The 124,111-nt window shown below is 45.0% G+C and overlaps 7 protein-coding genes across 11 annotated transcripts; all 7 read left to right on the forward strand.

Annotated features, from left to right (window-relative positions):
* Window positions 1-59: 59 nt before the first annotated feature.
* LOC122762338 (zinc finger C3H1 domain-containing protein-like) lies at window positions 60-15,536 on the forward strand. Of its 2 annotated transcripts, none has more exons than XM_044017525.1 (35): window positions 60-762; window positions 1,324-1,728; window positions 1,847-2,010; window positions 2,082-2,496; window positions 2,578-2,789; window positions 2,868-2,991; window positions 3,069-3,157; window positions 4,606-4,779; window positions 4,945-5,112; window positions 5,193-5,330; window positions 6,236-6,354; window positions 6,424-6,576; window positions 8,805-8,979; window positions 9,064-9,192; window positions 9,598-10,206; window positions 10,564-10,676; window positions 10,750-10,881; window positions 10,964-11,085; window positions 11,155-11,256; window positions 11,333-11,461; window positions 11,562-11,745; window positions 11,844-12,030; window positions 12,106-12,297; window positions 12,375-12,612; window positions 12,681-12,786; window positions 12,867-13,065; window positions 13,144-13,238; window positions 13,324-13,431; window positions 13,838-13,942; window positions 14,013-14,175; window positions 14,333-14,433; window positions 14,510-14,611; window positions 14,730-14,769; window positions 14,844-14,906; window positions 14,999-15,536. In XM_044017525.1, the coding sequence occupies exons 1-35, from the start codon at window positions 75-77 to the stop codon at window positions 15,125-15,127; spliced, it is 6,372 nt and encodes a 2,123-aa protein (XP_043873460.1). In that variant the 5' UTR covers window positions 60-74; the 3' UTR covers window positions 15,128-15,536. The 2 variants fall into 2 exon arrangements, with proteins under 2 accessions (XP_043873460.1, XP_043873461.1); XM_044017526.1 differs by having other exon boundaries at window positions 6,427-6,576.
* A 68-nt stretch (window positions 15,537-15,604) lies between these two features.
* LOC122762342 (integumentary mucin A.1-like) lies at window positions 15,605-19,974 on the forward strand. The gene is made up of 5 exons (XM_044017534.1): window positions 15,605-16,124; window positions 18,710-19,406; window positions 19,480-19,504; window positions 19,712-19,742; window positions 19,925-19,974. The coding sequence occupies exons 1-5, from the start codon at window positions 16,079-16,081 to the stop codon at window positions 19,972-19,974; spliced, it is 849 nt and encodes a 282-aa protein (XP_043873469.1). The 5' UTR covers window positions 15,605-16,078.
* A 429-nt stretch (window positions 19,975-20,403) lies between these two features.
* On the forward strand, window positions 20,404-40,674 carry LOC122762340 (receptor-type tyrosine-protein phosphatase beta-like). 2 transcript variants are annotated; one of them, XM_044017529.1, is made up of 32 exons: window positions 20,404-20,567; window positions 20,792-21,065; window positions 21,470-21,751; window positions 21,848-22,111; window positions 22,459-22,722; window positions 22,919-23,188; window positions 23,264-23,530; window positions 23,671-23,937; window positions 24,447-24,710; window positions 24,780-25,043; window positions 25,754-26,017; window positions 26,095-26,355; window positions 29,452-29,721; window positions 32,831-33,094; window positions 33,185-33,451; window positions 33,540-33,830; window positions 33,944-34,222; window positions 34,291-34,440; window positions 34,518-34,770; window positions 34,998-35,107; window positions 35,192-35,297; window positions 35,626-35,703; window positions 35,806-35,823; window positions 35,906-35,987; window positions 36,062-36,152; window positions 36,236-36,312; window positions 36,426-36,560; window positions 39,475-39,597; window positions 39,686-39,849; window positions 40,062-40,197; window positions 40,295-40,402; window positions 40,555-40,674. In XM_044017529.1, exons 1-32 carry the CDS (start codon window positions 20,460-20,462, stop codon window positions 40,561-40,563), a joined length of 6,060 nt encoding a protein of 2,019 aa, XP_043873464.1. In that variant the 5' UTR covers window positions 20,404-20,459; the 3' UTR covers window positions 40,564-40,674. The 2 variants fall into 2 exon arrangements, with proteins under 2 accessions (XP_043873464.1, XP_043873465.1); XM_044017530.1 differs by having other exon boundaries at window positions 40,295-40,358; window positions 40,555-40,654.
* Window positions 40,675-42,324: 1,650 nt separating this feature from the next.
* On the forward strand, window positions 42,325-46,779 carry LOC122762341 (fibroblast growth factor receptor substrate 2-like). Of its 3 annotated transcripts, none has more exons than XM_044017531.1 (7): window positions 42,325-42,735; window positions 43,751-43,843; window positions 43,955-44,045; window positions 44,132-44,318; window positions 44,717-44,851; window positions 44,950-45,113; window positions 45,210-46,779. In XM_044017531.1, the coding sequence occupies exons 3-7, from the start codon at window positions 43,980-43,982 to the stop codon at window positions 46,236-46,238; spliced, it is 1,581 nt and encodes a 526-aa protein (XP_043873466.1). In that variant the 5' UTR covers window positions 42,325-42,735; window positions 43,751-43,843; window positions 43,955-43,979; the 3' UTR covers window positions 46,239-46,779. The 3 variants fall into 3 exon arrangements, with proteins under 3 accessions (XP_043873466.1, XP_043873468.1, XP_043873467.1); XM_044017533.1 differs by having other exon boundaries at window positions 43,776-43,843; XM_044017532.1 differs by having other exon boundaries at window positions 42,325-42,728.
* nup160 (nucleoporin 160) lies at window positions 46,258-65,295 on the forward strand. Its single transcript, XM_044017523.1, has 35 exons — window positions 46,258-46,340; window positions 47,758-47,900; window positions 50,441-50,546; window positions 50,616-50,826; window positions 52,230-52,452; window positions 52,919-53,109; window positions 53,189-53,425; window positions 53,519-53,616; window positions 54,715-54,799; window positions 54,919-54,987; window positions 55,057-55,140; window positions 55,241-55,411; window positions 56,020-56,119; window positions 56,209-56,371; window positions 56,814-56,944; window positions 57,022-57,182; window positions 57,342-57,478; window positions 57,558-57,628; window positions 57,785-57,920; window positions 58,177-58,246; window positions 61,580-61,678; window positions 61,779-61,901; window positions 62,065-62,160; window positions 62,573-62,667; window positions 62,745-62,841; window positions 62,956-63,061; window positions 63,163-63,323; window positions 63,403-63,463; window positions 63,540-63,650; window positions 63,771-63,894; window positions 64,314-64,415; window positions 64,540-64,681; window positions 64,762-64,887; window positions 64,970-65,068; window positions 65,145-65,295. The coding sequence occupies exons 1-35, from the start codon at window positions 46,258-46,260 to the stop codon at window positions 65,229-65,231; spliced, it is 4,299 nt and encodes a 1,432-aa protein (XP_043873458.1). The 3' UTR covers window positions 65,232-65,295.
* Window positions 65,296-66,059: 764 nt separating this feature from the next.
* Window positions 66,060-90,112, forward strand: LOC122762337 (laminin subunit beta-4-like). The gene is given in 29 exon segments (XM_044017524.1): window positions 66,060-66,121; window positions 66,586-66,700; window positions 66,790-67,190; window positions 67,683-67,721; window positions 67,723-67,807; window positions 70,445-70,633; window positions 70,731-70,772; window positions 70,858-70,961; window positions 71,061-71,140; window positions 71,904-72,078; window positions 72,221-72,356; window positions 74,688-74,896; window positions 74,974-75,071; window positions 75,073-75,134; window positions 75,213-75,356; window positions 75,442-75,673; window positions 75,983-76,140; window positions 76,367-76,591; window positions 76,892-77,046; window positions 77,049-77,148; window positions 77,187-77,556; window positions 80,081-80,241; window positions 80,315-80,901; window positions 81,394-81,535; window positions 81,899-82,106; window positions 82,205-82,340; window positions 82,477-82,644; window positions 89,074-89,227; window positions 89,661-90,112. Coding segments are annotated over 28 exon segments (4,647 nt in total). The 5' UTR covers window positions 66,060-66,121; window positions 66,586-66,681; the 3' UTR covers window positions 89,729-90,112.
* A 634-nt stretch (window positions 90,113-90,746) lies between these two features.
* Window positions 90,747-111,004, forward strand: lamb1a (laminin, beta 1a). The gene is made up of 33 exons (XM_044017527.1): window positions 90,747-91,005; window positions 91,865-92,079; window positions 98,109-98,247; window positions 98,470-98,543; window positions 98,769-98,957; window positions 99,170-99,233; window positions 99,316-99,518; window positions 99,714-99,834; window positions 99,951-100,139; window positions 100,231-100,407; window positions 100,494-100,606; window positions 101,087-101,166; window positions 101,238-101,373; window positions 101,599-101,757; window positions 101,927-102,054; window positions 102,866-102,986; window positions 103,103-103,304; window positions 103,447-103,590; window positions 103,738-103,969; window positions 104,063-104,226; window positions 104,747-104,971; window positions 105,050-105,267; window positions 105,707-105,803; window positions 107,058-107,427; window positions 107,556-107,740; window positions 107,910-108,151; window positions 108,797-109,006; window positions 109,080-109,224; window positions 109,307-109,514; window positions 109,655-109,796; window positions 109,974-110,150; window positions 110,240-110,399; window positions 110,804-111,004. Exons 1-33 carry the CDS (start codon window positions 90,978-90,980, stop codon window positions 110,941-110,943), a joined length of 5,397 nt encoding a protein of 1,798 aa, XP_043873462.1. The 5' UTR covers window positions 90,747-90,977; the 3' UTR covers window positions 110,944-111,004.
* The last annotated feature ends 13,107 nt before the right edge of the window (window positions 111,005-124,111 follow it).

Genomic DNA, 124,111 nt, shown 5'->3' on the forward strand with positions numbered 1-124,111 from the left:
CTTTTATCTACGTTGTTGATGTTTTAGGTTGTGACGTCACGGTGACGTGTCCCTTCACTGAGTCGCATCCGCCAATGAGGCGTCACAGGGGTTGTTTCCGGTCTCGTCATGTCTCGCGGTATTTGGAAGAAGACAGCGAAGAAGAGTGTAACACGGACGCTGTCGTGTCTTCGACGGAGTTTTACACGTTATTCACGGACATCGTCCCCGCGCTCATTGGACTTGACGACCGTATGGAGGCGGCCGCGGAGAGCCGCTCTCCCCGGGAGGAGGAGGAGCTCGAGGACGGAGAGATCTGCGACGATGAGGCCGATGAGAGCGTGCCGCCTCGGCGGGGGGATGGTAACAGGCCGCCCCGCGGAGCTCCTCTGCGGACACGAAAGCTCCGCAAACACCCGCACAACATGCTGCCCCGCATGGGACACCAACCGCCGGACTTCCGCCTTCTGGGACCGTACAGCCTGGGAGCTCACGGACACGGTCCTTTCCCTCCGGCTCACAGGCAGCAGTGTGGGCCTAGTGGGCCCGACCGGCCTCTCTCTCCCCCGCTTCCCCCTCCGCCGCCGGTAACCGTCCAGCACGGAGAGCCCAGCCCGCGCTCCAGCTTCTGGGAGCGAAGCCATGGAGCACTGGGTCGGTTTAGGCACCGGGGTATGACCAACGGCGGACACGGGGCCTGGAACAGAGGAAACAGGGACCCGGTCGGTCGGTTCGGGTTCGGAGAGAATCACGGCATCAAGACCGACTCGCTGTCCAGAAAACGTATCCTTTCCTGCTCGACCGAAACCTCGGCGTGGACCAGGATCAGGGACACGCGGGGTTCTTCAGGTTTGTTAAAAGTGGTGTCGAGGCCTCACCTGTTCTGCAGGGGCCAGCAGAGTTCAGGTGGGATTTAACCACCGCGAACACATGATTTTCAAATATCTCGAATCCAGTTTTCAATAGGAAGTAGATTCTCATATGGACGTCAAAATAAAAGTCTCTGTTTGTGTTGGTCCACAGCCTGTAGTTATCAAAATAAAAGTCTCCGTTTGTTGGTCCACAGCCTGTAGGTTTCAAAATCTCAGTTTGTTAGTCCACAGCAACAGCCCATAGTTTTCAAAATATTAGTCCCACTTTCTGTTTGTCCATACAAAAACACAGCCCACAGTTTTCAAAATAAAAGCCCCACTTTCTGTTTGTCCACACTAAAACACAGCCCACAGTTTCCAAAATATAAAACCTCAGTTGAAGTAGAAGCTCATTGACTAAAAAAAAAAAAAACGAGCTAATGAGCCATAGATGTGAAACCAGCGGCACCTGCAGCCTTAACATTTCCCTCAGAGAAGCCCCCGGGCCGGAATCATGTGACTCAGGTGAGGAAAGTCGTCCACAGTGTCTCCAGATCAGAGGACAGTGTGGACGAGTCCTTCGAGGACCTGCTGTCCAAGTACAGACAGATTCAGCTGGAGCTTGAGTGTATCCGTAAAGAGGAGACCATGGCACTGGAGCCCAAACCGTCTGTCACCAGAGAGGGTGCTGCAGACAACGCTGCCACACGTCCAGCAACCAGACCGGCACCCGAAGTTGATCCATGTCCAGCCGGATTGGAGGAGGTCTCAGAGCTGGAGACATCGGAGAAGAAAGTGTTCCAGGCGTTCAACATCAAACCTCTGCGTCAGAGACTGGCTCTGCCCGCTCACCTGGGCCCGCTGAAGAAGACTGGAGACGAGGACACGGAGAGACACAGTGAGTCCTGCAGGGAGACCACAACAAGCGTCTTCATGAACATGTCAAGGCGACGTAGCCACCAGTAGGGGGCACTGGTTTGAATCTTTGTTGTTGATGTTGTAATGTGTCTGTTTAGCCGAGGGAGAGGAGAGGAGACAAGAAGGCGATTACAAAGATTTGCGGCCTGACGCCGAAGTCAAGGAGGCCACGTGTTCGTGCTGCGAGGAGGAAACAAAGACGTGTTCCGTCTGCAGAGAGTCGTCGGCCTCCAGCGAGGGATCGTCCGTCTCTCCTGACAAGGTGAGTGTTTGCTGACCACCACAGAGTCCACATGTTCTGGACTCGTATGAGACGCTGTGTGTTCTCGGCAGCCGGCGGTGAAGGTGGAGGAGGAGGAGCTGTCGGAGCTGCAGCTGCGTCTCCTTGCGCTGCAGTCGGCGAGTAAGAAATGGCAGCAGAAGGAGCAGCAGGTGATGAAGAAGAGCAAAGACCGGATCACCAGAGCCTCACAGGACCAGAAACCCAACCCCGGCCCAGCAGCCACTCCACCCGGCAGGAGAGTCGCCACCAGGTTCACCTCTTCTGCCGCCTCCGCCACAGAGAGGAACAGAACCCGGGACCGAGACCGCTCGAAGACCGGCCCACGACCCCCAGTCAGAGAGCGGGAGAGGCCTGTGGAGAGAGCCCGACCCAAACAGAATATGAAACCTGGTCTCAAAACTCCACCGGAGAGAGGCCACACGCCAGGGAGGCCTCACACGACCAAGAAGATGGTCATGGGCCCAGGTGAGACTCATCAGAACCCAGATCAGTCACATGACCTGCGGCTCCAGCATCCACCCACTCTTCTTCCATGTTTCCTGTCAGGCTCCGCAGCAAAGCAGGCGCTGAGGAAGCAGCAGCTGCGGACGTGGAAGCTGCAGCAGCAGCGGCAGCTGGAGGAGAAACGGCGGCAGGACGAGGAGGAGCGGCGCCGGCGAGAGGATGAGATCCGGCGGATCCGGGACCTGTCCAATCAGGACGAACAGTACAATCGTTTCATGAAGCTGGTGGGAGGAACAGCGAGGACACGCAGTAAGGTGAGACCGTGTGAGACAGAGTGGACACACTGGTCTCGGGCCCGCGCCACGGTAACACAGTGTCTCTCTGTCCCTCAGTCCAGGGACTGTGAACACAGGAAGTCCACGGGTAAACCGGGCCTGGACACCTCAGGAAACCTCTACCAGTACGACAACTATGACGAGGTGGCGATGGACACGGACAGCGAGACAGGTTCTCCAGGTGAGCTGGACCTCAGTGGAACAATGAGGACGTTAACTGTCACTGCTGTTTAACTCAAACTCAACTTTTTCTTTCAGTCCCGTCTCCGACTCACAGTCCGTTCCGGTCTGAAGGTCCAGGATGTCAGGTTCCTCCGTACGGGACGGATGTGACGTCGTTTGGACCGGTACGTTTCTTACACGATCGTACGCCGTCAATAATTAAAGGACTGTTGACGTTTTTTTAAAGTGTGCCCGTGTGCCCACACACATTTACATTACATGTCATTTAGCAGACGCTTTTATCCAAAGCGACTTACAATAAGTGCATTTAAACATTTGTGTACAAATAAGAGCTAGAAGTATGTAAGAGCTTCAAGTAAACCAAGCTATGAAGTGCTAGTCGTAAGTGCGATGTATACGTTTTGGTTTTTTTTGTCGTCGTCTTAGTCGAGGTAGAGTCAGAAGAAATGTGTTTTTAGTCGGCGGCGGAAGATGTGGAGGCTTTCAGCTGTCCGGATGTCGATGGGGAGCTCGTTCCACCATTTGGGAGCGAGGACAGTGAACAGTCTCGAGTTCTGCGAATGCCTCTGCGATCCTCTCAGTGAGGGGCAGCGAGAGCGGGGTGGAGTGGCTCAGTGGTTAAGACCCTACCTTGTGTAACAAAGACATCATGGTCGCAAGTTCGATTCCACCCCTGGCTAATTGTACTTGATTCCATTGTAAGTCGCTTTGGATAAAAGCGTCTGCTAAATGACATGTCATGTAATGTAATGAGAGCGGAGTGGGCGGGCTGGGGTGCAGGTTTTGATCATGTCCTGGATGTAGGCTGGACCGGATCCGTTTGTAGCATGGAACACAAGCACTAGAGTCTTGAAGTGGATGCGAGCAGCTACAGGAAGCCAGTGAAGGGAGCGGAGGAGCGGTGTAGTGTGGGAGAACTTTGGTAAGTTGAAGACCAGTCGAGCTGCTGCATTCTGGATGAGTTGCAGAGGTCGTATGGCACATGCAGGGAGACCAGCCAGGAGGGAGGTGCAGTAATCCAAGTGTGAGGTGACAAGAGCCTGGACCAGAACCTGTGCCGTCTTCTGGGTTAGAAGAGGCCGCATCCTTCTGATGTTGTGCAACATGTATCTGCAAGATCCAGCTGTTGCAGCAATGTTGGCAGTGAGGGAGAGATGGTCGTCAAGTGTCACACCCAGGTTCCTGCAGTATGAGAAGGAGTTACCACAGAGTTGTGGAGGGTGATGGTCAGATCTGTGGTGGGAGAAAGAGAAACTCAGTCTTGTCCAGATTGAGTTTCAGGTGATGGTCAGACGTCCACTGAGATGCACACGCGCACACACACACGCGCACACACACACACACACTCACTCTCACACAAAGTAAATCAGTGATTTTAGCTGCTCCCTCGTGTGGTCACTTTGTCACTGGATTTCAAACACTGAAGAGACAAAATAAGACATTTGAACTCAGTGATGGAGTGCAGTGGATCAAAGTGACCACACGAGGCAGCAGTGGATCACTGATGTTCTCTGTGGACTTTGGTGTGGGAGAGTGAGGTTTACACTGAAGTGTCCCTTTGAATCATGAATGATGACTCATGTCTCTCTCGCCCTCTCTCTCAATCTCTCAGCCCTTCCCCCACCCCCTGCTGCCTGGTGTCACTCCTCCCCCTCCGCCCCTCCCTCCCCCTCCTGATGAGTTGGAGCCTCCTCCCAAACCACCGTTTGCTGACGAGGAGGAGGAGGAGGAGATGCTGCTGAGGGAGACGTGTCTTATGTCCATGGCCAACAAGAGGCTGACTGAGGTGTGTTTCATACGTAGTGTGACCTTTGACCTCTCAGTGTCAAAATCCACACTAAATGCTCTTTACTTGTCGAAATGAACTCTGACTCCACCGTTGAACATGAAATCATGTAGATGTAGCTTTTACTGTTTTAATAATTATTAAATGTGCTCTGACTTTTTACAGGAGAAGAGCGTCAATGGCCCCGCCTCCCCTGTGGCCCCGCCCTCCCTGGGCGCTGGTGTCCAGCTGCCGTCTAGAGGAAACCTGAGCACGGTCAGTCTGAACACAGTGTCTCAGCCTCGGAGCAACAAGTTCTCCAGAGGAAGCCACGCCCCGAGAGCGCCGCTGGTGGTAAGACCCGGACTGCATGGTGAGCGTGTTCTGCCAGCAGAGGGCAGCGTAGTCTAACTGTTGGTCATTGTTTCCTGCAGCTGCCCAGACACAAGGCAGTGGTGGTTTCCCTCAACGACTCTGACGACAGCGACTCGGACATGGACGCCTGCAGCGCCACCCACAGTATGTTTGGTGGACTGGAGTTCATGATCAAAGAAGCCCGCAGGACGGTGGAGGTGAGTCGGGACCGGACCACACAATAATCTGACAGAAATCGATACTTTGCAACAATAATCTGACACAAATCCATACTTTTCAACAATAATCTGACACAAGTCAATACTTTTCAACAATAATCTGACAGAAATCAATACTTTTCAACAATAATCTGACACAAATCAATACTTTTTAACAATAATCTGACACAAATCAATACTTTTCAACAATAATCTGACACAAGTCAATACTTTTCAACAATAATCTGACACACAAATCAATTTTAACAATAATCTGACACACAAGTCAATACTTCAACAATAATCTGACAGAAACTTCAATACTTTCAACAATAATCTGACACAAATCAATACTTTCAAATACACCTGACACAAATCAATACTCTTTCAACAATAATCTGACAAGTCAATACTTTCAACAATAATCTGATGAAATCAATACTTTTCAACAATAATCTGACACAAATCAATACTTACAATAATCCGACACAAGTCAATACTTTTCAACAATAATCTGACACAAGTCAATACTTTTCAACAATAATCTGACATAAATCGATACTTTTCAACAATAATCTGACACAAATCAATACTTTTCAACAATAAACTGACACAAATCTTAAATGTGAATATTTTCTGGTTTCTTTTCTCCGTAAAACAAAGAAATCATTCAAACGGAATGTTTTTGGTTTGTGGGTAATGGAAATAATAATCAACAGATTATCAATTATGATTATTAGGTATAATAATAATAATGATCATCATCACAAATGGCTCTCAAACATACAGTCCTAGTGAGTTATTTTAATGTACCATAAGAAGAGGAGCCTGCACGACAGTTATTCACCTCATCATTTCTCTCCTGTCAAAAACATGGTGTCACTGACTCTGACTGATGTTTGCAGGCAGCAAAGCCTAAAGGAGCGCCGGTGTGTGAGAAGGAGAACAACCCGCTCAGAACCCCTGAGGCTTTACCAGAAGCTAAGAAGGCCGAGTATCGTCAGCTCAAAGAGGAAATAGCCAGGTTTGACACTTTGTCACGTTTGTCATAGACATGTGTTTTGAGGACAGAACTGAAGGAGTTTGTTCACAGCAGGGAGAAGCAGAAGATGATAATGAAGATGAAGGATCAGGTTCCTCGGAGTTCCATCTCCTCTGTAGCTTTGGAGTCTGTGACGGAAGCGTCTGAACGAGTGGCAGCGGAGGTGAAGCTGAGAGAGGTCGAGCAGAGACTCTGCAAAAACAGGTTAGACCATGTACCACGACAGCACATCATCACAGCCGCACTCGTCTCCTGAAGGGAGGCGCTGTAGCACATCATCGCAGCCGCACTCGCCTCCTGAAGGAGGCACTGTAGCACATCATCACACACTCGCTTCCTGAAGGTGGCGCTGTAGCACATCATCACACACTCGCCTCCTGACACAGGCAAAAACACACCCACTTGGGAGAAACATGGCTGGTGGAGGAAACATTGCGGTTCAACCATATATGTTCGAACCAGAGTCTGACCCTGAACAAGAGGAAGCTACAGAAGACATTGTAGTATGTAGACTGCAACAGGACGTGTCAGAATGGTCAGTTATGAGCTCTACTTGAGCTTTCTTAAAAATATGTGGGTTTTTTTACGTTGGTGAAATACGGTCGCTGACTAAATACGGTCGCTGACTAAATACGGTGACCGCTGGCCGCAGTCTGATGTGAAGTGGTGCGTTTTATCCGGCACATTAGCTTCATATATAGAATCATTACATTACATGTCATTTGGCAGACGCTTTTATCCAAAGCGACTTACAATGGAATTGATTACAGTCAGCGAGGGGTGGAATCGAACTTGCGACCATGATGTTTTTCGCACATAGGGTACCGGTCTTAACCACTGAGCCACAGAATCCTCTGTAAAACACTGTGCTCCACTGTGTAGCCACCAACAGCACACTTGTCTCTCCGCGTTGAAATAATACCGCTCTTCCTCCCTCGCCTGCACTCTCACATTTTATAGGTGGAGCTCTCCAAGTAAACTTTCTGGTGGGGTGGCAACATTCGCGGTGAAATGTGCATTGTGTCGTCACAATCGCAGGGAATTCAACATCGCATGTTTTATCTCCTATATTTACACTAAGGGGGACCACGAAAAAAGGAGTATTCTTTTTCCACACTTTGGCGACTGGTAGGGCCTCCTGAGTAGAAATTTTCCAATACCATTTTTCCCTCCCGATACCGATTCCGATACTTGTACTGTTGGTATTGGCCGATTCAGAGTACCGATACCAGTGTGTTATAAAAAAATATATATCATACTACACCTGCATGACTGTGATATGATTGTTATGATATGATGATCATTGGTGGTAAGGTTTGGCTCAGGTTAAACCCTCTGTAAAACATGAACAAATACAGCAAATGGACGCCATTTATTTTTACCAGTGATATGTTATTTCATTTTTCAGCTTGTACGTTTGTTTTGACTCTGGTCCAAACACCGCAGCACTGGCAGAGCTTCATGTTTCCATGACAAATGACCGGGAAAGGACGCACATGACATCATTTTTACATGACTCCAGATTGTTAAAATGAGTCTCTGAAGTAACGCTAAACTTTAAAAACGGAGGCATACATACGCAGGACACGGGTACGCTGGTTAGTTGTAGCGCTGCTCCAGTTTGACTGTAGGCACGCTAAAGGAGCTAGTGCAGCTAACAACGCTAACGGAGCTAACTGGTAAATACTGCCAAACCGCCGACATGATGAGCTAACGTTAGCTCCTTGTCTACAGGTGTCGGGTGATCAGTTTTTCTTCACACCTCTAAAACAGCACAGCGCAACTGTTTCAAGAGCGGCGAAGAAGAACCGTGTCAGAGCTAACAGATCTCTAATAAATGACGTGGTATCGGATCAGCGCATGGATTCCAGTACTCGCCGATACTGATGCCCACATTTTCGGCAGTATCAGAGGCATTTCCGATACCGGTATCGGAACAACTCTACTCCAGAGTCCCAAATATATATAGATATGTATGTATGTATGTATGTATGTATATATGTATAGATATGTATGTATATATATATATATATATATGTGTGTGTGTGTGTATATATGTATGTGGTGTGTGTATGTATGTATGTATGTATGTGTATACTTACCATATATATGTATATCCTATAACAACAATAATAATGTATCAGCAATAATATGGCCAACCAACCTATGTATATATATATGTATGTATGTATATATGTATATATATATGCATGTATGTATGTATATATATATGTATATATCATATTATATTACATATTAAAATCATTAAAAAGTTTATTTTGCATATGTCCCCTTTAAATAGTTTCTCAGTGAACAGCAGGACACAGTTCTAAGTTTGTGGGCGTGTCCTACCCTAGCTGAACTTAGGCCCTGACCCAGACAGTTTTCATATTACTTTGATTTAAACGTCACATGTTCATATCTGTGTTCAGAGAGCTGCTGCAGAGAGACGAGGCCGTCCTCCGACACCTCCTCCAACAGGAGCTGAAGAAGAGAGAGTCTCTGAAAGCGTCTGAGGCTAAAGTGGTTAAACTGAGGGAGCAGCTCCAGGCCTCAGAGAAGATCGCCAGTGCCAACAGGACGCTCCTCAAGAAGCTCCAGGAGCAGGTGAGCTGCACTAACACCTGTCAGTCTGAGCTCACTGGTGGACACATGGGGACGGTTGATGTGTGACGCAGCTGCTCTGTGCAGGTCCACCGTGTAGAGCATCGTGTGTCCATTAAGAAGGGTCTGGCTGTGCGGTTGGAGCAGGAAGTGTCTCAGGCTCAGCTGGCTGCTGGAAGAGGGACCAAACGCAGAGCTGACTCTGTCCAGACCACAGTGAGTTCCTGTTCCAGTTAACCACATCATACTGAAAACTGGGGATGTCCCATATTGGCTATTTTTTTATTTTTTTTTTTAATGATTTTAATGATTTTCAATGTGCAGATATTGTCCAACACTGGATCTAGCAGTAGGTTTGGATCTAGACTCTGGATCCAGCGGTAGGTCTGGATCTAGACTCTGGATCCAGCGGTAGGTCTGGATCTAGACTCTGGTTCCAGTGGAAAAGAGACTTTAGTGAAGCAGCTTTGTCAGAACACACACACACACACACACACAGCTGGGTTCCTGGAAATTTTTATTTCCCCGAGGGAACCTCCCAAAGGGATTAACAAAGTCGTCTGTCTGGTACATTGAAGATGTCATGGCTGAGTTAATGATGACATCACGGTGTCTCCTCAGGTGGCGAAGCGTCACATGGTGGACGGCGGCTCCGAGCGTCACTTTGCGGAGCTCATTGCTCAGAAGCAGCGTCTGCAGCAGCTGGAGTCTGAATACGCTCTGAAGATCCAGAGGCTGAAGAAGGCCCAGGCTCTGAGGAACAGAGTCCCGTCAGAACCACCGTCAGAACCCCTGCCAATGCCACGAGCCTCCACCCCTCCAGACCCTAACGTCCAGGCTCCACCCCCCTCCAGCCCATTCCCTGTGCCGCAGCCTTCGCTGCATGACCTCACACAGGACAAACTCACTCTGGACAACGAAGACGTCACTGAGACGGACGATCCTGAAACAGAACCTGCAGCTGCTGCCCGAGGCCCCCGGCGCCAGTCCCTGCGTCAGTCCAGCTCCTTCACCAAACCACACCTGGAGCAGCTGAGCTCAGCCCCTCCTAAAGACATTTCCAAACCCACCAAGACATCGACCAGTGCCACGCCCCCTGCTGAGACGTTTGCAGGTCTGGACCTGGAAGCTCTGAAGCTCCGGTACCAGCAGCAGGCGTCACTCAGAGAGCTCCTGCAGAGGGAGCTGCTGAGACTGGACGAGAACATGGAGAACCTGCCACCTGGACAGGTGAGTCAACATGAGTCACATTTGTCTTCGGGCTCTAAGATAAGCATGGTCATAGAAACCTTTTAAAACAGGGATTATATAAATCTGTCTTTAAAGTTAATGCTGTTGTTCATAAAGAACATAAATACATGTAGCCACGATACTAGTTAGGGACATTAGGCACTTAAGGAATCCAGGGTCCAGTTTATAATCTGAATTTAATCTGAACTTAATCTGAACACATGGTGGCAAAGTGCACCGACGCTGCTTTGCTGCCCCCTTGTGGAAGTAGAACACTGCACCATCACTGACTTATCAATAATCACTATTGCTTGTATTTATCCAGATTGTCATGACAACGTGTCTCTCTCTTTGCAGGTGATTACGTCAGTGGACGTGGACGCGGGGACAAGTCCATTAGGGAGTCCAGAACTCAGACCGGTTCCCTTTGGTCCGTATCACAGTCCTCTGCTGGTGTTCAGGTCCTACAGGTAAACCATGTCCTGGGACGTCTTCACCTCAGTGGACCTTGTCCACCTGACTCTTCCACGTCTCTGTGTCCAGGTTCAGTCCGTACTACAGGACCAAGGAGAAACTGTCTCTGAGCTCTGTGTCCTACAGCAACACCATCCAGCCTAGAAAGTTCTTCTGTCGCTTTGACCTCACAGGAACCTGCAACGATGACGACTGCCGCTGGTGAGGACACTCGTCCGTCTCTGTGTCTCACATTGTCACATGGTGTCTGTGTGAGACATGGTTGTCCTCTGTGTGTCCACAGGCAGCACATGAGGAACTGCACTCTGACCGGGACTCAGCTGTTCCAGGACCTTTTGTCCTACGACTTGTCTCTCATCGGCTGCTGTGAGAGCAGCTGTGACGAGGACGTCAGTGCAGCCACAGGTGAGAGACAGAGAAAGAGACATGTGTCTTCTGTCCCACACTCTCTCATGGTTGTGCTTTGCTTTGTAGAAAAGTACATGAAGAAACTGTTTGGCACCAACAAAGACCGCATGGGCGTGGACCAGAAGGCCGTCCTCCTCGTCAGCAAAGTCAACGAGAGCAGAAGACACGGTCAGTCTGCTCGTCTTTACACTCGTCTTCGTCAGACATGTCTCCGTCTTCTGACTCCTCCCCTTTTCTTTACCAGTCCCTCCTTTCACCACCTGCAAAGACACCAGGAGGTGGAGACCCAAGCCATCGGCACCGGGCGGCGAAAGCCCCGAGGACGACGGCGAGCATGCGGCGTCTGGAGCAGACGTGACACCTGAGGGACACGGTGAGGTCATGTCAAAGACCAGACCAGACCAGGTTTTACACTTCAGCTTTTAAAACGTGTGTGTGTGTGTGTGTGTGTGTTTGTGTGTGTGTAAACACAGAGGACACACACTCTCAGACTGTCCTTCCTGCGCTGGACATGTGTGTCGTCTCACCAGAGGACAAACGATACTTTGTCAGTGAAACGGACGACATTTCAAACCTGGAGAGCAGCGTCCTGGAAAGTCCTGGAGAAACTCAGCTGTGGATCAAACTGGCTTTCAAGTACCTGAGTCAGGGCGACACGTGAGTCTGTCTGTGTGTCTGTCTGTCTCTGTGTGTGTGTGTGTGTGTGTGTGTGTGTAGTCAGGACGATCTGAGTATGTCTCTTTGCATGTTTGTAGCTCAGCTGCAGACGGTCTTGAAGCGGCTCTCAACACTCTGTCTCGGGCGTTGGAGAGGAACTGTGACGACCCGGAGGTTTGGTGTCACTACCTGTCGCTCTTCTCCAGAAGGGGCAGCAGAGAGGAAGTGCAGGAGATGTGTGAAATGGCGGTGGAGCACGCGCCCGACTACAGAGTGTGGTGGAATGTAAGTGTTTGCTCACATGACTTGTCTCATGATCTCACCTGTTTGCACCTCTCCTTGACCTCTGACCTCTGGTAGTATCTGACCCTGGAGAGTTCCTTTGAGGGGAAGGACTACGTGTGCGAGCGCCTGCTGCAGTTCCTCACAGCCACGTCGTCGTCACCAGGTGTCGCAGAAAAAGTGTCATTCCAGCTGATGGAGGCGCTGTTGTACCGCGCTGACCTGAGCGTGTTCACGGGGCGGGTTGAAAACGCACTCGCCGTCTTACAGGTGAGACAATCTGTCACCTGATGTCAGGCCATGATGATGAAGTAAAGGAGTAAATGAGAGAAACGTGTTTTCTGCAGAACGCTCTGAAGTCACCTGATGACCGCGGCATCGCTGACCACCTGACCGTCCCAGACCGCGCTCTCGTCTGGCTCTCATTTATCCACCTGACGGAGTTCGAGCGTCTGCCATGCAGCTTGTACGAGGCGTCAGAGTCCGGTCCGTCCAGACTGGTCAGCACAGAGTCCTTCCTGCTGCCATGGAGGAAGCCACAGGACATCAGGACGCCGTCTCATGTCCTCATCGCTCTTTTCCAAGGTAGTGACGCAGGTGATGAAGACGATGGTGTTCACGTTCAGATGTTCACACTTGTCCCTTGTCCTCAGACGCCATCAGTCAGTGTAGAGACGAGTCTCAGTGTCCACGAGAGAGGACACTGGCAAGTCTTCCTCTTCACCTGAACCTCGTCCTCCTCTACAAGTTGCTGCACAGGTGAGGGGGTTGGGGGTGTTAACCTGCCGCACACAGGGGTGTGTGTGCCGGCTGAACCTTGTCTTTGCTCACCCTGTCAGGTACGACGAGGCGCTGACGGTGTGTGAGTCTCTGCTGCAGCTCTGTCCAGACTCCTGCTCTCTGCGGGCAGATGTGGTGGACCTCCACCTCAGGAGAGGAGACGGTGGTCAGGCGGTGAACGTGTGGCTTCAGGCTCTGGCTGAGTGTCCTGACAACGCTGAGGTCTTCTACCACTGCTGCAGGTTCCTCGTGACTCAGGTGAGCTCTGCTCAGTCGTGTCAGTTGTTCCACTTGTGTCTGAGATGTCGCATGAACATGCTGGTGTTTGTTCCTCAGGGGAAGGTGAACGCCGTCGCTCCCCTGTTCCGGGGCTTTGTCTTGTCCCTGCTGGAGGACGAGCAGAGTCAAAAGACACCAGTGGACGTCCTTCGGTGCGTTGTGTTCAACATGTAAGTGATGGACAGTGAGATGTGGATTCACACGAGTGATTCACGTGAGTTTTCTTCTCCGTTTCAGACACATCCTGGGTTTTCCCTCAGACAAGCTTCTGCGAGGAGTTCCCGTCAAGAAGGATCTGCAGGAGCAGCTGAGCCAGCAGAGGGCGCACCTGCACCTCATCCACTGGTGTGTTTGTCCTCTGTCCTCAGGACCAGTAGTAGTCTCCATGAGGACTACAACATATTAGTCCAATTAAAATGGAGCTAGTCTTAGTCGGACTAACATACGTGGATCATGTGATTCATAGTCTGATTACTCGTGCATGTAAACACTTAGTCAAACTGGAGACCGAGGTCCAGCTCACATGACAGACATCAAAGTCATTAAAGGCAAGAGTCCTGTGATCACACACACACACACACACACACACACACACACACACACACACACATACACACACACACACCAACCACTGTTTAACTCAAATATCTAAGCAGACAATCACGTGTCAGCAGCACATCTCCGCTCGCATGGTGGATTCTGGGGGAACTGTTTGTGGGTCACCATGGTAACGGGTATTGTTGTTCCTTAGTCGCTGGCAGTGGCTTCACGGCTCTGTGGACGACACTGTCGACGCCTTTGAGCGAGCGCTTGGCTCCGCCCTGAAGCTGGATCAGCTACATACACTGTGGATGGAGTGAGTGCTCACACACACACACACACACACACACGGACGGCTGAATCTCATCACATTTTTCCCTTGTTAGCTACCTGGAGTTTAGCAGCAGTCAGCTGACCCAAGGCCCCGCCCACAGCCGCTCCAGAGTCTTCGCAGATCTGGTCCAGCGCTGCCTCAGCACCGTCCCAACTCGACTGGAGCTTCCGTTCAACACTGCTGAGTTCTGGAGCTGCTACCAATTTCATAACAAGGTGAGCGGTCACACACACACACACACACACACCCACCAAGGATTTAGCCACACCCCCAGTGACGTCCTGCATACACAAACACAGTGTTGCAGCATGATGAAGCTGCTGCTGTACGCGACACCTCCCCCTGCACTTCTTATGTGTTTTTCCTCCTCAGGTGATCAGTTTCTACCTGAGCCTCCTCCCACAGTCCCAGCATTCACTGGTGCTGGAGAGACTGAGATCTGCCACGCCCACCAACACTGAGCTCAACCTGAGGTGTGTATATATACACACACACACACACAACACTGTTGTTGTTGTTGCTCCTCCTCACGCCTCTGCTCCTCCTCAGGTTGCTGTGTGAGGAGTATCAGGAGGGAAACCTGCAGCAGGTGAAGTTGCTGACTCGACTGTTAAGCAGCAACTTTCCCAGAAGTCTGAGCGTTTGGAAACTGTGAGTAAATGTTTGTCGATAAAGTTAATTTTGAATTTGAAGCAGCTTCAGTGACATCATCACAGCTGATGGTGTGTGTGTGTGTGTGTTCTCTCTCTCTCTCTCTCTCTGTGGGCAGGGCCATCGCCGTGGAGACGGAGCTGCAGCAGCTGTCAGAGGTGGGTGTGTCTGAATGATGTGACCTGATGACATCAGTCATGTGATTACTGACCTCTGACCTCATGTTGTTTAGGTGCGACTTCTGTATCAGCATGCGACGAGGCTCCTCCCACTGAGCGCTGAGCTGTGGACACATGTAATACACACACACACACACACTCTCTCTCTGTCTCTCTCTCTCTCTCTTGTTGACCCCGCCCCTCTGTCTCTCCGGCCCCTGCCCCTCAGCGCCTGCTGTTTGAAGCTGCAGACGACGCCCCCTCTGACCGGCTGAGACGTTTGGTGGACTGCTGCGAGGAGGTGGGCGTGAGCTTAGTGGGCGGAGCTCAGAGTCGGTCACTGACGTCTGCAGACTGATGTAACAAAAAGACGGCAGCCGATTGGCTGCAGAGCAGACGAGGTAAGGCAGACGTCCTCACTCCGCCCCCTGCAGGACGCCGCCTGCCATCGTCCTCATGTGGGCGTGGTCTGAAGTGCGTAAGTATCGAGCTGCGTCATGTCTCCTCCTCCTTTTGTTTCTGTCACTTTAAGTTTGATGTCATTTCCTCCCTTTGATTTGACCTCACCTGAGGGGAGGGGCTGGGGGAGTTTGACTCCGCCCCTCCTCCTGTAGTCCACCTGTGTTTATGACTTTGATTAAACTGATGATTGATGGTGGGACTGACCACAGACACTGACCCACGCCGCCGCAGCACAGACGTCATGTGACCACGTGGAATGTTTTTCATTTGTGATGAAAGATTCTAATGTTAATAAATTATTTTCTACTGAAGTCACCGTCTGAGTTATTGATTATTGATCAACTTTTTCATTTGTTTATAAATAAAGTTTTCCAAAAAAAAAAAAAATTAGTTTGAATATTAATCACGTTCATGGCCGACGCCCACTGCTGCTCAGGGTCACGGGAGGAGGAGCCAATTGTGAACCTGGGTTTACACGTACTGGGATCAAACCAGTGACCGTGTTGTGAGGTAACAATGCAAGCCGCTGGTCCACCGTGTTGCGCACGTTCATCATGACACGCAGACATGCACACAGAGGAGACGGAGTGATGCAGGGGGAGTTTCAGGATGTATTGAATCTGTGTGAAAGTGTCAGTTCTTATAGGAAATGAAGGAGTTGAAGTGACAGTTGTAGTTTGTGGATCTCTGTCATCTCTCCTCTCCTCTCTCTTCTGTCCTCTGGTATTTCCTCCTCTTGTGTCTCCTCCTCCTCCTTCCTTGATGATGGTCACCAGAACAATGCCTGACAGGAAGTAGCTGCTGATGTTTCCTTTCTCTCACTTTTCTGTTTCTTGTTTGAACAACGATGGACGTCCACGTCGTCCTTTTACTGCTGAGCTTCAGCTCTTTCTGTGAGTCTATCTTTGTTTTCATCTTCTATTAGTTATATTATAGTTATAGTCACGTTATATTAAAGTTCTATTCATGTTATATTAAAGTTATATTCATGTTCTATTAAAACTTATATTATAGTTATAGTCACGTTATATTAAAGTTCTATTAATGTTATATTAAAGTTATAGTCACGTTCTATTAAAGTTCTATTCATGTTCTATTATAGTCATGTTCTATTAAAGTTCTATTCATGTTCTATTAAAACTTATATTATAGTTATAGTCATGTTCTATTAAAGTTATAGTCATGTTCTATTAAAGTTCTATTCATGTTCTATTAAAGTTATATTATAGTCATGTTCTATTAAAGTTCTATTCATGTTCTATTAAAACTTAAAGCTATAGTCATGTTCTATTCAAGTTATATTATAGTCATGTTCTAATAAAGTTCTATTAAAACTTATATAGTTATAGTCATGTTATATTAAAGCTCTATGCATGCTCTATTAAAGTTATATTATAGTTCTATTCATGTTATGGTCATGCTCTATTAAAGTTATAGTTATAGTCATGTTGTATTAAAGTTATATTATAGTCATGTTCTATTAAAGTTCTATTCATGTTCTATTAAAACTTAAATTATAGTTATAGTCATGTTCTATTAAAGTTATATTCATCTATTAAAGTTATAGTTCTATTCATGTTATGGTCATGCTCTATTAAAGTTATAGTTATAGTCATGTTATATTAAAGTTCTATTCATGCTCTATTAAAACTTATATTGTAGTTATAGTCATGTTCTATTAAAGTTATATTCATCTATTAAAGTTATATTATAGTTATAGTCACGTTATTAAAGTTCTATTCATGTTCTATTAAAGTTTTAGTCATGTTCTATTAAAGTTTTAGTCATGTTCTATTAAAAGTTATATTATACTTATAGGCATGTTCTATTAAAGTTATATTATAGTTATAGTCACGTTATATTAAAGTTCTATTCATGTTCTATTAAAACTTATAGTTATAGTCATGTTCTATTAAAGTTATATTCATCTATTAAAGTTATATTGTAGTTCTATTCATGTTATAGTCATGCTCTATTAAAGTTAAATTATAGTTATAGTCATGTTATATTAAAGCTCTATTCATGCTCTATTAAAGCTATATTATAGTTATAGTCATGTTATATTAAAGTTATATTATAGTTCTATTTGTGTTATATTGAAGTTATATTTGTCTTCTATTAAAGTTATATTATGTTCTATTAAAGTTCTATTATAGTTCTAGTCATGTTATATTAAAGTTCTATTAAAGTTCTATTCATGTTCTATTAAAACTTATAGTTATAGTCATGTTCTATTAAAGCTCTATTCATGCTCTATTAAAGTTATATTATAGTTCTATTTGTGTTATATTAAAGTTATATTTGTCTTCTATTAAAGTTATATTATGTTCTATTAAAGTTATATTTTAGTTATAGCGATGTTATATTCAAGTTGTATTATAGTTATACTCATGTTATATTCACGTTATAGTCGTGTTCTATTTATGTTCTATTAAAATTGTATTATGGTTATAGTCATGTTATATTAAAGCTCTATTCATGCTCTATTAAAGTTAAATTATAGTTATAGTCATGTTATATTAAAGTTCTATTCATGTTCTATTAAAGTTATATTATAGTTATAGTCATGTTATATTAAAGCTCTATTCATGCTCTATTAAAGTTAAATTATAGTTATAGTCATGTTATATTAAAGCTCTGTTATATTAAAGCTCTATTCATGCTCTATTAAAGTTAAATTATAGTTATAGTCATGTTATATTAAAGTTCTATTCATGTTCTATTAAAGTTAAATTATAGTTATAGTCATGTTATATTAAAGCTCTATTCATGCTCTATTAAAGTTAAATTATAGTTATAGTCATGTTATATTAAAGCTCTATTCATGCTCTATTAAACTTAAATTATAGTTATAGTCATGTTATATTAAAGCTCTCTTCATGCTCTATTAAAGTTATATTATAGTTATAGTCATGTTATATTAAAGTTATATTATAGTTTTATTTGTGTTATATTAAAGTTAAGAGCAAGGTACCCAACCCCCAATGCTCCCCGGGCGCTACTCAGTGTGGCAGCCCACTGCTCCTAATTCTAGGATGGGTCAAAATGCAGAGGAATACTTTCCCTAAGAGGATTAATAAAAACTAACTTTAGTTATATTCACGTTATAGTAGTGTTCTATTCATGTTCTATTAAAATTGTATTATGGTTATAGTCATGCTATATTAAAGTTATATTATAGTTCTATTCATGATATATTAAAGTTATATTTGTCCTATTAAAGTTTTATTATAGTTCTATTCATGTTATATTAAAGTTATAGTCATGTTATATTAAAGTTCTATTCATGTTCTATTAAAGTTATAGTCATGTTATATTAAAGTTCTATTAAAGTTATAGTCATGTTCTATTAAGGTTATATTCATGTTATATTACATTCATCCACGTTTTTAATTTTCTCTACAAACAAACTTTTTTCCTCTAAATCTTATTTTTAAATTCTCTTTTTTTATTCTCCATATTTTTCCTTTTCCTGCAGTAACAGTGAGAAGCCACAGAGGGCGCAGAGGAGTCACCGCCCTGGTAACCAACACAGCGCCGGCACGTATGAATGATGTCATTGACATCGTCACTGACATCATAACTGACCTTCACACTGGGAGGTCGATCACAAACCCTGATCTTTCACCCTCAGTCACCAGAATGTTCTTCTCATCCCGTCCACCAGAGGTCACCCATGACACGTCAGAGACTCTGTCACTCAGGATGAACACGTTGTCCTCCTCGTCCTCATCCACGTCCTCCACAGGTCTAACATGGAATTCTGAGGACATCTCAGAAACTCCACCCACACCTCAACCTTCCACTATTTCCACCATGGGGACAGAAACTGCACCCACATATACTCCATCTACATCAGTCCCACCCACATCTGCTCCAACTATAACCCCAACAGTTGGAAAGATGACCACCTCAGAACTGATGGTCCTGCCCACGAGTCCAACGAACACCTCTGTAAACTTGCCTGTCGTCACCGAAACTACCACCGCTGCAACTACTGGCACCACTGCAGCCACGATGATCCAAAGGACTCCACCCACTACTGACACCATGATGATCCAAAGGACACCACCTACTACTGAGACCATGACGAACCAAAGGACACCACCAACCACTGAGACCTCGATGATCCAAAGGACATCACTTACTACTGAGACCATGATGATCCAAAGGACATCACCTACTACTGATGATCCAAACACCTACGAGACCTCCAAGGACACCACCACTACTGAGACCTCCAAGGACACCACCCACTACTGAGACCAGGATGACCCACTGAGACCATGATCCACACCACCACTACTGAGACCATGATGATCCAAGGACACCACCCACTACTGAGGACCCACCCACTACTTCCAAGGATTACTACTGAGAATCCACCAAACTGAGACATCCAAGGACACCACCCACTCCTGAGACCTGTCCAACTGAGATCAAAAGACACCACACTACTGACACTACTGAGACCATGACAATCCAAAGGACACCACCCACTACTGAAACCTCCACTATCCACTACTGAGACGATTACCCACCCCACCTCTACTGATCCAAGGACACCACCCACTACTGAGACCTCGAGGATCCTCACCACCCACTACTCCAGGACACCACCTACTGAGACACCAAAGGACACCACCCACTGAGACCTCAATAATCCAAAAGACACCACCCACTACTGTGATCACGACGATCCAAAGGACACCACCCACTACTGAGACTCCACTGAGACCATGATGATCCAAAGGACATCACCTACTACTGAGACCTCGACAATCCAAACACCACCCACTACTTTGACATCAACGATCCCACCACCTACTGAGACCATGATCCAAAGGACACCACCCACTACTGTGACTCCAAGGACACCACGACATGAGACATCAAAGGACACCACTACTGAGATCCGATCCAAAGACACCACCCACTACTGCGATCCGGACACCACCACTACTGAGACACCACCCAGTACTGAGACCTCAACAATCCAAAGGACACCACCCACTACTTTGACCTCAATGATCCAAGGACACCACCCATTACTGAGACCTCGACGATCCAAAGGACACCTACTGAGACCACGGTCCAAGGACTACTGAGACACGATCCACACCACCCACTACTGAGACATCCAAAGCACACCACCTACTGAGACATCCAAAGGACCACCCACTACTGAGACTGCGGCGATCCAAAGCACACCACTCACTACTGAGACCATGACGGTCCAAAGGACACCACCCACTACTGAGACCACAATGATCCAAAGGACACCACCCACTACTGAGACCACAACGATCCAAAGGAGCAGCATAACATCTGCCCCTGTGAGTCTCAGGGTCCACCTGTGTGTGTGTTTGTTTTGTCACTTCCTGTCTCAGGGTCCACCTGTGTGTGTGTTTGTTTTGTCACTTCCTGTTTCAGGGTCCACCTGTGTGTGTGTTTGTTTTCACTTCCTGTCTCAGGGTCCACCTATGTGTGTGTTTGTTTTGTCACTTCCTGTCTCAGGGTCCACCTGTGTGTGTGTTTGTTTTGTCACTTCCTGTCTCAGGGTCCACCTGCTCCACGCTGCACGGTGAATGTGATAGGGCTCAGTTTAGAGTCACATTCAGGGGTGGTGACGGTTACCACCGGTGGTCTGTCATGTGACTTCAGCCTGATCGTTGAACACGACACACAGGCTCAGACAGGTGACTGCGACCCATATGGAGCCACTTTGAACCACTTCCTGTGTCGGGCTGAAGGTTTGGAACCTGGGACTTTGTACCAGTTCACTGTGGTTTCAATGAGCGACGGAGAGAAGAGCAGCATGCCAGCACACACAGGTGAGAGGGTGACATCACTGTTTCCATGGCAACATTTACACGGTCACCAAACCACACAAACACACAAATGAAAATAAAATAACCCCCTGCTTTCTAACCCCCCCCCCTCAATCACATGGTGTTACCTTCACTTCCTGTTGTTGTAAGATGTGAAGGTCAGTGACTGAACCTGCACAGTCATGTGACTACATGTCCACAGCAAGGAAATGGGTTCAGGAATTGTCCTCAACATCCTGCCCCTCCCTGTCTCTTCCTCTACTTCCTGTTCGTTTCCATGACAACATCATTGTCCCCACAGAGACCAGATCCAGGATTACATCCCCCCACATACACACAAACACATACACACACACTTTAAAAATCTAAAATCAAATTTCTCACTTGTTTCATTTCTTGTGTTTTAGACCCAGTCAGTCCGGCCGGCTTGGAGGTCCAACTGGACCAGCTTCAGTACGATTCTCCTGGTGTGAGGGTGTCCTGGTCTCGTTCTGCGGGTCATGTGGACTGGTATGATGTGACTTTGGAGGACACTAACTCTGGATCCATCCACAGTACCAGAATCATGGGCTCAGCAATGCCCCGTTCTGGGTTCAGCTCCCTGGTCCCTGGTACTCGGTACACACTGAGTGTGGTGGCTACCAGTGGGAACAGGAGCTCCACACCTCTCCTCACCACAGCAGCTACAGGTGAGTGAGTGTCTCCAGCTTTGATTGTCTCGTTCAGACTTGAGCCAGAGACCTGCTGCTGGAGACTCAGGCATTTTACTTGTCTTCTTGGCCCAGCTCCCTCCTCTGTCCGTGGTCTCCAGGTGGCATCCTTGTCCTCAGACAGCCTTGCAGTGTCCTGGCAGCCGGGGGTGGGCAGAACCGAGCAGATCAGGGTTCTGCTGACAAATGTGGACGGTGTTTTGATGAAGAACGTCACTCTAAAAAATACAACAGTGTCGACTGAGCTGGATGGTCTGCGGCCAGGGACTCTGTACACTGTCACCGTGGTAACAGAGGCTGTAAGCCTGCAGAACTTCATCTCCAGGGAGGCTGCCACAGGTACATATTATGGGATATTTTGTTCTTTTTTTTTAGCTCCAGGTCTATGTTTGACAACAACATTCACATCCAGAGTCCAAATCCAGAGTCCAGGCACACATTGAGAATGCATGTACAATTCTATAGTGCAGATCTAAATCCAGAGTTAGGGGTTAATTAAGATTTTGGATCCACCTCCAGAATTTGCATCCAAATGCAGAATCTGAAACAAGAATCCAAGCCCAAATCCTCGATATGGGTCCAAATCTAGGGTTCAGGTCCAAATCCGAAAACTTAGGCCCAAAATTCAGGTCTAAATGAAAGTCTCTGTTCCAGAGCCATGACTTACTTGGTACCCGTCTCCTTAGTCCCTGCGCCAGTCACAAACCTGAGGCTTGACAACAATGGTAGCTCACACAGTCTGCTGGCATCCTGGGTGTCACCTGAAGGAAGCGTGGACTTTTACCAGGTCACCTTATCGGCTCCAGGATCACCCACCCAACAGCGCCATCTACTGCCCAATATCACCTGGGTGACATTTGGGGGTCTGACACCCGGTCGCTGCTATGAGCTGTTTGTCAGAACCAGAGCTGGAGGTCACAGTTCAGATTCAGCGACTCAAGGGAGGACAGGTAACGATGATCACATGACACAACAACCAGAGAACCAGACATGATTATAATGATATCATGCTGATGATATGGTGACACGATTATGACATCATGATAACATAACAATTTGACGGCATGCTGATGACACCACAGCTCAGTTTCAGGTCTACTCTCCTGTCTTTGTGTCTAACTCTGCATTCTTCCTGTCCCATGTCAGTTCCTGGTCCAGTGAAGTCTCTGTCCATGTCTCCTGTTGGTGAAGAGAGGACACTGAAGCTCAGCTGGACTCCCCCCTCAGGTGATTGGGAGGACTACAGCATTGTACTGAGGAACGGGTCAGTGGTCGTTGTTAACGAGACAACAAATAAACTGAGCCGACACTTGGAGTTCTCCGGCCTCGACCTGGTTCCAGGACGACTCTACAGGGCAGAGGTCACAGTTCACAGTGGTATCCTGAAAAACATGGCAGTCTGCGACGGACGACTGGGTCAGTAAATGTGTATTAAATTGTGTACATCTGTGAGAGCCCATGTGGATTTATTCCTGCCACATTTTCCTGCAGCGCCGCGTCCTGTGCAGCAGCTGTTGGTGCGTCACATTGACGACACGACCCTGAGCGTCCTGTGGCGTCGACCAGTTGGTGAGTGGGATGGTTTCACCGTACTACTCAGGAGGGTGGAGTCTGCCACCGTGGTGGCTCAGAGGTTCCTCCCCTGGGAGTCGAGAGAATGCACCTTTAACCTCCTCACCCCGGGACGTTGCTATGGCGTCACTGTGGTGACCAACAGCGGGAACTTGAGTAGCTCTGCATCTGTTATGGCGCAGACTGGTACGTTTTTCTCTTTGTTGCTGCATGTGTGACAGGTCAGCTAACGGCCAACATGGAAGCTAAAGTGCTAGTTAACGTGACAGCTAAAAGTAGCTAACAGGGTAATTGTGTTAGCTAACATCTTCCAGTCTTGTCTTCAGCTCCAGCTCAGGTGTCCAGGCTGCATATCTCTAACCTCGGCACCGTGGACAGTCTTCAGGCTCAGTGGGGACCAGCTGATGGAGATCTGGACTCGTATCAAGTCCTTTTGATCCACGACAGCAGCGTCATTAAGAATGTGAGCGTTGATGCTAACACCAGCACCATCAGCTTCCAGTGTCTGAGGCCAGGAGCTCTGTACACGCTGGTGCTGACCAGCGTCCGAGCGGGACACACGTCCAGACAGACGGTCGCTGAGGGACGTACAGGTGACACCACACAACTTTTTCTGATCCTCCAAGCATGAAAGTAAACTGATCAATAAACCTGATCGATCACTAACTGAATCAATAAGTTCAGCTGGAACAGTGAGCACAACATTGTTTTTATGGAAGTGTGATTTTTAAGCAGAATAACATCGAAAGGCAGGAATTTGTCAGGAATTCTCAACATGTCAGAGACTTCCTGTCAGAGACTTCCTGTCAGAGACTTCCTGTCTGCAGTGACGTGTGTAGAATATAAACACACTTCCCTCGCTGCAGGAAACAGCTTCAGCTTATGAAGGATTAAATAAATTCATAACGTTTCATATGGTAACAGAACTCAAGTTTACAGAAATATTACGTTTACAAAATAAAACAATAAGAAAAAACAAACTCTTACATGAACTCATCTGCTGTTTTTTGGACTTTGAGAAAATGAGACATTTGTTTGACTCACACACACACACACACACACAGAGTGGAGTTCTCACTGCCATGTCTCTGACCTTGGACAGTCCCGTCCTCTGTTGCCGAGGTGACGGTCAGTAATAATGGACGCATGGACTTCCTCAGCGTGTCGTGGCGCCCGGCTGCAGGTGAAGTGGAGAGTTACCTGGTGACCCTGAGGGACCGGGAGAAGGTTCTTCACACTCTGGCCGTTTCTAAGTCCAGTCCAGAGTGTGTGTTTAACTCTCTGGTGTCGGGACGCCTCTACAACATCTCCATCTCCACCCGCAGCGGCGTCTACTACAACCACACCTTCATCCTGGAGAGAACACGTGAGCACCTTGTCCTGTCTTTCTTCTTTTTGCTTTGTCACCAGTGTCACACTCACTTTTCTCCTTCAGAACCATCAAAGGTCCAGAACCCGACAGCAACCCATGCCGCCCGAGACGACTACCTGAAGGTGTACTGGCATCATGCAGCCGGAGACTTGGACCTATACCAGGTCTTCATCAAACACAACAACGTATTCCTGCAGAACCAGACGGTGGACAAGTCGCAGAACGAGTGTGTGTTTCACGGTCTAGTGCCTGGCCGACTCTACACCATCCTGGTGAACACTCAGAGCGGCAAATATGAGGCCAGCATATCCACACATGGCAGGACCTGTGAGTAACAATGTGATGATGATGTCATCATGATGAAATGTGTGACAGAGCCAGAACCAGAGGTTTTTGTACCTCCTCTGAGTGGACGGACTCATCACAGTGCGGTTTTCTCCGCAACACAAACACGTGACTTGTAAAGCAGTTGTTTTGGGTAAAAGTGAATCATTAGAATCATTAGTTCAGATGAGTTGCCAGAATGGTTCAGTCCTTCAGTGACTGAAGTGAAATCCCAGTTAACGTGGTGGCAATGGCCGGCTTCAGGAGCTGTCTCTAAATACTAGACTTGTAGTCAAGAACACCTAAACCAAGACCAAAACCAAGGCCAATTTGAGACAAGGCCGAGACCAAGACCGTGACTGTGACCGGGAACACGAGACTAAGACTAAGTTCCATTATAACTTGTATGAATTGAAGAACAGCAGTAAACTGAGGTTCAGCTGCACTTCACATTCAATATAGGTTTTATTTCAACTGTACAGAGACAGAGTTCTGTTAGAGGACTGAGGCTCTGTTAGAGGACTGAGACTGTTAGAGGACGGAGACAACTGAGACTGTGTTAGAGGACTGAGACTGTGTTAGAGGACTGAGACGACTGAGAATCTGTTAGAGGACTGGGACGACTGAGACTGTGTTAGAGGACTGAGACGACTGAGACTCTGCTTATATGATGTCATCAATGGGAGACTAATGTTTGTGTCCTGTCCTTGTAGTCCCGGCAACAGTCCGGTCCCTGGCTCTGGCTGGGCGGGGCACAGAGGAGCTGAAGGTAACATGGTGGCCTGCTCCAGGTGATGTGGATCACTACGAGGTGCAGCTGCTCTTCAGTGACATGAAGGTGTTTCCTCCTGTGACTCTGGGCAGCAGCGTGGCCGAGTGTGTCCTTTCTTCATTGACGCCTGGACGTCTTTACAAGATACTGGTCTCTACCTTCAGCGGCCCCAACCAGAGGACACTGTTCATTGAGGGGCGCACAGGTGAGTACAGCCCATTTCATGTTATCCAGTCAGAAGAACCATAATCTGAAACAGGATCTGTTATCTCTGTCCTTCAGTTCCAAGCAGAGTGAAGAACATCCACCTGAGCAGCAGCGAGGACAGCAGTCTGAAGGTGAGCTGGACGCCAGGAGAGGGCGACGTAGACCAACATTCTGTGATTCTGTTCAGAGATGACCGACAGCTCGACGTCCGACGTGTCCCCAAACACCAGAACCAGGTGACGTTTGGGTCTCTGCAGCCTGGACAGAAGTACAGGGTGACGGTGACGTCAGTGAGCGGAAAACTGCTCAACAACAACACTGCCTCGGGACGAACAGGTGAGAACACCTGAGAACACCTGAATACTCACCTGTACTCACCCGTACACATCTGTACACACCTGTACTCAACTGTGAACACATACAGTTGCAAGAAAAAGTCCCTTTGGAATTATCTAGATTTCTGCACAAATTGGTCTTAAAATGTGATCTGGTCTTCATCTAAGTCACAACAACAGACACACACACAGTCTTCTTAAACTAATACCTCACAAACAATTATATGTTTTTATGTTTTTATTGAACACACAATGTAAACATTCACAGTGCAGGGTGGAAAAAGTATGTGAACCCTTAGGCTAATGACTTCTCCAAGAGTTCATCGGAGTCAGGAGTCAGACGACCTGGTGCCTGTTTCAGAAAGCAGGTTCAACAAACTCTGAGTTAAAACCTTAACTCTAGGTTGGCCAACTCTGAGGTGTCAAACTCTGATTTTTTGTTTCAGAACAGTTGATCAGCATTAGTTCAATCAACTCTGAGTGTGCTAAAATCAGATGTTCAGAAGCAGTGAGCACGCCACCCCTATATAGTCAGAATTATATGATCTTTATATGATCTTTATATGATGGCATTTATATCATTTGGGCACCCACGGGCAAAAATATAAATCTGAGCCTATGCCTCCGATACTATCGCTGCCAAACTATGTATCATACATCATATCTTAATACACAAACCACATTTTTGAATTCTAAATGACTAATTTCTCGCCTCAAATGATCTGAGCCAGCGAATCATTTCATCAGGACAGGCCGAGGTAACTATCTCCTTTGGACACTAAGCGTTCGCTGAGGCAAAGCTGATCACCTCTGATACCGTCGCTGCCAAACTATATATATACATCATATCTTCATACACAAACCACATTTTTGAATTCTAAATGATCATTTAATTGCCTCAAATGATCTTAAAACTGCGCTCGGGGACTCAGAAAAATATTTATTTCAGGTTTATATTTATTTTCTCTGCTGCTATGCTGTGATACATGGCAGCCATGCCATTTCAGACCAAAGCAATGAATCAGACTCGATCAGCATTAGCCCCGCCCTCTGACTTTGATGGGAGAGTTTGACAGATAAAATAAATTAATGATCCACTGCAACACGGACCATGAAATAATTAAATGTGTCATTAATTAATTAATTAAATACATGCATTTAATTATTTCGTGACACATTTAATTATTTCATGACACATTTAATTATTTCATGACACATTTAATTATTTCATGACACATTTAATTATTTCATGACACATTTAATGAATGATTTAATGGTGTATTTATTTATTTACTTTTGGCCCTTTTGGTCCTCCATACAAACTGACTCACTTCTTTTGACTCTATTTCACATTAAAACATCTTGCTTAACACTATTTCATGACTATATTTCCACGTGTAAATATAAACACAGTCACTGGAATGCTTGTCTACAGGGAGATTCTAAGCTCACTTCTAAACTCAAGTCTAGTCACTTCTAAACTACAGTGAAGTTAAAGTGTTTCCAGCTGCATCAGAAATATTCACATCAGCTAAAATCTCCATCATGATGTGATCTATGACAGGAACATTTCACAGCAATGTCTACAGAGAGTGTCTACAGTGATGATGAGCCTACAGTAACACACGGTAAAACAATCTGACACAGTCTTAATGTGCACACAGTCACAGTGTTGGTGTGAACTACGGGGGAGCCAGGAGGGTCTCTGCCCCCCTTAATGAGACATGAGCTCCCCTGGAAACATGATTTGTATGTGAGCCCTCCCCCCAAACCTGCGGTATAGTTTGCAGACTGGAAGTAACATCTGATTGGGATTTCGATGTTTTGAAAGATTTCATTGATTTCGCATGTGAATGCTCTGATACGTGTTCTGAGATCGAATTTATGAATGACTTGCATAAAGCTGGACAGGGTTAGAAAAGTATCTCTAAAAGCTTTGATGCTCATCAGTCCACAGTAAGACAAATGGAGAAAGTTCAGCACTGTCACTACTCTCCCTAGGAGTGGCCTTCCTGTAACAATGACTGTAAGAGCACAGCGCAGACCGCTCAGTGAGGTGAAGAAGAATTCTAGAGTGTCAGCTAAAGACTTACAGAAATCTCTGGCACATGCTAACATCTCTGTTGACAAACCTACGATACGTAAAACATTGAACAAGAATGGAGTTCATGGGAGGACAACACAGAGGAAGCCACTGCTATCCAAAAAACCCCATTGCTGCACATTTGAATTTGCAAATGAGCACCTGGATGTTCCACAGCACTACTGGCAAAATATCCTGTGGACAGAAGAAACCAAAGTTACTAACCCTAAAGTTTTTTGGAAGGAACACACAACGCTATTTGTGTGGAGAAAAAAAGGCACAGCACACCAACATCAAAACCTCATCCCAACTGTGAAGCATGGTGGAGGAGGCATCATGGTTTGGGGCTGCTTTGCTGCCTCAGGGCCTGATTGTCATCATCAATGAAAAAGTTTATCAAGACATTTTGCAGGAGAACTTAAGGCCACCTGTCCACCAACGGAAGCTCGACAGAGGATGAAGCAACAGGACAACAACACAAAGCACAGAAGTAAATCAACAACAGAAGAAAATACACCTTCTGGGATGATCCAGTCAGAGTCCTGACCTCAACCCGATTGAGATGCTATGATATGACCTCAAGAGAGCGATTCACACCAGACGTCCCAAGAATATTGCTGAACTGAAACAGTTTTGTAAAGAGGAATGGTTCATACTTCCTCCTGACTGTTGTGCAGGTCTGATCTGTTGGTTGAGGTTATTGTTGTTAATGGAGGGTCAATCAGTTATTAAATCAAGGGTTCATATACTTTTTCCACCCTGCACTGTGAATGTTTACATTGTGTGTTCAATAAAAACATATAATTGTTTGTGAGGTATTAGTTTAATAAGACAGTGTTTGTCTATTGTTGTGACTTTCAGATCAGATCACAATCTATGATCAATTTATACAGAAATCCAGATAATTCCAAAGGGTTCACATACTTTTTCTTGCAACTGTATATATGTACACATATATATATATTGTATATAAAAATCTGACTGATTTGTTAAAACATTGATTCATGTGTCCAGTTCCTGCCGCAGTGAAGGCGCTGCAGGTGGAGAACCTTCACACCACCTGCAGCCTCCAGGTGAGCTGGCAGGAAGCTGTGGGCGTGGCTGACGGCTACATTCTGCAGGTGCAAGATGACAGAGGCACTTTGGTGATGAATGCCTCGCAGACACACGGACACACCAGCTACAGGTTTGACCGCCTCACACCGGGAAGGAAATACAGAGTCCTGGTCCAGACCGCCAGCGGAGGTGTCTTCAGCACCGGGGTCAGCGCCGATGCACGGACACGTAAGACGACTTTTTACACGTTGAACACAAAATGTTTTCTAACTTTATTATTTACAACAAACTGTACATGATATGTAGAGGGTTAACGCATGAATACTGTGAACACATGAAGACTGTCAATATGTGAAGACTGTGAATACATGAATACTGTGAACACATGAAGACTGTGAACATTACATTACATTACATGTCATTTAGGAGACGCTTTTATCCAAAGCGACTTACAATAAGTGCATTTAAACATTTGGGTAAAAACAAGAACTAGAAATAAGTAAGAGCTTCAAGTAAGCCAAACTATAAAGTGCTAGTCATAAGTGCGACGTTTAAGCAAGTGATAAATTTTTTTATTTTTTTTGTCGTCGTCATCTTAGTCGAGGTAGAGTCGGAAGAAATGTGTTTTTAGTCGGCGGCGGAAGATGTGGAGGCTTTCCGCTGTCCGGATGTCGATGGGGAGCTCGTTCCACCATTTGGGAGCGAGGACAGTGAACAGTCTCGAGTTCTGCGAATGCCTCTGCGATCCGATGCAGAGGAGAGTGGGCGGGCTGGGGTGTAGGTTTTGATCATGTCCTGGATGTAGTCTGGACCGGATCCGTTTGTAGCATGGAACGCAAGCACTAGAGTCTTGAAGCGGATGCGAGCAGCTACAGGAAGCCAGTGAAGGGAGCGGAGGGGCGGTGTAGTGTGGGAGAACTTTGGTAAGTTGAAGACCAGTCGAGCTGCTGCATTCTGGATGAGTTGCAGAGGTCGTATGGCACACGCAGGGAGACCAGCCAGGAGGGAGGTGCAGTAGTCCAATTGTGAGATGACAAGAGCCTGGACCAGAACCTTTGCCGCCTTCTAACCCAGAAGGCACAGGTCCTTCTGATGTTGTGTAATATGTATCTGCAAGATCGAGCTGTTGCAGCAATGTTGGCAGGAGAGATGGTCATCAAGTGTCACACTCAAACTCGGTCCTGTCGAGATTGAGTTTCAGGTGATGGTCAGACGTCCACTGAGAGATGTGGGTCAGACAAGCGGAGATCCGTTCTGCTACATGTGTGTCGGAGCTGGGAAAAGAGAGAATGAGTTGGGTGTCATCGGTGTAGCTGTGGTAGGAAAAACCATGAGAGAGAATAACAGAACCAAGAGAGTTGGTGTATAGAGAGAAGAGGAGAGGGCCCAAGACAGAACCCTGAGGGACCCCAGTAGCTAGAGGACAGGGTTCAGACACGGATCCTCTCCAGGTTACTCTGTATGTTCGGTTTTGAAGATAGGACGAGAGAAGGGTAAGTGCAGAGCCTGAGACACCTAGTTCTTGAAGGGAGGAAGTCAGGATCTGGTGGTTAACTGTGTCAAACGCTGCAGAAAGGTCCAAGAGGATGAGCACAGAGGAGAGAGAGGCAGCCCTGACTCAGTGACCTGCTTTAAAACCAGACTGAAGAGGATCAAGAAGGTTGTTCCGGTGAAGGTAGGAGGAGAGTTGATTAAAGATAGCGCGCTCCAGAGTTTTGGAGAGAAAAGGAAGAAGAGAGACAGGTCTGTAGTTATTAACTTCAGACGGGTCAAGGGTGGGTTTTTTAAGGAGGGGGGTCACTCTGGCCTCTTTAAGAGAGTCCGGAAAGCAACCAGATGATAGCGATGTGTTAATGAGGTGGGTGAGGAAAGGAAGAAGATCAGAAGCAATTGACTGAAGAAGGTGAGAGGGGATAGGGTCAAGGGGGCAGGAGGTGGGGCGGGCAGAGGTTATTAGGGAAAGAACTTGATCCTGAGATAGAGGGGAGAAAGAGGATAGAGAAGGAGCTGAATGTGTGGTTGGTAGAGTGGTGAGATCAGGAGGTGGGGTTGAGAAAGAAGAGCGAATGTCATCTACTTTTTTGTGAAGTAGTTGACAAAGGGAATTGGTAGAAGGGAGGAGGGGGGTGGAGGGGTCAAGGAGGTTAGAGAAGATCGAGAAAAGTTTTTTGGGGTTAGAGAAAGAGGATTGAATTTTAGTCTGATAGAAAAAATTGTTTGGCGGCTGCAGAGATAGAGGCAGTGAAGGTGGAGAGGAGAGAGTGATAGGAAAGCAGGTGTTTTGATTTCCTCCATTTCCTTTCTGCTGCCCGTATCGTGGCTCTCTCAGCACGCACTGAGTCAGACAACCACGGGGCTGGGGAGGACTTACGAACCCGCCGTGAAGTAAGAGGACAGAGAGAGTCAAGAGAGGAGGACAGAGTAGAGAGGAAGGTCTCTGTGGCAGAGTTGGGATGCATGAGGGAGAAGGAGTCAGCTGAAGGAAGTGCTGATAGAACAGTTGAGGAGAGAGAGGAGGGAGAGAGAGAGCGAATGTTGCGACGGAAGTGCAATATCTGATGAGATGAGATCATCAGATTGGGAGAGTGGGAGAGAGTAGGAAATGAAGAAATGATCAGAGACATGAAGTGGGGTTACCTTGAGGTCGGAGGTGGAGCAGTTTCTGGTGAAGATGATGTCAAGGTGGCCATTTTCTGGGATGTTTGAAAGGAGGACATCTAGTTCCTCCAAAAAGTGTCCCAATGGGCCTGGTGGATGGTAGATGACAACAATGATTAGTTTTACTGGGTGAGTTACAGTTACAGCATGAAATTCAAACGACTGTGAAGAGAAGTGCGGCAGTGGGTAAAGAGTGAAAGTCCAGTTACCCGCCACCTATGTGAAGACTGTGAACACATGAATACTGTGAATATGTAAAGACTGTGAACACATGAAGACTGTAAACATGTAAACACATGAAGACTGTGAACACATGAAGACTGTAAACATGTAAACACATGAAGACTGTGAACACATGAATACTGTGAACACAGGAAGACTGTGAATATGTGAACACATGAAGACTATTGACATGTGAACACATGAAGACTGTTGACATGTGAACACATGAAGACTGTGCACATGTGACCACATGAAGACTGTTGACATGTGAACACATGAAGACTGTTCACATGTGACCACATGAAGACTGTTGACATGTGAACACATGAAGACTGTGCACATGTGACCACATGAAGACTGTTGACATGTGAACACTTAAAAACTGTGAACATATGAACACATGAAGACTGTGAACATGTGAACACATGAAGACTGCCAGACATTCTCTTCCCCTCAGGTCCTGCTGTTGTCACTGATCTGTCCATTAAGTCCAACAGCACCAGCAGCCTGTCTTTCCTCTGGTCGCCACCGGAGGGCGACTTGGACCTGTATGAAGTCATCCTGTATCGCAGCGATGAGTCGCTGCAGGAGCGGCGCCGTCTTCTGGCCAATGGGCGCCAGTGCACTTTCCATGGTCTCACACCTGGAAGGGCGTACAAGGTGGTGATTGTAACTCTGAGCGGCGAGCAGAGCAACCAGACGTTCATGTGGGCCAGGACAGGTGAGCAGATGAACACGCACACAAACACACAAATGAATGAGTAAACACACATCACAATGGAGGTCACTGATCCTTCACTGATGTCTTCAGTGCCAGCAGCTGTTCTTTCCCTCAGAGTCGGGACTGGAAACCAGTCCGACTCTCTGCTGGTGACGTGGGATCGCGGTGTTGGTGACGTGAGCGGCTTCCTGTTGTGTCTTTATGACCGTGGTGGTGAGCGTCAAGCAGAGGAGCGACTGGGTTCAGAGGTCACTGGGTTTGTATTCTCGGGTCTGGTCCCAGGACGACTGTATCGAGCCGAGATGCTGAGTCTGAGTGGTGAGCTCTGTAACAGAGTCGGCGCCGTGGGTCGGACAGGTGAGTCCAGCTGATGTTTAGTTTGCTGTTCGCTGTCACGTGATGCAGAAACAACAATTTTATTCTTTCTGCCCATTCCCCCCCCCAGCTCCACGACCTCCAACTTCCATCCTGTTTGGGGCCGTAACCAACACCTCTCTGGAGATGACCTGGAACAGTCCTGTAGATTCCGACTATGACAACTTCGACCTTCAGTGGACTCCAGAGGATCAGCTGTCCATCATCAACCCTTACCACAGCCGCACATCCGGCAGCCGCCTCCTGAGGGGGCTGTTCCCTGGACGACTCTACACCTTCAGTCTCCGCACAGTCAGCGGCGCGACAGAACCGGGGACCTGGCTCACATACAGCACACCCATCCACTACAGCATCAGAACCAGTAGGTGGCAGCAGTTGTTACACAGTATAGTTCTCTAGGTAACCAGTTACAACTCCAAGACACTTCAGGTGAGGGATTCAAGGTCATGTTGTCGACGTGTCTTGTTGTTGCAGAGCCAGAGCGAGTCCAGAGCCTCCACTGTCATCCTCAGAGCTCCACCTCCATCGCTTGTTCCTGGGCACCTCCAGTGGCCGACTATGACTCCTACATCATAGATTGTCTCCACAAGGATTCGTGGACGCTGGTCTACTCCCGACGCACTGGGAAAAATGCCACCGCCTACGTTATCACACAGCTGGAGCCACATAAACACTACAGTGTCTCAGTGAAGGTGATGTCGGACAGGACAACCAGCGATGAGGCTCAGGACAGCGTGGTCACCATGATCGACCGTAAGTGGACGTGCACTTGAATGACATCACTGAACGGGTCACATTCTGAAACACAACTCCACATGCAGGTCCTCCAGTCCCACCCCTCCACAACAGGGTTAGTCAGAAGGTTGTTGTGGTCACCACTTCCTCCATCACCTTTAAGTTCAACTGCAGCTGGTTCAGTGACGTCAATGGTGCCATTAGGTTCTTCACTGTGGTAGTGACCGAGTCAGAAGGTACTGACACCCTGTCACCATGTCTCATGTCTCATGTCTCATTGGCCGGGTTGATCTCAGCTCTTCTTCTTCTGCAGGTTCTGTTAATGTGCAGCCAGTGCAGCAGCACCCACTACCTTCCTACCGGGACTACAGATCCAACAGTTCCATCAAGTTCTACCAGACCAGCTACTTCACCAGTCACTGTGAACAGGGCCCCGACTCCGCCCAAAGCTTCCAGATCAGTCTGGGGACGGGGATGAAGCCACTGGGGGGCACCTGTGATCCAGAGACCAGCAAAGACCAGAATCACTTCTGTGACGGGCCACTGAAGCCTAAGACGGCCTACAGGTCCAAAGTCTAACTGAACTAATGATGTGACCAAAACTGATCAACACCAGATTTGACGTATTGTTGGCGTGTTGTTGGCGTGTTGTTGGTGTGTTGTTGACGTGTTGTTGGCGTGTTGTTGACGTGTTATTGGTGTGTTGTTGACGTGTTGTTGACGTGTTGTTGGAGTGTTGTTGATGTGTTGTTGACGTGTTGTTGACATGTTGTTGACGTTGTGTTTTTTCCAGACTCAGTGTCCGAGCGTTCACTCAGCTGTTTGGTGAAGACAACAGCGCCACCACTGTCTCTCCTCTGTATGCCGACACTTACCTGTCACTTCCTGTCATCACTGAAGCTGGTGAGGAAGGACCTTCGTCATCATCACTTCTTTTTACACACACACACACACACAACTGTGTAACTGTGTGTGTGTGCGCTGCAGAGCCTCTGAATGGTGTGATCGAGGGCGTCAGTGCTGGTCTGTTCCTCATCGCCATGATGGTGGGAGTCATCGCTCTGATCATCTGTAAACACAAGGCTCACAAAGTGTAAGTGTCTACACACACAAAACACACTGTTAAGTTTTATGAGTGTAGTTAACCAGTTGTGTTGTTTCATTAACTTGTTTCCAACCAGTTGTGTGTTTACATTAACTTGTTTCTAACCAGTTGTGTTGTTTCATTAACTTGTTTCCAACCAGTTGAGTTGTTACATTAACTTGTTTCTAACCAGTTGTGTGGTTACATTAACTTGTTTCTAATCAGCTGTGTTGTTTCATTAACTTGTTTCTAACCAGTTGTGTTGTTTCATTAACTTGTTTCTAACCAGTTGTGTTGTTACATTAACTTGTTTCTAACCAGTTGTGTGGTGTTTCAGTGTTGTGGAGAGAGCGACCATTGGGATGAATGTAAAGAGAGAGAGCGCACCATCAGCAGGTCATCTTGGGGTCAGAGGGTAAGTGATGAAGTGATGAAGTGATGAATGAGTCATTGTTGTTGTTTATCTTGGACTAACATACTGTTTACTGTTGCGCCGCCCCCCCCCACACACACACAGGCAACGCCACATCTCCAGGTGAGAAGTCCAACTCCTTCATCTTCACATCATGTGTTGTCTGCTTGAGTTGTTGTGGTGAATGTTTTACCTTCTCCTTCAGTCCTGTTAGGATCCTGAACTTTGAATCTCACCTCCTCAAACTTCAGGCTGACTCCAGTTACCTGCTCTCAGAGGAATACGAGGTGAGTTACTGCAATGACTCCTGGGAAACTGAGTGCTCTCTCCTGACTCTGTTCTGTGGATTCTTCTCCACCAGGACCTGAAGGACGTCGGTCGTAATCAGCCTATGGACTATGCACTGCTGCCAGAGAACCGCGGGAAGAACCGATACAACAACATCTTGACCTGTGAGTATCTGCAGCTCCGCCCACAAAGGGGACAGGATGGGATTGGGGGCAGTGTCTCACTTATGTGTGGATTCTGTGTGCAGATGACTCGACAAGAGTGAAGTTGTCCTACATAGATGACGACCCCTGCTCAGACTATATCAATGCCAGCTACATCCCAGTGAGACCTCTTCTGACATCATCTTCTGACATCACTTCCTGATCACGTGACATCATCTTCTGACATCACTTCCTGATCACGTGACACCATGGTGACCTGTTTGTATTTTTCAGGGTAATAACTTCCGTCGGGAGTACATCGCCACTCAGGGACCTCTGCCCGGGACCAAAGACGATTTCTGGAAGATGGTGTGGGAGCAAAACGTCCACAACATTGTGATGGTCACTCAGTGTGTGGAGAAAGGACGAGTGAGTGACCTCTGACCTCCGACATTTGTAGAAGCATGACTTGATTTGTTCTTCACCAAGTATTATCACTTAATCACTGTTTTACGTGCTAACTTAGTTAAAGCCTATCTAACTTAGTAAAGGCCTATCTGACTTAGTTGAGGCCTATCTATAGCATAGTTAAGGCCTATCATGAGCAACTCATCATTAGTTTTACTAATGTAGTTAACTACTGTAAGAGCTGAAACATTATTGCTGTACAAGTGAAGTTACCTAACGTTAGCAACACTGTATTAATTGCACAAGCAATGTTATTATAGTTAACAAAAACTAACCAAATAACCAATACTAAAATTGAAAAAAACATTTTCTAACCCTAACCCTAAAATAAATATGAAAAAAGGACAAAAAACTAACTAGAGATTAAAAACGATAACTAACTGAAACTGAATTGTGTTTATAAAACTAGGTTGACTGTGTTTAGGTTGACTGTGTTGTCTCAGCTGCTGTTTACTGCATTGAGGTTGACTATGTTGAGGTTGACTGTGTACTATGCTGAGACTTGTTTGACTGCGCTGAATGAGGCTGACTGAGGAGGCTGACTTGACTGTGTTTGAGGAGGCTATGCTCAGCTGCTGACCAAGTGTTGAGGCTGACTGTGTTGAGGCTACTGTTGCTGAGGCTTATGTTGAAGGTTACTTTGTTGACTGTCCCAGCCGCTGCTTACTGTGCTGAGGTTGACTATGCTGAGGCTCAGCCAGCTGTTTACTGGGAGCTTGCTGTCTCCAGCCGCTGCTCTACTGTGTTGAGTCGCTGAGTTTGACCTCTTGCGCTGCCGTTTACTGTGTTGAGGAGGTTGACTATGTTGAGTTGACTGCTGAGGTTGAATGTTGTCTCAGCTGCTGTTTACTGTGTTGAGGTTGACTATGGGGGTGACTATGTTGAGGCTGTCTTGCTGTTGTCTCAGCCGCTGTTTTACTGAGTTGACTGGCATGAGGTTGACTGTGCTGAGGCTGGACTGTGTTGACAGCTGCTGCTTACTGTGCTGAGGTTGACTGTTGGGAGGCTGACTATGCTGAGGCTAAGTGCTGAAGGACTGTTGCTGAGGCTGACTGCTGAGGCTGACTGTGCTGTCTGCTGAGCTGCTGCTTTGTTGCTGGAGGTTGACTATGGGTTGACTGGAGACTGTGCTCAGCCGCCGTTTACTGTGTTGGAGGCTTGACTATGCTGCTTTGCTGAGGCTGACTGTGCTGTCTGCTGCTATTTACTGTGCTGTTGAGGCTGGACTGTGCTGAGGGACTGTGCTGAGGCTGACTATGCTGTTGAGCCGGGTGCTGAGGCTGACTGTGTTGGGGCTGACTATGTTGGGAAGCTGACTTTGCTTGAGGCTGAGGCTGGACTGTGTGAGGCTCTGGACTGCTGTCTGAGGCCACTGTGCTGAGGTTTGAGAGGAAGCTGGACTGCTGAGGCTGGATTTGTGCTGAGGGTGACTCATGCTGAGGCTGACTGTGCTGTCTCAGCTGCTGTTTACTGTGCTGAGTTGGACTGTGAGGCTGACTGGCTGGAGGCTGACTGACTATGCTGAGGCTGACTGCTGGAGGCTGACTATGCTTGAGACTGTGCTGAGGCTGACTGCTGAGGCTGACTGCTGAAGCTGACCTTGCTGGACTGGGACTATGCTGAGGCTGACTGTGCTGAGGCTGACTGTGCTGTCTCAGCTGGTTGACTGACTATGTTGACTTTGCTGAGGCTGCTGACTGTGCTGTCTCGCTGATTTACTGTGTTGAGGCTGACTCATGAAGCTTGACTGTGCTGACTGTGCTGACTCAGCTGCTTGTGCTGAAGCTGACTGACTGCTGAGGTTGACTATGCTGTGCTGAAGTTGACTGCTGAGGTTGACTGTGCTGAGGCTGACTATGCTGAAGCTGACACCGTGCTGAGGCTGACTGTACAGGCGACTGAGTGCTGGGAGGCTGACTTTGCTGGAGGTGCTGATGGTTGAGGCTGACTATGCGCTGAAGCTGACTTTTTGGGAGGCTGACTGAGCTCATGCTGAGGCTGGCTGTGCTGAGGCTGTGTGGGAGGCTGAGCTGCTGCTTCACTGTGCTGAGGCTGAGGCTCATGACTGAGTGGACTTTGTTGAGGTGACTGTGCTACTCTCTGAGCCTTGCTTGAGGTTGACTTTGCTGAGGTTGACTGACTGTGCTGACTCAGCTGCTGCTTACTGCGCTGAAGGACTGTGCTGGAGGTTGACTGTGTTGAGGTTGACTCAAAGCTGGGACCGTGTTGGAGGCTGACTATGCTGGAAGCTGACTGTGCTGAGGAGGCTGACTGCTGGGAGGCTGACTAAGTGCTGGATCAAAGCTGTGCTGAGGTTGAGGGAAGTGCTGACTATGACTGTGACTGTGCTGACCAGGCCGTTGACTATGCTGAGGCTGGAAGCTGACTGACTGTATGCTGAAGCTGGGAGGCTGGAGGCTGACTGCGCTGGAAGCTGACTAAGCTGCTGTTGGAAGTTGAGACCTGACTGGTGAGGCTGGAAGTGGTGCTGAAGTTGACTTTGTTGAGTCATTATTGGCTGAGGCTGACTTGCTGAGGCCTGGCTTCTGATTCTGGGAGATCTGATGACTGTGCTGAGGACTGTGCAAGGACTGTGCGGGAGGCTGACTAGCTGTCTGTTTGACCTGAAGTGGTGCTGAGGCTGACTGTGCTGGAGGCTTATGCTGAGGACTGTGTTGAGGTTGACTGCTCCAGCTGCGTTTACTCCCCTGCAGGTAAAGTGTGTGATCTTTACATGTTCATCTTCATCGCCAGAGTCTGTTTTATCATCTTCATTACGACTGTGTTGAGGTTGACTGTGTTGAGGTTGACTATGTTGAAGTTGACTGTGTTGAGGTTGACTGTGTTGTCTCAGCTGCTGTTTACTCCCCTGCAGGTAAAGTGTGATCATTATTGGCCGTTTGACCAGGATTCTCTGTTCTATGGAGATCTGATCGTCAGGATGACGTCAGAGTCTGTTTTACCTGAGTGGACGATACGAGAGTTCAACATGTGCAGCGTACGTCTTTACATGCGCCATCTTCATCGTCATCATCTTCATTATCGTCTTCATCATCATAATCTGTGTGTGTGTGTGTGTGTGTTAGGAGGAGCAGCTCAGCTTCTCTCGTCTGATTCGTCAGTTTCACTACACTGTGTGGCCTGATCATGGTGTTCCAGAGACGACTCAGTCCCTGATCCAGTTTGTCAGAACTGTCAGAGACTATGTCAACAGAAGCCCAGGATCTGGACCCACCGTGGTCCACTGCAGGTACAGAACTTACACACACAGAACTGACTTCTTCTTCACTGTGTATTTGGTTCTGACTCTGCTTTTGTTGTGGACTCTGGTTCGGACTGTGAACCAGGTGACTTGTTCTGTGTCTGATTTTGAATCTGGTTCTCTGAATTGGATCCAGGAATAAAAACCAAATAAGAACAATGTGATCAATGAAGTCACAGTGTGTTTGTGTGTGTCATCAGTGCTGGTGTTGGTCGTACTGGGACCTTCATTGTTCTGGACCGAGTTCTACAGCAACTCGACACCAAAGATACAGTGGACATCTACGGGTCTGTGTTTGACCTGAGACTACACAGATCACACATGGTCCAGACTGAGGTAATACACACACACATGCACTACACACACACAAACACACACACTAATCACAGGTGTGGATTATTCAATAATACTGAATGTGTGTGTGTGTTGTCAGCGTCAATACTCTTTCCTGCATCAGTGTGTCAGAGATGTTCTCAGAGCCAGAAGACTTCTCCACAGTGAGCATGAGAACTCTCTCTGTATGGTCTATGAGAACATGAAAGTGAGCAGTCACACAGATCACTCATCAATGTTTCACGATCAATGATCAATTATTAAAGATTAAAGATCACTGATCAATGTTTAATGATCAATTATTAAACATCAATTATTAAAGATCAAAGCTGATGAGTGTGTGTTTGTTCTTGTTTACAGAAACACTGAACTCCAGACGTTAAACCTCAACAAGAAATGACATCACTCAACTGTATATACATACAAACAAATATATATATGTACGTATACATCATGTGTTCATCACATAAACAGTAAATAAATTACAGTTAAATTATATATTTATTCTGTGTCTGTTTCATCTTTAAAGGGACAGTTCATGTAACAACTTAATAAAAAAAGTTAATAAAGTTTATATGATATTTACGTCACATGATCCCGTCTTTATCTCACCGTGAGACAGACATTTGTAAAGCACTCACTCTCCCACACCAAAGTCCAGAGAGAACATCACAGGAGGTGCTGGTCCTCTGCTGCCTCCTGTGGTCACTCTGTGTCACTGTGGTCAATCTGAACAAAGGATTTCAAAATAAGACGTTTGAACTTAGTGATGGAGGCAGCAGTGGATCAACAACTCATTTATATTCTTACATCAGACAGGAAGTGCTCACATTCAGACAGGAAGTACTCACGGTGTATATCACATGGATGTATTATAAGAACTGGATAGAGCACCGCCCCTCTAGTTCCGTTCATTCCTATGGAGTTGCTCACACAGCGCATATGCCACTTAAAAAAGTTTTCTGACTTGCGCGTTTCTTTCCGGGTTGTGTAGAGCAGGGCCGGCTCTACCTAATTTTGTGCCCTAGGCGAGATTGCTCTCCTGCACACACACACACGATTTACACCAGCCAAATGAATAATCACACATGTTTAATTTGAACAACAAAAGCAAACAGCAAAAAATCACAACTTTCAAGTATTGAATTACATCAACCAACAACAACAAACTTTCAGGTAACTCTTTCCAGCGTGTCTTTCACTTCAACTAAAATTGTACACGTCTGGACTTCCTTGCAGGAAAAGCATCTATCATCAAATGACACCTGCCTAGACACTTCACCGTTGATGCTCTTTTCAAGAGAGAACACACAAATGAGGGCGACTGGGAATAGAAAATCATTTTTATTTTCATTGTTTTAAATTTTTTATTATTTTTTTTTGCTGGAGGGGCGCCCCTCCAGCAGATGGCGCTCTAGGCGAGCGCCTATATCGCCTATGCCAAGAGCCGGCCCTGGTGTAGAGCATGAGCATGCGCAGTAGTTAGTTATTCACATTTCTCATGACGTTTTCACATCGTACGCTTCCATGACAGTAGCGCCGCTCCAGAGACGCCACATGACGGCGATTTGCTGTGCTCGTACACAGCTGTGACGTCACTCTGAGAAACTATGAAACTCCATGAATTAAAAATATAGAATATAAATATCTATACATGTCTCCAGGTCTCTTTTACTATTGTGGTCAATGGGAAAATTGCTTTCTGGGCCCGTGAGTATTTTTTGTTGCAGTACACAGAAGTGGCCACCATGACAAAATTGTCTTCAAGGCAGAGGGGGCGGAGCTCTATCCAGTTCTTATAATACATCCATGGTATGTCAGTACTCTGAGGTGCGTTCAGGGTACTCATGTATATCAGAGTACTCTGCGGTGCGTTCAGGGTACACGGTGTATTTCAGAGTCGTCTGAGGTGCGTTCGGGGTACTCGTGTATTTCAGAGTACAATGAGTTGCGTTCAGGGTACTCGTGTATTTCAGAGTACAATGAGTTGCGTTCAGGGTACTCGTGTAGTTCAGAGTAGTCTGAGGTGCGTTCAGGGTACTCGGTGTATTTCAGAGTAGTATGAGGTGCGTTCAGGGTACTCGTGTATATCAGAGTACTCTGAGGTGCGTTCAGGGTACTCAGTGTTCTCTTCCTTTGCGCATGCGCAGTGCGGTAGGGCTCCAGCACATTGGAAGTGTCGGAAGTTTAGCTGCAGTGATTAGCCTCGCTGGCTAACATTACCATCAAAAACTTGATTTTCTGCGGCAAATAAGCGCGTTTCGACGGACGTCTCCGGCCCGCAGTGAAGCCTGTGGTGTGTGGATGGATGAGAGCTGTTTTTCTGGGTGTCGGTGGCTCTGACGGGGGCGTTACAGAGCTTTGAAAGAAGTTGTGATTGTTTTTTTTTGGCGCTCTGGCAGCGCAGAGGAAAGATGGAGGATCTGCGGGTGTAGCAGCGGCTAACGTTAGCTTAGCTGCCTCCGTCTGTCCTGGACTAAGACGAGCTGGTTCCGCGGTGAATCTTCACCGAGCTCTGGCCGAACTCACAGACGGTGCGTGGTGAGTATGACCGAGACCGTTTTTAAAGTGTTTAAAGGGACGAGAGACCAGGTAGTGTCGCTCTGTGGAGCTACATTAGCCTCTGAGCTAACCAGCAGAAATACGCGTTAGCTTAGCTCAGTGTTAGCTTCTCTCTCTCTCAGTGATTGAGTGTTTGTTAGTTAATTAGTTAGAGTGGTTGGTCATCTTAGTGCAGATGAGTAAATCAGAGGTGGTTAAACTTGGTGTGTTTGTTGTGTTCATGAGTGTCACGCACACACACACACACACACACACACAGCTGGTGTCCGTGTTGTCACCATGGTGATAATCTGAAGTATAGTTGAATTGTAGATATGATCAATGAAACATTAACTGTATTATAGTTAAATGTAAATAAGATTTACATCTTAAGGCCACATTGTTCTCATTTAATGTCTATAATGTTCTTTCTATTTGAACTTGTCATCGTCTTACTGTCAATATTCTTCTATATTGTACTTTAACATGTGTGGAAATGCATGGTTATTATTTTTTTTACCTTTTATCTTTACTGTCTCTGCGGCTGCGACAATGTAAATAATAAATAAAGGATTATTTCATCTCATCTTACTGTGATGCTCTGTCACGTTTTAGGTCTTGATTACATTGTAACAGACTTTTGGGATCAATATCGATATCATTACTGAACTATTATTAGTTATTGGTATATGTGTATAATGTGATGCAGAGGTCACGTGATCACATACAGTAAGTGTGAGTTTTTACCTCACCACCAGAGGGCAGCCTCTTCTGACACTGACCATACTGAAAAATAGGAGTCATCGTGGAATAACCCTCTCTCTAAAAATGAGATTAATCTATGTGACAACATTCTGAGAAAATTTACAAGAACAATAATAAATATTCATCTTCTACCGCTTTATCCTCCACATGAGGGCCACAGGGGGTGCTGTGCCAATCTCAACTGATGTATGTGTCTCATTAGTTTATGTTTGTTAACTGATCAGCATTTGTTCATGTGTGTGTTTGTTAGTTTGCAGTTGTGTTGATGTTTGCAGAGAAACTAAAGCATGAGCGTCCCCCGGGCTCTGAGGATGGGACCAGAGCTACTGGAGGCAGGATCTAGGTGAGACTTGTCTCCGGGTGTTTGTGGGCGTTGACTATGTGATGTCACCTGTGTTGCAAATGTAACATGGTGTTTGTGCGCGTTGACTGTGTGATGTCACGTGTGTTGCAGATGTCACATGGTGCTGTGAAGAACCATGGGTAGCTGTTTAAGCTGTCCAGAGAAAGAGTCGATCCCAGATAATCATCAAACTAAATTCAAGGTGAGCGCTCACTCTGTTGCACATTCTTAGGACTGTGTGTGATATCAGTATCTGACCTGTGTGTGTGTGTGTGTGTGTGTGTCCAGGTGATCAATGTGGATGATGATGGGAATGAGCTGGGCTCTGGTGTGATGGAGCTGACCGACACCGAGCTCGTCCTCCACACCCATCGGCGTGACAATGTCAGGTGGCCATATCTGTGCCTGCGTCGCTACGGCTACGACTCCAACCTTTTCTCCTTTGAGAGTGGACGGCGATGCCAGACAGGGCAAGGTACTACTCACGCACACGCATGCACACACGCACACACACACACACACACACACACACAGAGATACCAACAAGTGTTATGAAAAGCAAGTTAGTGAGGAGTCATTTTTGAAAGTCGACTATTACGCTACACACTGATCATGAATGTTTAGAATCTTTGTACAGAGACACAGACAGAACATTTCCTCTAATGTAACCTCGGTCTGAACCTCTTTGACTAATGAGACTTCAGAAGAGTTTCTGAATTAAATGCTCCTCTAGTGTAAAGCAGGCAAGTGCAGGTGGACAGTTGTCAACCTGTGGATTATAATCCTATAATCCATCTTTTTAATAGAAGAAAATGTCCTGTGATATAATCTTTTATTAAAACAGTGGTCTCTCTCCCCCCTCCTTCCCCTCAGGTATCTTTGCGTTCAAATGTGCTCGTGCAGAGGAGATCTTTAACATGCTGCAAGAGGTGATGCACAGTCATAGCATCAGTGTGGTGGAAGAGGCAGTGCTGGAGCCTAGCCAGCAGGGGGTGCACACTCCTGCAGGTACTTAACAACATCATCGTTGTTCTTGCATATTATGGGATTAAATACATATTCTATATTTACAGTATTATTAAAATTCCTGTGTGTGTGTGTATCAGCTCAGGGTTACTCTGTACCCACACTTCCTAACGGTGTGACCAGGATCCCGTCTTTTGGTGAGGCTCCGTCTCACCCCTCCACCCGTCACCCGTCTGTGGCCAGCACCCGTCTGCCCTCAGTGGGGGAGGAGTCCACACACCCCCTGCTGGTGACTGAGGATGCGGTGAGAAATTACACTGATCAATAACATAATCAATCACTGTTTACTCTGATCAATACCATAATCAATCACTGTGTGTTTGTGTGTGTGTGTGTCCAGATTCACACCTATGTAAACACCACCGGTCTCCTTGACGACCAGAACAGCCCTCTGACTGTCACCACCCCTCTGGAAAGCCCCACCTCTCCTCAATCACAGGCTCCTCCCACTCCCCCTCCTCCCCCCAGGGTTCGCAGCGAGCCCCTGGCTCCGCCCCCACAGTCGGAGCCTCAGGTACTGCTGGAGCCTCAGGGCGTGCGCTTCGTGCTCGGCCCCACCCCCGTCCAGAGACAGCTCATGGAGAAACGGCAGCAGGAACAGAAAGAGGCGGAGCCACCAGAAACTAACGGTCACGTTGAGGCTGCTGCCAAACCCGACCCGGTCCCCCAGCACTCCAATAGCCCCGCCTCTAATCCATCGACGGCTCCGCGTCGCCACCGCCCGCCCCCTCTCACACCCGACCTGCAGAATGTCAACAACTCGGCTCAGCGACGCACCGCCCTGCTGGACTACGAGAACCTGCCGGCACTGCCACCGGTGTGGGAGGCGAGGAAGCCGAGCGCGGAGGAGGAGGAGAATGGCTGCGGCGCCATGAAGACGCCGTCGCTCAACGGTTACAATCACCACAGTCTGCTGCACCACTCCTTCTCCCACCCGCTGTCCGCCGCCCTCGAGTCCTCGCACAACTACGTCAACACAGAGAATGTGACGGCGCCGCTCAGTGCGCACCGCCCGGACACGGCCCGGCGCCGCTCTGACGCACCCACCATCTTTAACTTTGACTTCCGCCGGCCGCCGCTGCCGGGTCAACCTGACCCACCCAAAACGCTCAACTACATCGAGGTGGAGATGGACAGCAGCGTGGCCAACAGAGGCGCCTCTGACGGCAGCAACCCTCACACACCACGCACACCCACCTCCCCGCTGCCGCCCACCACGCCCACCCGCCGCACCGAGCTTTACGCCCTCATCGACATCGAGCGCACCGCAGCCATGTCCAACCTGCAGAAGGCTCGGCCACGGGACGACGGCACGTCACGCAAGACGAGACACAACAGCACAGAGCTGCCGACCAAGAACTCTGCGTGACACTTCCTGTTCGCCGGTGATGACACCGCTGCTGCTGCAGGTCACGCCGCCGCCGACGACCCACCCACAGACTCCACCTGATCCAGGCCAACAGGACTTCCTGTGAGGTCACCTGCTGAGGTCGACCCTGAAAAATGAAGTTGGCCACGGGTCAGAGAGCAGTGGCGACGTGTGTCGCTGAGCGTGGGCGGCGTCCATCTTGATGTTTGTATGGTACAGATCAGTATTACTGAACAAAGCATTCCAGTTAGCCTTTTATACGAGTCACCACATGCTGCTGTAAGTCACATGGTACGCGTATGTACAATAAATGTCTGTTTTTATTTGTATCTGTGGAGGACACGCCTCCTGCCCCGCCTCATACATGATGTCACTTCCTGGTGGTTACACATTTTTATAAACAAATGAACTGACGATTGGTCGCTAACAGTTTTGATAATAAATATTCATAGTTTGTATTTTTTGCACAAAATGTTTTTTGCTGAAATGTTTTTCTCTGATCGGTCTGATCAGTGATCAATAAATCACCTGGTCTATTCAATATTTGTCTAAATGTTAGCTTAGCATAAGGATGACAACGTATTACTGAGCTGTGATTGTCAGAACCTGTACGACGCACACGTCCATCTTTGATGGGGTTTGTGTGGACGTGTTTGCATGGAAATGATCAGATACCTTTGTTTCCCTGAGAAACAAAATTACAGCCACAGTAATGGTAGGGAAGGGGTGGAGCTAGACTCTCCACAGTCAGCTTGTATTGTCCTGTGTTTTATTGTTATTGTGTTTAATGAGACAAAAAGAACACCCGGTAGCTGTTTCCATGGTAACGATTAAACTCCAAATCTGACCCTGATTAACCTCCAAATCTGACCCTGATTAACCTCCAGATCTGACCCCTATTAACCTCCATATCTGACCCCTATTAACCTCCAAATCTGACCCAGATTAACCTCCATATCTGACCCAGATTAACCTCAATATCTGACCCCTATTAACCTCTATTTAACATAAGGTTCACTTGTTTCTGCTGGAACATTTCATCTGACATTTTCTCACTCGTCTGTTTCCTCTGCCGACTTTTTGCAGACATGGAATCAAGTCAAGTGGGTGTGGGGTAGCTCAGTGGTTAAGACCGGTACTCCGTGTGCAGAGACACCATGGTCACAAGTCCCACCCCACCCCTGGCAGGTGGTACTCAATTCCCTTGTCCTTGCGTCCCCATGTCCTTGTGTGTGTGTACATGTGTATCTATATATGTATATATATATACGTACGTAACATATAAAGTAATATATACGTTTGTGTCCATGTCCCCATGTGTCCTGTTGACACTTAACAGGTGTCTCTTTTACTGTTGGGCTCAATGGGAAAATTGCTTTTGGGGCCACGTGAGTATTTCTTTTGTTGCAGTACCACGAATGACCACCGGAAAAACATGTCTTCAAGGCAGAGAGGGCGGAGCTACATCCATGATATTGGAATGAGACGCTTGTGTGTCTTTAAGAATGTGAACGCGCAGTGCGCGTCCTCTGCTCACTGACGTCACTTCACTGGCGGATAAGATGGCGGCGGCTGCGGCGGCTCTTGAGCGCAGCTACATGGAGGTGTGCGGCTTTGAGCGGGAAAGTGTTCGCCGCTTCAGAGACGTCACCGTGAACACCGGTAAATGTGCTGCTCTCACACGCGCACACACTCACACACAAACGCCCGTGTCAGCGCGAGATCTGACCGACAACACATGCTAATCTCAATTAGCAGCTAACGCTAACACGCTCTTGGCGCCGTAGCCGCTGGGATGGTCACGTGCTCGGCTAACGGTCGCGTTCAAACACCTGAGGGCGCTACAGTAGACCCACGCATCAATACGCGCTCATTGACGGCTGCGCCCAATTAGCTCCGGTTAGTTAGCTTTTGCCTGTTAGCTTAAGCTAAGAGCTATGAGTTAAGCTATGAGTTCTGATGACATCAAAAACGTTGTTGTGTTTCCACGTGACACTTTAACGTCTGTGATGAAAAGCAAAAACAGTCTGATCAAACATTGCAACACTTAACAATACACGGACACAAATTATAACAAATAACAAAATGAGTTCAAGCAAATGTAGGACATTTAAAGTAAATCAATCGTGTACAAGGGATTTATAACAATACAGTAACATAGTTATTAACTATTATGATTTTCATTCATTCAGAACACACATTTTCACATCATTCTACAGTCAATTAAAATAATCCACAGATCAATCAACTGTGATTGCAGCTCAAATCTAAATTCTGCTACAGATTTTTAATAATCCTTTTTGAAGTTTGACCTGCTTTTATGGCTTTTTGTTTGATGTAACTTCAGAGACATAGTCATAAAGGTATCGCAGCTCTACATAAAATAAACTGTCATTTTATGGCTATGGATGGATATTCCTGTAGGACATCAATTCAACCAAATAAGTAACAGATTTTGAATTAGAGTTTCAGTTTAGAAAGAAGACCATATCTTTTAAAACTAGTTTATTAGAACAAGAGAAAATGAATCCAAAACCCTCACAAAGACTTTGTACGAGGCCATAGCATGGTCCTATCTCACTTATATGTGAGATATACCCTAACACCTAATATGGAGGTGTACTTATAAACATGAAGTCGTTTTTATGGTCAAAAACCTCCTCGTCGCTGCAAACGAGCCGATGTAAATGTCTCATCACTGACGCGCTTGTCAGCCGTGCTGTTTCAGACCAAAACCACACCCGCAGAACACGAACTGTCTTTGGCCAGCCAACGAGAGCTTTCCCACTGTCTTGTGATTTTACAGGTTGTAAATAATACTTACTTTTGCTTCAGGTAACCCAGCACGTACTGTTGGCACTGTTCCTTCCTTTAGGCGAAGTTTGGTGCTGTGTCCTGCTTTATATTGCCCGAAGTTTGTGTGACAATCCTCCGTGAAGTGGTTGCCGCATACATGGAGGTATTTGGGAAATGTAGCGGGGATATTCCCATCAAATTTGAAATATTTCCACTGAGCTTTTATTTGCTCATTGGCGGGGAGCTTGTGGAGCGTCTGCTATTGTTTATCACAACCCAGAACAGAGCAAACACTCGCTGAACCTTTTTTCCACATGTTCTCAACCGATACGCTCAGCAGCTGCAACGGGAGTAGTTCTTCTTCTGTGGCTGAAAGTACGTCACCAGATGTGCCTGGACTCGGAGGCGCTGCTGTTTACAGGAGTGGTGAGATTCGCCAGTGACGTCATTAGTCAACGGAAGTGCCTTTCCGCTTTGTAGAGCTCAGGAAAACAATCAAACCCTGCGCTCTCAGCAGTGGCTGAACTGATTTGTTATGGACTTTTAGGATGATTTGTGTACCAGGTCCTGGGGGATGATCGTGTTGAATGCTGAGCTGAAGTCCAGAAACAGCATCCGCACGTGGGTGTTCTTGTCCTCCAGGCGCTCCAGGCTCAGATAGAGAGCAGTGGAGATGGTGTCCTCAGTGGAGCGGTTAGGTTGGTACGCAAACTGGAGCAGGTCATATGATGGAGGCAGTATGGAAATGATGTGGTCCTTAACCACCCGCTCGAAGCACTTCATGATGGTCGTTGTTAGTGCAACAGGGAGAAAATGATAAAGGCATGTGATGGTTGGTTTCTTGGGCACTGGGATGATCGTGGCAGACTTAAATCACGGGGGGACAGCGGCCTGGATCAGTGACGTGTTGAAGATGTCTGTGAGCACGCGGGCCAGCTGGTCTGCGCACTCCTTGATCAGCCATCCTGGGATGTTAGCAGGGCCAGATACTTGTTTTGAGACGATACTTATTTATTATTGCAGATCCGAGCGGGGAGAGAAGTTGTGTTTGGAAACCATTATCCAAGCTTGGAGTGCTTGTTTTTGGAAGTCAGAAAGTTTGAGGGGAAGTTTGTCACACTTGAAGTGACAGAAAAGCAAAAACTGGAGGCACTAAAAATAGATTTGAAATGAAGAATCTTTGGCAATTCTTATAAATAATGTTTGATCCAATTGATTTTGAAGATTTGATCTGAAAATGTAACACATTGAAGCCCAGAGAGACAGACTGTTTACACAAGCAAAATGTGATTGTTGGGATTAACAAATCTATGGTTTATGAAAGGAAATGATCATTGTGTGTGTGTGTGTGTGTGTGTGTGTGTGTGCGCGTGTGCATGCGTGTGCATGCGTGTGCGTGCGTGCAGGTGTTCCTCTTCCTGGCGGCCTCAGGTTTCCAGATAGTGCTGGAGCATTCCATTATGAGGAGAGTGGGAAGCTGCTTTCAGTCACTAGCAACAGATTCATACACTGGTGAGACAAACACACACAAACACACAGGTATGGCTATGTTGGACACGCCTCCTGACTTCCTCCTTTCAGGTCAACGTCGGGTGATTCCCTGCAGCTGATGGAACAGTCTCTGGACGCTAACCTGCTCAACAACGCCGTCAGACTCCGCTTCACCAACTGCACCCTTCTCCCAGGGGGTGTGGCCATTCATGAGACCCTCAACCATGTCATCATCCTCATCTGCACCAATCAGAGCGTGTACAGGCTGGTGCTGCCACACCCTACACGCATGTACCGCAGCGTGAGTCTGACCCTGATTAACCTCCAAATCTGACCCTGATTCACCTTTAAGAGTCTGACCCTGATTAACCTCCAAATCTGATCCTGATTCACCTTTAAGAGTCTGACCCTGATTCACCTTTAAGAGTCTGACCCTGATTCACCTCCAAATCTGACCCTGATTCACCTTTAAAGGGGACATATTATGCAAAATCAACTTTTTAATGATTTTAATACTTATATTTGGGACTCTGGAGGCCCTACCAGTCGCCAAATTGTGGACAAAGAATACTCAGTCCTTTTTTCGTGGTCCCCCTTAGTGTAAGCATCTCACCGCGAATGTTGCCACCCCACCAGGAAGTTTACATGGAGAGCTCCACCTTAGCTCCACCTTGTCCCTATAAAATGCGAGAGTGAAGGGGAGCCACCGTGTTTAGTCAGCGACCGTATTTCACCGACGTACAAACACACATTTTTAAGAAAGGTCAAATAGAGCTCATAACTGACCAGTCTGACACGTCCTGTTGCTGTCTACATACGTTTTCCGTAGCTTCCACTTGTTCAGGTTCGGACTCTGGTTCAAACATGTATGGTTGAACCGCAATGTTTCCTCCACCAAAAAAAAAGTTTCTGAGATGATAAAAGTTTGTACAGAATGAAAATCATGCCAGCTGAATTTTTTAATGTCTTCCTTTATTTTCAAAACATGTTTTACCTCCAAACATAAGACACAAGTAACCAACTACAAGTAAAGGTTTTTAGAAACCTTTACCACTTGTAGCAAGTGTGTAACTAAATGAAAGTACAGTTTAACTCCCTCAACTCACTAAACTCCTGTGAGAAAGTTTGGATCATAAATTACAAACACGAACATAAATAAAAATAATACCCTGCCAAAGTTACTGTAACCGAGATAAAGGCGTCTATACTGGGTACGTAAATAAAGTCAACAACCCTTCCTCCCGGCAACAACAACCGCGCCACTTCCCTTCACAATAAAACTACACAACAGATATGAGAAACAATACCTGACAAGCTCTACTAAGAGCTGCCATAATAAAAGAAAACATGTTAAAATACTTTATCAAACTTGCCAGTATTCATGGCAACCAGATATTTATTCAATTGCAAAACATCGGAAAAGTGCTCGGCTTGATTTGTGTGTGGGATGTCTCTTCCTGTGACGGGACTCTGGCCAGTCAGTGGCTGGCAGTCTGACCAATCATCGCATAGTTACCTACTCAGCTTGCTTTTGGAACCTCGCCTGAGCAGGTACTAAAAATAGTACGTGGTATCAGGTACTATGCTAGTGGCGTGGCGTGGTGAGGCGAGTGGAGCTGGTGGAAAAGAGTCTGAACCTGATTGACCTCTAGGTGTCTGACCTATAAGTAAGGACACTAACGTGCTCTTCTCTGCCCCCTACAGGAGCTGGTCACAGAGCTCCACCTACAGTCTGTCTTCACTGATGTAGGAAAGCTGAGTCTGCAGGACTCCGCCCACAGCGCCATCATCCCCAGCTCAGCAGGACTCACAGGAACTCCCAGCATGTCTGCCGTCTGGCTGAGTCACCAGGGACATGCCCACTATGCCCTGGCTTCACCTGCAGGGGGCATCGTGGTGCTGACTCTGCAGCCTCATGACACTCGAGGTAACACGTTAACATGTCACATGATGCTAAGTTAGTGTTAAATGTAAACAAACATAACTAAACCCCTCCTCTGCAGTAAACGCCGCCCAAGAAGTGGTCCGAGGGGAGGAAGTGGAGCTGTGAGGGGGCGTGGTCTCGTAGTGATACAAAACATGAAACAAAAATGTAGAAAGATTTTTTTCATGAATCGAACAAAAGATAAGAAACATTCAGTTAGGCGTTCAAGTAAAGAGCCTGAACATGGCCCTGCACACTGTGCTTATTGTTATTGAATCACCTGACGTAAAGACTTCACTGAGATCACGTGACGTAAAGACTTCACTGAGATCACGTGTAGTTGTGAATCGAGATCGAGATCAAGATTTTATTGTCTACACCCTCTGATGCTGTTGTAGATCATACATGTCACGCTTGTTCTGTTGAAATGGTGCCTTGCGTGTTAATCACTTGGCTCCCCCCCCCGTAGGCGCCATGGCCGTGGTGGAGTTGAAGAGGAGCTCGGTGATGAAGAGGATTTCGGGCTGGATGCCCACGGCGATCCGTGGTGAACACAGCGCCGCAGACCTGGCTGTCAGCCTGGCAGTCAGAGAGGTGGAGGACGACTCGTTCATCTTTGCGCTGTGTCAGGATCACAGACTGCGCATGTGGTCCTTGAGGGTCAGACTCTGGTCTCATATCTAACAACAGTTGACCTCAAGGTCGCTCCATGTGTTAACGTGTGTTGTTGTGTGTGCAGGAGCAGACGTGTCTGCTGGAGCTGGACATGTTGGAGCACATGCCGGCGACTAAAGGTCCGACGCGAGTGTCCGCTCAGGGTCACCGACTCCGGCTGACTGTCTCCGCCTCCACCGGCCTGTTACTGTGCGCTTACCTGTCGACACCTGAGCAAGCACAGTTCACTGTCCTGCAGCTAGTCGCCACTGACAACAACCGCTACAACCTGGAACACATGTCCACGCTCAACAGCACACAGGTGAAAAAAACAGGCAGATAAACAACAAAAACGTCTGACGTGTCTTGATGATGTCCGACGTGTCAACCAACGTGTCTTGATCTCTTTGTGCAGGAGACTCTGGTGGATTTCCAGCTCACCTCCACAGACGTCTGGGCGCTCTTGGTGGACGAATCCAACACCACAGTCGTCAAATACATCAACTTCCAACAGTCAGTTGGTCACATGATATTAAAGGGGACATATTATGCAAAATCAACTTTTTAACCATTTCAATACTTATATTTGGGCCCTACCAGACGCCAAAGTGTGGAAAAAGAATACTCAGTCATGTTTTCGTGGTCCCCCTTAGTGTAAGTATAGGCGATAAAACACTCCATGTTGAATTCTGCGCTTATGACGGCAGCATGCGCATTTCACCGTGAATGTTACCGCCCCACCAGTAAGTTTACTTCGCAAGCTCCACCTTAGCTCCACCTTGTCCCTGCGAGAGTGCAGGCGAGGGAGGAAGAGCGCTATTATGTCAACGCGGAGGGACAAGTGTGCTGTTGGTGGCTGCACAGTGGAGCACAGTGTTTTACAGAGGATTTTATGTATGAAGCTAATGTGCCGGATAAAGTCAGCAAACGTGTGTTCGCACCACTTCACATCAGACTGCTGCCAGTGGTCGCCGTATTTAGTCAGCAACCGCATTTCACCGACGTACAAACAACTGACCATTCTGACTCTGTCTGATACAGTCACGTACAGCAGCTGTTTATGCAGCTCGCCGCTGGCCATCAGCGGCGCTGCACTCTATGTGGTGCAGCGGTGCTGTTCCTAAGTGTTTTTAACTGATTTACAGTTGGACAGTGTTCGGCTCCATCCTTACGTAGGACGTCTCTTCCTGTGACGGCACTCTCACTGTTTTCTGCGCACGCTGCCATGTTGATATTGTCAGAACTAGTGGAGGGAGGGGGAGACGAATAGAGCTGTAAAGCGCTGTAAAGGGGACAAATCAGAAACCCCCTGGAAGAAGTGGGTGTGTGTTTGCCTGTGTCTCATTTGCATATAAAGGGACCATGCACGAAAACCGCGCGTTCTGAAAGGGGCGGGTTTAGCAGGGTTATTGAACTGCTATGATGCTTCATCCTTATGGTATTTTGACCAAAGCATGTCACTGACATGACATGTTCATTAGGACACCAGGGAACTATTTTAATGGGGGAAATAGGGTATAATATGTCCACTTTAAGCATATTAGTATTTGTATTGTGTTGTATCTATGCTGTGTGTGTGTATTACAGTAATTGTGTGTGTGTGTGTTACAGTAACTGTGCAGCTCAGTGGAACCAGGTGTTTGTTCAGCCTCCACCAGAAGAAGAGGTTCATGTCGGAGTAGACCAGGATCCCAGAGTAAGACCACACACACCGTCTCTGACCTCGGTGCTAACCTCTGACCTCATGTCTGATCCTGTTTAAAATAGTAAACATATAGATAAGTAAAGACTGTGTGTGTGTGTGTGTGAGAACAGGAGACGTACCTGGACGTTCTCTTCAATCCTATGAAGTTCACAGCTTCAGCCATTGTGAAGGCTCTACAGGTGAGAACATGGTGATGATGGTGATGATGGTGATGATGATGAAGATGATAATATGAGGGTGTGTTTCAGATCTACCGTCGTGGCTCAGACAGACTCACTGATGTTTCCTGGGACACTCTGAAGAAGGAGGTGACTGTTTCTGTGGAGATGGAGGTAAAACATTAGTTTTGTTTTTGTGTGTGTGTGTGTGTGTGTGTGTGTTACAAAGTAACTAATTTAATCTTGACTCGACATCATATCCTGTCTCCTTTAGCTGCAGAGCAGCATCACAGAGTTTGAGTTCTCCCAGGAGGAGTACCGTCAGCTGCAGGTGGAGTTCTGGTCCAAGTTCTACTCTGTCTGTCTGCAGTACCAGGAATCAGTTTCCACGCCGCTGGGTCTGAGTGTCAGCTGCCACACAGGTCTCGCCTGTCTTCTCAAGAAGGTGAGAGCACTGAGAACACTGTCCATGGTCCTGACCCAATAATTCCTTTACTGGACAACATTGATTTAAAGTAACTTATTGGTGTCAGATACTGCTGTCAGTCCTAACCCTAACCCATCTTGGTTAGTAGTAAACATGAATGTAAACATCAGTTTACCATCATCACCATCATCAACTTCAGTTTACATTCAGGTGTGTATGATGTGATAAAAGGTCTGGAGTTACTTTTCATTATTGGCAACACTGTCATACAAGAGTATGATGATAGGTGAGGTGGAGCTATGACCTCATCGTATTCGTGGAACTCATTTGTTAATGATAGGTAGCTATTTCATTGTTTTTTTTCCTGTCCTAATGTTGTAATCATTTGCATTATTCATATGACAAAACCCACGGACGGCCTTTTTCAAATGTTCCCGTTCTGTGAATAAAACGTCCAGGGATTCACCAACAGCATTGAAATGATACTTGCAGTAATGTTCCATGTTGAAATGGAGAAGTTGGAACTCCTTTTCTTATACTTCACAACTTAAACTTTATTTGTTTGTCCAAAGATTTGAATGTGAACGGTAACCAGCTGTGATGTTTGTGTTGGATCCGTGCTCCAGGGCCTGATCTCCTTCCTCCTGCCGTGTTTTGCTGTCGACCATCTTTATCTGTGTAGTGACCAATTTCTTTTCTCTGAGGAGGAGACGCCAGTCACTGAAGGTAACCACTGCTATTATCAGCAGATTGTCACATGACATGATTATCATCATCATCATCATGATGATCGTGTGTGTGTGTGTGTGTGTCAGACCCAGAAGTAGCCCGGGATGTCCTGCAGCTTGTCCACTGTCTGCATCTCATCAGTGATGCTGTTTCTGGTCCAATGGCCCATGAGATGGAGAAAGCTCTGGAACATCTGGAGTCTCCAGCACGAGCGGCTGAAGTTATCCTGGAGAAGCTGCTGTCTGACAGGTCAGCTGACAATCTTAAATTAGTAAAGGTCACTTACCATATCTAGGTCACATGATCACATCTTTATGTCACTGTTACATAAACCACTAACTCTCCCACACCAAGGTCCACAGAGAAAATCAGTGACTTTAACCACTGCTGCCCCAGGAACTGAGGGGGAGGAGGGGGTGAGACTGAGGTGGAGGGGTGAGACTGAGGGGCAGGAGGAGGAGGAGGAGGAGGACGGATGAGACTTGGGGGTGGGGGGGGGACGACACTGAGGAGGGAGAAGTTGAGCTGTGGACTGTAGGGGGCGGTGTTGACCTGAACTGAAAACGATGTCAGAAGAACACAAGATTTAATTCATGTGATCATAACGGTTGAAATGTTCTTCATCGTGTGATGACACAGACAGGAAGTGAGCCTGTAGTTTAATGATGATGTCACATCATGGTTTGGTCAGTGATGACGTGATGGATGACATCCAGAACATACTGCACGACATCAGGAACCCCACAGCGGCTATGATGGTCCTGCAAAGGGAGCTGGACCTGGAGACTGATGGTGACATCACAGAAGGAGCCGTCACACACGGTAAAATGCCGGAATGTCCCACAGTGTGACTTTGTTAAGTTTCCTGGTCAACGTGTGTGTGTGTGTTTGACCTGCAGGACGGAACCTGAACACGAGGATCAGTGTGTCGCAGCTGTATGGCAGCAGCGTTGCCGCGTCGCTCGTCTGTCAGGCTGTCGCTCACATCGCCATGACCAGAGCTCGGCTCTGCAGGGACATGCTCATCCTGCAGAAGCTCTTCGTGCACTGTGGGGACAATGTACGTGCACACACACGCCCCCGCCTCCCTCTGCCTGTAATTGGCTTGCATGTCGACCTGGCCACTCCCTTAAATCACCACAGACATACACAATGCAAATGAGCTCATCGCCATCTTCACAGTGATGTTACTGTGTGTGTGTGTGTGTGTGTGTGTCAGGTGTTCCCGGGGGGTGGGGCTCACCCGCTGCATCTCCAGCAGGAACTGATCCCTCGCAGCGTTCAGCTCCTCTCGTCCTATCACATCCTCCAACACGTCAGTCAGAGCCTGGCGTCCTCCGTCCCTGTTGACATCATGTAAGTGTGTGTGCATGTGATGACCCGTGAGTTGATCTTTGACCACCCGTGACTTGATCTTTGACCTGTGTTGCTTCAGAGACGCTAACCTTCAGCACCTCACTGTGTTGGAGCTGCGTGACACTCCGCCTCTATCCAGCAACATGTCAGGTCAGTGATGTCACTCCAGAGTGAAAATCTGTCGTCCAATGCGTCACTGCATTATTTCAAAGCCCGTTTAAAGACAGGGTTTTGGTTCTGTTGAAATGAAAATCATCCAGTGCTCAGTGTGCATGTTGGTAAACACCTGTATTTGTATGTTTTCAGTGCTCAGTCCTCAGACTGTGTTGGAGCTCTTCTATCAAACTGTGGCGAGGAAACTCATCATATGTCAGATGGACTGTGGGCAGCTGGTCTGGAGTCACATGATCTCCAGCATGGTCCACCTGCTGGCTCAGCTGCTGTATCCTTCAAACACTGACTGTAGTGTGTCACTGCGTGCAGCAGAGGGCAGTGTGAGCGTCAGCCAATCAAATCACATGCATTTAACACATTTGTTTTTGTCAGAGTTGACTCATGTCGGCCATGGTGGTGGCTGCTCTGTAAACTAGCTGAATAAAGGCAAACATTTTCAACACTTTATTTAATGGTAACAAGCAACAATATTACATCTGTGTGATTTGATTATTGATTAGTATTGGTTCTTAACTGGTGTCCAGTTGGCCCAGTAACCCTGGTTTCCAGTTTCCTGAATGTCTGATGACCAACTGTCAGTACACACAGCTGCAGGTGAGTTTAATGATGATGTCATGAAGAAAATGTATCGACCAATCCAGCGTCTAGTGGCGCCGCCATTACCGTGGTGGCATGTGGTCTGTCATTGCCTGCCGGCCTGCTGTGTTCTGCACAGTGGTCACGCTCACTTCTGCTGCAGGTCTGGATATTCATTCTAATCTTAGGCTCAGAAGCAAATGATGATTTTATAGGTAACTTAGCAGCAGATGACAATGAAATGTAAAATGACAGACAGTCAATGACAGTAATGTGAGTGGTTGTTGATTAACTCAGCTACTTGATGTTTACATTGAGGTCATTAGTTAGCCCTCGTTAGAGCAATTTATGTCATAGTCCACAATAAAACCACATTGAGTTAATTTACTCTGCGTGACCACGGCAGCCTTGATAGAGGCGTCTGATGTGAGCTAGCTAAGCGAAGATATCTTAGCTGACATTACTTTTCACTGTGTTAAGCTAGCTGCTTCCTGTTCATTGAGATAGAGGAGTGTTAACCCAAAGTTATTGTGCTCTTGCTGTTGGGAACAAAGTCCCCTCTGTTCATATTTGTGATCCACTTCTGGTGAACACCGTGGTCCTCTGCACGCCCAGTAAGAGCGGTATTATGTCAACACGGAGGTCAAGTGTGCTGTTGGTGGCTGCAAAGTGGAGCACAGTGTTTTACAGAGGATTTTATATATGAAGCTAATGTGCCGGATAAAGTCAGCAAACGTGTGTTTGCACCACTTCGCATCAGACTGCGGCCAGCGGTCGCCGTATTTAGTCAGGGGACGTATTTCACCGACGTACAAACACACACATTGTTAAGAAAAGGTCACACAGAGCTCATAACTGACCATTCTGACACGTCCTAATTAAAAATATTTGTTTAGTACGTCCTCCATGACTGGAACACAGACTCAGTCTGATACAGTCACATAAAGCAGCTGACCGCTTGCGATCAGTGGTGCTGCACTCTCTGTGAAAATCAGTTAGGGGCATAGGGACAGCACCGCTGGCGAGCAGCGAGCTGCCTAAACTGTCGCTGTATGTGTGAGTGCCGTCACAGGAACAGACCTCCAACACATGGATACTTAGGGACAGCACCGCTGATCGCTGGAGCACCGGAGCTGGTCAGCGGTGGCGAGGTCTCCGGAGCACAGTCACCGGTCTGATACAGTAACATACAGTGGCCGTTTATGCAGCTCGCCTCGCGCCACTGGCGATCAGCGGTGCTGTTCCTAAGTATTTTTAACTGATTTACAGTTGGACAGTGTTCCGCTCGATCCTTATGTAGGACGTCTCTTCCTGTGACTGCACTCTCGCTGTTTTCTGCGCACGCTGCCATGTTGATATTGTCAGAGAACTAGTGGAGGGAGGGGGAGAGGAATAGAGCTGTAAAGCGCTGTAAAGAGGACAAATCAGAAATCCCCTGGAAGAAGTGGGTGTGTGTTTGCCTGTGTCTCATTTGCACATAAAGGGACCGTGCATGAAAATCGAGCGTTCTGAAAGGGGCGGGTTTAGCAGGGTTATTGAACTGCTATGATGCTTCATCCTTATGGTATTTTGACCAAAGCATGTCACTGACATGTTCATTAGGACACCAGGGAACTATTTTAATGGGGGAAATAGGGTCTAATATGTCCCCTTTAATACACAAACTACATGTTTGATTTCTAAATGACTAATTTCTCGCCTCAAATGATCTTAAAACCTTGTTCCGGGACAGAGAAAAATATTTATTTTAGTTTTATATTTGGATGTTCTGCTGCTGTGTTCCGCCGAGTACACTCAATTCACCAGCCAATGCATACTTGGTAAAATGGGCGAAGCCAGAACACTTCCGGGTATGAGAACTGTCGAATTGGAACAGAACTTGGACTGAGGCCGATGACATTTCACAAATATGGGAATACGCAAGTACGCATAACTATAGATACTGGCCGTATCAGACCACTGCAAATCTACCAAGACCCGGCCGTCCCTCCAAACTTTCATCTCGAACAAGGAGAAGACTGATCAGAGATGCAGCCAAGAGGCCCATGATCACTCTGGATGAACTGCAGAGATCTACAGCTGAGGTGGGAGAGTCTGTCCATAGGACAACAATCAGTCGTACACTGCACAAATCTGGCCTTTATGGAAGAGTGGCAAGAAGAAAGCCATTTCTCAAAGAAATCCATAAAAAGTCTGGTTTAATGTTTGCCACAAGCCACCTGGGAGACACACCAAACATGTGGAAGAAGGTGCTCTGGTCAGATGACACCAAAATTGAACTTTTTGGCCACAATGCAAAACGATATGTTTGACGTAAAAGCAACACAGCTCATCACCCTGAACACACCATCCCCACTGTCAAACATGGTGGCGGCAGCATCATGGTTTGGGCCTGCTTTTCTTCAGCAGGGACAGGGAAGATGGTTAAAATTGATGGGAAGATGGATGGAGCCAAATACAGGACCATTCTGGAAGAAAACCTGTTGGAGTCTGCAAAAGACCTGAGACTGGGACGGAGATTTATCTTCCAACAGGACAATGATCCTAAACATAAAGCCAAATCTACAATGGAATGGTTCACAAATAAACGTATCCAGGTGTTAGAATGGCCCAGTCAAAGTCCAGACCTGAATCCAATCGAGAATCTGTGGAAAGAGCTGAAGACTGCTGTTCACAAACGCTCTCCATCCAACCTCACGGTGCTTAAGCTGTTTTGCAGGGAAAAATGGGCAAGAATTCCAGTCTCTCCATGTGCAAAACTGATAGAGACATATCCCAAGCCACTTGCAGCTGTAATTGCAGCAAAAGGTGGCGCTACAAAGTATTAACGCAAGGGGGCCGAATAATATTGCACACCCCACTTATTTGTTAAAAAAGTATAAATTATCCAATAAATTTGGTTCCACTTCATGATTGTGTCCCACTTGTTGATTCTTGACAAAAAAATTCAATTTTATAACTTTATGTTTGAAGCCTCAAATGTGGCTCAAGGGGGCCGGATACTTTCACAAGGCACTGTGTATATATGTATATATATGTGTGTGTGTGTGTGTGTATATGTGTATATATATACATATACACTTTTCTGCAATGCTGTAATATATCTATTTTCCACATTGTATTATTTGTATTGTATATTTTAATAGAAATATATTAATAAATGAAGTTACATACATACTTGAGTATTGAGAAACAACCACATACTTGTGTACTCCCGTACTTGGCAAGTATATACTCCCAGCGTACTTCTCAAGTATATACTTCCCAATATTGAGAAACGGCCATAGAGAAAGGGCCCGTGTGTGAGTGAGTGTAAATACACTGTGTCTCACCTGTATTTCCTGTTGTCAGGAGTACGTGCGTCTGATTGGTCCGTGGTGTCAGGTGAACATTGGCTCGTGTCGCTTCATGCTGGGTCAGTGTTACTTGGCCAACGGTGAAGGTCATAAGGTGAGTCATCACTCTGAGTGAGCGCTGATGTCAGCACAAACCTGTTGTTATGGTTACAAACTGTCACATGGTGTGTGTGTGTGTGTGTGTGTTTCACCAGGCTCTCCAGTGTTTCCAGGAAGCAGTGACTGAGGTGGAGAAGGAGGAGTTTCTGATGAGACTTACAGGCCCCGAGGATGAAGAAGTTGCCGCCTCCTCCCAAAGATTACAGTACTACAACAAGGTAGTAACCTGACACACACACACTCCTCTGTTTAGGTGCTTTTCTAGTCTTGATGATGCTTTATGCTATAGTTTAGCCGTTCATCCAGCACATGTGCAGTTCTTTTTCATCACATACGTGTCATACTGTCACATCGTGTGTGTGTGCGCGTGTGTGTGGTCAGGTGCTGCGGCTGTTGGAGGACGTCGGTCTTCCTGAGCTTGTCATCCAACTGTCTTCTCTGGCCATAACAGAAGCTGTTAATGACGTCAGCAGCCAGGTAAGAGTCGCCTGACAGGAACAGAGAATCGGTCTCTCCTGGTCTTTGTTTTTTGTGACTTTGCTGACCTCGATCAAAGAAAACTATCTCACTACGTGATCGCATGGCGTGAGAAGGGAATTAATAAACGTGTAAACAAAATACAAACAGTTAACGGTAAAATAAATACAAAAATGTGGGTGCGCAATCCAACACGTTCAACACAAAGGAAAGTTTATAAAACACAGAACCTTAACCAAACTCTGCCCAGTACATTTCTGCCTCTTACTGTGAGCCGATAACAAAGTGTGCGGTCCAGTTTGTTGGAGTCGCAGAGCGTGGACGGGCCGTCGTGTGGCTCACAGCAGACAGCTGATAATTCTCTGCACTAAATGTGATCTTCAGCACCTGCACTATCTCTCTGTGAACACAGGCGGCGCTGTGGACGCGGATCTTCAAGCATCATCTGGATCTTGGACACAACAGTGAAGCTTATGAAGCTCTGAGCCAGAATCCTGATAACAGCATGTATTTGCACACACACACTCACACACTCACACACACTCACTCACTCACTCACTCATAGGACTGTGATGTCATCACAGGCAGCTGGATTGTCTCCGTCAGCTCGTGGTGGTTCTCTGTGAACGTTCTCAGCTCCAGGATTTGGTTCAGTTTTCATATGTCAACCTGCATGATGAGGTGAGACCTCTGACCCCTGACCTTTGTCCTGCCACAAACTCACACACCATAACTGTCATGTACCTGGCCACTCTGCTGTAACCATGACGACGGTATCTTTGGTAATTACATCAGGTCGTTGGCATCATTGAGTCAAGAGCCCGAGGTTTGGATCTGCTGACTCATAACTACTATGAGCTGCTGTACGCTTTCCACATCAACAGACACAACTACAGGAAAGGTAATGGCGCTGACTCGGCAGAACTGACTCGGCAACACTGACTCGGCAACACTGTGTCACTTATTGTAAGTCGCTGTCTCTCTGTGTGTGTGTGTGTGTAGCGGGGACAGTCATGTGTGAGTTGGCGATGCGTCTTGGTCGTGAGGTCCGGACTCTCCTTGGTCTTCAGAAACAGGTGAACTGTTACCTCGCAGCGCTCAACTGTCTCCGTCTCATCAGACCAGAGTATGCGTGGATCGTCCAGCCCGCCTGTGGCACCATGGTAACCATGACAACCATAATGGAGACATGTGTGTATTGTGTGTTGATATCAAATCACATGTGTGTTTTTTTGTTTGCAGTATGAGCGTGCGGGAGCGTCTCCAAAGAGAAACAGTGACGGCGAGTTTCCCTCTGAACCAGGTCTTTCTCTCTCACACACACACACACACACACAGCGCCCTCTGCTGGACTGTCTAACGTCTGTTTCCTGCTGCAGTCAAGCGTCAGGTGGACATCCTGGAACTGAAGGACCTGGAGAAGGAGTACTTCCTGTCTTGCAGTCGCCTGACACTCGCCCAGCACCACCCACCATCTGCAGCCATCGCAGGTACACACGTCCCACACATCCAACATGTCCAACGCATCCCACACACCCCACGTGTCCAACATGTCTACACGTCCATAACCTGGCACACCTATGACCTGTCTGTCTGTCTCCTGTGGACAGGAAGTGCCTCAGCGGTGGAGATGGTGTCTTTGCTTGTCCAGTCGGGTCTTTTTGACTCAGCTGTGTCTCTGTGTCTGACCTTTGACCTCAACCTGTCTCCTGTCTTTGAGGGTTTGAGCTTTAAGTGAGTTCACATTCTATCACATGAACCAGCAGCTGTTTTATACTTTAACACTTATTTAGAGCTGAAACAGTTCATCGATTAATAATCAAATCATTGACAATTCAAGGTTTTTTCATGATTAAAATAAGATTTCTTAAATGAGAATCTTTTCGTCATTTCTTTGCTTCCTAAAATAAAACAACAAAGTCATTGAAAGTCAATCATTACCAAAATGATTGACTTTCAATGACTTGACATTTGAGAACGTCATCATTTCCACGTTTGACGAACAACCGTCAACATTTAAGGTTTTCTGTTTTATGGACCAAACCATTAATCAATTAATTAATCAGGAAAATTGACAGATTAATGGATTATTATGAAAATAATGCAGCAGTAGCTTCTCTATGATAATTACACTCTGTGTGTGTGTGTGTCAGGTGCATCCGACTTCAGTTTGGGGGGGAGGAGTCTCAGAATGAAGCTTGGAGCTGGTTGGCTAATAACCAGCTGTCATCTGTCGTCAACACTAAAGAATCCAGGTGTGTTTTTATTCATGTTTGACTCGCATGTTTGTCCACAGACGAAGCGTAGTGTCTCTCGTGTCTCACACGAGTCCCATGTCTTTGTGCGAGACACACGTGTGTCCTGTGTGTTTGTCCACAGTGCCACAGATGAAGCGTGGCGTCTCTTGTCCTCGTACCTGGACAGGTTTCCGTGTCCAAACGCTGGGTTCCATCGCTGTGTCCTCAGTAAGCTGCTGTCTCACGGCGTCCCGCTCCCTGATTGGCTGGTTAAGTCATATAAGGTGAGACGGCAGCCAATCAACACTGATCAATAATCAGGTGGTTGTTGCTTTTCCCATCATGCTTTGTGTTTGTCTCTCAGGCTGTGGACGCGTCCTCTCTGTTGCGTCTCTACCTGAACTTTGACCTCCTGGACACGGCGTCCGACCTCGTCATCGACTACGTGGATGCCGTCCTGGGACGAGGACACGCCGACTTTGGAATCGAGGTAAGGTCCCATGCCCTGTCCGGTCGCGATGACGTCATGGCGATGCTTATTTTGATGATGTTGTTGTTTGCGTTTCCTGCAGCGCCCCCTCTCTGCGACCTCGTTGTCGGAGGCGTGGCTTCCGTACACGTCCATTGATCAGCTGTTGCAGAAGCTCGCAGACACTCAGACCAGCAGCAGTGTGAGTTGTTGTGTGTGAGGTCACATGACCCTGTCACCTGACCGATATTACAGGACTTTTTTCTTTTTGTCTTCAGGTTTATAATAAAGTTCGGGACAAACTGGACGAATATCACCACCTGCTGGCCACGAGCACGCATCGCAGGCTCGCCTGTCAGTCATAGACTCCTCCTCCTTGTGTCAGTCAGACTTCTCCTTTGTACTTTTTCATTAAACTTTTTCACTCTTTCACTGTTTCCACTGGTTTCTTTCAACTTTGGTCACATGATTACGATAAAAGGTGTTTAATCTGGATTATTTCAGTGAGAAATGAATGATGAATGAAAAATGAATTTTTTTAATGAATGGACCATGTAACCTTGGAAACGAGCCTTTACTGCCACAGTCGAGTGTAATCCTGGTCTCACACTGAGACAAATGTCCTTAGGTTTCTGTGACCATTCATTCATTCGTGCATTTATTCATTGTTTACAATCAGCACATCAGCAAAAATAATCTTTAATCCACTAAATAAGAATCAATCATATGAAGAATTTGCTGAAATGACTTATAATGAAATGGTGATTATTGATCCACCATTCTCGTGTTAATAAAGTTTTATAAAAAAGACAAACATTTGTGGGATGTCACAAATGTCTCCTTCAAAAATGTCGGCCACATGAGGAGGAGGAGGAGGAGGAGGAGGAGGTGGAGGTGGCCACCTGTGACACATTGTGATAACATCCAGACTTCTATCCTCACCCTCCTCCCAGAGACGGACCTGCAGGCATCTCGTCTGTCTGTCTGTCTGTCTGTCTGTCTGTCTGTCTGTCTGCAGCTGGAAACACTTTAACTTCACTGTAATTTAGTGTGTATGTTTTAAATTAAATAAATGCACAAAGCTGTTTTTTATAGTGGCAAATGAAGTTGTGTTTTAAAAGTCTCCGTCTCTCTGTCTCCATCTCTGTGTCTCCGCCTTAGGCAGACATTTTTGTAAGGTGTGCAGTTAAAAGCTCAGGTGAGTTTTTACGTGTCCAGATCTGTCACTCTGTCTCTGTCTGTGATGCAGCAGCAGGTACGTTTTCACTCATTTTAACTAAAGTTTAACTAAAACATTAACATGTGACTTCATGTATGGATGATATTGACGAATGATCAGTTTAAAATGATTCATATCTTTGATTCGTTACAGTAAGTGAAATGTTTTTATTGATGGTCAATTCACTTAAAATAACTTCACAATCACAATGTTTTAAAAACAATCATGTTTTCATATGTTGCGTTAAAGTGAAGTCACTTTTCTTCATCAAATATGCTGTTAAACACAGACGACATTAAAGTGTCCCGTTAAATATGATGCTAAAGCACACGGGTTCAAGCGCGACACGGTCTGAGGATCAAAGTTCTTCAGTTTAAATTCAGCTGATCAAGAAAAACTATTTCCACAAAGAAAATCAACTATGTATCACATAGGTCTCTATCACATCACAGCTTTGGCCTAATATTGTTAATAAATCAGACATTTGCATTTTTTTCCAGAATCCATTAAAGACTTGAGTCCACAAAGACCTCAAGTCTTCAGAGAGACAGATCCTCTGAAACCTGGTTCCACCAGAGACCAGACTTTGAGGAAACATGATCTTCATCTTCATCAGTGAGTTAAAGTTGATCTGATCCTCTGCCGCTGGTCTTGTTTATCACTAAGTAGTAGTTGATTTAAAATATTGATATTTGTCTATTCAGTTCTTCTCCCAGTGACACAGCTACAAATCATCCCAGAGCTTCACAAGCTTCAGGATCCTCAGGAGCTTCAAGATCCGCAGGATCCTCAGGGGCTTCAGGACCTTCAGAATCCTCAGTGGCTTCAGGAGCTTCAGGATCATCAGTGGTTTCAGGAGCTTCCAGGTCCTCAGCAGCTTCATGATCCTCAGCAGCTTCAGGAGTTTCAGGAGCTTCAGAATCCTCAGGACATTCAGGAGCTTCAGTGGGTTCAGGATCCTCAGGAGCTTCAGGATCAGTGTAGCGGTGGTTTCTGTCGCCCTCAGCTGGGTGACCTGATGATCGGTCGAGCTTCTCATCTATCGTCCTCATCAACCTGTGGTTTGGAGCAACCTCATCACTACTGCATCATCGGATACCTGGAGGTAACTTTGTAAACAAACACAACATCTACATACATGAAATGTAACCTGTTTTTCTTTCTTTCTTTCTCCCTTTCTTTCTTTTCATGCCTCTCAGTCGTAGCACATTAAACACACAGGTGGGAAACAACTAACTCTAACCTTTTCAAATATTTGTGTGACACTGACATTTAAACAGAATTGTGAATCTTTAGATGAGCAAAGTCAAGAATTCTGTGAATGAATGAATGAATGATATGAAGGACCATCTGTCACAGTTTTAACATTTGCAGAAACTTCTGTTTACGTTTGACTTTGTATCAAATTACTCAAATATCATTCATGTGTAAGTAAAGCAGAGACATTTCTCCCACCCACTGCATGCCTGTGGACGCAAGACACACCCACACTGGCATGGTTGTTTTCTCATACACACACACACACACATATATATATATATATGTGCGTATATTCTGATCTTTTCTTTAAGCTCAACTTAAAGTCTTTGTTCTGCAGGTTCATGGTCAGTGTGTTTGTCAGCACAACACAGCTGGAGAGAGAGAACTGTGACAGATGTAAGGAATTTCACCATGACTCCCCCTGGAGGCCAGGAGAAGGACACACAGCTGATGTGTGCAGGAGTCAGTTGAGATTTCATTCATTCATCAGTGTGACTTAGTTTTTTTGACAGTGTGACTTTTTTAGAATAAAATAGAATAGAATAGAAATACGTTATTCATCCTCGAGGGGAAATTGTTTTTAACATATCAGCAATACAATTGTACTTATACTTTCTAGCAGGCAAAGCTAACATTCATTATACATTATCAATGCCATTTTTTGTTATATTAACCTTCGTATGTGCCTTTGTAAAGACGGACTGCTGTCTAACTACTAACTGACTGCTGTCTTACTGCTGTTTAACTGCTGTCTAGCTACCGCTAAGTGTGTATGTGGAATAAACCTTCAGAAAGACAGTTGTACCCGCTGTACTTGTTCTGCTTGCCCCTTCCAGAAGGGAGTATTGAGCTGAAAGGATCAGCCAGTAAAATTCTGACCAACAATGCAAAAAAATATTTTAAACATAAAATGTAGAAAATAGTGCAATAATTACAGAATGGCATAATGGATCTCATGAAGAGACAAATGAGCAGTCAGTTCTTTACAGAGAGTTATTGTAAGTCCTGATGGCTGATGGCAGGAATGACTTCCTGAATCTGTCCTTGTGACAGCAGAGCTGTCTGAATCTCTTGGAGAATGTGCTCTCCTGGGCCTGGAGGATGTGGTGGAGAGGATGATCGGGGTTATCCATGATGGAAAAAAGTTTCTTCAGCATCCTCCTCTCCGATGATGGAGCCGGCCTTCTTTATCAGTTTGTTGAGTTTGTTTCACTGGCTCCATGCTGCTCCCCCAGCACACCACAGCAAAGAACAATGCGCTGGCCACAACAGACAAAAAAATAACTCCAACATCTCTCTGCATACATCAAAGGATTGCAGCCTCCTCAGAAAGAAGAGCCTGCTCATCCCCTTCCTGTACACAGCACTGGTGTTAGCCTTCCAGTCCATTCTGTTGTTCAGCATCACACCTAGGAATTTGTAGTCCTCCACTATCTCAATGTCCTCCCCCAGCACCCTCAATGGTTGTGGAGCTGTCCTCTTCCTCCTGAAGTCCACCACCATCTCCTTGGTCTTGGTCACATTCAGAATCAGGTGGTTCTCACTGGCCCACTTCCCAAAGTCAGCTACCACTGTCGTGTACTCCCCCTCCTGTCCATCCCTTATTCACCCCACCTCCACAGAGTCATCGGAGAACTTCACTTCTGCAAGTGGCATGACACAGTCATATTGAAAGTCCGAGGTGTATATGGTGAACAGGAAGGGGGGACAGCACAGTTCCCTGTGGGGCTCTTACATCACTAACCACCACATCAGACAAACCACAACCCAGTTGGACAAACTGTCTGCCTGTCAGGTAGTCAGTGATCCAAGAGATGGTGGAGTTTGGACTCGAGCTTCCTCCTGTAGGTGTCTTTGCTCTGCCTCAGCTTCTCCTTAAGGTCATGCTGTACCTTCCTCAGCTCCTCCTGGTCCCCATGTCTGAAGGCCTCTTTCTTTTTGTTGAGGAGAGTCTTCAGATCTCTGTTAATCCAAGGTTTGTTGTTGGGAAAGCAATGGACAGTCCGGGCAGGGAGTCCCGTGTGTTCACAGAACCTGATGTAATCTGTGATGCAGTCTGTCATGGAGTTGATGTCCTCCCCATGTGGCAAGCAGAGCGCATCCCAATCAGTAGACTCAAAGCAGTCCTGCAGAGCCTCCTGTGTACTCCTTCTCACTGAGCGGGTGGCAACAGGAAGCCTCTTCACCACAGGGACATACCTGGGAGTCAGCTGGACCAAGTTGTGATCAGACAAGCCAAGGGGGGGAAGGGCAGTGGCTGTGTATGCATCCCTAGAATTTGCATACATAAGATCAGTCGTTTTATTGTCTCTGGTGGGGCAGTCGACATATTGGTGGAAGGTTGGTTAAAATCCCTGGTGATGGTGATAAATGCAATGGTATGCTGTGTCTGTAATCTGGACACAGCAGAGTGGACGCCGTCTACTGCTGCCGCTGCATCAGCTGAGGGAGGGATGTAGACGGCCACAACAATCATGGAGGTGTATTCCCTGGGGAGGTAATATGGGTGCATTCCCACAGCCAAAAGTTTCGATGTCCGGGCTACACAGACACTCCTTCTCACAGACATGTCCGGGGTGACACCACTTCAGCAACGCCACCCCGTCTTCTTGCTGCTCAGCGCAGCATCTCTGTCTGCCCGTGGTACTGCCACGCTGTGCTCAGTGAAGTGCGAGTGCAGCCATGTCTAGGTGAAACACATGAGGCTGCTCTCCCTGAACACCCAGCTGGTCCTAACAAGCGTGCAGAGCTCGTCCATTTTATTCCCCAGAGATCTCACGTTCCCTGTGATTATTGCAGGTACGGCTGGTTTGTACTTCCCCGCTTTGCCTCTCACTTTGGCTCCGGCTCTGCAGCCCCGACGCTTCCACTTCAGTTCCTTCAGAAGTTCGGGTCGTGTCGTAATCAGGAGTGCCGGCTCCCTCAGCGCGATCAGCTGGTCGCGTGTGTGTACAATGCCCCCGCTGTGCTGTGCGTCCGTCTCGCCACCAAAAAATAAAAAAAGTAACAGAGCTACAGAAACCGTGCAAAAGTGACAGTGTGACTTAGTTTTTTGACATTTGTTGACAGTGTGATATTCACCTGTTTGTCTTCCCTCAGGATGTAACTGTCATGGTCACTCACACTCGTGTCATTTCGATGCTGCTCGTTTTGAGGCAACAGGTGGAGCGAGTGGTGGCGTGTGTGATAATTGTCTCAATGAGAGGACGGGGCCTCAGTGTGAACGATGTAGTCCTTTTCTTTATCGGGATCCTCAGAAAGCAGTGGAGGACCCGTACGCCTGCATATGTACGTATGATTGTGTTCTCGGTTATACAGGTGACAGATGATGTTTTTCTGTGTGACAGCTTGATGATGTACTCTAACAGCTGCTTTCTGGTTTCAGCCTGTGACTGTGACACAGACGGTTCCCTTGGCGGTTGTCAAGGTGTCAAGTTTTGTTCATCACAACTCGTGTGAAACAAAATGGCTTGGCATAATTGTGTGTGTGTGTGTGTGTGTGTGTGTTCCAGCATGCAGGTGTCATCCTTTGGGAAGCATTGGGTCCTGTGATCAGCTGACAGGAAGTTGTGAATGTGAACATTTGGCGAGTGGGCCACTGTGCGATCAATGTGTGGTCAGTTATATCCTAAAAAATACATTAATAATACCAACAACAACAATAATAATGATACTTTTTATCTGTGTGTGTGTGTGTGTGTGTGTGTGTGTTCAGACAGGTTACTGGGGTTTAGGAAACTCTGTGTTCAGGTGTTCACCCTGTGACTGTGATGTGGGTGGAGCTCTCAGCAGCATGTATGTCCGCCACTATCAACAACATTTGTATTCACAAAATCAAGGACACACAAGTTGCCATTGAGATTTCTTCTGTGCTACTAGGCTGTTCCAGCTAGACTCAATTAATCCTGGTGCCAGGGGAATTGAGATAATATCTGATACATTCTTTTTTTGCAACAACACTCCGGATTATGGATTAGATTCAGAGTTGAGGATTAGAGTCACAGTCCTGGATTAGAGCCACAGTCCTATATTATACTCACAGTCCTGGATTAGAGCCACAGTCCTAGATTATACTCACAGTTCAGGATTAGAGTAACAGTTCTGGATTAGACTCCATTCTGGACTGGAGTGACAGTTCTGGGTTAGACTCAGTTCTGGATTAGAGTCATAGTCCTGGATTTAAATCACAGTCCTGGATTAGACTCACAGTCCTGGATTGGACTCACAGACCAGGATTAGAGTCATAGTCCTGGATTAGAGTCACAGGATTAGAGTCACAGTTCAGGATTAGAGTCACAGTCCTGGATAAGAGTCACAGTTCAGGATAAGATTCACAGTCCCGGATAAGAGTCACAGTTCCGGATTAGAGTCACAGTCCGGTTAGAGTCACAGTCGGATTAGAGTCACAGTCCTGTATAAGAGTCACAGTCCTGGATAAGAGTCACAGTCCTGGATTAGAGTCACAGTCCCGGATTAGAGTCACATTTCGGATTCAGTGTTCTCTAACCCTCATCAATCTTATTGATTTGTTTTCTTTCTTATTCTGATCTGTCTTCAGATGTCCTCCAGATGACGGACAGTGTCACTGTTTACCAAACATGATTGGTCGACGCTGCTCTGACCCCGCCCCCGGGTACTTCCTGCCTTCACTTGACTACTTCCTGTATGAGGCAGAGCTTGCTGCTCCTCTGCTTGAAGGAAGTTCTCCAACAAAAACTCCATCCTCATTTCTGGTAAACAAGATGTTTTACGGCAGTACTACTGTGTACTTACTAAGTATTGTTGCAGTACTACTGTGTAAGTAGTATGTATTACTGCAGTTAAACCCTGAACCACCAGACAAATACAGTATGCAGTATTTGTGTGTATTTTCAGGTGAATCCTCAATGTGAGGAGTACTTCAGAAATCAGGGATTCCACTTTAAAATTTCAAATGGACGAATTGTTCTGGTTCAAAGGTCGCATGGATTTGTTCGCAGGAGGAGACAGGTAAGAGGTAAGACAGACAGGTAAGAGGTGAGACAGGTAACAAATGACACAGGTAAGAAGTGACACAGGTAAGAGGTGAGACAGATAAGAGGTGATGTCATACTGTTTGGACCAATCAGGATGTTGATCCGGTCTTGTACTTGGACCTGCAGCAGTCCAGCATCCCTTCAGATACGGATGACACCGTGCAGGTCGTTTCAAATATACAATGAAACCAATAACATTTGCAGTAAGAGAAACTGTGCTGTCGTGGTAAAGATGTCAAGCATCACCTCTCTTCCATTTTCTGGTATTCAACACTCAGCAGCTCAGCTCCTGGTCTGGACTGTTCAGCAGTTTTCTCCACTGGTCTGGATGTTTCTCTGGATGGAAGCCATTCTAGATTTAGTCTTAGTTTTAGTCTTTTGGACTAAAACGCTTATTAGTTTTAGTCACGTTTCAGTCATTTCTATATAAATTTGACATGAAATTTCCTCCGCTGGTGGTGCGCTGCGACCGACTCTAGATCGGCTTGGGGGCTCGGGGCGAAGGTGATTTACAGCGAATCCCCGCCTGGACCTCGCCGCGGACATGTGCACTCGCTGCGGCTTCTCCCGCCTGCCTGCCCCCAGCGCGACTGTCGATCGGAGCAGACTGTCCTCAGAACGCCCTGACAGTGTCGCGTCATCAGGACGAGGAGCGTAAATCGTCTTGAAACGTGGACCAAGTCATTTTTATGTTGACTTTGTTTATTGTCCCTCTGTCTGGGCCCCCTGCCAATCGGGCCCTAGGCACGTGCCTAGTTTGCCTTTGCGTTAATCCGGCTCTGAGTACCAGGTACTATTTTTAGCACCTGCTCCGGCAAGGTTCCAAGCGTGCTAGTAGTAGGTACTATGCGATGACTGGTCAGACTGCCGGCCGCTGACTACCAGGGAATCCTCTATATTTAACAGGAGTCTTTTAAAGTGGAGTGGTGTATTTAGGGACAGTGCCGTCGATCGCGTGCGGCATCACAGACCTATGTAGTATGGAGTAGGAGGCTGTACTCTGGAGACGTGTGGACAGAAATCAAGCCGAACAGTGCCGAATTGTAAATAAATTAACTGCTTTACAATCCTAAAAACGTGGGTTAATCTCCTACAGAAGTGTGGTGTAAAGTCACTAGTCACTTGTGTGTGTGTGTATAAAACGAAGTCACTGCAGTTTCATTCAGCCCGTGCAGTGATGACTCCGCCCATGTTAAGTAGGTACTTTTTTGTAGTTGAGATGCAACCTTATCATGCCGTGTCGTACAGTGGTGTGTAAAATTGTTTGCATGTTTGTCACACTTAAGGTAGAGTGGCTCAGTGGTTAAGATCGTTACCCTGTGTGCAAGTAACGATCGCAAGTTCGACTCCACCCCTGATTGTGCTCAATTCTCAAATGCTCAAGCGTCTGCTAAATTACATTCCATTACATGTCATTTAGCAGACGCTTTTATCCAAAGCGACTTACAAAAGTGCATTTAAACATTTGGGTGCAAATAAGAGCTAGAAGTAAGTAAGAGCTTCAAGTAGAACAAACTATGAAGTGCTAGTCATAAGTGCGATGTACAAGTTTTTTTTTTTTTTTGTCGTCTTAGTCGAGGTAGAGTCGGAAGAAATGTGTTTTTATATGACATGTATTTTAATGTAACTTGTTTCAGATTAGCAAACAAATTTCAATATTAGACATAGATAAGTGATGATTTTATTTATTTTGTGGAAAAAACTTTCCAAACCTACATGGCCCCATGTGAAAAAGAACAACATCTAAAGAACTGCAGGCCTCACTCAGTGTTCATGACTCCACCATAAGAAAGAGACTGGGCAAAAATGGCCTGCATGGCAGAGTTGATAAAAGATAAACTTTTATCAATAAAAGATAAACTTTTATTGTCCAAGAGCTGGATTAATTCAGCATATGCCTCAGCATTTGAGGCCTCTTCTTCCTCTGTTTTCGTTTCTGTTTCGTTTCTGTTTAGTGATAATCCCTTTCAGGCCTTGCAGCCGGAGGTGGCCCAGAAACTTATCTCCCACAGTTCGTAATTCTTTTCAAAAAACACGCTTTATCTTGACTTACTTTGGGCCCATAACCTGTTGACAGAGTAGACGCAGCGACGTGACTGACTTCCAACACACAGCAACAGCTGCACTCACTCAAGGTGATTTATTCGACACCAATCACAACACAGGTACACACTTGCATTAATAATCACAGAGGTCAGAGTTCAATCAGTTCAATAAAGGAAAACAAAAACAGCAGTATTGCATTCGGTCCTTAACTAACAAAAACATAATACACATTGAGAGCACGCATTTAACAAAAGAACTGGTGTCAATCTAGCTGACATGAGTCAAACCCTGGACCGGTCAACAAACCCAGAGAAAGCACCTTTTTGAACATTCCTGTCCCCTCCTTTATCTTCATGTCTTTTGTTTCCTTGTCTCCAGGACAAGTCTTCTGGACTCCTCAGTGTGTCTCAGTGCAGGTGCTGTCTACTTTGTGGACGTAGTCTTTCAAAAACAAAGTGGATCAGATGGATCGTTCATCCTGATTGACTCGGTGAGTCAGTCTGCTCAGAATGTTCAGTCCGCTGAACACGGCAGGTGACAAAATCACTTTCCTACTTTGCATTCCAGATGGGTCTGATTCCTAGAATTGAGTCCGTCCAGAACTTCTGCTCTCAGACTCACTTGGAATCATTTCGCCTCTTCCGGTGTGTTGGATTGGCTGCTGAGCTCTGAACTCTGTGAAGGACTTATCAAGAGCATGTCGGCTCACATCCACCGCGGAGCAGTTGGTTGGTCCCACATCTCAACAGTGTCAAATCATACTGTGTCTTCAAAAAGTTCTCATTCTCTGCACTTCCTGTGGTCAGTTTGCAGGTGTGACCTCATTGGCTCTGTTGGACCGTCCTGCAGTAAACTGGGCGGCTTCTGTAAATGTAAGCCGAATGTGATTGGCCGTTGCTGTGATACCTGCGCACCATTGACTTTTGGCTTTGGACCCGATGGCTGCAAACGTAAGAAACTCTGAATATTTGGACACGTTGTATAAGATGCAGTGACATTTGCAAATGTTGTGTTTGTTTGTTTGTTTGTTTGCAGCATGTCAGTGTGACACTCGCGGTTCAGTCGCACCGCTGTGTGATCAGGTCAGAGGTCAGTGTGCGTGTCGTTCAGAGGTGACGGGCCAACACTGTGATCGCTGTCAGGCCGGATTCTGGGGTTTCCCTCTGTGTCGACTCTGTCACTGTAACGGATTATCAGAGGAGTGCGACGATGGGACGGGACAATGTCGCAACTGCAGAGAGAACACTGCTGGACCACAATGTGACAGGTTATAGATCATATACAGTATATATATATATATATACTGTATATGTACAGTATATATATGACACTTATACAATAATATATGGCACATGGATATGGTATGGTTTTTAAAATACCTGACAAGACATAACAACATTTATGTGTAATATATAACGTATGACATATAACAAACTAACATGTTAAATACGTGACTCACATATAACTGCTGTATTGGTCTGTGTTTATACAAATATACATGTTTATGAAAGCTCATAAAATAATTTCCTTTATAATCCTCAAATCCTCCCTGATGACACTTGTTTCACTGATGCAGGTGTGTGGATGGTTACTATGGAAACCCTGCATCCCGACAGACCTGTGAACCCTGTTTGTGTCCAGATATTCGGGGCAGTGGACGATTCTTTGCCACTTCCTGCCAACGTGACCCACAATCCATCAGTTTGATGTGTAACTGCAGGGAAGGGCACACAGGTGAGACATGACTTACTGACTGACTCAGGTGAGGGTCGGGACCCTGGACCCTCAGGTGAGGATTGGGACCAACTCAGGTGAGGGTCAGGACCGACTCAGGTGAGATCTAGGTCCTCAGCTCAGGCCGCTGTCAGACAAGCGAGTGAAAAATGATTCAGGGATTTCAGACATGTAAACATGAGAGGGACAAACATGAACCTTTAAAACACATAAAATGACCTTTCAGGGTCACGATGTGACAGATGCGCCCCTGGTTACTATGGCGACCTGACTTTGCCCAAAATCAGCTGTGAAGAGTGTCATTGTAACAACAACATCAACCCAGAAGACCGTGACGCCTGTGACACCCTGGCGGGTGAATGTCTGCGCTGCCTCCACAACACGATGGGAACAAGCTGCCAAAGCTGCAAACCTGGTTACTACGGCAATGCTCTGGTGCAAAACTGCAAAGGTATGGATACAATAATATGAGATGAAAACCTTCAAATACAACAACCAAAATAAATTCTGCACAAAAATGCGATACACAGAAACAAAAGCACTTTGGAGAAGACAGGAGGCGCTAAAGCTGAAGATGCTGTGACCAGGACGGACAGGATTATTATTCCTCAGTTTAGACAAATGAAATCAATTAGAAAGATTCTAAAAGTAAATCTAAAAATAAAAGTTGAAAGAATGAGGCTGATGTCGTGTGTGTGTGTGTGTGTGTGTGTGTGTGTGTGTGTGTGTGTGACTGACACATGTAGCACAGAATGTTCCTGTGACCGTCGTGGAACCAAAGTGATTCATTGTCCTCTGGGAAGCTCCTGTTTCTGTGATGAGAGGAGGTAATGGCCTCATTCAGTTTCCTAGTACACTTGTTGGAACACGTGTCTTCAAAGGACAATGACTAATAATCACTGTGATGCCTCCAGGTGACAGGACAGTGTCCTTGTCTTCCTGCGTTTGGAGGGAGACAATGTGATGAATGTGGAGCAAATCACTTTGGGAATCCCGACCTGCAGTGTGGTCTTGCTGCTTTTTAATTCTTCACATCATCTTTTCAGCGTGTGAGTGTAACCTGGAGGGAACCGAGCGTCCGTCATGTGACCCTGAAACAGGTGAATGTCTCTGTCGAGCTGGTGCCACTGGTATCTTGTGTGATGAATGCGCCTCTGGCTACACGTCGGCGTTCCCAGTTTGCGAGGAGTGCCACCCCTGCACTGCCATTTGGGCTGATAGTGTCACAGATGTCCAACGAGCTGCTCAGAGGATGCTGACATTAATCCCTCGCTACGATGGTGACCTACAGCCCAGAGTCAGTCGCCAACGGCAGTGGACGCTGCAGATGCACTTAATGCTGGACAGCCTCGCCAACCTGACAGGACTCTCCCAGCAGAAAGTGAAGAAGGCGGAAAAGATTTGTGTGAAAATTGGGTAAGTTCAGTTCTGCTCTTTGGCTGAGCCGTGCAGGCGGTGTGTGATTAACTCTTCAACGGCTGAGGAGTTCTGTGATAGATTTATTTCTTCTGCTCCTCTATTGGACATACTGCACAACCCAAGCGTTGATGAACTGTCTTGTATGTTCAATTCCGTGTGCTGTTCAATTCTTGACTCTATTGCGCCCTTAAAGGTACGGAAGCCCAAGAATGCATTCCAGCCTTGGCTTAATGACAGAACCTGTGCGCTAAGCGAGAGTGCAGGTGCGCAGAGAGGCATTGGAAAAAGGACAATCTTCATGTTTCTCTGGGTATCTTAAGAGCTAGTTTGGATAACTATCAGAAAGCAGTTAAGTGTGCTAAAGCTGAGTATATGTCAAATATGATATCTATGAATGTCCACAAACCCCAGGTTCTTTTTACTGTGTTAAAGCGCCTGGTAAACCCAAGTGAATCTAGCAGTATTGTGCCATCTGAATCATTATGTGAACGCTTTCTTACATTTTTAAGATTTCTGTGATCCGAGATTCAACACAGCCTTGCACTGCTGCAGACCCCTCTATTAACCCTGTCTGTTCTGCAGTTTTTGAGCACTTTGACCCCGTGTCTCTATTTGGTGTGTCAGATATTGTGCACCAGTTAACACCTTCTGATTGCCCACTTTCTCCTAAAATATTGAAAGATGCCTTTGATGTGGTTGGGCCTTATATAATGAGCATTATTAATTCCTCATTGATGTCAGGTTGTGTACCAAATGCATTTAAGCATGCTATTGGCAGCCTTTGTTAAAGAAACACAACCTAGATTGTGAAACACTATCTAACTAGAGGCCTATTTCAAAGCTCCCCTTTCTGTCCAACATATTGGAGAAATTGGTTTATGTGCAAATCCAAAACTACCTGGAAGCTAATAGCCTTTTGGAAAAATTTCAGTCTGGTTTTAAAATGCGTCACAGCACTGAAACAGCACTTTTAAGCGTCTTTAAATGATCTTCTTTTATCGGTTGACTCTGGTTTTTCCACTGTTCTTGTGCTTTTAGATTTATCCGCAGCTTTTGACACTGGATCACCAAATTTTGCTGACTGTGTGGGAATCAAAGGCACAGCCTTACAATGGTTCAAGTCGTATCTTGAGGGCCGCTCTTTCTCTATCCACTGGGGCCCTTTTAGCTCGAGGGTGGCCCCTCTTAGCTGTGGAGTGCCCCAAGGTTCTATTTTAGGCCCGTTATTGTTTTCTTTGTATTTGCTGCCCCTAGGGTCCATTTTTCAAAAACTCAATATTTCGTTTCACTGTTTTGCTGATGATGTTCAAGCCCATCTGCCTTTAAAACCAAATACAGATAGCTCCCACGCCCTGGTAAATTGCCTACAGGAAGTAAAGCGGTGGTTGGCTCTAAACTTTTTAAAGTTTAACGAATCTAAAACAGAGGTTGCAAAGTTTGGAAATCCTTTTGATTTTTCGATTTTAGGCCCTCTGAGTCACCACTGCCACCAAGCAGTCAGAAATCTGGGTGTGATTATTGACAGCTCCTTCATGTTGGATCAGCAGATTAGTTTAGTTGTAAAAGTAGGCTTTTATCAGTTACGCCTTCTCTTACCTACCACGCGCTGATCTAGAGCGTGTAGTCCATGCCCTTATCTCGTGTCGGTTGGACTACTGTAACTCGCTATACCACGGTTTAGACCAGGCCTCCATCCATCACCTGCAGCTGGTCCAAAATGCTGCAGCGCGCTTGCTCACTGGCTCCTGGAAATATGAGCATATAACTCCTCATTTTAAGGTCCTATTGATGGTTTTTGTCTAAATGGGATGGCTCCATCTTACCTGTCGGAGCTTCTGTCTGTTCATGTCCCAAAGAGGACAACGAGGTCGGCAAATGAAATGTTGCTAGTTGTACCGAGATTGCAAATGAAAACGAGGGGTGACCGTGCTTTTGCTGTTGCGGCGCCCACACTTTGAAACAGTCTTCCCTTGAGCGTTAAAACAGCTCAGTCTTTGAATGCTTTTAAATCTCTTTTGAAGACCCATTTGTTTACAAGGGCCTTCAGCACAAGCTGAGCAGAATTTTATTTTTATTTTGTGGTTATTGTTATTGCTAGTGTTTGTAATTTAACTATGTATTTTAACTTTGTTGACATTTTGTCATGCCAGTGTACAGCACTTTGGGCAGCGATGGTTGTTGTAAATATGCTTTATAAATAAATTTGACCTTGACCTTGATATAGATATAAAAAGTACACGTTACTGGAAATAGAACCAGAAAGTGAGCGCAGTGCAGAGATGACCCTTAATTGTTCATATGAGAGCAAAACATAATTCAACAATTTATTGTAACTACTTAAAATACAGTTTGACTCAAGGAGCACAGTGAACACGACCAAGCTGAAGGCTGAGGGAAATGAGTGAGGGGAGGATTCTGCCTTGAGTTCTCAGCGAGGCCATGTGACCATTGTGTCTTTGATGAACTCCTGTGCGGCTTCATTTGTTTTAAATGTAGCACAAGCATATTTTCTTTCCTTCAGGAAGTTGAGAGAGGCCGTCGACCCGAACATGATCCTGATTGACCCGTCTTCTCTTCTCAACACTGAAATTGACAACATTCGTTGGGAATTCAACAAACTGCTAAAGAACCTGAATGAGAGATTGATAGAGGACCCAGACAATGATGATGAAGATGTGGAAAGTAAAGTTTTACATACTTAGACTAACCCAGGTAAAGTGCTGAAGTAATATGCTAACTCCTTCTCCTCCAACAGAGCTACGAGATGAGACCCAGGAGCTTCTGAAAAATGTCCTGTTGGATGAGAACAGAGTAAATGTGGCCCGCAAAGCTTTAGAGGTTTCAGTGGAGACCAGACAAGGAGTGGATCACAAACTGAGCCAGTGCAGAGATCTGACTCCACTGGAGAAGAGCATTAAAGAGCTTAGTGTGGTCATGCTCAACCGACAGGTGAGAGTCATATGACCACCTCTCCATGTTGTCCCACTTCATCCGACTGTGCAAAGACATGCATCATGGGGCTTTGTCTCTTTATGTTGTGATGACCCTGCCCTCCCTGAGACCCTCATGGGCAGGATCCACTTCAAGTGTAAGAGGAGAGAGTTTAGCTGTGCTTGTGATCTGATGCAGGTCTGTGGAGGATCGGGTCTGGATAACTGTTCAGAATGTGGTGGAGCTCTGTGCATCTTGACTCTGGGACAAAGAAAATGTGGAGGTCCAAGCTGTGATGGAGTCGTTCCTGTCAGTCAGACGGCTTTAGAAATAACCAAGAGGGCAAAAAAACAACTCACCTCACTCACCCCGGGTCTGGAGGAGTCCAGGACCAAGACATGTTTTCACTGGGTACTCACTCCAGAACACCTGCTTTCAGAATAAATCTGTAGAAGTCAAGTTAGAGAAGTGTTTAATGTGTGTGTGCTGTTTGCTGTGATATCACCATAGACTGTACTGACATAGGAACTCATGACTCATGATTTAGCTGGGGTTCATTTTCATATTTTTATGAAGTATAGTATAGTTTCCAGAAAAGGTTCGATAGCAGCTGTCCGTCACACCGGTGTCCACTTATTGTCTATTTTCCTCTAAATGTGAATGTGATTTACAAACGTGACATCATCATGTTCTGTTGAGGAAGAACTGAGGAAAATGGAAAATGATGTTTTAAATTAAGGAAGATAGAAGCTCATTTTCACAACCATTGCATTGCTTTTCATAACTCCTCCCCCTTTTGATGAGGACACGCGGTTATCCATTATTATTTGACTAGAAGGAAGTTTGACTGCTGCCAGATAAAAGACACATTATCATGGTAAAAACCTGTTACTTCTGCATCAGATCCACAAAGCCAAGCAGGCAGCGCAGGCGACCAAAAACCAGGCCAAAGACTCACGTGAGAAGATCCACGACAGACTGGATTCCTTAGAGAGAGAGAACAAAACCAGGGAGTTGATCCAGCGAGCCAAAGACTACCTGACAGGTGAGTGTTTGTGAATGCATTCATCAATAAATGAAAGAATGATCGGATACATCAGACACAGTCTTTCAATTCTTAAACATATTTTTCGATCCATATAAGGGTTATTATTTTATCTTCTATGTTGGGATTAATCAGCTAATGATCTGCTCTGATGGGAATTCCAGCCAGAGCTGTTTCTAGGGTCTCTGGGGACCTGAGACAAAGGGGGACAATGGGGGCCCTCTTTGAATCATCATCCTTTACACCTAGATAGTACTTTACCACATGCATTTACACCTGTCTCCAGTGTCCACACAAGAGCTGATTGCTATCCCATCAAGGTTACATTATCATCTGTGTGACTGTAAGTTTGTCTCCTCACAGATGAGAGCGTTCCTCCAGAAGACATCGAGAAAATGTCCCAAGCTGTTCTGGACATTCAGCTGCGACAGTCACCTGCACAGATCCAGTCAATGATCAGTGAAATCAACCGTCTTCTTTCCAACATGTCAATGTTGCAGAAGGACTTGAAGAACCTGGATGAATATGAGCAGGCGTCTAAGAGTCTGCTGCAGAAGGCTCAGGAACAGAAGTTGGTTTCACCAACTAACCAATGTCATGTAAAATGTTAGCAGTCCTGCTCTGCGTGTGCTACAGTGTGTATCGTTTCTTATTGTTTTCTGTGTCCAGGGAGAACACAAAGGATATTGATGTGACAGACATCAGGAGAGACATTTATGATGCAGAGACAGCTCAGGACAAAGCAAACGATGACCTGGACACAGCCAGCCGAGACAGACACTCGACCAAAGACCAAATCCAACACGTAAATGTCCCCAATATCTTAAAAATGTCTTTTCATAGTGGAGAAAATAGTAGTATTATTATAATAATAAATATATCTGTTTTAATGCTCTTTGGTTACTGTGGGTACGTTTCAATTTATTTTTGTCATATTTTAGATTAAAGACAAACTCAACAAAGTTGACATGAAGGTGATTAAGAGTCGTCCTGAAGACCTGAAAAATGAAATCAGTTTTCTAAAGAAGAAAAATGAAGAGAACAGAGAAACTGCAAGAAACGCTCGAGATGCTGCAGAGACGGCTTTAAATGCTACAGACACACAAATGGTAAGATGAATGCAGACAAAACAACTGACACAGAAAACTACAGACAAAACAACCCACACAGAGAACTACGGATAAAACAACCCACACAGAGAACTACGGACAAAACAACCCACACAGAAACTACGGACAAAACAACCGACACAGAACTACAGTTAAAACAACCACACAGAGAACTACGGATTTAAAACAGCGGACAAAACAGACCTGCAGACAAACAACAGACACAGAGAACTACAGACAAAGCAACCCACACAGAGAACTAAGACAAAACAACTAGGACAAAACAAAAGACACAGAACTACAGACAAAACAACGAGCACAGAGAACTACAGACAAAACAACACACAGAGAACTACGGACAAAACAACCCACACAGAGAACCACGGACAAAACAACTATGGACAAAACAACCGACACAGAACTACAGACGCCGCAACCGACACAGAGAACTACAGACAAAACAACCAGCACAGAGAACTACGGACAAAAACAACCCACGGGAACTACGGACAAACAACGCGACACAGAGAACTGGACAAAACAACGACACAGAACTACAGACAAAACAACCGACACAGAGAACTACAGACAAAACAACTGACACAGAACTACAGACAAAACAACTGTGGACAAAATAACAAACAGAACTACGGACAAAACAACCGACACGAGAACCACGGACACAAAACAACCCACACAGAGAACTACGGACAAAACAACCGACACAGAGAACTACAGACAAAACAACTGACACAGAACTACAGACAAAACAACTGTGGACAAAATAACCGACACAGAACTGTGTTGTTTTGCTTTTACTTCAATAAGCAGACGAGTCTTTTATTATTAACTTGTTACTTTATTAACTTGTATACATTCATGTGCTACCTGCATGGCTATATCGCCCTGGCTTACCGGCGGGGCTATCTCGCAAGCTCCTCACTGCTGTGGCATGCTGGGTAATGTAGTTCTCATGTTACTATACTCATAACATCACAAGAACTTCGGACAAAACAACCGGCACAGAACTACGGACAAAACAACCGACACAGAGAACTACAGACAAAATAACTGTGGACAAAATAACCGACACAGAACTACGGACAAAACAACCGACACAGAGAACTACAGACAAAACAACTGTGGACAAAATAACCGACACAGAACTGTGTTGTTTTGCTTTTACTTCAATAAGCAGACGAGTCTTTTACTATTAACTTGTTACTTTATTAACTTGTATACATTCATGTGCTACCTGCATGGCTATATCGCCCTGGCTTACCGGCGGGGCTATCTCGCAAGCTCCTCACTGCTGTGGCATGCTGGGTAATGTAGTTCTCATGTTACTATACTCATAACATCACATCTTTCCCCCTATAAAATAAATGATATTTACCCCTTAAAACAAAGCCATGCTTTTTCTTCACCTTGGCATTTATCATTAACTTCAGCATCGTAACTTTACTTGTAAACAACTTTTCTATTTAAACACTTTTTCTGCAATAGAAAAATAATAAAGTGCAAACTTTCTAAGCATCATAACACACCTAGAATCATGTCAACATTTTTTTTTTTTACATTAACATTAACAACAACTTGTAAACAAGAGTCCTTAGCAACTCTCGATCAGCCTCTTAGGTGGCTGAACATGTCTTACAGGTCTGGACAGTCTTTCAACAGCTGGCGAGGCAGACACTGCTGTTCGACTACAGTCAGTGTGGTCAGTCCCACTGTTAGTTGACTCTGTAGATTCAGCCGTGTCCTGCTGAACCATCTCCTTAGCTGTAGTGTCCTTTTCAGTCAACTGTAGTTGAAGATCCGTGCGGTTTCTTCTCAGAGACAATCCACTCTCTGTCTGGATCCTGTAGGATCGTGGGGCAACTTCCTCCTCCACCTGTCCTTTTTGTCTCCATGCGCCAGTAGAGATGTCTCTGAGTCGCACCACATCTCCTGGCTTCAGCATAGGCAGGTGTTTAGCCGTTCTGTCATGCAGCTGTTTTTGTTTCACCTTTTGTTCCTCCCTTGCGTTTCTGACTTTGTGCGCATTTTTCGGCGTCAGCAGGTCCTCATTTACTGGTAGGTTGGAGCGAATGCGCCTACCCATCAGCATTTGGGCTGGTGACAGTCCATTCTGTAGAGGTGTACTCCGGTAAATCAGTAAACTTGTCTGAAAGTCATCTCTGTCCTCTGCTTTTTTCATCATTGTTTTTACGGTCTTTACAGAGCTTTCTGCCAAGCCGTTCGACTTTGGATAGGTTGGACTCGATGTAGAGTGTTGAAACCCCCATTCTTTGGCAAAGGCAGCAAACTCGCAGCTAGAAAACTGGGGCCCATTATCTGAGAACAGTTCGCATGGGACACCATGTCTAGCGAAGACAGTCTTGAGGTAGCTGATGACTGCTTTGCTTGATGTCGACTGCAGCGCTCCAACTTCAGGATAGTTTGAGAAATAGTCAGTGACCACTATGTAACTCTTACCATCACAGTCAAACAGGTCAGTGCCAACCTTGTAGTAGGGTCTGTGGGGCACTGGATGCATCATCAGCGGCTCAGCTTGTTGTCTTGGCCTGTGGATGCGACAAAGTTCACATGACGCTGTCGTCTGGCTTATATCTAAATTGATTCTCGGCCAGTACATCACTTCTCTAGCCCTACGTTTACACTTGACTTCTCCAAGGTGGCCTTCGTGAATCTTTTGGAGCATTTGTTTACGTAGTGAGGATGGAATAACGTATTTGCTCCCTTTCAACACTATGTCATCTACCACTGTGAGCTCTGCCCTACAGTTCCAGTAGTCTTGTATTTGCACAGGGCAATCCTTTTTGTTTTCAGGCCAGCCTTTCTGTACTGTGTTCTTGAGTTCTTTCATTGTTTCATCTGCATTAGTCTCTCTTCGTATTTGTTCCGTTCTGTCTGCAGTTACCGGCAGAGATGTCACAATCATGTCCACATATGCCTGTATGTCTGCGCTGTTCTCACAGTCTGCACGTTCCTCTTTATCCACCGCTCTAGACAAGGTGTCGGCGGTGAACATGTATTTTCCTTGTGTGTATATCATGTGCACGTCGTACTTTTGCAGCCTGATCAGCATGCGCTGTATCCGTACAGGACAGTCGTTTAGAGGTTTGGCCATGATGGACACTAAAGGTTTATGGTCAGTTTCTACCTCAAAAAATTGACCATACACATATTGATGAAAACGCTCACATGCATACAAACTCGCTAACAGTTCCTTTTCAATTTGAGCGTACCTGGACTCGGCGCTTGTCAAGGCTCTGGATGCATAAGCAACAGGTAGCCACTGCTCGTCGTGTCGCTGCAGCAGCACTGCTCCCAGGCCGTGCTGTGACGCGTCTGCTGAGATCCTGGTACTCTTCTTTGGGTCGTAGAACTTTAGCACTGGTTCCTGTGTGAGAGTCTCTTTCAGTTTCAGAAAACATTGTTCCTGCTCATGAGACCAGATCCATTCATTCTTTTGTTCGAGAAGACTCCTGAGAGGTGCCGACCGTGTTGACAACTGTGGGACAAACTTGGCGAGATAGGTGACCATCCCTAAAAACCGTCTGACCTCATCTTTATTGTTTGGTCTTTCCATGTTGTTGATCGCTGATGTTTTTCTCGGGTCTGGCTTCACCCCCTCTTCACTGAGAACATCTCCCACAAAGGTAAGTGTTTTTACACCGAACTCACATTTGTCTTTGTTAAGTTTCAGATTAACTTCTCTTGTTTTGTCTAGCACTTGTCTCAGTCTTTCGTCATGTTCTTCTCGAGTAGCCCCCCAGACAATAACATCGTCCATCATCATCTCTACTCCTGGAATGTGCTCAAAAATCATGTGAATAGTCTTATGGTATACTTCAGGCGCTGACAAGATACCGTACGGCAGACGAAGAAACCTGTACCTGCCCTCTGGCGTGTTGAACGTACACAGTCTCGAACTCTGCTCGTCTAACCTCAGTTGCCAGAAACCTGACGAAGCATCTAGTTTGCTGAACCATTTAGCTCCAGCAAACTGTGCCATGATTTCCTCTCTGGTTGGTAACTTAAAGTGTTCTCTTCTGATTGCTCTGTTTAAATCCCTAGGATCCAAACAAATCCTCAGAGCACCTGTTTTCTTTTGCACAATAACCAGCGAGCTGACCCATTCCGTTGGTTCATCTATTTTCTTGATGACCTCTAATTTTTCCATGCGCGCTAGCTCCTCTTTCAGTTTTTCCCGCAGGGCAAACGGGACTTTCCTGCAGGGATGCACAACAGGAGACACACTTTCATCCACTCGTATCTTATGCTTTCCAGGTAGACATCCAAGTCCTTCGAAACAGTCTTTATACTCCTCCATGAGTGAGTCATGATCATTTGCAGTACCTGGTGATGTCACAACAAACACTCTTTTGACCAGATTGAGCTCTGTACATGTACTGAGTCCCAGGATTGGTTGTACACTCATATCCACGATCAGAAGCTGTGCTCTTATCTGCCGACCCTTGTGTTTGAAGGTTGCGATGCATCCGCCTTTAACAGGAACACGTTCTCCGGTGTATCCAGTCACTTTTGTTTTTAAAGGATGAATTTTGCTCCTTACTGTCAGTGTTTTGTAGTCTTCCAGTGACAGCAGGTTTACATGAGCACCTGTGTCCAACTTGAATGGTATTATTGTTTTATTCACCTCAATAGGCACAATCCATTCCTCTTTTTCAGTTGTACAAGCTTGCACCACATCCACAATAAACTCATCATACTCCTCTTCTCCCTCATCGACTGTGTGAACTTTTTGTTTTAGAGCTGCTTTGCAACATTTAGCATAGTGATTGCTCCTTCCACAGTTGTTACAGGATTTTCCAAATGCAGGACAAGATCTTGGCTTGTGGCTGCCTCCACATTTACCACATTTGAACTCAGTAGATTTCTCTCTTTGGTCTCTCTGTTTGGTAAATGTTTTCTTTTTCCTCTGTTCTTTATTTATCGAATGTACAGTTGTCTCTCCTCTCCGAAGCTCTTTTGCTTGTGCTCGAGTGGTTTCAGCTGCTCGGCACATACTGACACACTTGTCCAGGGTCAGTCCTGTCTCTCGGAGCAGTCTTTCTCTAAGTGCATTATCCACTGTTCCACAAACGACCCTGTCTCTCACTAATGAGTCTCTCAAGGTGCCGAATTCACATGTCTTGCTTAGCGTGTGCAGCTCTGCTAAGTACTGGTCAAATAGTACTCCTTGCTTTTGGTCATGGGTGAAAAACTTGTATCTCTCAAAAGTCACGTTCTGTCTAGGCACAAAGTATTCTTCAAACTTTGTCATTAGCTCTGTCAAAGTCAGATCAGCTTCATTCAGCTGAAAGCTATTATATATATCCAATGCATCTTCTCCTATAACATGCAAAAGAATGTGAGCTTTCAGTTTTTCATCATCACCCCCAGCTCCACTTGCTGCTAGATATATATTAAATTGTTGCTTGAAACGCTTCCAGTTATCAGCAAGGTTCCCAGTCAATTGCATAGAAGTGGGTGGACTTAGCTTATCCATGACTGCACGTCGGGGTATCGGGACTTACACAGCCCTCTCCTGGTGCTGGTTATCCTCCAATACAGGTACGCAATTCTCTTCTACTTGTTCGATCCGTCCCTCGTCCTCGCTTTACTTCCTCTGCCGCTCGTAGCCATCACACACCGCAGCAAACTGTTTTAGCACGTAGCTTTATTAGCCCCTAGCACTCACGCGACCAGAGACTTTTTCTTCCTCTTTCCGTAGCAAATCTTCCGTCCGAAGCTGCTCACGACCACTTCTGACACCATGTGTTGTTTTGCTTTTACTTCAATAAGCAGACGAGGCGTGACATCGGGTCTTTTACTATTAACTTGTTACTTTATTAACTTGTATACATTCATGTGCTACCTGCATGGCTATATCGCCCTGGCTTACCGGCGGGGCTATCTCGCAAGCTCCTCACTGCTGTGGCATGCTGGGTAATGTAGTTCTCATGTTACTATACTCATAACATCACAAGAACTACGGACAAAACAACCGGCACAGAACTACGGACAAAACAACCGACACCGAGAACTACGGACAAAACAACCGACACAGAGAACTACGGACAAAACAACCGACACAGAACTACAGACAAAACATCCGACACAGAGAACTACAGACAAAACAACTGTGGACAAAACAACCGGCACAGAACTACGGACAAAACATCCGACACAGAGAACTACAGACAAAACAACTGTGGACAAAACAACCGACACAGAGAACTCCGGACAACTGTGAGCTGAGTTAATATCACGCACGTGTGTGATTTTATTTTGAAGGTAAACTTGATATTAGTTTTGAGTGGATGGCGAGCGCTGTGTGCGCTTCTCTGTCTCCAAGCGGGTTTACTTTTGACTTTTTGACTACTTTTTGTAAGTGTTTGTCATGTGACTGTCTTGCAGGAACTGGAAGATGTGACGAAGATGTTTCAGTTGTTGAAGCAGAAAAACTCGACTCGGGTGCTTCATGGTGAAGCTGGAGAACGAGTGAAGAACATCATAAAAGAGGCAGAGGATGTGAACCGTCAGGTGCAGGACAAATTTGTCCAGTTACGAGGTACAACAACGACCATTTGTCATTATGCTTACATGTACTGCAGTATTCTTAATATGAGTTTATGTAATTCTATATCGTTTGTAGATAGATCAATACTACTCATTGAAATGTGTCTATAATGTTGTAATGTCATGTATCTAGTGATTTGGTGCAATACAAATAAAATTTGACTTGGTTTGATTTAGACCCATACAACAACATGGTAATAATAATAATAATAATAGTAACAATAACAACAATAATAATAAAACAAAGGAAACAGGAGCATAAAATCAACAAACCCGTAGAATGAAATAAATATATAAATGAGAAGGAGTCCACCTGAATGTCAATATCACTGCTCATTTATCTGTCTGATGGGTTAGGGTTAGTGTTTAAGGTCAAAGGTCAAAGTCTGAAGACTAATGATCTTTGTGATCCATGATTTGGGCAGCACCATGCCCCCACTTCAAACCCTCAGACCAGGACAGAGAGAAGCTGGACCACTTCCACATCACATGACTACAGGAGCAGCTCCACCCCCAGCATGGAAAGGAGACACACCCACCTGGACCGAATCTTTTATGACCTTTCTTTTAGTTACATAGTTTATTTTCTCTAATGTTAAATTATTATTGCTTATTTTTTTAACTTGGACAGCCAAGTCACATGGGCACCTTTCTTTACTGTACTTTTTTGTTTTTTTATTATCTTCTTTGTGCTTTTAATGCCTTTAAGAAATGGGGAGGCAGAAAGGACCGTCCCATGAGGGATTCGAACCAGGGTCGTCTGCAGTGAAGACTGTAACCTCAACATGGGACGTCAGCTAACGCCCCCCTTACTTTACATTTGACAATAAACACTGAATGAATGAATGAATGACACACTGTGTGCGTGTGTGTGTGAAAGCACGTGTGTGTTGGTACTGACTGTGTGTCTGTGAATGTGTGGTGACCTGCAGAGACAAGCTGTCAACCAATCAGAGAGCAGATCCTCTGTTTGAGAAGACATTATAAACAGCACACACACACACACCTTCCCCCCACACACACACACACTCCCCACATTTAAACCTCACCTGCAACAACAAAGGACAAGTATTTGTGTGTGTGTGTGTATGGGGGTTCAGGAATGTCTATTGTCTGTAGAATCTTGAGGAGAAGAGTGTGTGTGTGTGTGTGTGTGTGTGTGTGTGTGTGTGTGTGTGTGTGTGTGTGTGTGTAACAAAAAGATGAGTGAATGAATAAAGACAGAACAACAGATAAACACTGACATGCTCGTCTGTATGTGATGGACGTCTTCACCTCAGACCGACAGACAGACAAAGAGAGACACAGACAGAGTGAGAGGCAGACAGAGCGAGAGACAGAGATACTGGAAATCTGGTCGTTTGTTGTTGTTTTTCAAAATAAAAGCAGAGCTTTTGTTTGAGAACGAGTTCTGTTTGTTATTTTATTTTCTATCATTTCTATCTTTATCTTTATCTTTATATAATTACAGATTTACATTACATCAGTGACGCAGTCACACACTTTCTCTAAAACTCTCTTTCATGTATTTTACTGAAATCTCCACCTTTTATTTTGAAAGTTCTCTGTGGTGGTCGTCCTCTGGTGAATTTACCGGTGATTCTGTAAAGTACGGGTCTCCGTCTGCGGGTCGACACGACTCAAAGCTTCTCCGTGAACATCTGCACACGGTCTGAGGATTCTGGACTCTTGTGGACTCTTGTGGACTCTTCATGGTTGTTTGCATCTCCAGGTGAAGAATCATGTTTCAGATCGTTCTACTGCTGCTTGGTGAGTTTTCGTTCACAATTCTTTAGTGACGTCGGTTTACCTCATGAAGTTAATGTTTGAATTCAGTTCAATCAGATGAAGAGTTAGAGCTCGATGATCGACGATCGATCTGTGAACAAAGACAAACTTTTGTATTTGATTAAAAAAAGCACACGTGTAAAAACTGAAGAACAAAGAAAGCGTCGATCAGAGACATAATCTGAGATCAAATGATTTGAGTGAATTCGAGGATTAAATCACGTTAAAGTTAACTTTTACTTCATGTCGCAAAAACATTTAGTTTTTCAACACAGTTGGTTATTTACCTCACGTGATTAAATTTAAACTTAATGAAATACAAAAGCTTTGAAAAACCTCAATCAGGAATATAATCGGATTAAATGTCACCTGATATTTATCAGAAAAAGTAAACTTTTAAAAAGTCATTTTTAATCTGATTTAATCGAACTCGAACTCTCTCTGTTGTCCACGCACTGAGTGTGTGCGTTCACACCGGGAATCCACATCAATCACGTCAGCTGTGATTCATCAAGAATGTCTCAGAGTTCCTTCTGCAATCAAAGTAAGGGGCGGGGTTAGGGGCCGCTGTGGGTGGAGCTGCACCTCAGAGCTCTAATCCTCAGAGTTAGTTATCTGGATAGATCATTAGATTACAATTCATCAGATGATGTTGACAGAGATATATATATATATATAATCAGATTACATCATCAGACAAAGTGTATGTTAACATTTAATCAGATTACATCATCAGACAAAGTGTATGTTATCATTTAATCAGATTACATCACCAGATAAAGTGGATGTTTAATCAGATTATGTTGACATATTGAACAGCTCATGTCATCAATGCTTTCAGTTGCACAGGTGTGTACCTGTGCTCAGGAGGGCGGAGCCTCTGTGGGCTGGGACACGAATGATGTCATTGTCCCAGAGTTCAGTGACGTGTGCACCGAGGGCAGCTGTTACCCGGCAACAGGAGACCTTCTGATTGGCCGAGCTCACCAACTATCGTCCACCTCCACCTGTGGTTTGACCCGGCCTGGACCGTTCTGCATCGTCAGCCACCTGCAGGTAGAGTCAACACACACACACACACACACACACACACACACACACACACACACACACACACACACACAAAGGGGCGATTCTAGAGTCTGTTGGGGCCCCAAGCAAAAATTCCCAGGGGGCCCTTCCGACCAGTATTCGTTACCATTATGTTATAAATAATCTGACACCAACGAAAAATGTATGAACACAAAAGGTTTTATTCCAAATGAAAAAAAAAAAAAAACACTGAAAAACCTTTTAATGAAATATTTTTGAAAGCAAATAATGTGAAAATAGAAATATATAGAAGATTAAAATACTGTAATTAACATAAAAACCCAACCCACTGCTGAACTTTAATGGAATAGGACGCGAGTTAGGAGGCTGCTGCCGATTCCGATTAAAATTGTAATTCATCTGCGCTTTTTGGTCACACATTCAGTCTCGTCTTACTCCGCAGTACTTTTTGTTGGGAAGTTTAACTTTGGACTGCATAAAACGTCTGGAAGAAAGGCTAAAACTCGCAATACTATTCAGACACAGCTGAGGCCTGGTCAGCAATCCGCAACCACATCCTAGAGTGAGCCGTCGGCTCCTGTAGAGGCATCATTGAGGAAAGATATTGCTGACATTTTTAAAAATAAAAAAAGGAGCTCCAGGATGCTCTCGGGGATGTTTTGTCTACTATCCAGCTCGACCTGCAGGTAGTCTTCCCCGACCAAACCGCCAAGATAGCTCGGGCTCGGGCTGCTTTCGATGAGGTCAGGCGCCAACTTCGTGGCATTGATGGTGCTCGGTATGGTGTGTTTCATCCTGCGCGACTTTGCAGTAAATACAACGGGGTTGAGAAGGACTTTGTTTCAGCGGAGGAAGCCAGCGCCTATGTCAAAACCTTGATTTCTGGGTGAGCTCCTTTTCAGATCTGTGCTCTATTATTGCTTAGAGTTTGTGGACACACTGGCCTTAATTCTCCACCTGTGCAGTATTCTGTGCTTTTCTGCTCTCTGCATTCGTTTGTACAGGACTTATGGTGCTTACTGTTATTTGTTAATTTGTATTTTCACATGCTTTACTGTATCCGTCTGATCCATGTGGAAACGTGATTTGTGTTAGTAAGGCGGTCATCTTTATTGTTTTGTTTGAATGTTCACCTTTTAGTTGAAGGGAGTTTTTTTCTCTCTCTTTTTCTTCTCCGGGTTGTTCAAACACTATCATGAACAACTTTTGGTTATTGTGGGGAACACTGCTGTCTCCTTTGTTCTGTGGTTATATGGGGACTTTGGGTGTATTTATATTTCGGGGTATGTTGGGGGGAGGGTGTCCCGCCTCAGCTCTCTATGACCATTTGCATTTAAAAAAAAAAAAAATGGTTAATGGCAATGTAGGTCCCAGTATTGCTGGATCAGGCACACCTCTCAGATTTATTAGTTGGAATATCAGAGGTATGGGTAATCCTTTTAAGAGATCTAAGGTTTTTACACACTTGAAACATTTAAACTCTGATATAGTATTTTTACAGGAGACTCTCCTTCGTAATAAAGATCACCATCGGTTACATTGCCCTTGGGTAAGTCTCCCACTCAAACTTTAATTCGAGAGCTAGAGGAGTCGCCATTCTAATTAACAAAAAAGTTCACTTCTCATCCACTGATAGGAATGGCAGATACCTTATAGTTGCTGGTAAAGAAAAAGTTTTGTTGGTAAATGTATATGCCCCAAACTTCGATGATGTTGAATTCGCTAACAGATTGCTGAGTAACATCCCCTACTTGAATACTCACCTGCTGATCCTCGGAGGGGATCTAAATTGTGTTTTTGACCCAGTACTGGATCGTCTAATCCTCGTAATCTGACTCAATCTGCTATGTCTAAAAACATTCTCTGATTATTACGAACCAGAATGGTCTTGTTGATCCGTGGAGATCTCGTAACCCCTCTATTAAAATGTTTTTCTTGTTTCTCCCAAGTACACCATTCGTTTTCTAGGATTGATTATTTTTTATTGACAGTACTCTTAATTCTTGTGTAAATTCTTTTGACTATTTAGATATTGTAATATCTGACCATTTACCTTTTGTTATTAAATATATCTGCTAAATGACATGTAATGTAATACTATAGACCCCTTTAGTATTAATGCTACTTTTAATTAATTTTATTCTTCGTTATGTAAATTTGAATTTCCTATGGACAACACTAAAATGAATGAATTTCTTCAGAACTTGAAGAGCTGTCTTCACTGATCTTCAAACTCCCAGGTGCCTCCGAAATGTGGCGAACCCGGAGGGTTAAACCGGAACTCAGTTTCTTGTCCTACCAGCTTCTCTTTGATGGAGGTTTCCATAGCTTCAAAGTTTGCCTGGAGTTCAGCTGCTCTTCCACGAAGTTTGTTCCTCTGTCAGATAGTATCTCGAGTGGCTTGCCACGGCATGCAATGAACCGTTGTAGGGCCATCAGAAAGGCATCAGTATCCCTACTCTCCAGCAGGTCGAGATGCACACAACTAGTAGTCATGCATTTGAAGATGATACCCCACCGCTTTTCAATGCGTCTGCCCACTTTGATGTTGTAGGGACCGAAGCAGTCTATTCCAGTAGACCAAAATGGTGGCTTGAACAGTCGTGAAGGGGGTAGATCTGCCATCTTTGGTATCTCTGGGTTAGCTCACCACCTCTGGCACTCCGCACAGCTATACTGCTGTTTCTTGACTGATTTTACCAGCAGCCAGAGCCACTGGGAAGCTATCCTCTTGAGCTTATTTCAGGACATCTAGCAGTAGGGTAGAGTGGGAGTACTTGTTTGCAGTTTTAAAGAAATACGGATTAGGTGTTAAATGTATTTCTTGGATTCGCCTTCTTTATTCGTCCCTTAAAGCCAGTGTCCATACTAACAATGTTAATTCTGATTATTTTGCCCTTGAACGTGGAAGTCGCCATGGTTGTCCTTTGTCACCTTTGCTCTTTGCCATCGCTATAGAGCCTCTGTCTATTACATTAAGATCTTCCTCCTTATTCAAAGGAATCACCCATAATGGAATTGAATATAAATTATCGTTATATGCGAATGATTTGTTATTGTGTATAAATGATCCTACACTGTCTATCCCTGCTGTTTTAGCTATTCTGGAGAACTTCAGCACCTTTTCAGGTTATAAATTAAATTTGGGGAAAGTGAGTGTTTTTCCATTAATACTGCAGCTTGTCATCTTCAACGGTCAGATTTACCTTTTCAGTTTAGTCCATCTGGGTTTAAATACTTGGGTATTAACGTGACTCGTTCTTTATCTAGCCTTGCATCTGCTAATTTTACTCCTTATCTCAAAGATTACGTCCGATATTCAAAGACGGAGAAACCTCCCCCTTTCATTAATTGGCAAGATTAATGTTGTTAAAATTAATATTTTACCAAAATTTCTATTTTTATTCCAGTCAATTCCTCTTTTTCTGCCAAAATATTTTTTTGACTCACTGGACACGATAATATGTTCTTTTATTTGGGGTGGGAAATCTCCTAGGGTTCGTAAAACTCTACTGCAGAGATGTAGACTTAGTGGAGGACTTGCATTACTTAATCTTCTAACTTAATATTGGGCTGCTAACATCCATAAACTTTGCTATTGTTTAACATCTCCCGAATCCTCTTGGTGTAATTTGGAACTATCATCCTGTAGAGGATCTTCTATTCCTGCTCTACTCTATTCCTCTTTACCTACAAAACCTTCTCTATATACTGATAATCAGGTGATTCTTAACACACTCAAGATCTGGTATCAATTTAGACGGCATTTTAAATTTGTAGCTGCATCTTCCTTGGGTCCTTTAAATAACAACCATTTATTTCCTCCATCACTTTCGACATTTTCTGTGTGGTGTGACAAGGGTATTACACAATTAAACCATTTGTATGTAGATGGTGTCTTTGATAGTTTTGTCATCTCGCTATGCCCTCCCTGTTACTCACCTGTTTTGCTATTTTCAGACTCAATTTTGTCACTAAGTGTTTCCCTAATTTCCCCTCTTTACCTCCAGAACAGCGATGGGAGACCATGCTATCATTTGTCCCTCATTAAAGAGTAATAATTTCAAAGTTGTACAATATTATATTGGGTTTTGGCAACCATTCAAATGCTAAACTTAAGTGTACATGGGAAGAGGAACTGGAAATACAAATACGGGAGGGGTCCTGGGAACAGGCCATAGTGAGGATACGATCTACCACCTCGTGTGCTCGTCTTGGACTTATCCAATTTAAGGTCTTATGCAGGGTGCATTCTCTAAATGCATCTAAACTGTATCCGGAAGTGGAAGATAAATGTGATAAATGCCACATTTCTCCTTGTCATCTTAGCCACATGTTTTTTCTTTTTCCTGATCTGAAAGGTTTGTGGGTGGATTATTTTACAATTATGTCCACTGTTCTTGGGGTACATATCTATCTATCTATCTATCTATCTATCTATCTGAAAGACATCATGTTTTTTTAAAAAATTGAGAACATTTAATTTACGATGGGAGGATGTACAGTCTCATTTTTCCACAAATGGCAACCTTTTATTTCTTATTTCACTAATTTAGAGGTACTACTCAAATGAATGTGTGCCTGTTATTGTTGTACCTTTCAAATTGTGTGTTGAGCTGAGGTGGGGTGTGGGTGGGGGGTTGTTCATTGTTTGTTATTCTGTATTTTAATATAATTATTTTCTCTTACCTTCGCACAGTGCGCTCTATTGAAATCAGAGCCAGTCCTGAAAGTCTTTCCTGAGACATGGTGGATCTCGTAATGTTTGGTGTAATAAATAACTTGACCGGATGACCAGGTTTTCTTGCCACAGCTAGTCCAACTTTACTTAGCTCACCAACCATAATAATACATAGCTCTAACCCAGAAGTATTATTCTGCCCCATATGGTTACCTTTCACCTTAAAGTCACAGTAACAACATAACAATACATTACGGACCTGAGATAGGTTTTGATAAGTTTTAAAGCGGAGAAACCTCTCTCTCCAGAGGCAACAGTGACTGGAAGAATAGTGGCCTTCAGTGCTGCAACTGATATGACAAAAACCAAACAGTGTATATTGTCATAAAAAATCTTTACAGGGCAAAGTATATGTTAATCAATTAAAGTGAAACTGGACTTCAGGTTTGTGGTGACAACTTTAAATAACAATCCTGAGGAGAGATAATAGACAGGTTTGTAATTGTTCTCCTTGGGCATAGCTTTAATTATTGATTGCTATCATAGCATTCATAGCTTAACACTATCTATTAACTCTTACACAACTTTAGTTACAGAAAAAGTTGTTTTTCCATCCAAATCACTCCAATACATTTCGTACCTTTACAATAAATACTGCATAAGAAGTTAAAAACAAGTTAAAAGTTAATTAAAAGGGTCACATGTACAGTAAATGGCTGTTAAGGGGGCATCAATGCAGATATAACGATAATACTCCATCTCATCCATGCTTCATTAATGATACCGATGAAATGACAGGATGCCACATTCGCGTAAGTTAGCGCTAGCGTCAACTAGCATTCTGATGCTAATGTTAGCTGCTGTTCAAGTCTGTACCCCATGTTATGTTATGATGATATCATTATCTGCGCCAGCAGCGCCACTAACCACTGTCTTTTTTTCTTCTTTCTCTTCTCACTACCTGACTGATAGTTCCACTTCATTTGACTTCAGCTTCATTCAAACTTGCTGAATGATAACTTCACACAGGTTAATATGAGGTGGGATGATGGGATTGATGTGGGGCCCCTTTAGGGAGGTTTCCTACTGAGATGTCATTGCAAATCACCTGTTGTTGTTTAAGGGGGACGGGGATACGGCTGGTCACTGCAAATCTTTGATACATTATGGTAAAAACAGCCCTCAGGCTCCAAGTCTCGGAGCCCCAAGCGGTTGCCTGCCTTGCCTGTTTACAATTTCCCTAGTTTAAATGTTGCTAACAGCTAATGCTAACCCTAAGCAGAGAGGAATGTGAGGAATTGTGTTACCCCTCCCCCTGTGACTCCGCCTTCATCTGTGTCTCATTAACCAGGAGGAGAAGAAATGTTTTGTGTGCGACTCAGCGACGCCGTACGACGAGCGGACCAATCAGACGAGCAGCCACGGCATCGAGAACGTCGTCACCACGTTTGCTCCAAACAGATTAAAGACGTGGTGGCAGTCTGAGAATGGTGAGCTCAATCTGATCATGTCATCTCAATCCAGATGAGAGTTTTCTTAAATCTTTTGTACATCACCATGGAAACATATGCTGGTCTGGATCACCTTCTGTTTCGAGGTTCAGTTTTCACTTGAATTCATCCATTCATTCATTCAGCTGATCTGAGCGGATCTTATTCCACTCACATGTTCAGACTGTAAACAGGTGTCATGTGACCTGTGATCATATGCAGGTGTGGAGAATGTCACCATGCAGCTGAACCTGGAGGCGGAGTTTCACTTCACTCACCTCATCATGACCTTTAAGGTAAGTGTACCATCCTGATGCATGAGGCAGGTTTAATGTTAACCATTCATTGGTGTGAATGAATGTATGAATGAATGAATGAATGACTTGGTGTTGATGTCATCATCTAGGTGCTAGCCATTTGTTCACCTGCTCAGCTGGGGTTAGGGTGAGAGGATGAATGAATGAACAGTAATGAGAACATGAGATTAACGGGACGTTTACGTCAAAAACGTTTCCTTGCAGACGTTCCGTCCAGCTGCCATGGCGATTGAGCGGTCAGCTGACTTCGGTAAGACGTGGCAGGTTTATCGTTACTTTGCGTACGACTGTGAGACGTCGTTCCCCGACATTTCCCATGGTCCAATGCAGAAGGTCGATGATGTCATCTGTGACTCACGTTACTCTGACATCGAGCCATCCACTGAAGGCGAGGTAATTCAATCAAATGTAATGTTAATAACTCTGAGTGAGTGAGTGAGTGGACTGTACTGTCCTGTATCCTGGTCCACGTTCTCATTGAATTCAAAAAGCCTTGTGTACGCATTCAAAGTCATCCATAGCTCCGCCCCTTCATAGCTGTTCTCAGAACTACGTGTTGTGATCCTGTGAGTCAGAGGTCGTGTCATATGTTTGGTTTTGTTCAGGTTATTTTCAGAGTACTGGACCCGGCGTTCAGGATCAACGACCCGTACAGTCCCAGGATTCAGAGTACGTTGGATCACTTATTGACCTGTTTGTGACCCTCTGTTGAACATTCACATCAAATATTTATTAATTGTTTTTTTTTCAGACATGTTAAAGATAACCAATCTGCGGGTTAAGTTCACTAAACTTCACACGCTTGGAGACAACCTGCTAGACTCTCGTATGGAGATCAAAGAGAAGTATTACTATGCCGTCTACGACATGGTGGTGCGAGGAAACTGCTTCTGCTATGGCCACGCCTCTGAGTGCGCCCCTGTTCACGGAGCAGGTTCAGTCCTGGAAGGCATGGTGAGTCCTGCAGTGATGTAGACAGAGGGTCAAACTTTTTCACTTGTTGATGATGATAGAATAGAATAGAATGCCTTTATTGTCATTATACAAGTTGTACAACGAGATTTACTTGTACAACGAGATTTACTTAAATGATGATGATGTCACTGTGTGTGTGTGTGTGTGTGTGTGTGTGTGTGTGTGTGTGTGTAGGTTCATGGTCACTGCATGTGTAACCACAACACCAAAGGTCTGAACTGTGAACACTGTCAGGACTTTTACCATGATCTTCCCTGGAGACCGGCAGAGGGACGCAACACCAATGCCTGCAAGAGTCAGTCTCTAGTTTCTGTTGGTTTCTAGTGGTCTTTATTGATCTATTGATTGGTCAAATCCATCACGTCATGGACAAACAGTGGACATGTCTGAGTCCCGTCTTCTTCTGTGCAGAGTGTAACTGTAACCAGCACTCGGACTCGTGTCACTTTGACGCGGCCGTGTTCATGGCTTCAGGAAACGTCAGCGGTGGCGTCTGTGACAACTGTGGACACAACACAGCGGGACACAACTGTGAGCAGTGTCAACCCTTTTACTACCAACACCCAGAGAGAGATGTGAGAGACCCAAACATCTGCCAGCGTGAGTCTGACCTATGAACTAACGCTTAACCCCGCCCCCCAGGAACTCACTGACTATTACACTCAAATCTGAAATGTTCTCTACTGTGTAGCATGTAACTGTGACCCTGTTGGATCTCTGAACGGAGGGTCATGTGACCCGATGACTGATGTTGTCAGCGGGCTGATCGCGGGTCAGTGTCGCTGTAAAGTCAACGTAGAGGGAGAACGCTGCGAGCGCTGCAAACACGCCCACTATGGTCTGAGTGACGAGCCGGAAGGTTGTAAAGGTACAACGTTAAAAAAATCACAAAAGCGTGTGTTTTAGTGTGCATTACTCTGCATGTAACAGTGAATTGTGTGTCACGTGACGCAGCATGTACCTGTAGTCCACTGGGAACACTTCCTGGAGGAAATCCATGTGACCAGGAATCAGGAAGTTGTTTCTGTAAACGTCTGGTGACGGGACGGGACTGTGACCAGTGTGTGGTGAGAAAGTACACAACAACACAACCTGTAACCAGATTACTGAGAGGACTGTAACCAGATTATTGAGAGGACTGTGACCAGATTATTGAGAGGATTGTAACCAGATTACTGAGGTAGACTGTAACCAGGTTATTGAGGGGACTGTGACCAGATTATTGAGAGGATTGTAACCAGATTACTGAGGTAGACTGTAACCAGGTTATTGAGGGGACTGTGACCAGATTATTGAGAGGATTGTAACCAGATTACTGAGGTAGACTGTAGCCAGATTATTGAGAGGACTGTGACCAGATTATTGAGAGGATTGTAACCAGATTACTGAGGAAGACTGTAACCAGTGTGTGGTAAGAGGAGAGAGAGGGAGCACCAGTGAACGTGGTCTGTGGTTCAGATGTGAAAACAAACTGTGGTTGGATTACATGAGTCTGTGGGAGGTGATGTGTATTTATTTGTGTGTGTGTGTGTGTGTGTGTGTGTCAGTCTGAACATTGGGGCCTCAGTAATGACATGGACGGCTGCAGATCGTGTGATTGTGACCTTGGAGGAGCCGTCAACAACCAGTAAGTTGACTAAATCAAACACGCTAACAATTTGCTAATCTGTTCTCACATGCTCCATTTCCTGTGTGCAGTTGTGATCATGTGACGGGTCAGTGTGTGTGCAAAGATCACATGTTTGGCCGACGTTGTGATCAGGTGGAGTCTGGATTCTTTTTTGTTGCCTTGGATCATTATACATATGAAGCAGAAGATGCCACATTTGGACCCGTGAGTCACTTTGAGTCACCTTTATCCTTTGAGCGCTGACCTTCTGTTCACCTGTTTTTCTAGGGAAAACAAAAGTGATTAAAAAGTGAAATATATATATTTAAAAGTAAAAAAATTAATATTTAAAAACATGTTCGAGTGAAATGAGTGAAAGTGATTTGATGCCATTTTAAGCTGTAACCATAGATATAAATATACTTAATGTATGTTTTCTCATCTCTTTAGGGTGTGACCGTTGTGACAAGGCCACACCCACAGGATCGCAGTACCACCTGGACAGGTGTTGGCCTGGTCAACGTACCAGAGGGCGCTTTCCTGGAGTTCACTGTGGACAACATCCCTCACTCCATGGAGTATGACATCATCATCCGCTATGAGCCTCAGGTACAAAGCTGTCAGCTGACAGGTGTCAGGGTGTCAGGTGACAGGTGTCAGGTATAACCCCACCCACCAGCAGAAGTCCAACCACATGAACAATGAACAGAAGCCACTGCAGATTCCAGTGTTTGTCTTTTCATGATTATTAAAAGAATATGTTTAAAATGTGATGCAGCTTCCTGACCAATGGGAGGAGGTTCTGATGACAGTGATGAGGCCTGAGCCAATCAGAGCACACAGCCGCTGTGTTAACACAGTTCCCGATGATGACAACCAGATGACTTCACTTCATCCTGGCTCACGGTAACATTCACGACTGTTTGTAACCAATGACATTATTAAATATTGTGACAGTGACCACGTTTACAACTGTGACCCAGAAACAACTGAACAAATACAACCATTACAATTAAGGACTGACTGAGTGGACATTACAGGACTGACTGAGTGGACATTACAGGACTGACTGAGTGGACATTACAGGTGAAAAACCCTGAATCACTGCTCTGCGTTCAAGACCCTGTTAAAAGCTGGTGTTTAGTGAAGCTCAGTCATGTGGAACACTACACCCCTCCTCCGCTCCCTTCACTGGCTTCCTGTAGCTGCTCGCATCCGCTTCAAGACTCTAGTGCTTGCGTTCCATGCTACAAACGGATCCGGTCCAGCCTACATCCAGGACATGATCAAAACCTACACCCCAGCCCGCCCACTCCGCTCTGCATCGACAAACCGGCTCGCTGCCCCCTCACTGAGAGGATCGCAGAGGCACTCGCAGAACTCGAGACTGTTCACTGTCCTCGCTCCCAAATGGTGGAACGAGCTCCCCATCGACATCCGGACAGCGGAAAGCCTCCACATCTTCCGACGCCGACTAAAAACACATTTCTTCCGACTCTACCTCGACTAAGACAACAAAAAAAAACAAACAAAAAAAAAAACTTGTACATCGCACTTATGACTAGCACTTCATAGTTTGTTCTACTTGAAGCTCTTACTTACTTCTAGCTCTTATTTGTACCCAAATGTTTAAATGCACTTTTGTAAGTCGCTTTGGATAAAAGCGTCTGCTAAATGACATGTAATGACATGTAATGTAATAACTGTCCCTCTTCAGGTACATGGTTCTTCCCAGACCAGTGTGTTTTGAAACTGGTCTGAACTACACGGTCCGCCTCAGTCTGCCTCTCTACTCTGCCCTCAGTGACGTCCAGTCTCCATACACACTCATCGACTCGGTGAGAAAAACAGGAAGTTTCAGCTGCAGATTTTTCAATTGTAATTGATTGATCCGAGATTGTCAGTCAAATGTTTTCTCTTCACAGTCTTGAATGAAGTCTTTTTTAATTGTCAGATTGTGCTGATGCCGCACTGTAAGAACCTCGATGTCTTCACCACCTTAGAAGGTGGAGACTCTCACAGAAACAGCGGCTGGGACACTTTCCAACGTTATCGTTGTCAAGAGAACAGTCAGGGTGTCATCAAGACGCCGATGACGGACATCTGCAGAAACTTCATCTTCAGCATCTCTGCCATGTTACACCAAGGAGCTAAAGGTTTCTTCTTCTTCTTTCTTTCCCGTTGTTTTTGTTCTAATGTTTACGACCGTTTCTTCACAGTCATTGTGTCTCTGTCCCACAGGGAATGTTGACATATTTACTTTGTTTGAAGTGTTTTTATCTGTGTTGAAATCCACAGAGTGTCAGTGTGACCCACAAGGTTCCCTCAGCACAGTGTGTGACCCCAGTGGGGGTCAGTGTCACTGTCGTCCTAATGTGGTCGGTAGAAACTGTAACCGATGTTCTCCGGCCACGTTCCAGTTCGGACCCAATGGCTGCAGAGGTGAGGACACGATCATCCAATCATTGTCCAGTCCAAGGGTGTAGGTTTGTTTACAAGCCTGGTGTGGACACTGGTGTGGACATTGTTCAGTTTGAGAGGTTAAACTGAACAAAGGTTTCTTTTGTGTGTTTTTGTGTGTCTGTGCAGAATGTGAGTGTGACCCTCAGGGTTCACACAGTCAGTTTTGTGATCAGCTCAGCGGACAGTGTGCTTGTGTGTCGGGCACATATGGTCGGCAGTGTGATGACTGTCTGCCGGGTCACTGGGGTTTTCCCGCCTGCCGACCCTGCTCGTGTAACGGTCACGCTGATTCCTGTGACCCGTTCACTGGCTCCTGCATCGACTGTAGGGACCACAGCTCTGGATACAGCTGTGACAGGTGACACTTCACACACAATCATGACTGATTCTCTTCTTCACATGTCAAACATTTCTTTGTTTGCCTTCTGACTTCCTGTTCACATGCCTTCAGATGTCTGGATGGTTACTATGGTGACCCAGTCTTGGGGTCTGGAGACCACTGTCGTCCATGCATGTGTCCTGATGGCCCTGGCACCCACAGACAGTTTGCAGGAAGTTGTTACCAAAGCAACGAGTCCCAGCAGGCGATCTGTGTCTGCAACACTGGATACAAAGGTTAAAACTTCTCACCCTGAGCCCCTGAACCTTAACAGATGCTGAAAACTAAACCCTCTAAACCTGACCAGATGCTGAAAACTAAACCCTCTAAACCTGACCAGATGCTGAAAACTAAACTAAACCCTCTAAACCTGAACAGATGCTGAAAACTAAACCCCTCTAAACCTACAAACAAACATCAAAGTTGAACTGAATGAAATCACAGGTCAAGCTTTGGTCTGTGATTTAGTTCAATATGATCATAGAGTAAAAGTGTGAAAGTTCAGATTAGCTGATACACGAGGGTTAACGTTAGTCTTGATCCGGTTCAGCACAGTGTTTGACATGTCAGTGTAACGTTAATGTTGATATAAAACAACAAGAACCCATCCACTCATAAACAACAACTGATCCCCCAAATCTCATTTTAAGTCGTTAACTTTTATCAATAGTGTAAAAAAGGTTTGTTTAATTTACAATCATTTAAAAGTAAAAATACAAAAAAGTCATAATAATTGGTGCCTGTAACTGTCCTCAGGTACTCGTTGTGATGAGTGCACCTCTGGTTACTATGGAAACCCTGGCGAGCCAGGCGGCCAGTGTCAACCCTGTCAGTGCAACAACAACATTGACGTGTCGGAGCCAGAATCCTGCGACGCTCGTAGTGGCGAGTGTCTGCGCTGCCTGTACCACACTGAGGGCGTCGCCTGTCACCACTGCAAACAGGGTTACTATGGAAATGCTCTGCTGCAGGACTGCACAAGTGAGTACACAACTCTGTTTCCATGACAACCCTCTCCATTGTCATGATCTCAGTGTGACATGAAAACCTTTTGTTCAGAGTGTGTGTGTAACCAGCTCGGCAGCGATCCCTCCAGCCGCCAATCATCTGGAGAATTTGAGTGTGAGCGCAGCAGTGGTCAGTGTCAGTGTCTGTCAAATGTGAGGGGTCAACACTGTGACCGCTGCGCTCCAGACACCTGGAACATGGGCAGCAGCAGTGGCTGCCAGGCGTGCAACTGTGACCCCAATCATTCATACGGGACATCCTGTGATGAGGTAAGGAAGAAAATGAAAGGTACGAAGTCACTACGATGTGATGTTGGGGGGTGACATGTAATGGGTGGAGTGGCTCAGTGGTTAAGAAACTGTGTGAAGCATGTGTGCGAAAGACGTCATGGTCGCAATGGTCGCAAGTTCCACTCCACCCCTGGCTGATTGTACTCTTTTCCATTGTTAGTCGCTTTGGATAAAAACTTCTGCTAAATGACATGTAATGTAATGTTGATGAATATTATTTATCATCATAAAGGACAATTTCACCCTTTCATGTTGTATGAAATGGTTTGATGTTATTTACTCATTAATGGATTATTTGAAGTTTTTTAAGATGAGATAATCCTTTAATGTTTCCATCCTGATTTTCAAATAGTGTTCGTTGACAGTAATATGTTGTTGTTTATAAACTTTTGTTCCACTGATGTTGTTTCATGGACAGATCAGTGGTCAGTGTTCCTGTCATCCAGGCTTTGGAGGAACAACGTGCACTGAGTGTAGAGAGCTGTTCTGGGGAGACCCAGAGGTCAAATGTCATGGTAGGTGAAATATTCACCAAACATATGAATTGAAGTGTTGCACATTATCTTCACTTTTTAAGCTTTTTGTGTTTTTTTTTTTTAAACAAACCATTTGACTTATGTAGTTGGGGGTAAGTGAGTGAGTGGAGTGGCTCAGTGGTTAAGACCGGTACCCTGTGTGAGAAAGACATCATGGTCGCAAGTTCGATTCCACCCCTGGCTGATTGTACTGAATTCCATTGTAAGTCGCTTTGGATAAAAGCGTCTAGTAAATGTAATGTAATGTAATTGAAGAAGTATGGAGCCCAGGCTCTGTCTGCTGCCGTCATGTGATTTAACAAACCAGATGTTCCCAGAGCCCCAAGCATTCCATTGATTTAGAGTGTGACAGTGTGAGGCAGAGGAGGACAGAGACATGCTGAGTGGAGACAGAGAAGACAGAGACATGAAAAAGAATAACAACGAAATGAGGGAAGATGAAAGAAATGGAGTGAAACACACAGACTCCAGCTGTGTCTGAAACAGTCTGTTGTTTATGGAGCTGAAGAAAGTTCAACACAAACCAGATTTTGAACACACAAACACACAGATGTTTTTATTAAACAGGAAGTTTGTCTCAGACTCTTCCTGTTAAATGTTTGTGAAGGAACTGTGTGTGTGTGTGTGTGTGTGTGTGTGTGTGTGTTGACCCTTCACTGACCTCGGTCACTTCCTGACCTGCAGACATTTGATCACATGGTTTTTACTTCATGGCTCCTTGTTCCTCTCTTCCACGTGCAACATACTAATAGAATAGAATATACTTTATTAACCCCTTGCGGGAAATTCTTTCGTCACAGCGCTCCAGTGTACAAAGGTAACGAATGTTATAGCAGCAGTTTTTTTTTTAAAATTACAAATTTAAAAACTATAAAAATAAGTATGAATAAACCTAAGAATAAAATTACACAGTTAAAGAATACGAATAAAATAAGAATAAATTTACAAGTTAAAAAGTTATATTATATATATATATATATATATATATATATATATATATATATATATTATACATATATATATTATACATATTTATACTGTAATATCAAGTCCATACTGTGTATATTCTTCAAACTGTCTATAAAGTTCATTCTATTTGAACATTTTTTTATTAATATCTTTTATATTGTCATTTCTTTCTTACGTTGGTAATGCATGTTTATTATTTCTTGTCTTTGCTGCTGTAACACTGCGGGTCAAATAAAGGACTTTCTTCTCTTGTCTTCTTCCCAGCGTGTGATTGTGACCCTCGTGGAATCTCTGAACGTCAGTGTAACAGAGTCAGTGGTCAGTGTGTGTGTGTGGACGGAGTGTCAGGACTGCGCTGTGACCTCTGCGCCCGCGGATTCTCAGGAAACTTCCCCGACTGCCATCGTTGCCATCAGTGTTTTGCAGAGTGGGACGACGTCATTGGTCAGCTGACCAATCAAACACATCGCCTGGTCAATAAGGTCAATGCCTTGAAAGCCAGTGGTGTGAGTGGACCCTATAAGAAGTCCATGGAAGTCATGGAGAAGAGTGTCACTGACCTCCAGATCCTCCTGAACCAGAACCCAGCTTCACAGCCACTCACTGAGATCCAGCTCCTGCTGCAACAGGCCGGGTGAGATTATTTTTAATCACTTTTTGTTTCCTTCCTCCTCTGGTTTCCTCCCCCAGTCCAAAAACATGCAGAGGTTAATTTGACTCTAGTCCAGGATGTGACCCTGTGTCTTCTGTTGTGTTCCTCAGTGACCTGATGACGTCTCTGACCCAGATGTTAAACCACACAGAACAGACTCTGATCCAGGTGAAAGACCAGGACTCAGCTGCTCAAACTAAACTAGACTCTGTGACGTCAGATGCTCAGAAACTGGAGCAGACGGTTCAGGAGCTCCTGGATCAGGTGGAGTTCATCAAAAACTCTGACATCAGAGGTAAAGAGGTGGAGTCAAAAGTCAGGGGGCGGGGCAAATGAATGGATGATGAGGGCAATGGAAAGTGAAAATCATATGTAATTCATCCAGTCATGTTATTATATGGATTTGACTTGTATTTGTTATCAATCATCTGCTAATCTGTTTTAAATTTACCATCTGTTGCCAGGGGCGACGGACAGCATCACTAAATACTTCCTGCAGTCTCAGACAGCTGAAGCTCAAGCCAACGCCTCCACTATCAGTGATGGCAGCAGTGTGAAAATGTCTGCCACTGTAAGGAAACTGGCAGAGAAGAAAGTGAATGAAAGCAGAGAAGAGTTCCTCAGGAGACACAGTGAGCATGCCCAGAACCTGGACCAGCTGGCAGGACAGCTGCAGACTCTGGACCTGTCAGAGATCAGCCACAAGGTAAGAGAGACGAGAAAGAAATGACATACAGTATGATCCTAACCATCGTCAGTAACACAAATAAACTGCTGTATGTGTTTTTGTTTTGGCCGTCTAATCTATTCGTCTACGAGACATTCATCTATCCACGCTTTTAAAACCAGCCGGAGCTATGAAATCAGCCAATCAGAAGCTTGACAACGACTGGTGTGAACAGAGACACAGAACAGCAGAGCAAACCTTAATATTCACACCACTGCACTCATGAAAGACAGCATAACTTCAACAATTCAACAACAACAACATGTCTTTCTTAATGACATTAGTTGACTGTTCTGTTCTGGGATATTCAAGTTTTAAAACAAATGAATTGAACTTATTCTTCATTTTCATGGTCTCAAGTATATGTATTATAGTCTTTATTATATGTTATGTTATAAATATGTCATTTTCGTGTTGCACTTGTGGATTAGTTATAAGATAAGATTCATGTTTTATGGCAATGTAAATCAAAATTTAAAGACATATTGTTTTAAATTCCACTTCATTCTTGTTTTGCCTGTGTGGTCGCACACACACACACACACACACACTCAGAATTTTGCTTTCAGCGCTGCATGATGTGTTGAATTGAATGAACTTGATGAATTACACTGATCCTTACAGACATGTGGAAGTCCATCACTGGGTCAGGATCTGTGTGTGTCCTCTCCCTGTGGAGGTTTGGGCTGTGTGGGCTCTGACGGTCAGAGCATTTGTGGAGGTGAAGGATGCGATGGCGTCGTGGCGACGGCCAACAGTGTATGGAGGAATGTTCAAAAGTCAGAACAGGAAATCATCGATGCCATGGGGGAGGTTGAAAAACTGTCAAAGATGGTGAGTGTGATTGGTGTCTTCTGTGGTTCAGTTCAGAGCTCTGGTGATTTGTTGATGTGGGATTTTTCTCCAGGTGTCAGAAGTGAAGCTTAAAGCAGATGAAGCTAAACTGAATGCTCAGGATGTTCTGATGAAGACAAACAGGACCAAGCATAAAGTGGACCAGAGTAATGAGGAGCTGAGACATCTCATCAGACAGATCAGAGACTTTCTAACACGTATGTTGTCAGTCTTCATTCCGCTGTGTTAACACCTGTAACCCTAACCCTCACTAACCACAGCACCAACACATGTTTTCAGAGGAAGCCGCCGACCTAGAGAGCATCGAGCTCGTAGCCAACGAGGTTCTGCAGATGCAGATGCCGACGACTCCGGCTCAGCTACAGAACTTGACGGAAGAGATTCGGGAGAAAGTGGGAGAACTCGGTCACGTGGAGACTATTTTGCAACAGAGCACTGACAACATAGAAAGAGCTGAGAACCTGCTGAACCAGGCCAGGCGAGCGAGGTAAGGTCTTCATGTCCATCCACAAGTTATTTCTAATTTATTATTTATAGTGATCTTTAATCATTATCAGTCCAATAAAGCCCTATAATAATGATCGATGAACTATTGTTGTCACATTTCTAACTTGCTGTGATGTCCAGTGAGGACGCAGCTGATGTGAAAGACTCTGCAGAGAAGGTGAAGCGAGCACTGGAAGAAGCTCAGAGAGCTCAGAGTTCTGCCACCAGTGCCATCCAGCAGGCGTCCGCCAACGTGCAGCACACCAACAACCTGCTGTCCACGGTCGGTACTGACCCAGCACTTCACTCACATGGAGTGAAACATGTGTAACATGTAATCAAAATGTGATCTGTCTCATATTAACATTTATGTGATTGTGTTCATGTGTTCGTGTTACACTGAAGCAGTGCTGTTTTGTCCAACCACAACAACATAACTGTCGATCTTTGATGTTTTTAGGTGAACTCTGAGACGGCAGAAGCTGAGCTGAAGCTAACCAACGCCACCCGGAGGCTGCAGAAACTCGAGCACGATGTAACCCAGCTAAGAGACAAAGTTGTGAATGCGACTCAGAGCAGTGAACAAACCAATAAGGATGCAGCAAGCATTAAACGTGTAGCTGAAGAGGTGAAGAAAGTGAGTGTCATTCTTTCATAGAATCGAACGTTCACATTTTCAGTTTGGTTTTGTCATGATTTCTCCTGAAAACATCTCTGTTTGTTCAGGATCTGGACTCAGACCTGAAGGAAAAGTATGCCACAGTAGGACAGCTGATTGGACAGAAGGCGGGAGGCGTGGCTGATGCCAAGAAAAAGGCAGAATCCCTTCAACAGGAAGCCAAAGAGCTGTTATTGCAGGCCAGCGACAAACTGCAGCTGCTGAAAGGTGACATCACAGCGACATCACAGCGACATCACAATGACATCACAGCGACATCACAGCGATATCACAGCGACATCGCCATCGCAGCTACATCGCGGCTATCACAGCTACATCACAGCCACAAGCGACAACACAGCAACATCACAATGACATCACAGCACAGCTACATCACAGCGAACATCGCAAGCATGCGACATCCATCACAGCGCAGTGACATCACAGCTCACAGCTACATCACAGCTACATCTCAGCGACAACACAGCAACATCACAATGACATCACAGCGACATCACAGCTACATCAGCGACATCACAGCGACATCACAATGACTATTGAAATAACAGCAGTTATTGATTGTTAAAATAGCACCCCCTGCAGGAATGTTCACACATGTTCCGTGTTTGCAGATCTGGAGAAGTCGTACAAAGACAACCAACAATCTCTGGAGGTGAAGGCGGAGCAGCTGGTGGAACTGGAGGCTGCAGTCAAACAGCTGCTGCAGGACATTAGCCACAAAGTCACTGTGTACAGCACCTGTCTTTTCTAGACTGTTTCAGGATTAAAGTGACTGTCTATATTTTCATTCAATTAAAAAAAGGTTCCCACCATTTGACTTTTTCTTTTATTTAAATATGTAATGAATCAGTAAAAGCTAAAGACTGACCAAGACTTTTTCCCCAAACATTTCATACAAGTGAACACACAGGTTTCAGGTCCACCTGGTTTTAGCAGGTGTTGACGGAAAGTTTCCCAGTCAAAGAACAGTTAATATCAATGATACTTAGTGGACTCGATCCCTGGACTGACTTTTAAAGGACTTGAATCACAGAATCGGACCAATTTACAATTGCATTAATCATCACACAAAACCTTAGGATCAAGTATTTACATACACACATATTTAAAACATTACATTATTATTATTATTATTATTATTATTGTTATTGTCTTGAGTTTTCTCTCACTTGTGTTACAACCATTCTGACGTGTCAACATATGTTGAACTAAAGACACTGATGTAAAATGTCTTTATTCGTCAGTAAAGTTCATTTCTTTCATGCTGCTGAATAACATTAACACTATTTTATTTACTTTGATAATATTACAAAAGTACCGTTGCATTCATAATTCTCACACAGGTTTAATGTACGACTAAAAGTCTACTATATACATGTGTAGAATTATGGGATGGAAAGTGCCTGGAAATCTATTTTTTGTTCTGAAACATTTTTTAGACATTAAATCTTTGTTTTTAATCTTTAACGTTCTACTGGAGTAAGTTTGTCAATAACACACTGAAAAAAGTCTGGGGGGTATTCCATCAACGTAGCTAAGAATTGCCAGACTTAGGTGTAAGCTTGAAGCTTGACTAAACTCCACTTCCCTATCTAGCTCCAAGTCGTTCCATCAAGTGAAATCAGCTGGCTCCACCTGACGCTTAGTCAAGCCTCACCTGTTAAGCCTCAACTTGTGCACACCCACAGGGAAAATAAAAAGCCCATTCTAGTCGAGCGTGAAAACTGTGAAAAATGCCGAAAAGCAAGGGAAAAGAGCGTGCAGAGATGTTCTCTGCAGCGGCGCAAACCCTCCTCATGGAGGTATATGAGGATTACAGCCACATAATCCGAAAGAAGGGCAATACCACGGCAATCAATAAAGGGAGGGATGTGGCGTGGCAGAATATTGCCGACAGACTGAATGCGTAAGTGACAAAGAAAATGAATTATTTCAGCATCATCATGTTATATAAATCCTCCATCAAAGGGACAAAATATATGGAGACAATAATCTACCAATTGATTTCTTGATGGTTTTTGTTTTAAACTAATCAATTATGTGGATCTATTAATGCAACCAAATCCCTAAAATGAAAAGGAAAAGACAACCCTAATAAGTAACATTCATATGAACATAATTAAAATAGCATTATTGTTTCACTGCAATTTATGTGAAATTCTCTATATTTTATCATTTGGCAGCCCTAGTGGTAATGTTAGAACGTGATATTCATCACATTTATCAACTGAATGTTGTGCAAATCGATGGGATAGCTTTCATTTATTTCCTGCATGGCCAATTGTATAGAATTGATATCATTTTCATTTAAGCCTGTCATTTTTACATGCTGTATTTGTGCTACTTCTGTATTTTGTCCCAGATGCTATATGTTGAATTGTTGTATTTTCATTTTATTTTATGTAAAGCGCATTGAATCACCTTGTGCTAAAATGTGCTATATAAAGTTGCCTTGCCTACATTTTTGATAATAATAGGCTACATTTAATCAAAGTATTTTACATGACTCCTCACATTTATCATACAATTGATGGTAGATTATTTCATGAAGAAATGCAATGTTTGTTATTATTCTATAGGAAGTAATCATATGACAGATCTATTGATTGTAAAAAAAAGTTATTATTTATCTAGAATCATTTTAGCAAATCAAGCAATTCAATGGAGACAGCAAATCAATCATCTAATTGTGGTTTGGTGTTCATATTCAATCTTTTATTTTCAATGCCTCAATTTCCTTTTATTATGTTTTTTTTCTAATTACTTTCATTTTGTCTTATTTTTTATTATATTTTATTTTCGTGATAATGTTCTTTCATGTACTTTTTGTAATTATTAGTATAAATAATTTCTTTAATACATTTTATTATATAGTTTATGTTTTACATATTATTTTATCATATATATCATCATACACACATATATTTATATATATATATATATATATATATATATATACACACATATTAGTGTGTGAGAGTGCGCATGGGTTGTTATTTGACCCAGAGGACCCCCAGAACAATGCAACGTTTGTGGAATGTTTTAAATAAAGTTATGGTTAAAAAAAAGTCAGTCACAGCGCACATGTTGTCAATAATAAGCCCCGCCCCAAACATTTCAAGCTTTCACACCTGATTTGCTGACCATTGTGCCAATATTTAAACTCCTGTGTTGACAGCCGCACCAGAGGGAGAGGAGATGCTGACAGATCACAGATGTAAGTTTGACGTTACTTTGTTTCCTCACTGACATCAGTCTTCTTCTCATCTCTTGTCTTTAATGAAATGATCACAGTCACCTGTTTGTGTCTCACTCTCTGTTTGCAGCATCAATGCAAACCTGCTGCAAACCTGCTACAAAACCCGGCCTGGTATTCATGGACGGACTGAACTGGATTCGGTTTGCTGGTGTGAGTACAACAGAAACTCATCACAACCAAACAAACACAAACACACTTAACCCTTAAATGTAAGTGTACAATCAAACTTTAACACTTTTTTATCATATGACATTTAAACTAATATTTAAATAAACATTTAGTTTGGAATGAGTATTAAGTAAAACCTGAAGTTGAGCTCCACTGAATTTCATTATTATTATTATTACAATCATTATTATTATTATTGTTACTGAGTTATGACGAAAAAAACCCATGTCCGTGTTTTGTAACCTAAGAAAACCAATGTGATATAAGTAATTATAATCAGTCAGTCATCATCATCTAACCGCTTTATCCTCCACCAAAAGGTCGCGGGGGGTGCTGTGCCAATCTCAGCTACATCGGGCGATAGGCGGGGTACACCCTGGACAGTTCGCCAGTCCATCGCAGGGCCACACACAACTAGAGACAAACAACCATTCACTCTCACACTCACTCCTACGGTCAATTTAGAGTGTCCAATTCACCTAATCCCCACACTGCATGTTTTTGGACTGTGGGAGGAAGCCGGAGAACCCGGAGAGAACCCACGCACACACGGGGAGAACATGCAAACTCCATGCAGAAAGGCCCTTGTTCCAACCAGGGCTCGAACCCGGGTCTTCTCGCTGCAAGGCGAGAGTGCTAACCACTACACCACCGTGTGGCCCTAAGTAATTATTGAATAGTCTATTTATTAATTTAAATTAATGACACTTAAGTAATTTCTTAATGGTGTATTTATTAATATAAATCATCTGAAAAGGCTGGGGTTTCTAGTAACTAACTGGCGCTAACTAACTCAGCAGCGAGGAGTCACACTGTGAGTGGCTAATTGGAAGAATCAGTAGAGGAGAGGAAAGTAGAGGAAACCAGGTGCATGTACAGTGAATTTGGTCAATATAAGCCTGTCATTTTTACATGCTGTATTTGTGCTACTTCTGTATTTTGTCCCAGATGCTATATGTTGAATTGTTGTATTTTCATTTTATTTTATGTAAAGCGCATTGAATCACCTTGTGCTAAAATGTGCTATATAAAGTTGCCTTGCCTACATTTTTGATAATAATAGGCTACATTTAATCAAAGTATTTTACATGACTCCTCACATTTATCATACAATTGATGGTAGATTATTTCATGAAGAAATGCAATGTTTGTTATTATTCTATAGGAAGTAATCATATGACAGATCTATTGATTGTAAAAAAAAGTTATTATTTATCTAGAATCATTTTAGCAAATCAAGCAATTCAATGGAGACAGCAAATCAATCATCTAATTGTGGTTCTAATTGGAAGAATCAGTAGAGGAGAGGAAAGTAGAGGAAACCAGGTGCATGTACAGTGAATTTGGTCAATATTGCTCCTTGCAATAAAGGACATTTCGGCAGGGCCTGTCGAGAAGTGACTGCACCCTGTAACTCTGGATTGTTAGGGCTTACATTGTCTATCTTTTCAGCATTGGCTGTCAAGGAAAACAGGTGCATGTACAGTGAATTTGGTCAATATCGCTCCTTCAAACAAAGACTTATAGGGTGTACCTTGTATACAGTATTATATCTACCAGTAGACATACACTCACTACCTCTTAACTGATGCGCGTTCCCATCGGGGGCAGTCTCTTTTCGGCACTACACCGGCCAGATTTGACGGGAAGCAACGTGGGCTCTATTAATTTCTAATCAGTTTGAACGATTTAGCAGCTTTGAATCAGATCTTCCTCTAGTTATAGGAACTCTTAAGGGTTAAGATATGACAGCAGGACTAGGCGCATCTTCAACCAGTGGGAGGGCCTAGCTGAAGTTGACCAGGACCTGCTTCTTCTGGGAAATGGATCTCTTCTACTTCAAAGTGCAGACAGTGAGGAACATTGTGGGATGTATACCTGCGTCTTCTCAGGTCTGCAGAGTCTACACATGGTTCCATCAATAAGTGAGTTTTGCATGGTTTTGGCTCTGGTTGTGTGTTTTCTACTTTCATTGGCCACATTATTAAGTACAGTAGGGTATGATGGTGGTGGCAGTGACACGTGCTGTGGTCTTCTGCAGGTTCAATATGTTGTGCCTTCAGATGGTGTTCTGCACAATTTGGTTGCAGTGATTTGATTTCTTTTTGCTTTCTTATCATGGCCTTTCTTCCGTTCTTTGACCTCAACATGGTATCACTGGATATTTTCTGTTTTTCACACCGTGGTTGTGCAAGCAGTTTGTGAAATACTACCAGTAACCATGCCACATTAAAAGCTCCTTGAATCACCTTTCTTCCTAATGCTGATAGTCTGTTTGAACTTGATTTGGACGTCCTGATCATGTCTACCTGCCTAAATGCAATGACTTACTGCCATGTGATTGGCTCATTCAATCAGTGTGTTCATAAACAGAAAATTTGTACCTAATAAATTGGCAGGTGTGTGTGTGTGTTTAAATCCAACCAGGAAGAGAAATAGAATGCAGTTTATAGTAGACATGTAGTTTTTCCTCTGCAGGTATAGGTGGGTGGAGTTTGCACTGCAGCTTCTGTGGCGTTTGTTTTGTTCACCATTGTTGTCGCTCTCCCACAGTGTGTAAGCTGACCATTTGTGCCAATATTCAATCTCCTTACAAAAGCCAGAAGTGTTGACGGCCACACCAGAGGGAGAGGAGATGCTGATGGATCACAGACGTAAGTTTGATGTTACTTTGTTGTTTCCTCACTGACACCAGTCTTCTTCTCATCTCTTGTCTTTAATGAAACGATCACAGTTGCATGTGTCTCACTCTCTGTTTGCAGCAACAATGCAAACCTGCTACAGTACAAACCTGCTACAAACCCCAGACTGGATTCGGTTTACTGGCGTGAGTACAACAGAAACTCATCACAACCAAACAGAAACAAACCAAAAACACACCTAACCCTTGAATGTAAGTGTACAATCAAACGTTAACACTTTAATTTTTATCATACGTCATTAAACTAATATTTAATTAAACATTTTGTTTGGAATGATTATCAAGTAAAAATTAAGTGGAGCTCCACTGAATATTATTATTAATAATACTAAGTGATTAGGGAAAAAACATGTCAGTATTTTGTGACTTAAGAAAAGAAATGTGATGTTTATTGCATTATTTAATGGTGTATTTATTTGTTTAAATAATTAATGACACATTTAAGTTAATGGTGTATTTATTAAATTAAGTAAAATAAATGGCAAATTAAAGTCATTATTTAATGGTGTATTTATTCATGTAAATAAATGACACATTCAAGTAATTATTTGATGGTGTATGTATTTATTTAAATAATTAATGACAAATTAAAGTAATTATTTATGGGTGTATTTATTCATTTCAATAATTAATGACTCCAAATCAGTGTATAAACCTAGTACTACCCTGCCTAGTTAGGACACACCTCTTTAAATTCCATTTAAATACCTCATTTATTTTTTAGTAATGTAAATATTAGCATTTTAGCTCAATAGCTTCTAGGCAATGTGACCCAAAGACTCCAACTCAGTGCAGAAACATAGTACATAACATCTATGTTTTGTCTGATATGTTTCAAATGCAGTCATTTATTTTTGTGTGAGACTGAGTGAAGAACCATTTACACCCCGCTCTGTAAACAGTGCTGGAATGGCAGCGGGCATGCGTGATTCATTATCAGCCTGGACGCGGAGTGGTGAGGGTCTAAATATCTCAGATTTAGCGACAAAGTGGCCAAGTTGGCAACACAGTTTCATGCAGCCGTGCAGTGATGACTCTGCCCATGTTGAGTGGGTACTTTTTTTGTAGTGGAGATGTGACCTGTATGGAGGACAAAACCTGACTTATGTATAAATAAATAAATGTATAAAAAAATACATAAATAAATGAATAAATAATAGAATGAATAATAGAATGAATGAATGAACAAATAAATGCCTTCCATGTATTTCTACATTTCCAAAAATATTGGTAAAGCTTCAGGAGAATCAGAAGTTTAATGTCAGAGGGTGCACCCTATAAAAAGGTCAAAACCACATCACAGGTCCTAAGATGTGGTTTCAGCAACAGGTTTAAAATGTATGCTTTAAAGGTTTAAAAAACATTTCAGGGGTTTTTAATGTTTTACAAGGGTTTTCAAGGTTTCTCAAATGTGCTGCAGCACAAAGGAAGTAGTGACTTTCAACATGACCTTAAACAGCACTTAGCTGTGTGTAGTGTGTGTGATTGTGTGGTGTGATTTCTGTGCAATGTATTGTTTTGGATTTGGTGCAATGCATTGGGTGCAATGTATTGTATTGGGTGCTGTCCAATGGAAATGGATCTGCAACACCTGAATGAAAAACCCAAACCCACCTGTGGCTTAAGTGACGGATGTTTATTGCTACTTTGTGACCGATGCAATGGAACTGGATCGGACACGATGCAGTGGAACTGGATCGGACACGACGCAATGGAACTAGATCTGAACCAATGCAATGGAACTGGATCGGACACAATGCAATGGAACTGGATCGGACACAATGCAATGGAACTGGATTGGACCCAATGCAATTGAACTGGATTGGACTATACTTAGTGTAGCATAATCTCTTGTACATGTTGTCCGTCTCTGTCCTTCCATTATGTGGCGAGTATACCAGACTCCTCCTGTGACTTAAATGACTGGAATGTATGCTGCTGCTGCTGCTTTTCTAATCCTATTCCAGAATAGAGATCTACTTGTGTCAAAGACCCCCTCCCAGTCAGTGGCCACCATGATACATGGGTGGAGTGGCTCAGTGGTTAAGACCCTACCCTGTGTGCAAAGACATCATGGTCTCAAGTTCGATTCCACCCCTGGCTGATTGTCCTCAATTCCATTGTAAGTCGCTTTGGATAAAAGCTTCTGCTAAATGACATGTAATGTAATGCATAAAGAACCTATCGTGGTGAGTATCCCAATCTCCTCCTGTGGCACAAGTGACTGATGTTTGTTGCTGCTTTGTGTTTTTTTTTCTTCTTCCACCCTATTCGAGCTCGAGGCAATGCTTGGCGGACCTCCAAGACATCTCCAGGATTTGTTACATTGTTACCTCTGTATTAATGTCTGCTCGTACTCAAAATGTTACATAAAGCGACAACACCATTAAAACCTCGAGGTTGCTGCCACAGCAACATATAGTGTACACAAAAGCTGGTGCAATGTATTGTTTTGGAGTTGGTGCAATGCATTGTGTGTCTAGTGGAAATGTCCCCCACCTCTCCTCTGTCCCCCATTTTTCCTTTCACCCTTACCCGGTCGAGCCAGATGGCCGCACATCTTTGAGTCTGGTTCTGTCAGAGATTTCTTCCTGTTAAAAGGGAATTTTTTTCTGCCTGGTGTTTGCTCATTTTGTGAACTGTTGGGTTTCTCTGTTCTCCATGATGTTGTCTGGGTACAGTGCCTTGAGATACTGATTTGGTGCTATACAAATAAAATTGAATTGAAAATAAATCTTTGTCAGTGTTTGTATGTGAACCAAAGAAAACGATGTGGCAAAAAACAAAAAAATGTTTATTTGTGAAATGGACACATTGTTTAAAAGAATACTTTTGCGTGTTAGGATCTACATCCAATGTCTGTCCTACGGTTTCCTTTTCCTTCAATGGCTGTCTGTTTCTCCCTGTCTGCATGAGTGGGTGTGTTTGTGGGTGTGTCTGCTTGTCTTTCTCTCTGTAGGCTTGCCAGGGAAACCCCTTTACTTGGTTACTCTCCCTCACCTGCTGCAGATTACTCAGCTTTGATCCCAGCCATGGTAAATTAAGTTATTTTGCCTTTCATTTTTTCCAAGATCACTTCCAGCCTGTGTCTTTAGGTTTTGTTGTTTTTGGACTGACTTCTTTCAACTTGCATTTTTGAAATGAGATTTTATTTTATTTTACTGTCAACTATGTTTTGTGATACCAAGATACCCTAACCCTAACACAATGCATGAAATGTTGAGCTCACTAACCCTATCCCTAAGAGCCTTGATTTTCACACCTGCTAGCATTAGCAGCTTGGAGGGAGGACATGGTGGGTGAAATATCCCTCTGTACTTTGTCTTACCCTAGAAATGTGCTAATAGTATTTGTAACCCTGAATGATTTGACACTCCAGTAATTGCTGTTTTGCACTTTCATGGTGTAAGTGTACTTTTAAAAATGTTTGCTTTCTTACCTTATCTTACTTATAAAATCCAAATTTCTGTCTTTTCATGCATAGATAAAAAAAACTGGAAGTTGGGGCTACCTCCAAGACTGCGCTTGGGTAAGTTGCTTTTTGTTTACCCTAACCCCCCCCCAGGTCAGGATTAGGGTCAGGTCTAGAAAAATTTGAATCTTGCCGTCGAACGGTTAGGGCAAGGGTTAGAATAAAAGCATTTGGACCCCACTGTCCACAAGGGGCAGAGGAGTCAGTGCACACACCATCCAGGACATCCCCGGCAGGGTCCGCCCGGTCCCCCAGAGCCCGTCCTGCAAAAGAGAGGGAGAGAGAGAGAGAAAAACATTTTGAAGGGTCAGAGCCAGGTCAGGATTAGGGTTAGGTGTTGGGCAAGAAGCCAGAGAGGGTAAGGCTAGAGCAAAAGAGGGTTAGGGTAAGGTATAGGGATGAAAACCACCATTTTGCGGTCATTCCGCGAATAACTTTTGAACGAAGTGTCGGATCGACTCCAAACCAACGTCCGCCCCCCCCATTTAGGCACCCTCCGGAGCCCCTGGTGAAACCCCCGTGATTGTAGGACAAAAGGAAGCCGAGATATGGAAAAATGACCGAAAATTCTTCGGTCATTCTGGACTTATCTCGAGTTAGGAAGGTGCTAGAAAGCCGAGCTAGGTGTCCAAGGATGCGTCTCGAGGAGCCGCACTTACCCAGCCTAAAACACCCCATGACCAAACGTGTAGTTTTTGAGTTATTTCCCAAAAACCGTCAAAATCTGACTTTTTCGGGTAGGGTTAGGGTTAGGGTTAGGGTTAGGTCAGGTTAGGGGTAGGGTTAGGGCAGGGTAAAAGGTTAGGGGTTAGTTAGGGGGTAAGGGTAAGGGTTAGGGTAAGGGTAGGGGTTAGGTAAGGGTTAGGTTAGGTAGAAAACCACTATGATGGCTGCCAATAACTTTGAACGGGGTATAGGATGAAAACCACCATTTTAAGTGTAGTGGGTAAGGGTTAGGGTAAGGGGTAAGGGTATAGGGTTAGGGTAAGGGTTAGGGTAAGGGTTAGGGTTGGGGTTCGGGTTGGGGTTAGAGGTTATGGAGGGTCCATTTTATGTGCACAGGCCTACTGATCCGGTGTGTGGCGATGGTGATCCAGTCCAGGTCTGCCAGCCGGGAGACCAGGGTTCGATCCCCAGGCAGAGCCCCGGGCAGGAAGAGGGCGCCCACTGTATTCATTTTATTTTATTTTATAATTTTTTTGGAATAAACCTAATCATTAATTTGAGGAGTACTGGAGTCGAATCCAGGTCGCCGTCAGGTGGGTGGGAAGGTAAGTGCTGTGGGGAAGGTAAGTATAAGCAGTATATAATTATATTAAAAGAGGGGAGAAGGATCTTGTGGAGTGGTGGTGACGTGGCAATAACGTTGGCCTTCATGTGGGCGACCCGGGTTCAACTCCAGTCTCGGCCGCATGGGGCCCCGGGGAGGACGGCATCTCAAGTATAGGGGTGAGTAAACATTGAATAATAAAAAGTATGAAAAAAATAAATAAAATAAAATAAACAAGCTTAAAATCAATCTTAGTTGAATAAAAGATGATTAAGAATGTTTAATATAAAGTAAATGAGTGGATAAAATGAGTAAGAATTTAAATACGCTGTAAAATAATTGTTTTAATCTAAAAAATGTATAAAATAATTTGAACTTACTTAACTTTTTGTTTTGGGTTTGATGCCGTCCTGCCTGAGGGAGTGAAAGTTCTGTTAAAACAAGTATATGTTTAAAACTAGGGGGATTCCAGAGCCCCAAACGGCTGTAAAAAGTGGGTCAAGAGGGGACGACCACGTCAGGGGGAAGCAGTAAGATGTGGTCTAATCTGCATTAAGACCCCCTGGCGTGGTGGTCCCCAGCCTGTGGATCCAAATCCTTTCCGCCCTCTTTCTCTGCCCGATGGTCCAGTGGTCGTTGTTCTCCAGGCCGGAGATGATGAGATGAGTGGGGGAGTGGTGTTGGAAATGGCTGACCAGTGGAGTCTGAAGTCTGCCTTCCCCAATGTTGTACAGGTGTTGTTTTAAACGGGTGAGTATGGAATGTTGTGTTTCGCCTATGTAGTGTCTATTGCAGGTTTTGCAGGTGATGATGTAGATGACGTTTGTGGTGTTGAGAGAGAAAGTGCCTAGTGTTGGATATGCTGTACTGCTGTGTGGATTATGAATGAATTTTCTATGTTTGTAGTGGGTGGAGTGTTCTGAATGAAGTTGGGGTATGTGATCGGAGAATTTGGATTGCGTGAGTATGTTGTGTAAATTCCGGTTTCTCCTGTAAGCTGAGATGGGTCTGTGGTTATGAAAGGCTGGTTGCTGCTGTAAAATAGAAAAGTTATTTTTGATGGTCCGGTGGAGTCCTGTGGTTCTATGGGAGAAGGTGGAAATAAAAGGTATCAGTCGTGTCGGGTCAGTCAGGGTGTGGTCGGATTGTGGTGTGTGGTCAGGGGGGTTCTGTCTGGGGTCCGGGCTGCCTCCAATTCCAACCGGGTTAGGGTTAGGGTTAGGGAGGGGCTTGGGAGCCCCTGGGTTAGGGTTGGGGCTGGGGTAGGGGGAGCCCGCACTGGCCCCGAATCGAACAGAATTCGGTTGGGGGTCAGTGACAGGAGGAGGGGTAGAGAGGTTAGGATTAGGGGCTGGGTGGGGGAGGGGGTCGGGATACAAACCCCCCTCCCCCACTTCAGCCCAAGGGTCAGGGTTAGGGTTAGGGTTAGGGTGGGGGAGGGGGTTGGGATAAAGACCCCCCTCCCCCATCCCCGTCCCTGGGTTAAGGTTAGGATTAGGGTGAGGGATGGGGGTGGGATAAGGAGGGGGAAGGGGGTTAGGTTTAGGCGGAGGAGGTGGAGGCAGTCCGGGAGGGTTAGGGTTAGGGGTTAGGTAAGGGTAAGGGTTAGGGTTAGGGTAAGGGGTTAGGTAAGGGTTAGGGTTAGGTAAGGGTAGGGTTAGGTAGGGTAAGGGTGGGTAGGGTAAGGGGTAGGGTAAGGTATAGGATGAAAACCACCATTTTGCGTCATTCCAATAACTTTTGAACGGCGGGGTGGATCGACTCAAAACTAACATCCGCCATTTAGGCAGGGTAAGGGTTAGGGTAAGGTATAGGGATGAAAACCACCATTTTGCGGTCATTCCGCGAATAACTTTTGAACGAAGTGTCGGATCGACTCCAAACCAACGTCCGCCCCCCCATTTAGGCACCCTCCGGAGCCCCTGGTGAAACCCCCGTGATTGTAGGACAAAAGGAAGCCGAGATATGGAAAAATGACCGAAAATTCTTCGGTCATTCTGGACTTATCTCGAGTTAGGAAGGTGCTAGAAAGCCGAGGTAGGTGTCCAAGGATGCGTCTCGAGGAGCCGCACTTAGCCAGCCTAAAACACCCCATGACCAAACGTGTAGTTTTTGAGTTATTTCCCAAAAACCGTCAAAATCTGACTTTTTCGGTTTGACTTGAATTTTTGTCGTACCCCCTAATGTGGCCACGGGCTTTCCAATGCACTAGGAGTGGAGTCTCCCAAACGTTCGCGGGCGGAGTTATGGCCAATTGAAAATCGCCATTCAATGCGAAAATTTCACCAAGTGCCAGGTCCAACATGTACCTGACAAAAACCACTCAGGAGCATGTTTCAGGCCATTTGGAGCCTATCTGAAGCCAAACCGACATTGCTCAATTTAGTGACCCAGGAATGTGCTAGAGGGGTGAGTAACGTCGGGTTTTGTTCGTCTCATCAAGGCCTTTCCATAGATGCCAGAACCATCCCTGTGTGACAAGTGGTTCAGGAGATATGAACTTGAGAAGGTACTGTTTTCGCCATGGACGGTCCAGCAAGCAGGTGGTGATCCAGCACAAAGCAGGGAGTGGTTAGGGTTAGTAAAATGGCCATGGTAAGGGTTAGAATAAGAACATAGGGTAGGGTTAGGGTAAGGGTAAGGGTAAGGGTTAGGGTAAGGGTTAGGGTTAGGGTTAGGGTAGGGTTAGGGTAAGGGTTAGGGTTAGGTATAGGGATGAAAACCACCATTTTGCGGTCATTCCGCGAATAACTTTTGAACGAAGGGTGGGATCGACTCCAAACCAACATCCGCCCCCCCATTTAGGCACCCTCCGGAGCCCCTGGTGAAACCCCCGTGATTGTGGGACAAAAGGAAGCCGAGATATGGAAAAATGACCGAAAATTCTTCGGTCATTCTGAACTTATCTCGAGTTAGGAAGGTGCTAGAAAGCCGAGCTAGGTGTCCAAGGATGCGTCTCGAGGAGCCGCACTTAGCCAGCCTAAAACACCCCATGACCAAACGTGTAGTTTTTGAGTTATTTCCCAAAACCCGTGAAAATCTGACTTTT

The sequence above is a fragment of the Solea senegalensis genome, unplaced genomic scaffold (genome assembly GCF_019176455.1).
Source record: "Solea senegalensis isolate Sse05_10M unplaced genomic scaffold, IFAPA_SoseM_1 scf7180000015564, whole genome shotgun sequence".
NCBI classification, from domain to species: Eukaryota; Metazoa; Chordata; class Actinopteri; order Pleuronectiformes; family Soleidae; genus Solea; species Solea senegalensis.

What these genes read in the sequence shown, in the direction of transcription:
- LOC122762338 (XM_044017525.1), top strand. Translation starts at nt 75, where the DNA reads ATGAGGCGTCACAGGGGTTGTTTCCGGTCTCGTCATGTCTCGCGGTAT. An exon ending in CCCCGAGAGCGCCGCTGGTG is followed by an intron (nt 5,113 to 5,192) that starts GTAAGACCCGGA and finishes TGTTTCCTGCAG; the next exon opens with CTGCCCAGACACAAGGCAGT. An exon ending in CTGGTGTTCAGGTCCTACAG is followed by an intron (nt 10,677 to 10,749) that starts GTAAACCATGTC and finishes CTCTGTGTCCAG; the next exon opens with GTTCAGTCCGTACTACAGGA.
- LOC122762342 (XM_044017534.1), top strand. Translation starts at nt 16,079, where the DNA reads ATGGACGTCCACGTCGTCCTTTTACTGCTGAGCTTCAGCTCTTTCT. An exon ending in GCTGAGCTTCAGCTCTTTCT is followed by an intron (nt 16,125 to 18,709) that starts GTGAGTCTATCT and finishes CTTTTCCTGCAG; the next exon opens with TAACAGTGAGAAGCCACAGA. An exon ending in ACCATGATGATCCAAAGGAC is followed by an intron (nt 19,407 to 19,479) that starts ATCACCTACTAC and finishes ACCTCCAAGGAC; the next exon opens with ACCACCCACTACTGAGACCA.
- LOC122762340 (XM_044017529.1), top strand. Translation starts at nt 20,460, where the DNA reads ATGACGGTCCAAAGGACACCACCCACTACTGAGACCACAATGATCCAA. An exon ending in CAGCATGCCAGCACACACAG is followed by an intron (nt 21,066 to 21,469) that starts GTGAGAGGGTGA and finishes CTTGTGTTTTAG; the next exon opens with ACCCAGTCAGTCCGGCCGGC. An exon ending in GAGAGTTCAACATGTGCAGC is followed by an intron (nt 39,598 to 39,685) that starts GTACGTCTTTAC and finishes TGTGTGTGTTAG; the next exon opens with GAGGAGCAGCTCAGCTTCTC.
- LOC122762341 (XM_044017531.1), top strand. Translation starts at nt 43,980, where the DNA reads ATGGGTAGCTGTTTAAGCTGTCCAGAGAAAGAGTCGATCCCAGATAAT. An exon ending in GCGATGCCAGACAGGGCAAG is followed by an intron (nt 44,319 to 44,716) that starts GTACTACTCACG and finishes CCTTCCCCTCAG; the next exon opens with GTATCTTTGCGTTCAAATGT. An exon ending in GGGGGTGCACACTCCTGCAG is followed by an intron (nt 44,852 to 44,949) that starts GTACTTAACAAC and finishes TGTGTGTATCAG; the next exon opens with CTCAGGGTTACTCTGTACCC.
- nup160 (XM_044017523.1), top strand. Translation starts at nt 46,258, where the DNA reads ATGACACCGCTGCTGCTGCAGGTCACGCCGCCGCCGACGACCCACCCA. An exon ending in AGCAACAGATTCATACACTG is followed by an intron (nt 50,547 to 50,615) that starts GTGAGACAAACA and finishes TCCTCCTTTCAG; the next exon opens with GTCAACGTCGGGTGATTCCC. An exon ending in TCTATCCAGCAACATGTCAG is followed by an intron (nt 57,629 to 57,784) that starts GTCAGTGATGTC and finishes GTATGTTTTCAG; the next exon opens with TGCTCAGTCCTCAGACTGTG.
- lamb1a (XM_044017527.1), top strand. Translation starts at nt 90,978, where the DNA reads ATGTTTCAGATCGTTCTACTGCTGCTTG. An exon ending in GGAGGAGCCGTCAACAACCA is followed by an intron (nt 101,167 to 101,237) that starts GTAAGTTGACTA and finishes TCCTGTGTGCAG; the next exon opens with TTGTGATCATGTGACGGGTC. An exon ending in CCAACAACCTGCTGTCCACG is followed by an intron (nt 109,797 to 109,973) that starts GTCGGTACTGAC and finishes TGATGTTTTTAG; the next exon opens with GTGAACTCTGAGACGGCAGA.